The sequence below is a fragment of the Myodes glareolus genome, chromosome 9 (genome assembly GCF_982192425.1).
Source record: "Myodes glareolus chromosome 9, mMyoGla1.1, whole genome shotgun sequence".
In the NCBI taxonomy this organism is placed as follows: Eukaryota; Metazoa; Chordata; class Mammalia; order Rodentia; family Cricetidae; genus Myodes; species Myodes glareolus.
In genome coordinates this window covers 39,741,101-39,883,581 of record NC_142034.1, presented here as the reverse complement: position 1 = coordinate 39,883,581, position 142,481 = coordinate 39,741,101, and the positions used below count along the sequence as shown (strand labels likewise).

Here is a 142,481-nt window from a genome sequence, read left to right as displayed (position 1 = left end):
CTGCCTGTCACTCACTTCTGTGAGGAGCAGAAGAAGATACAGTACACATGCAAATTCATCCCAGTCCTCAGACAGGGAGCTGTGTGCTCATATGTGTGTGCACTCAGAGTGGAGAGATTCTGCTGTGCTGTGTTCGCTGCAGAGCCTGAGTCCTGGCACGTGGAAGACAAGGGTGTGAAGAGGTTTACCTCAGAGGAATGGGTCAAGAGTCTAATGGATGGCAAGTAAGGCTCTGGAGCCACTGGTGACTTCACGCATGCCCACTGGTCATGTTTTAGCTGAGGCTCTCAAGAAACACTTGGAGTCTTTACCAATGGCATTCTTTGGGCCTGTCACAGCTGAAGGACTTCATGGCTACAAGAGGGCCAAGCCTGCAAGTCCCTGAAGCTGTGTAACTGGAGATGACTCCCCAGCAGACGTCTACTACCAACCAACTATTCCCTGCTGGACTTCAATTGACAGAAGAAAATGCCTTCATAAGATCAGGCTTCAGCCAAGCCTACAGCCATTTGCTTCTCCCTTCCTTCCTTCCCTCCTTCCTTTCCTTTTTTCTTTCTTTCTTCTTTCCTTCCTTCCTTTCTTCCATTCTCTTTTCTTTTCTTTCTTTCCTTTTCTTTTGTTTGACTTTTATTTGATTTTTTGTGAATTGCACCCCAATTCTACTCACCTCCCCATCCCTTCATAAGCATCGTTTGCCTTTTCATCATCCCTTGCAAAAGAAAAAAGAAGCCTAAATAAAGATGAAAACAATAATCTCGCCATGGAAGCTGTGCTGTGTCACTGTGTGTCCACAGTATACCCTTTTTCACAAACATCTTTACTTGAAAATGTTTTTCACAATAAGTTGTTGGTCTGGTTCTAGGATTCTGGCCTCTGTCACACTATCAATATTGGACGCTCCCCTGGACCCTTTTCTGATATCCAATTGTTGTCCTGTGTCATGGAGATCCTGCAGCTATGCTTCTACAGTACCAGCCCCTTCCCATGTTCCAGCAGTTTATGAATAGGTTAGATGCTGGGATGAGCCAACTCAAAACTCTGGGTCTTGGCCTGGGTGGCAACTGAATAGGTTAACCAGCCCACTTCTACACCCGTGCAACCCAGATCAGCTCTCCACACTGCCCCTGTGAGTAGTAGGGCCAGCTCACCTGGGTGTCACAGCTAGTAAGGGGCAGAGCTAGCTTTTAGACTCTACTACCCAGGAGAGCAGTATAGGACATTTCCTAAACTAGTGATTGATGTAAGAGAGCCCAACTTCTGCATAGGCTCCTCCCTCCAGGTTCCTACACGGTTTGAGTTCTTGTCCAGGCTTCCTTCAAGGCCGATGACACCGTGGAAGTGTAAGGCAAATAAACCATTCCCTCCAACTCCTGCTTTATGGTCATGGAGTCAACGGAGCAATAGAAACTCTAAGATACATGCTTAGTGTAAAGTCTGTGAGAAATTCTTACTGTAGCCACTGGCAGTGCTCTCAGCGGTGCACGTGAGAAGGGTGGTTTCATGGGGGAGGGGGTTAGGCCATGGGAGGTGGAGGTGTGGGGAAGACTGACAGGAGCAGGTATTTGTTTGTTTGCTTGCTTGCTTGATGAGACAGGGTTTCTCTGTGTATCCCTATCTGTTCTGAAACTCAATCTGTAGACCAGACTTGTAGGTGATAATAATAAATTGGCACATACTAGCCCACAATGGAGCATAATAAAAGTCTTTTTATTTAAGGGTAGACTGACAGATCAGCAATCCTAAGCACAAGTCGGGAACAGGAACCAAATCCAGTAGCCAAGATGCTGTGCACATTTCTACATCTGTTTATATAATACCTGTGGCCATGGTCCAGAGTGTTCTAGGATCTTAATGGCTATTGGCTGAAGGAGTTCCCACAGCATCTTCTCCTTTTGTCTAAATAAGAGAGTTCTAAACACAATACAAAAGTATATACAATAAGAATAGATATCAAGTATAAAAATTAGAATTACATCCAGCATAAACAATATCAAGGAAGAAGCATATGCTAAATGTTTAAATAGTTATCCTATCCTAAGGAGACTAAGTCTTATATTATAAATAACTTAGCTAAATTATGAGAGGAAAGGAACTACGACTATCTAGATTTTAACCCCATCAAAGACCTGAGAAGGAAAACAATATTACTTGAATAAACAGGAACTGCAATCATGCAACTTCCAAATGTGCAATAAATGACAGAGACAACTGGCTACCTGGGCTATCACCCAAAGTCTCATTTGCAAGGTTGAAGCAACCAACTTTGACTAAGGCCTAGAGTAACTGACAGACCATTTTCAGAGGCTGGAAGATTCTCAAAGTCTTGTTACCCTGTCTTGGCAAGGTATGGCAGTGTTTTCTCTTGTAGCCTGCTTGTCCTGTCTGGACACCATGCATTATGTCAGTGATAGAGGCATGGGCAGTTCATTGTCCAAAGGCCAGTTTTGTCAAGAAGAAAACAAGATCCAAGTAGAGTGTCTCTGGTGCGCAACACTCTCTTGGGGATAGATTGGTGCTGCCAGGAGCAATTGCGTCTCACGTCAACAGAACCTTAAGTTATTTAAATACTATATCCTACAGTTCTTTAAAGTGGTTGAAGATTACCTATCTATGTGGAATACAATCTCTACATATATCTAAAGAACCTGATTAGTCTAACTATAAGTATGGCAAACACAAATGACTATTGACCTATAATTAGTAATACCTATATAGCTTAGAGACTAAGACTTCATATTAGAATATTATACAATATTTATGCAACTGTGCAGAAAATGAAGACAATGACCTCAAAATGTAAACAATGTATAAGTATCTTGGTCAGAGGTAAAAATGTATAGTGCAACATGATAAATATATCCTAAAATTGTATTAGTATACAAAATGTCTTAAGCAGAGGTATAAACATGCATGTATGCAATATGACAAAATAACTTTGCGTAGGTATGCAAATATTGTAAACAGAAATAGGAGCATATTCAATATAACAAATATAATTTGAATTTGTATCAATGGGTTCAACCCCACTATCACTCAGAATAGTTGAATCAACATTAAATGTAAAATCAGATAATAGAAATAAAAATCAAAGCCACCTATTATACTTTCTGTTCCTATAGAAATGATCATGTGCCCTTTGGTGTGATAATGGCATGAGGAGAAAGGGTTCAATCATTTTCCAATTGGATTTAAGGTCACGTCATCCCCCCTCCCATCTATGCAGGGATTTAATGTCTGATACTGGAAGCCAAGGCAAAGGCCATGCATGGCTACAGAAGTCCCAGGGACAGGGGCAAAGCACCTGACAGTTGTGAAACAGATGTGATTTGCCTATCACACAGCTTTGTAAATATTGGTCTTCAGGGCCGCTCCTGTCGGTTTCATAAGAACGTGGTCTGCCCTTACAGTGGGCGCTGGGCACTGCAGAGACTCACACCTGCTCAGGTCCTGAGGATAAGTGACTCCGTGACAGCACGGAGGCCAGTGCTCAGCAAACCCTGCAGACCCTGAGCAGGCTCAGAGCAACCTGCTCCAAGGCTTTGGGTCACAGACAAAAGGGGCAGGAAAAACAAAACTTATCCTCCAAGTTTGATTTAGAGTAAGATTGCATTATGATAAAAGAAGAAACATGGTTTTGTTTTGTTTTGTTTTGTTTTGTTGTCTTGCGTGGTCCAGTCTGGTCTTGAACTCACAAGTCTGGTCTTGAAGTCACAGAGGAGAAGATAGAACTTGTGATTCTTTTCTCTCAACTTCACAAGTGTTGAGCTTACAGTTGTGTGCCAAGAGGCTTAGTTTTGTGATAATACAATTTAATTGTCATTTTCAACAAAAGAAATAGCAGGGCAATCATAAAATTACTATCTCAGGCTTTCATAGAGAGCAAAAATCTGACTCTAACAGGGTATACGAGCCCTAAGAGGAACAGAAATGGGGAGGGACATCTTTACAAGTAAGTGAGTCTAGTGGGGCTAGAGAGATGGTTCAGTGACTAAAAGCACTTGTTTCTCTTATTAAAAATCCAAGTCAGGTCCCAGCCTCACATGGAGCTCTAAAACTATCTGTAATTTCAGTTCCTTGGGATATGATGTTCTCTCCTGAACTCTGCAGGCACCATGCACATAAGCAGGACAGATATGCCTGCAATAAGAACACTCGATACACATGAAATAAAACCAATGAATCTGAATACTCTTAAATCTAGTTCAGCCTGGCTTGTCAACACATGGGTATAGCACTAAGGAGACAAGACAGTAGAAGTAAAAGTTTGATAAGAGGCGATATAAGGTGTCTGAGCGAGGCTTAAGATAAATCCAACACCTTGTATTAAATAATTAAACATAGTATAGAAGTGTTTGCTGAGAGTGTAACATAGTTGACTTTGGTCTGATTCCTATGAATCACTCCAGTCCCACCAAAGCCAATCAGTGTCTATCACTTGTTTACAGCTTAGTTCTGCTGCTTCCCTCTGAAGTGCTGCACTGTTTACGTTGCTGGTTGCCATGATAGCATCCTGAGGGCAGAGTCCATCATGTCAGGGATGGAGGGGTGGCCAGAAGGCCTCTAGTTATGAGGGATGGAGTGTGAGGAGACAGGGCTACTGTGTGCAAACTGAGGCAGCAGAGAGGAGTGAATGCTTTCCTGTTGTCCTTCCCCAGTTTATCCAGCCCAGGACACCAGGCCATGGGATACAGACCCCATGTCAGGTGTATCTTCCCTCTGAGCTAAACCTCTATAGAGAGTTTCTCACCAACAGAGCAGAGTCGAGTTTCCTAGAAACATCTAAGTGTGATCAGGTTGACACTGGAGATTAGTCATCAGCATATTAATTTCAAGTTAAATTCTTCTTGAACTGGAAGAAGAATTTCCCTTCCTTTGGTTATAGTCTCATGGGTCAGTGTTATAAACTGGTGTGTCGTCTTCACCCACCTTAAAGTGGACGTGGTGCCACTAAAGAGGTGAGCAAGGCTAAACATCCTCAGGGTGAAACAGCACATGGACTATGTCCTTAGGAAGTGGCATGGCAGGGTACCTGCTCCCTTTTCCTTATGTCCCTGTGGCCTTGAGAACACAGAATGACTGACTGCTGATAATCCTAGATATAAACCCTCTCAGCTGCCTTGGAGTAGAAAATCTGAAAGTAAGTATGTTGCTAACCCCAATGGAAGCACACTAAGGCTTGCTGTGTCAGTACCATATCGACAACGGGAATCAGATTGTGGGGCTGAAGCGAACCATCCAGGGCTTCCAGAGAACGGCAGTGACAGCCACAGGAGCAGAGTTCTGAGCATCCTGTCATGGGTTTGCATGAGTGGTTCCGTGCAGTTGGCTACCAAGGCCACAGGGGCATGAGGACTGATGGGAAGCCAGAAGAATGTTGATGAATCAGCCTGGCACATTCTGGGCGGTGCCGTCCCTCAGCCCTTCCAGAACCACCTTCTGCTGCTGTTCCATCTGGAGGCACAGGACTGACTTCACTCCGTGTCTCCTGGATGCTTCAGCCCATGTTTAAGATCCATGTATGATCATCCCCTCCAGGCCGGCCAATTTCTACATAGCGTCCAAGACCGCATTCTGGTAAAATTCTGTGGGGTCACTTGGATTTTCTCCTAACCTTCAGACCTGTATTGCCCTCCAGTAAGGGGTGCATTATTAAGGAATAGTCCCTCTGGTAATGTCCCTCCGGGTCTCCCAGGATTCTCCTGTCTGGCCCTGTGTTCTCAGATCTTTTGGATCTCATGAGGTAGCACATCAGATCCTAATCAATGCACGACTGGATGCTGACTTTGGAGCTGGTTGCTCCTTCAGAGAAGCCCAATGACCACAGTGGTGCTGCAGGCTCCCAACAAGCCTAATGTGGCACTGGAGCCAACATCCTGACTGACGCATGTCGGGTGTGACAATCACCCCAATGCTTTCCAGTTGATATCAAAGGCTTTTAGGATGGGGCTTTTGTCTGCTCTGGCAGATGTTTTCCAAGGTAATGAGGTGATGCTTCTGAGCTCTGAGACATGCCTCCTGCTGTTGAACAGACAGATCTGGAGGAGCTAGGTAGCCACGCTTGTTTGTGTTCAAACTATTTTTAGTCAACATATATATCAATGCGCCTCATTATATTTTCACACATACCTGCACTTGTAGTTCACCCACAACCATATCCTGTTATCCTTCCCGCTTCCTCTTCTTCCCTCCTGATGGTCACCTTGCCAATCCCACAGTCCCCTGTGGTGTCCATATATATGTGGATACACAGAAATGGATTCTGCACTGCGAGAGAACATGTAACCTTTGTCATTCTTTGGCCTCTCCATCTTCTCTTGTTCCCTTCCTCCCACCTTTAGACACGGTTCTCACTCAACATAAAGTGAAGTTCCATATAGATGAGAAAAGAAACAATATTTGCAGTTCTGAGTCTGAAATATTTTATTCTCCAAAAAGAATTTTTTCTAATACTTTCTGTTTTCCTCCCTGCAAATGACATATTTTAATTTTTATTTAATCTGAATGACATTTCGTAATGTACATATGAGTATACATATCTTACAGATATATATAACATACAATAATAAATATTTGGCAACATGTGAGATGCAAACTGACATTTCAGTGATTCAGGAAAATGATTAATTCTGAAATGTCAAGTGTTGGAAACCTGTCCATCAGGTGCACATGGTCGCCTGGACACAAGTTTGCATTGGTAGATCAAGCTGAGAGTCAAGGCCTTGGGCACCATTTCCTTGAGGACCCAGCAGCGCAGGAACATTCCGGTGATGGAAAATCCAGATGATGACAGGATGCAGACAGCATTGCTGCGGTCACTACAGGTGTGTAGCAAGTGATCCAACCCCAGCCTATGAAATTATTAGTTATTCTACCTACAGGTGTTTGGGTAGGGGAGGAGCTCAGGGCAGGATGCAGAAGCCTCTGTTCTGTTTCCTTCACCTTCAACTGGTGTGTCCTGTGCAAGGGTACTCGAGTCACCCACAGGCTCTTTTACCTGTCTGAGGTTCATGGTGGAGAGGCACCCACAGCTGGGGTGTCTGAAGACCCTCTCTCCTGCCCGCTGGCCTCCCCTCTCCTCTCACCTTTGCCTAAGCTCTTGCCTCCTCCTCACTCCCTCTATTTTCTTCCTCACCTCTCCCCTCAACTCTAAAGTCTCTCCCTTCTCCCCACTCCTGGTTGGTGGTTCTTAAATGTTGTGAGTCAGAGTCTTGTATTACCAAAATTACCATAAGACAGGGCACAAAGAAAAAGTGGTAGATGATTCTTGTCTGCCTAGGGTAGTTCTTGGAGACTCCCACAGAACCCCATCTTCCCAAAAAGCTAGGAGATGCAGCTTCGCCCTATGAGCCAGCACCCCACTCTGCCTCCCCTGGACCAGCCCCCCCCCCATGCTCCTTCCCTGCAAGGCTGTGACAGGTGTTCTTTCCTGTCCCTAGTGTCACCTGCTCTGTCTGAGGGCAGAGACAGCACCTTTACCCTGAGGATTCTAGTGAAGTAGTGAAGGCTGAGTAACCAAGTCTAGGAGCCCAGTTCTTCAATTTTGACAGGTTCAGTGACAGTCACAGACAGAGATCAAAGAACTTAGAGAGAGTTCTCACACTTCCTGGTTTGACGCTAACCGATGAATCACAGGTTCTCCAAAACTGAACTCAGCACTGAGAGTGGAGGAATCCGCCCAGATCCGCAAAGATCCACAAAGAGGAAAGTTTAGTGCGACCACAAGCACTGAAGTTTGGCATTCTCACATCCAGTTGCTGAGGAAGTCTGGTGACAGCCACCAAGCCCCTGCTGTGGGAGCCTGTCCCAGGCTTGAGCTTTCCTGTTTCGTCCAGCAGGTGTCCACAGCACAGCCAACTCACAGAGGGCTTCAAGCCAGAGTGAGATTCATTGGAGCAGCTTTGTAGGTAAGTGAGCCACACTCTATGGCACCATTCACCATCTCAACACTTTTATTTCTCTCTTTCCCAATGCCCACCCAGAATTCACTCTGCTGGCTCTCGGGTGAGGTGGGGGGCGCTTCCAGTGCATCACCCAGCCCTGGAGAGGAGCCTGGTTGCTTTGACTCCTTTCTGGAAACTTTGGCTCCTTTGTATCTTCATAGACTCCTTCACAGCTGCTGAGGGCTAGGAGGTTTAGGGAGAATGGGGTGAAAGCAAAGTCCCTCGGGCTGCTTGGGTTGGGGTACTTACAGATCCCTGAGAGAGGAAGCCTGGGTTCTGTGAGGGTCAAGCAGGGGAGGAGAGGCAGGGAGAAGAGGTTATGCACAGGCCAGGCTTGTGCAGGACTCCAAGTCCCTCAGAGGGGGGACTCCATCTTCTCAGAGACCAGACTCGGTAGAATGTTAGGGGAAATTTGCCATTAGGTGGGGAGGAACTGCATTCCAGAACTAAAGAGATCTAAGAACCTGAGAGTCCTGGAGAATTTTTTATCTAGAATGAGAACATGATCTTCCAAGAGGCAAAGCATCATCCTAACAGGGAATGCGCCAGGGTTATTTGTTTTCCAAGAGGCAGCATCTCCCACTCTTGTGTCCCCACCCCATTTTATTCCCTCCTGCCGAAGGGCACTGCCTGCAGAACTAGGGACATCTGTGTGAATGCCATCATTTCCTGCTGAAGATAACAACAGCCAAAGTTGTGGGTGAACTCTGAGAGAATTTTCTCCAGTAAACACTCTAAAGAATTTTACAAGAAAAACTAGTGTTTACACCAGACTCAAAGGTTGTGGGAGATCAGTGAGTTTCATTCAGGGACTCCAGAGTCCAGCTTACTGGTTGAGGACTGCTTTCCAGGTAGATGCCCGTCGGAATTTAAGTCATAAAATTTTTCATAGTTACAGGCATGATATTAGAGAGCCTGGGTCCCAGGTTAGCCCCCAGATTCCCTTTGAGATGATTCCACTCCAGTTTCCTTGAGTTTCAAATGTGCCACCTACATGAGCATCCTCCTTCAGCACTTTGGGGTGAGATATGGTTCCTGCCCCTTTTGATGTTGGGAAGTGGACTAGGGATGCTGGCTTAAAACAAGGTGCTGAATGGGAGGTGCTGGGAGGTAATGATGAACAGATACTGCTCAGCAATGAATAGAACAGGGTGGGGCTGCAGCTTCTAACTGGGCAGAAATGAAACTGCATTTCCCGTGATCTTACAAGACTTTCGGTTTTGTTTTTCTTTGGTCTTCCTGTCTCCCTCTACTAAGAGCTCTCTACCCCAATGCCTACCCTGAAAGCAGACTGTGGCAGACAGAATCTTGCTAAAATATAGCCCAGGTTGACTTTAGACACAGTTTTGCAAGTGCTGAGATGACAGGCATGCAACCCCAATCCCCTGACTCCCCACTTCCCCTTGCTTTGGGGTGAAGATATCATCTGGAAAGTCCTCAGGGTAATTGGTCCCAAGTTTGGGGCAGCATCCCATGGAGGAAATAGGATCTAACCAACATTAACTTGTTGTGATAAGGAGAAGAATGTTCAGCACGGCAGAAGCAGACATCTCTCTCTGCTGTCTGGGCAGAGCACTGTCACACTGAGACTATTGTGGAGCGGTGAACTTAAGCACGGATGGTTGTGTCCCATTGGTGTTCCCTTGCCAGGAGTCAGGACTTCAGCTTGAGCATCACTTCCTCTAGAATGTCTTGAGGTCAAGTCAAAGCTTTCTCCCCTGAGGGTTTCTCTGAATGAAGATCTGTCAGGAAAACATCTTCACATTCCTAAGCAACCCTAGGGGCTGCTGTGCATGGTGCAGCCGGTTCTAGGTCTGCAATCACAGTGTGATCTCCAAGGGGCACTAGATGCAGCTCTATGGGCTTGGCCAAGATAAACCTGGTAGAGCAAAGACTGATGACATCCTCTAGGGCACCATTTTCTAGTTCATTTCCAAATGCTCAGGTGTCCATCAGGGGACCCAGTAGTTCTGATTTCCAAAGCTTCTCTCTCCATGCACATAGCTGTATGTACTCAGATGATTCTTTGCTAGTTTACAGACCTGAGACAGAAGCCCAGTATGGCCTCATGGTTTAGACTAAATCTTCATTTCCAGATTTCCAACTCCTTCATCACATGATTTTGCTCCTTCAGAGTTCCACTTCATACTTTCTGGATCTATCCCTATTTTGTCTTCTTGTTCTGGCCTCCCACCCCATTCCAGCAGATCTTTATAGATGCCTGAACTATGCTGCGTATAGGACTAGGGACTCCATGAGAGAACTCTTGGGCTTAAAGAAAATCAAATGTGATTTGCATACCCAAACCTCAGTCACATTGAGCCATGATGCTAGTATAGTTGGAATAACAGGGGACTCCTTACTCTCACATTAATGTGGCATGTGGGATTGGGCAGCGGGTTAGAGTCTTTTTTAAAGAACAGTTTGTGGTAATTATAAAACTTGATTGTGAATAATATGTGACCCCATGGAAAAGCAAGATTCCAAATTCTCTCCTTCACTTTCATATAGGATGGCAAAAGACGACGTGTTCATGTCTGTAAAATATTGAAACCATTTAATATAATTCAATTTTATGTAAAGGCTGGGCACAGTACATATCAGGCAAGTGTCCTTTCACCGAGGATCCCCCACTTCCTTGGGACTCATTTTATAATGCTGTTACACTTTACATGATCATCCACCCGTAGCAATAGCAGAAAGAACCTCATAGATGCAAACTTAAAACAATCGCCAGTAAATTAACTTTAGTGCTAAGGTAATAGTAATAGGATGTTTCTACGGTCACAGTTATTCAGGAGACTGAGGCAGGTGGATTGCTTAGGAGTTAAAGCCCACACTAGGCAGAAAAAAAAAAGGAAAACCATCCTGAGTACTCTTTCTCCCATAGAAAATTAAAAACCAGAGATCCACTGAATTACAAGTCAGAGGTTGACGGCAACAAAATGTATGCCCATTGAGAAGCCAGTTTCAACACTGGGAGATCTCAGGCTGGAAAGATGGCTCCATGGTTAAGGGCACTGGCTGCTCTTGCAGAGGACCAGGGATCTGTTCCCAGCACCCACCTACACACAAACATCCAGTCCCAGAGGATTCAGTGCTGTCTTCTGACCTCTATGAACACCACACACACAGTAATAGACACACATGTATGCAAAATACCCATAAGCACAAAATAAAAAAAAATAAGATCTTAAGGCAACAGCAATAACAAACGTAGTTAAAAGGTGCCATATCATTTTATTTTCCATTTGCAGAAAAATGGACCCTGCTGGCTCCTAAAAGGAAAACACTGGCGGGTGAGAGGCACAGAGCCCCAGCCTGACCACCTTATGCCATTCAGCCTGATCTGAGTGACACAAGCTTGGTGGACTAGGAATCCAGACGTCCCCCTTGCAGTGTAGGTGGCAGGAGGTCAGAATGAAGATGCCGTGGTGGTCAGGCTCTAGTGACGACCCTCTTTTCTTTGAAGACTGCCAGCGTCTCTCTGGGACAGGATGCACAGCGTGAGCTTAGCTATCTGGAGTTCCTTTGATCAGAGCATTGGAACCATTTAGATGGTTCTACCTGTTGACCTGGTAACCTCCCAGAGGCTTCATGACCACAGGAGTAGTAATTACAGCATCAACTTTGAAAGGAAAGAAGCCTAGTGATTCTGTTTTAACTGTAAGAATCACACCTCCCTGGAAATACGCGACAGTCTAATAGGAAGAGACGACCACAACCCGGCTTGTCCTCTCTAAGATCAATGGCCAAAGTTTGTGACTGAAATTTATTCCCAGAAAGAAAGAAAATAAATTCCCTTTTCTATTGTTCTGTGTCCCTAGGTCCCAAGGGATGAACATCTGAAATTATTCAAGAAAAAGTATCAGTGGCTTTATAGCAAACCTTTACTTCTTTAAGAAAAAAAACATAGGTAAATTGCCCTTGTAGTTTATTGAAAGACACAGAATTCAAGTTGTATCATGTTAAATATTAAGAAGGAGATAAATCGCTGATAAGATGAAGCTAAAATACAGATGGATCATAACGAAGGATAGTAACAGACCTGAGAAGTCACTACATGCATGCGCTATCATGGCCTAATATCTATCTCCAAATGGCCTCTTCCCCCACCTACACACTGAGCAGTGCCATGGAACTCACCCAGTGAACAATTTTGCTGTTAGTTTCTCAGTATAGAATTTGCTCTATCCTCTTCAGCCTTATTCTAAAGGTTCTGCCTGTCTTCCAGGAAAGAATTTCCGTCTGGGAACAGAATGGATCCTGTGGAGAAGAACATCACCATTGACCCTGAAAGCACCGCTGCTGAGTTGGTTCTAAATGTAGGAGATGTCACTCTTGGAATAAAAAGTAGGAAGGAAATTCAAAAAGGTATGGAGGAAACGCAGAATCGTTGCAGGAAACAACAGCAAAAAACCATTTTAGTAGCTGTGTGTGCTCTGCTGAATTCCCAAGGAGGTAAGGTCAAGGCTCATATTGAAAATGAAGACTATAATTACAACCAACACGGAATAGGAGAAGATTTGGAGACCTCTTTCAAGGGGATTCTGCCACTTGCACAGAACCCTCTAGACATCAAACAGGAAGGGCGCTGCATTTTTATCTCTGTGACATCATGCAGTCTGAGTAACTTTGATTTGAAGCCTATCACCATTGCAACAAATTTGTACATGAGAAATGGGACCTCCTGTATTCAAATGGACTTGTGTACTGCTCTGCAATTCTTCAAAGACTTGGAGGACCCTGGATTAAGATCTCCAATAAAAACAATGTTGTCTGACAAAAGGCTTGGGGAAGATGTGCGAGGAGACCTCTGCATCCGCGGACAAAAAGAACTCCAGGGGCAAGAAGAGCTCCACGTGCAAGAGCTGGCTGCGGCTTTATTTAACCGGGCAGAACTCACAGAAATGGCAAAATTCTCCTTTAGTGAATCCAAGAATGTTGAGTATAAATCATATAACACAGATAACCTCATAAAGCGAGTTAAAGACATTCTCCCTAAAACTGTGTCTGCTTTTGCCAACACAGACGGAGGATATTTGTTCATTGGTTTAGATGAAAAAGAGAAGCAAATAGTTGGTTTTAAAGCAGAGAAGAGAATGCTTCTTTTTCTAGAGAGTGAAATAGAGAAGTACATCAGAAAGCTTCCTGTCACTCACTTCTGTGAAGAGAAGCAGGAGAAGATACAGTACACATGCAAATTTATCCCAGTCCTCAGACAGGGAGCCGTGTGCTCATATGTGTGTGCACTCAGAGTGGAGAGATTCTGCTGTGCTGTGTTCGCTAAAGAGCCTGAGTCCTGGCACGTGGAAGACAAGAAACTGAAGAGAATTACCTCAGAGGAATGGGCCAAGATCTTAGTGTCTAGCAGGCCATAGAGCTTTGAAAGAGCTCTTTGGAATTTGAGACAAGATCATTAGTTCTGACTCCACTCAGTGATCAACAGTGGAGCTGAAGTCTCAACTGCTCCTGCCACCTACCTGGGGCACGGATCTCTCTCACCCTGGGTATTACATCAACCACCTCTGTTCATGTGTAAAGAAAGTGCCAACATCTCCCACTTGAGCTCCATTTCAGGCAGTAGACATTTCTTTCAGCAATCTGTGCCTCGGTTGTCTGCTGTTTCTCTCCCCATCTTTCTCATTGACTCTTCTCCCTGAACCGTCCTCCCTTCCAGTCACATTATTAGACAACACACAGCCCTAGAGTTTATGATGAGAAAAGTACCTTGCGGTGTGTCATGTCTGCAAAAGAGAACCCTCTGAAGAGGCCAGAGCAGCACCAGCAACCCTGAGCCTGCGCAGTTCTGGCAGCTGCTGTCATCTCCTCCCAAGCTCCCATTGCTTCGCCAGCCTCCCACCTTCTTTTCCACAGCTTTTCAATAAATACATAGATAAACAAATAAAAGCCTCAGCAATGTGCTCACAGGAAACAATCTTCTTCATGAGAAACTGTCCATTGATTTGGGCCTAATTAGATCTCGTTTAGAGATGAGAAAGTTTTGATTTAAATTTTAAAATTCCTACTGAAAATCATGGAACTAATAAATTTCACCTCCAGGATCTGAAACCAAGGCTGCCCGAAACCAAAGTCAGTGTCAGCCTCCGTGCCTCTCTGTCTCCCTGGACAGCACAAGCAGTGGCATGCAGTGATGTGGGATTTCCCTCTGTGTGCTACGATTACCATTGATTAATAAAGAATTGTTTTGAGCCTATAACAGAGCAGGGAAGAAGAGATCTAGGCAGGAAAACTAAACTGAATGCTGGGAGAAAGAAGGCAGAGTGAGAGAGAAGCCATGTAACCCTACTGGAGACAGAAGCTAGAACTTTACCCAGTAAGCCACAGCCATGTGGCGATACACAGATAATTAAGATGTAAGAGTTAGCCAGTAAGAAGCTAGAACTAATGGGCCAAGCAGTAATTTAATTTAATTTCTGTGCGGTTATTTCGGAGCTGAACAGCCAGGAACAAACAAGCAGCCTCTTACTACAGTGCAGCTCCGTGTTGACAGTAGTTGCCTGATTTATGCTGAGAAGAAGGAACGCACTTATAGTATTTTATGTCAGCCAAATTGATTCCTCTTAAGTGCCACAACCTTTTCTCTAAAACCTAACATTTACCCAAGTGACTTACATAGAAGGAGATGCTCAGAGAAATGCATTATCTACACTAAGAAATTTAAAAACAGTTGTCATCAAAAATTCTGTAGTACCGCACTACAGAAGATTAAAAACAGAGAACCATAAAAGAGAACCCATTCTTGTTCTTCCCTGATCCAACAGACAGATCGCAGCTGGTTTTCACTTTTTTTGTCTCCATGCCCAGAAGCAGCTTAGCAGAGTTTCATCATGGGCACACTCCACCTGCTGCCACCCAGGGCTGATGTTCCACGGCCCCTTCCCACTCTGTAGACAAAGCATCTTCCAGGTCACAGCCCAGGCACAGCAGGTTCTTGGTGCCGTTGAGCAGTGAGGGGTTGGCAATGCAGGTTTTTTGTAGCCTGAGATCAGGCCTGTGGGAGAGGAAGAGGCTGGTGGATTAGCACTTTACTTCATTAAGTCTTAAAATCCAGGACATGGGAGGATTCCAACACTCCGGGGCACTCGACCACAGGACAATACAAGAGAGACACATTGTCTTCCCCACAGGTCACTGTGAGAAGATGGCACCCGTGACAACTGTGTCCTCTGTGAAGAGTGGCAGTTGACAGGTACAGAATGCAAGAGGTCCGTAAGCAGATCCCTGCCTGCCCAAATGTTGCTAGACAGTGGTGGCAAATGCTACCCCAATACATACTGTTTGGCATTATTTGATTTAAAGCAACTGAAGAGCTGCAGATGCAAGAGAGACGATCTAATTCTTTCTCCTCCTAGAAACAGGAGATGAAAACTCCCCCAGGCAAGGTGCCCTCCCTGTAGGAAAGAAACATGCTTCCATGGAAATCTCAGAGAAGAGCATTCTATAGCAAACCTTTCTTACTTATAATCCCTTTCTCACTGCATTCTCCCCTTGCCCCTTCCATCATATTATCCTTTCCCACAACCTTTTGTCCCCTCCTCTTCTTAGTCTCTGTTCCTCCTTCCCTTTGGTCCTGTTTTTCCAAATAAATCTGAATTTTGCATACAAGAGAAGATGATCCTGCTGGGCGGTGATGGTGCACACCTTTAATCCCAGCACCCAGGAGATGTTGGGGGGATCTCTGTGAGTTCTAGGCCAGCCTGGTCTACAAGAGCTAATTCCAGGACAGGTTAAAAAGCTACAGAGAAGTCCTGCATTAAAAAACCAAAGAGAGAAAGAGACAGAGACAGAGAAGATGATCCATATTTCTTATTCCAGGTCTGGCCCATTTTACTAAACAAAATAATCTCAAGCTATAGCCTCTCTCCTGGGAAAGAGAGCATCGCTTCATTTTTGTTGTGGTTAAGTAAACCCTTGTTGTGAACAGATGTCAGAGCTTCTTTATCAAGTCCTCTGTTGATGCGCACTGTCCTAATTCCACATCTGGTCTACTGTGAGCGTTCTCCAGGACACGGATGTGCCAGTTTCCCTGTCATCTACAGACTTAGATTCTTTCAGGCTTTGACACAGGATTAGTGCAAATGCAATCTGTGGTGGGTTTTGTTTTCAATAATCCCCACAGTTTTGTTTCCTGATTGCACTAAGTTATATACGTAGTAAACTGTTATTACCCTCTAGGGAATGGACCAGAGCAAGTAGATGGAGAGAGAGGAAGATATCTGTTGTTGTTATTCTAGTATTTCCAAACACAAGTTTTCTATTTCTTGACAATTTCCTACATATGAGCAATGTATCTTGATCATATCAAGCTCCAGCCTCTCCTGAGATGCGCCCTTCCCATCTCCACCGCATCTCATTAAAATATAATCCACTGAAACCACTAAGTGCTGCCTGCTTAAGTATGGGCGAGCTACAAGGAGCCACATCTCTGAGCAAAAAATGATCACGCCTTGTGCAGGATAGTTTAAGTCAACCTGACACCAGCTAGTCATCTGAGAGGAGAGAACCTCAATTAAGAAAATGTCTCTATAAAATGGGGCTGTCAGTTATCCTGTAGGCATTTTCTTTTTCTGTGATTGATAGAGGAAGGCCAGTCCATTGGGGTGGGGCCATTCCAAGTCTGGTGGCCCTGAGTTTCATAAGAATGCAGACTGAGCAAGCCATAGGGAGCAAGTCAGTAAATAGTACTCATCCTTGCCCTGTGCATCAGCTCCTGCTCCAGGTTCCTGCCCTGTTTGAGTTTCTATCTTAGCTTCCTTCAATTAAGGATTACAATGTGGAAGCATAAGACAGATAAACCCTTTTCTCCCCAATTTGCTTTGGACTTGGTGTTTCATCACAGCAATAGTAACCTTAACTAAGACTCCGCCTCTCCAGCAGCCATCAATTGCCAACAGCTTCTCTAGGATGCATTCTCACGACTACCTCCCCATCCACACTGCAATTATTCACTGGCTGGATCTTGTGTGGGTCGTGTGCAGATGCTCACAGCTGCTGTGAATTTATGAGCACAGCAACCTTGTTATGTCCAGAAATGGTGCCCAGCAATGTGGTGTTGACTACTGAACCTCCGAGACAAAAGACAAAATGACCGCTAAAATCCGTGAGAAGCCGGAAAAAGGAACAGGACGAGAGAGAGACCATGAATGCTGACCGCTAAAGCCCGAGGGAGACCAGACAAAGGATGGAGAAGAAGGCGAGGCTGATCCACGCACCCCAAAAAGCAAGGAAAAAGGGACCAGGCACGACAAACTCAAAAAAAAAAAAATCGGTGGATATATGAGTATTGAGCCCTCAGAGATAGAGATCAGAATTTAAAGAAAAATGAAAAAGCAAAACAAAATTTAAATCGGGAGTAAAAACTTATAAATATAAAATATGGGATAAGAAAAAAATATTCAGCTGTATATGTTGATAACTAAAGGAAATGAAAATAGAGCAGAAACAATGACAGAGTTATTGAAAATCTGTAAATATGATAGATACAAAATTGCAACTTTTATTGCTTGTTAAATGAGTAGGAAAGATTAAAAAAAAATGACTTTTGGCCCCAAAATCACCAAATTACCGCTGAGACTGAATAGCCACATGCTCACAGTAGCCAGCTAATCCAACTCACCTGCGGGTAATAGACAAGCAGGAGCAAGAGTAAATATAGAGAACAAATTTAACCTCACACAGTCTATAGAACAGGGGAGAGGATTCAAAAATTCTCCTAATTTTATGATTTACCAGTTAAAATAAAAAGGATAGTTAAAAATCCGCCTGCCTGAGTTGGGAAAGGCAGTCTAACGGACAGTGAGCCTATGTCCTAACCTGCCGTGCAGCACAGCTTCCGCTGAAAGAAAAAAGACAGGTTTAAATTAAGGTAGCCTCTGAGATAAGCAGGATAAAAATTCTTCTTTTCCATTTCACAATTTTGCTTCTCTGTCAAAAGTCTGCTGTTTGTAGACAGGTGAATTCGTATCCAAGATGGATTGATTTCAATACTATGGCTCTGTAATGAAGTTTAAAGTCAAAGATTATAATATATTTAAAAGTTCCTTGATTGTACAGGATTTTAAGATTGTTTAGGCTATCCTGAGTTTTTGTCTTTTCTCATAAAATGGAGGATTTTTTTTCGAAGTCTAACAATTTTGTTATAAGTTTAATGGGCATTTACATTAAATTTGTAGATTGCTTTCAATAATATTGTCAATTTTGCTATATTGGTGCTGTCTTTACAAGAGATTAGGAGATCTTTCCATTATCGGATGGCTTAAATTTCTTCAAAGATTTAAAATCCTTATTATACAGGATTTTCAATTTACATAATTAGAGTTACTCAAAGATATTTAAGATATTTATGGTTATCTCATTTATCAGGATACATTTGGGTTGTTTTCAGATTCTATGTATGATAAAATGATTCTGCTATAAACATGATTGAGCACATGTCCTTATGATATGGTTGAACATCTTTTATATATAGGCCCAAAAGAGATATAGCTGAGTTTTGAGATAGTTTATTGCCTAATTTTCTGAGAATTTGACATACTAGGATCCAAAATGGCTGTACCAGTTTACACTTCCACAAACAATGGAAGAATTTTTCTTTAGCATAAGTTATGAGCAATATTTTTTATCTTGGTCATTTTTACAGGGATAAGATGGAGTCTCAGAGTTATTTGATTTACATTTCTCCAATGGCTAAGGATATTATATTTGAACATTTTTTTAAATGTCTTTCAGTCATTTTAAGTTCATCTATTGAGAGTTTTCAGTTTAGGTCTATAACATATTTTGATTGGATTAATTGTTCTTTTAATGACTAATTTCTGGAGTCCTTATGTTTTTAAAATGGATTAATGATTAATAAAGATATTTTCCTATTCTATAGGCTATTATGTCTTGTTGACTATGTTCTTTGCTATACAAAAGCTTCTCAGTTCAAGAGATCTTATTGTTTCTCTCAATATATATGCCACTAAGGCTATATTAGAATTGTACCAGCACATTCAAATGTTAATTCTAAAATTTTCTTCTATGAGGTTAAATATTATTGATTTTATGTTGAGGTCTTAAAAAAAAAAGAGAGGAGAAGACCAATTTGGTTCGTCTGATGATGGATTGTTGCAACAGAGCCTAAGCCATGCAGGGTTAATTGTTGCTCTTGAGAAAGTACAGAGGCACCCACCTTTTTAATATCTAGGTCATGTGTTAAACCCCAAAGAAATTAAGCCTCAGAAGATAAAAATTAGGAAGAATGACTTAAAAAACTCTTAATGACTTTCAGAGGTTGTTAGGAAATATACAAGGCCTTATTTAAGGTTTCCTACAGGAGACCTCGAGCCTTTAAATGAAATACTTAAAGGGGACAACGGACCTGAGGACAGCTTAGCTGACACCCGCCCAGCAGAAGAAACTAAATGAAAAGAGCTCCACGAGGAATCCGTAACCCAGCCTGATCCTGACCTGCAGCTGCCAACCTGCACCGCAGCAGGGAGACTTCAGACAAAGAGATCCTGCTGAGATGAGCTGACTGCGATGTCTGCAGCTGGCTGTGGTATAGAACCTGTTGCTTTAGAATGAAGATACAAACTGAACATTTGAGTGTTCTCGGTTTACGAGACACAGAACGCATTTTAAATAAAATATTAAACCTAAGAACTAGGACCTAAGCTTTCCCCTCAGGGAAAGAAAGACTCAATAAAGAATGACAAAAACCCCCCTTCAATTAACAAGGGGACAGACTAAGGGTTTAACAGCTGCACAGAGACTGAAAATGGGATTTAATAACAGCAAATGGTATTATACTCTTAACGATAATGACCTGATATTTACAGCTACATATAAGGTGATGGAAAAGATCTGGTAATGACCAATGGTGTTAAATACATCGGTAATGACCAAAAAGAATATAGAATTATGGTTAAAAAAAGAATATGAAAGGGTTGGTAATGACCAACTAAATATAAAATGATGAATAATTAGAGAGTTGGTACTGACCAACTAAATATGAAATTATGATGATTAAAGAGTTGGTATTGACCAACTAGATATAAAATTATGATGACTGAAAGCTGGTATTGACCGGCTAAATATGAAATTATAAATAATTGGAGCGCTGGTATTGACCGGCTAGATATAAAATTATGATATAAAAAATTAAAAGATCAGTATTAACCGATAATGTGAAAAAATCATGATTATAAATGGTTGCTATTGGAAATTGCTAAAAAAGAGGTTATGATGGTAAATGTTGAGAGTTGATGCATATGCTGAGAATGCTGAGAGCTAAGTGATGTTCTGTACCAGCGGAAGAAACATTTTCAACTCAGGCGATTCTACTCTCCTTTAAAATAGGAGACTATAGACTTTGGGAGCATAATTATTCATAAAGCATTATGATATATCCTGACAAAAGATATGGCTGATACACAGGGCCTAAAAAGTATATTTCTCTCCATTAATCTCTTTTCTTTACAAAGATCAGCATCAATGATGGTTTTGAAGCCTCTTCTCCCCACATGCCTAAGACAAGGGCTCGCATATATGAATGCCTGTTCCAAAAACGAGAAAATTTGGGTAAATGAAGAGGACTTTGCCCAAGCCAGGCATAATCCATCTGTCCTGTTGCAAAAGCACAGGAGTTAGTAAAATTAATAAGAGAATGGATTGTAGGCCCATATTTCTTATTGGTATAGCAGCCAGGCTCTGAAGCCATTGGGCTGATCCGAAAAGATCACATAGCCCTGCAGACAGGCCTTCTCTGCCTGACAAAGGTCAGGATGTTGGCTGCTCCCTTTCTTTGTAATTTAGAGGATGCCTTATAGAGATGCTAACTCAAGCCTACCTGACAGCTAGCATACTCAGCAGACAGGTAGATGAGGACTTGACAAAAGGCCATTCACCTGGTTGCCTACATGACTGATGCTGATGCTGATGTATTTTCCCGCTCAGTTTATGTGTTGATATAAAAGCTGGCTGGAAAATAAACAGGAGAGCTTCAGGAGGAGGAAGCCTGAGATGCCTTTTTCTGTAATAATGGTGTAAGTTATGTCTGGTTATTCCTTATGCCTCCATACCAGTCCAATTAGGGAAAATAGATACTTATGTTGGAGCCACACGGGCTCCAACACAGAACTGGCATTTCACAGAACTGGAAGCGGTATTTTAAAGCATTTTCAGACAATGGCTTACCGTGTAGGTCAGGCTAGCCTTAAACTCACTGTGTAGCCCTGAATGGCCTCCAACGTGCAGCAATCCTCTTACCTCAGCCTCCCAGACTGCTGGGACTAAAAGAGAGAAATAGTCAGCAACCCAGGAGGAATGGGGCAAGTAGAGAGCTTACCTGATATGTTCAATAGTTCTGAGTTGCTCAAGAAATGTTTTCCAGTAAGGAAATAAAGAAAGCAAACAAAACAAAGCAAAACTAACAAGAAGAAGCAAAATTGTTGGAGCCACCAGAGAATCAGTCAGTTCATCTCCTTGACTATCTACTTAAGTGTTCTAGTACCCTCCATGACCCTGAGAGTTTCAGTAGAAGCTCAGCTGAAGTTCCTGCTGGATCCCCAGTTACCCATGTGGCTCTTAATACTGCGGCGTCACTGGAAGAGCAGTCAGTGCTTCTGACTGCTGAACCATCTCTATAACCCACAAAACAACTTTTGAAAGTTTAACCACAGATGTGAGGAGCACCCACAAGGGTGTACAGTTGTGGAAATTGCCCTGACAAGACTCAGGAAATTCTCTCCCAGAATTAGTGAACAAAGCTGAAAGTGTGCACCGCAAGCTGGTTCATGCTTGAATCTCAACACTCAGAAACGTGAGGCAGGAGAACTGCTGTGACCCTGAAGCCTGTTAAGGCAAAGAATAAGAAAGAATTTTTTAAACAGAGGAGGTGAAGGCGGGTGTAGAGAGACAGAAAGTCTAGCAGAGACAGACAGACAGACATTGAGAATAAAGGCCATTATCACTAGCTATCAGGATAGTGTGCATATAGAAATCTTTTAATGCAGTGATTCTCAAGCTTTCTAACACTATGACCCTTTAATACAGTTCCTCATGTTGTGGTGACCCCCAACTATAAAATTATATTCCTTGCCTTGTTTTGTTTTGTTTTGTTTTGAGACAGTGTTTCTTTGTGTAATAGTCCTACCTGTTCTGGAAGTCACTCTATAGACCAGGCTGGCCTTGAATTCATAGAGATCCATCTGCCTCTGCCTCCCAAGTGCTAGGATTAAAGGTGTGTGCCCATAACCTTGGTAGTTCATAAGTGTAGTTTTGCTACTGCTATGGATCATAATATAAATATCTTTGTTCTACGATGGTCTTAAGTGAACTCTTTCAAAGCATTGCTCAACCTCCAAAGAGGTCGAGAACCAGAGCTTGAGATCCACTGTTCTAAGGGATGTGAAGTTCCTCCAAGAGTCACAGACTCACTGGCCTGTGATACGTGGGGGAAGAAAACATGGGGACAAGAGATTCACACTCATATCTGGACAGTGAAGGTGAAGGTGAAAAGCCAGTGTGGACGGGACGGCTCCGGAAGACACACCCTCTAACCCTGGCACTCAGACTAGGAGACATCTGCTTTCTCTTCATGTCTTGAAGCCATTTGGCCACTCCACGGGTCAGCACATGCTCTCACTGGCTGCTGGAGACCAGAGAGAATGTTCTCAGTGGTTACAAATCTAAGCTCTGGAGATATAAAACAAGATGAAAGACAAACAATTTTCCCCTGTGACAACGTAATAAAAGGGACAGAAGGCACACAGAGGCTATTCCAGGGGAGGCTGCAGTTCACACCCAAACCAAACTCATGAAATCACAGGAAAGAACCAGATCTCTCGGTCTTTGTCTGTCTATCTGTATTTCTGTCTCCGTCTCTCTATCTCTCTGTCTGTCTCTGTCTTTCTCCTTCTCTCTCTCTCCCTCTCCTTGTGTGTGTGCATATGCGTTTGGTTAATGACACCAGGCTTCACACATACTAGATAAATCTTCTACCTCTGAGCTCCATCCCTACCCTGAGCAGAAGGTTTTTGACGTGTTCTGTTGGGCCTCATGAGGCCCAGTGTAACTTCCTAAGCCTAACTTGAGTTTGATGAGGCCCAGTGTAACTTCCTAAGCCTAACTTGAGTTTGGAGAGGAGTGACTCAGTCAGCCTGATCTAGGCCCATCTCTGCCCAGCCACCTCTGACGTGCCAGGATATTATTGGCCCTTATTTCTCACTCCACCTCACCTCATCCCAAGACTTCTGTCCACTACCTCAGCCCTTTATAAGTTCCTGCCCTGATGCAATAAAGTGAGATCCTGCTTTGACAGACTCCCAGCTCAGTGTGTGTTTCTCCTAAGTGGCCGACAGGGAGGTGGGGTTTGGGTCCGGGTTATTTGACCCTCACCATCCTGCTCAGCCCCAGGGAGAGATCAGTGGGACTGGCTCTGTCTTAGCCCTGTCTGCTGGAGAACCCAGCAATGTTCCTTGCTGATTCATTTGGACAATGATGAAGCTGAAAACTTGGGGAACTGAAACACTTACAAAATAGTAAACCAAATCTGGCAAGTGTAGACATTAAATTGAAGTGTGTATGAAGGCAAAGATAAAATTACTCAAGAGATGGCGCTGCAAAGTACAGTGGTTGAATGCATGCTTAACGTGAAACATACAAACACAAAGAGAGACACATGCATGTGCACATACACACACGCATGTGCGCACACACACACATTCACATAACACTTCCACATTCCCATGCATGTACACACACAGGCAAAAAGACACACAGGAAAGGGGAAGATAGGGTGAGGGAGAAGAGACTAACAAGAAGGGGAAAGAAACACACGGGTCTCTCATCTATGAATGTAGATTGGCATGTATGATATGAAGGAAGAAGGAAGTTAATTAGGAGACTAGTAGGGGAGGAGACAGATACGAGGGAGGGTAATGAACAAGGTACAAATCTATCCATGTACGAAAGCTGCAGAAGATTTCCTTTATTTTGAGCATTAACTAACTAAAAGGCATTAATGATAAAATAAAAAAACTGAAATGAAAACCAGCCAGACCTGGACACACATGGTGGGAAAGGGTTGCAGAAGGAACAGGAGTTCCATGTCCTTGCTGGTAACACAGACAGTCCAAGGACAGCCAGGGCTACCTGAGACCCTGTCTGACCACAAGAGAAACCAATGGACACAGTTTATTGTTGTGTGATATTTTGTTTGTGTTCTAACAAATGAATCTTGCTTGGAGTCAGAGGGCAGAGCTAGCCACTAGTTAACCACAGGGGTCTAGAGGTCTATACAGAGAGGAGTGCTGTGTGATAGTGCTTTTGTACACTGTAAAGATTTGTCATTCAGGGGGCTGGAGAGATGGCTCAGTGGTTAAGAGCATTACCTGCTCTTCCAAAGGTCCTGAGTTCAATTCCTGGCAACCACATGGTGGCTCACAACCATCTGTAATGAGGTCTGGTGCCCTCTTCTGGCCTGCAGACATATACACAGACAGAATATTATATACATAATAAGTAAATAAATAAATATTAAAAAAAGATTTGTCATTCACATTGGTTTTAATAGAACACTGATTGGCCAGTAGTCAGGAAGAAAGTATAGGCAAGGAAACCAGACTAAGAGAACTCGGAAATGAGGAAAAGCAGAGACGCAGTCACCACCCAGATGCGGTGGAAGCAAGATGAGAATACCTCACTGAGAAAAGGTACCAAGACTAAACAAGACAAGACTTAAGGGTTAATTTCAATTTTAAGAGCTAGCTATTAATAATCCTGAGCTAATAGGCCAAACCAGTTAAAATTAATATAATCCTCTGTGTGTTTAATTTGGCAGCTGGACCCACCCAATTCCTTAGCTTTTTGAGAGTCTAGCTTCATGGTGGAGGTCCTGGTGGGATCTACACTTACTGCCACAACTCCATGGAGTTCCTAGGTCCATGCCAACACCAAGAAGCATGCTGCCACCTGCTCATAAACACCATTTAAGTGTTTGGTGGTAGGGCCTCTTAGAAGATATTTGATTGTAAATGCTGCTGTATTAATCCAACTTATATATTTTGGAAATGCCTTTCCCCTCTTTGTTCTGCAAGGGATTTGGTGTTTTCTAATACAGCTTCTTCAGTCTCAAGCCAACTTGTAAAGTGATGAATATTGCCCAACAGGAAGTAGACTTTGCTTACTCAGGTTAGTAGGGTGGATGCAGAGGAGAACAGAGAACTGTGCTTTCGTTTTCTAAGAAACAAAACCTAAGAAAGGTGGGGAAATTGAAAGGAAGCCAACCTCAGCCTTTGCCTGGAAATGCGTTCTCTCACAGAGGCAAAATGGAGCTGGGTCCTTCTTAAGCCTTAGGCCTGCATCTGCCAGTGTCTGACGCTTGAACTAATCAGGGCTTCTGGAGTCTTCTACTCTTTCAAAACTCCAACAATATGGGTTTTTTTTAACTCCCCCAGGCAAGTTGTTTGTTCAAATTTTCTTGGAGATGGGAAACAGATTCACATATAATTAGGAAGAATTCAGCAAGTGAGGAGTTGGTGACTCTCCCCGCTCTGCCACAGCAGTGGCCTGGAGCACACTCACTCAGTTTCTCACACAGGCAGCCCCTACCTGTCCTGACAGTGAGAGTCTAGGCTGCACTTGCACCAGCAGGGAATTGAGGCAGGATTGGGGCTTGGGTTGAACTTCAGAGACCAAGCAATGCACCCCCACAGAGTCCCTAGAGGTCTGGGCATTTTGTCCCCTGTGTATTCAAACCTGAGGTCTCTGGGCACTGGAAGTGACAGAGCTTAAAGGGAATGGGTATGCCCAATCTTTGTAAACTACGCATACACCACCCTCATAGCAAACAAACAAAATAAAACAAAACCCTAAAAATAAAAAAACTAAAATTGCTTGTGTTTTCCTGAGATTACTCATTGAGAGTAAAGAGCCAAAAAAAATAAATAAAATAAAAAAGTAAAAATAAATAAAAAAAGAAAGAAAAAAGAAAAGAAAAGAAAAGAAAAGAAAAGAAAAGAAAAGAAAAGAAAGCATTAGGAGGCTCTAAACTCCTTAGGGCCACTGGAGTCTTTTCTTGCAAGGCTAAGGGGGGGGGGATGCCCTCTGCCTGCACTGGTACAGCAGCTGTTTCAGTTTGAAAAGTGGCACATGAGAGAAAGGCGCCATGTGACAGAGCTCACATGGGGGTTTTTATTGGGACCAAGGTAAGGGGGAGGGAAGAAAGGGGGAGACTGGCCTCTGGAGACAGGAGTGGTGGAAGAGAAGAGAGAGGCAGAGAAAGATGGAGAGACAGAGACAGGCAGAGAGTGAGAGGCAAAGAGAGTTAGAGAGAGAGCAAGAGAGAAGGGCAAATGCCTGCCTGCATCTTCAGAGGAGCAGCAGGAAGGAGAGAGAAGGAATGAGTGGAGCTTGTCTCTTAAAGGGGGCACCTAGTACATGCGCAGAGGCTATGCGGGCACAGAACGCTCGACTATTCAGGGTACTGCCTGAGTGCATCCTGCCAGGTCCTCAGGGAAAGGACAATGAATGTATGTGCCTGGATGCTAACATTCCTACCTTTGCTTATTATAAAAAGTGAGTTAGGGATGGCAAGTGGGGACAGGAAATGAGGGCACCAAGTTCTCAAGACTGTTTCCTGCTGACATGTGGGTGTCAAAATCTTGGGAACTTAAGAAACTGGGGTGCTGGCAATGGTGTGGTGGAGTAGATGGTTGTTTCACTTCTGCCCAGGTTCTATGGAACTCTCTGGCACTGTTTGATCACGGCAAGACATTGGCAGGGCAGAAGATAAAAGTTAAGTTTAGAGAGAAAAAAATTCCTCAGGCCCTGGTAATTGAGGGAGGGGTCATCACAAGACCAGGGAAAGTGGGGATCGTACTTATCTGGATTGAATCTGAGATGTTCAGGTGGATCCCAGCCGACCCCCTGGAACCTACGAGAACTCTGTGAGTGTGGGAAAGATAACTTTTACACATGTTAGAAACGGCAGCACACTCACACTCACACTCACACTCACACCAGACATGATTTTCACTGAAAGCATTAACGCCCTTTCTTCTGCCCAGGAAACTGCGACAGATGTTTGTAGCACAATGCAAAGGACCTTTTAAGCCTATAGTTAGAACCAACTAAGGGAATTAAAGTCCTGAGCTTGTGGCTATGGTGACATGGTGGTAGTATGGTGTGTAGTTCTTCACCAGCGCTAGGTTACTAGCTTATCAGAATCCCATCAATTACTGTGAAGACGGTTAACTTTTGTAGTCTTAATATCACAGTAGCAAAATGAGAGAGAGAAACGTGTTTCATTCTTCAAAAGTCTCAAATCACTTTCTCTTCACTGGCACTTAAGCCTTTCATCCTCAGACCTTCATAACACGCATTCACACACCTTAAGTCACTTTCTTAGACCCTGAAACACTCTGAGATCCACACATCTTAAGCTGTCTTACCCTCACATAAACTTCACACCGCAAACACCATCTTTCTATCTAATTCACTAGGAGACACAGGGGGCTGAGCACTGCGGGCAGTCAGTGCAAAGTGAGCTCTTTTAAATAAAGGAATGGTAAAGGTTACATGGAAATATGTTTTGAGATTTCTCTTTTCTTGAGTCTCGGAGCAAGGAGAACTGTGCCCGGATTTAGTATTAACTCTAGGAAAGTGAGGCCTGTGACCTGAATTTCACACAGAGACCTGAGGAGGCAGCTGAAGCCTTGGTTGCTGCTGTTAAACTGACAAAGCTACTAGTGATCAAACGGCATCAGTGTTCTGAGAAGTGTAATGTTTACCTGAGTTTAGCGATTGAAAATGAGAGATGCTCACTTGCTGGCTACCTAGACAGCTACTCCCCAGGGTCCTCCATGCTAGTTGAGGACAGAGGTCTCAGGGCAACATCAGTCTTCTGCTGTTAGGTCTAGGCCTGCTAGGTCGCAGACGGTCCAACAGGGACTAGGAATTTGATGGAGGACCAGCCTGCCTTTGTCTAGGTGACAACTCAAGGCAGTAGATTCCCCAGTGTCCTGTTGCCTACACTCTGAAGAGGGTCTTGGCAACAGTTGAGATGAAAGGCAGTTTTTGCTTGGTGACTGGGGTTGCCACTTTTACAGCATGTTCTGGACATGCCTAGATTGCTAGTAGGTGATTGGAAATGCCAGGATAGTCTGTCAAGCTTCACACGATGCCAATGTTAGAATTTTAAAAGTGGCGTGAGAAAGACACCATGCGATGGAGCTCACGTGGAGGGGCTTTTATTAGGAGAAAAGGAATGGGGGAAAGTGGGGAAAAGAGGAGAGACCAACCTCTGGGGACAGGTGTGGCAGAAGAGACGAGGGAGGTGGTGAGGGGACGACATGAATGGGGGCAGAGAAACAGGGTGACAGTCAGAGAGACAGGCAGAAAGACAGAGAGACAGAGAGCAAGGGATGCAAAGGCCTGCCTGCCTCTTCAGAGGAGCAAGGGGAAGAAGAGAGAGGTAACTTCTGGAGCTTGTCTCTTAAAAGGGGGGAAGGAGTGGCACAGGGCACACAGACAATGTGGTGTCTTAGTGGCCATAGGATGCTGGGCTGGCCAAGTTTCTGTCTGAAGGCTCCTGCCAGGTGCCCAAGGGCTAACAGCAGCCCTCTGCAGGCCCCTTCCTTCTCCCCAGGACACTCACTGCTCTCCTCCTCCCAGCCCTCCAGCACCTGCCCTTTGTGGCTCTGGGGCTTAGGCTGCTCAGGGCTGGCTGCTAAAGATGGAAGGCTGGTGCTCCTGCTAAGACACCACAAACAGCCCATTTCTTTTCTAAATTAAATTAGAATGTTTTTCATGCCAGTATTTACTAGATAGGAACAAATTCCCCTGAACCTCTACCCTCCCTTTGCCCTTCTCCTTCCATCTGGTCCCTGTGTTCTCCGCACTTTCACGTGTGTTCGCATTTTGTTTGTTCTTGTTCTTGTCTTCGTCCATTTTGAGTGAGGATTACACAGAGCGGGGAAGTTCCCCATCATACTTCCTGGAGTGACGCAAGGCTCAAAGTTCCAGCGTACAGCACAGTTTAATTCATAAAAACCAGTCCACTTCAGGGCATCAAGCAACCACACCTTGGCTATATATAAGCCAGTTGCTCTCTAGGAGACTGTCAAGGGGGGTTTTTAGCCACCCAATGTATACCTCGTTCATCTCTGGACAAGAGAAACAACTGGAAGCCTACCAGAGCTCTGAGAGTCAGTGAACTCAGCTTCCAGGACGCTGAGTAAGTGAGCCAGGTCCATTGCAGCATCCTTGACCCCACTGTCTCTTCCTTTTCCCACCCAATGTCAGGGCCTGTCAGCGTACTGACACCTGGGGGATGTGGAGTGGGGGAGTTGCCAGCACAACCCATCCCTCTCAGGTAAACCCAACATGGTTTCCTTGTAGGAATCTTGACTCCTTGGCATCTTCATAGACTCTTCTGTCAAAGCACAGGCTGCTGAGGACTTGGGAGTCACCGGAGCTGAGGTGAGAGCAAATGTCTTCCTCTCTTAGAGAGGAAGGGGGGCTTTAAGTTGCTGAGAGAACCTACTATGCTTGTTCTGTGACTGACTAGTGAGGCAGGAATAGGGAGGTCATGAAGGGGCTGTGTATAACAGGCTTTTGTGACTCTCTAGAGTCTCTTGAGGGTTCCCTGTTCTTCTGGAGACCTGACCCTGTTGCAAGGTAAGAAAATATGGTTCCCGGAAGGGGAGGAGCAGCACTCTAGAGCCAGGAAGAAATCAGCCCCTATGGAACTTTGTAATTTAGAAGATGGGAACTTTGCTTTTCCAAGGGAAATGCACAGTGCCAACCCAGAAGAGAAAGAGACAGCATGGTCAAGGCTTAGGTATTTGCTGCTGTTCCACAGAAAGCAGGTCCTTCCTCTCCTGGCCACCCTTTCTCTGCTTTCCTACCAACCTGCATTTGTGGGAAAGGAAGGACATCTGAATGTCATCCTCTTTACTTCCAAAGACAGTTGACTGGACACCCTGAATCCCAGTTCCTTTCTGAGAGAATGTCCCCAAACTCAATGCTACAATGTCAGAAGGAAATCTGGTAAATTAGACCCAGGGGTCCAGGACTTGAGTGAGCTTTATGTCACTCTTGGGAATTGGTGAACTCTGGCATCTGCCTTGGTTTTGAAAGACAGAATCACAGTCGTGTGCCTGAAGGTAATGAATATGAACCATAGTCAGTTTTCATAGATGGGCCCTAGAACTGAGATGGTCATTGCCCCAGGCTAGCCCACAGCTCCTCTAAATGTGACTGCATGGTATCACCCTCGGGTTTTAATAATCTTAGGGTCACTGTCATTTTGCCCTTTGGTGTGAGATATGATTTCCGCCTCCTTCATTATGGATGGTGATCTAGGGGTGCTGGCTTAGGACTGGACCTGGTAAGGAGGGTGCAGGACAGGAGGGGCTGGTAAGGAATGAGGAACTGAGACTGCTCAGCAGAGCAGAGAACAGGGTGGGGCTGCAACTACTAACTGGGCAGAAAGGAAACTGTATCTTTCTCGGCAATACAATAGCTTTAGACCCAGTGTAGTTTGGTTATGGTTTTGTTTTAGTATTTTAGAGGGGAGGGAGGCAGACAGGGTCTTGGTGTATACCCTAGGCTGGCCAGAACTGGCCAGAACACAGTGTGTGTACTGCCTGCCTCAAGCTCAGGATGCCCACAGCAGGCTCCCAAGGCCAACAGCATGCTTGGCTCCTTGCAGCCTTTTAGATGGAGATGAGGATCTCTGGTAGGGCACTGGGCAAAGTGACTCACATCTGGGGCTGCTCTCCTGTGTAGAAATTGGTACTGACTGGCGCTAACACACACTAAGTAGCTCTCCCGTGAACCAGAATGCTCATCAGAGTGAGAACACACAACTTCCTGCGAGTTTCTAGCTCAGTTACATCACATGAACATCATGGTTAGGCATTCAGTCTACATTTGAGTGATCACACACATCTGGCTTCCTCGCTGTTCATTTCTTGGGAGACCAAACTTCTTTCTTTAGCCTGACTATGAACTTTCAGCAGTGTGTTCAATGTTTTCCTTAGCTGGGACCTATCTGAATGTATGGCCAGTCTGAACTCATCTTGGAACAGTGTTTTCCTCCTTGTTCTGGGTACTTGGAGAACATAGAGGAACATGATGGTTTATAATAGATACGGAATCCTAGGCCTGTGTCCTATCAGGTGCTGTGTGTGCATCCACACACCTGCCCAAGAGGAAATTGTTGTTGGGGAAACCCCAATGGTGAATATAAAATATATAAGCAGTTTTATCACTTGACCTAGTAATTCAGCTTCCAGAAACTTCTTTAGTGTTCCTATATAGTTTTTGCAGTCTTAGATGATATTACCTTCTTGTAAAACAAGTCACGATTCAGATGCATCCTCATGGTTTATTCTGAATTGGATTCCTGGAGTCAAAACAAACTTCTTTCCCACAAGGCTGTTTTACTTCAGGATTCTACTTTTGTTTTCTGTGATTTAATTATTTTGTGTATCTTCTCAGGATTCCCAGCTCCCAGTATAATCTTTATATCCCTGCACCACATCTACATGTAGATTTGAGGATATTTATGAGAGAACCCTTGGGCCTAATGAAATTCAATAGCTGTGGCCAGGAGGGTTGACTCATGCCTTTAATTCCAGCTCTCAGGATGCATGGGCAGGTGGATCTCTGTGAGTTAAAGGCCAGTCTGATGGGTCGAGGTCAGCCAAGTGGACATAGAAAGATCCCATCTCAAAATACATAAATAAAAATGAATTATAAATAAAAATCAGTAGATATGATTACTATCCTCATGCCTCATTTATGATGGTGTCTGATCCTCATATATATTGCTCTAACCGTCTGGAACCCATCTCCAATCTCAGCTGTCGTGATAGTAAGAAGGACTGATGCATTAACATGAATATGAATTTAGGAGCAATTTACAGGCACTGGGATGGTGTAGAGGTTCAGAGCACTTGCTGCTCTTGTAGAGGACCTGGGTTTAGTTCCCAGCATGGTGGCTCACCAACATCCCTAATTACAGTTCCAGGGATCTCTCTTCAGAACTCCCTGAGCACCAGTCACAAGTGTGGTACACATACATACGTGAATCAAATGACTCATTTTAAAAAGCTACAGTTTTCAGGGTTTTGACAGAAGCTGCTAATCATTATTTTACAAACTAATTGTAAATGAAACATGATTGCAGAGCAAAACAAAATTCCAAACTTTCTGCTTTAATTTTTGCCAGGATGGCAAACCATGATGAACTTGCCCATGAGGGAAAGAAAGCTCATCATGTCGGTGAAATGGTACTTCCTTCAGCTGTAGGATAATGGATGTGCTGCACGGTGTTCTATCCAGAACGGTCCACACATCAGGGCAGACCTCTGCCATTGAGCTTCGGCCCAGCACTCCCCCCTCCTTTCATGAAGTTATGAAAAATTAACACCAGCATGTTTCAACAGTTATGCTAAGAAGAATATCATAGGTGCAGACGCTTAAGTCAAATGCTGACAGATTGAACTCTGCCCTAGAAATGACAACAGAGTGATGGGTGTGCCCATGATCATGGGTACTTTGGAGGCTGAGGTGGGAACAAGGTTGGGGAACAGAATTTGGGTAACTCTGGGCCGAGAGAGAAAGAAGACAAAGGAACAAAACTGCTTTATTTCCTCTATGGAAGTATGAAACAAACAATAACAACAAGGAAACAAAACCAGAACTCATGAAGGTTAAGTATTTATCCAGGAGAAGCCACATTCGGCACTGAAGGAACTCTCGTCCTTGCAGGGCTCCTGCTCTGGAGGAGGCTGCACAACGTGAAATTCCCTCCCTTGAGCAAAAAGGACTTCAAGCAACTAGATTCCAGCACAAGGTAGGGTGAGGCAGGTTCACGCCAGCATCCTGCAGACTCATTATATTTCTCTTTCTGTCCTCACCCCAAGAGCAGGTCCTGTCTATTCCGCGATGAGTAAGAGTTGATGATTCAACAACACAACGTTTCCTGTAAACCCTGAATAGTTTCTGTTTCTTCTAGGATCTTTGGATCCTTGGCATCTCCACAACCTCTTCTCCCAACGCACAGACTTCTGGGGACCTGAATCCTGCAGGAGTTTGGTGAGAGCAAATGCTTTCCTCTATTTGGGGAAAGGGAAGAATTAAGGGTGCTGAATTATGCTTGGTCTAAGTCTGGCTGGTGAGGCAGAGGAAGAGGGGTTTATGTAGATCTCCAGAGTCCCATCCTCTTAGAGCACTAACCCTACAACCAGAAACTGACGAAAGATCTCTACACAGAGAAGAATGAAATTGGAACTCACACTAAAGATACACTTCAGCTAAAAATGAGCTAAAAAGATAATTTTCAGACCCCAAAGCTAGGGTGCTGAAAGAAGAGACGTCCCAGAACCCCATCAGTTCAGGAGTCCACAGCTGGATAGAGGCGAGGGGAAACATTCAACGCAGATTCACAAATGCCAAAGAGATACTTGACAAAAATTTAAAGTCATAATCTTTGAGGAGGTACAAGAAGAACAGTGAAATATGATTTATTCTTGTCACAATGACTGGGCAATTTATTATTTTAATTATTATATTTATACTAGAAAAATAACTATTTTATAATAATTATTATTTATTGTCTTCATGTATGTAGGTACACCATGTATGTGCCTGTTGCTCTGTAGAAGTAAAGAGGGTGACAGATTTCCTGGAACTGGAGGTATAGAAGGTTAAGTCATCATGTGGGTGCTAGGAACTGAACCAGGTCCCCTGGGGGAGCAGCCAGTGCTTTAACTGCTGAGCTATCCTTCAGCATCCTTACTTTTTATAAGACTAATTTATTTTATGTGCATGTATGGAACTTGAATCTTCTGCAAGAGCAGCAGGTGCTCTTAACGATGGAGCCTGTCTCTCCAGCTCCTGATTCTGCAGTGACTGTTACCAGAAAGATGAAACAGAAATGTTGTCACAGATGTGGAGTAAAGAGAACCCAGCACAGTGTGGGTGAGCGTATGAATTAGAGTGGGTAACTTGGAGAACACAGTGGCAGCTCAACTAGTGAGAGACACCACTAGGCTTGTCCAGGGAAATGAGATCATTATGGCAGAGAGACAGCTGCATGTCCCTGGCTGTTGCTGCATTTTTGAAAAAGTCAAAATATGAAATCATGGATGGATGAGAAGCAGAGAATATGTAGTACACATACAGCGGACTGAGATGGAGCCTTAAAAGCAGGGAAATATAGTCACTTGTAAACACATGGAAGAACCTAATGACAATATGTTCTGTATAATAAGCCAGGCACAGAAAGGGAAATCCTGTATGAATTCACTTACATAAGGAATCTAAAGAAACTCAGATGACAGGAGAAGTTAGGGTGGCAGTGAGCAGGGAGGGGGCTCGCATGCTGAAAGGCTATCAACTATCTGTCATGTAAGAGGAGAAGTGCAGTACAGGGTGCCTGCAGCAAACAGTAGTGTGTTCTACCTGGAAAGACACCAAAATTAGACTTCGTATTTGTGGTGCTGAGGGTTGAAGGCAGGGCCGAGGACATGCTGGGCAGCTGTTCTGTTCCAATCCTCTGATTACTTTCTATTTGGAGAGGGAGTTTCGCTTAAGTTACTCAGGCTGATGTTGAACTCTACATTCCAAGCTTGACTTTGAAGTTGTGCAGTTTCTGCCTTGTTCTCCTGGGTACCAGGATTATGGGATGCACCACCAGGCCTAACTCTAGAAGTAGGTGTTTAGTGTTCTTCACACAAAATGACAGTTTTATCATATTTGTATCAAACAATCCACAAGTTAATTAACTTAATTTAACCATCCCATAATATGTACATATTTCATATGGGTATTCTGTACTCTGAATCCATGACATTTACGTTAGTAGAAGAAGAAAGGAAGGCTGAAGAAAGACTGACAAGGATAGATGGCTCAGCAATTCAGAGCACTGGCTGCTCTTCTAGAAGACCTGGTCCTGGCACCCACAGGGCAGCTCACAACCATTTGTGCCTCCAAGTCAGATGTCCTAATGTCATCTTCTGACTGCCAAAGACACCAGGGATATTAGTGATTCACAGACATACACAGCGGGGAAAAAAAACATTCAAAAATTTCAGCTATAATACACACACACAGCACACTCAAACATGCTCAGAGAGCTAAAACTCTACAGGGCATAAAAGAATCCTGAGCATCCACACCGAGCTGGCAAGGACAGCACAAGTGACTCAGGCAAACTCGGTTCCCTGAAGTCAGATGAGCTCAGTGGGGTTAGCTCACAACAGGGACAGGCTAGGAGAGTTGCATTTATTTGCCATTGGCCAAGACACTGAAGTGCCCCACCTTATCCTCCCACATCTCTGCAGCTCCCCTTGTCCAAGGTGTCTTCGCTGTCGTTTTGTGTGAGAGTGCCCCCTAGCGTCAGTACAGCAAAGCAGCTGCAGTTCAAAACACCTCAGGCTGGAAGTCATGCTGAGAAAATTGATTTGTTGGTGGTGGTGATGTTTTCCCTCTACAGGAGCCTCTTTCTTATTGATTGGTATTCGTTTTTACTGAATAAGGGGCTTCACTCTGACGTTGTCACCCACGAGATGTCCTTTGGTCATGGGAACCCCTCTTTATTCTCTGTTCTCCCCCTCCCCTCCTGTTCCTCTTCCGGCCCTTGTACTTTAATACCTTTTAGGGGCTTCATTCTGCATGTGAGAGTAAACACGTGATGTCTGTCTTTCTGTATCACTTTCTGTATGACACTCCTCAGCTCCATCCACTTTCCTGCAACGATGCACTTCATTCGTCCCTATGGCTGAATAAACCCTCAGTACAGAGTGAGGATGTAGTCGGCTGGATTGTGCATCGCCAGCCATGTGTTCCTCATCCACTCGCCTGCTGACAGGCTATTTGAGTCAGCTACTCGGCGGCTGTGAAGAGGAAGGTGACACACAGAGTGTGTGTGTGTGTGTAACTACATGATGACTTAGAGACTTAGATTCTTTAGGTCATATTCCCAGGAGAGCAACTACTGTGGGTTTTTATTGTACTGTCTTTAATAGAATATCTTTATTATTGGATAATTTCATGTGTGTAACAATGTATCCTGATCCTATGCACCTCCCCTCCCTTTCTCCATTCCAAACACTTTCCTGCCTTATCTTCTCTCTCTTACTAATTAATTAATTAATTAACTGTGGCCCACCGTGTCCAGTCAAACCTGTTGGACATGGTGTGGCTTTGTTGGCTTGGTCTGGTGCCTGTGCTGACACTATGGGGAGTTCATGAGTACAGAGGCCTCGTCATGTCCAGAGACAGAACTTCTCCATATTCCACCTCACCCTCCTGCTTTTACAATATCTTAATGGATTTATTTATCGTTATGTGTGTGTGTGTGTGTGTGTGTGTGTGTGTGTGTGTACACAGAGGTCAGGAGAGGATCCTTATCCCTGGTCCTGGGCTGCAGATGCTAATGTGCTGCCACTCAGTGCAGTGCAGCAAACCTGAGTCCTCTAGAAGAACAGCAAGTTCTCTTCAACACGACCCGTTCCTCCGGCTCCAGCTCTCAGCCCCGACATTCTTCATGTGCCGTCTTCTGCACTGACAGGGCGGGCCATATTTTTTTTTCATTTAAGGAGGGGAACTCAGTAGCCAATTCTTCCCAACATTTGAGCAGTGATGAGTCTCTGCATTAACCACTGACCACTGCAGAGGGAAGCTCTTCAGACCGAGGTTGAGTGTAGTAGTAATTCAAGTATATGATCATCAAGGGAAAGTTGTGTTTAAAACAATTTTAAACTATTTTTGTGTGTATTGGTGCTTTGCCTGCATGCATGTGTTGGCACCACATGTATGAAGTACCACATGTGTAGGCTGAGACTGCTCAGTTCATTTCCCAGCAGCTCAGACCCAAAATAATCACACAGAAAATTATATTAAGTAATTATATTAATGAAAACACTGCTTGGCCTGTTAGCTTGGGCTTCTTATTAACTCTTACATCTTAAAGGAACCCATTCCTATTATTCTGCGTATTGCCACAAGGCTGTGGCATACCGGATAAATCTCCAGCATCTGTCTCTTTTGACAGCTGCCTGGCATTTCCTTGACTTTGCCTTCTTTTCTCCTCCATCTCTGCTTGGAATTCCAGCCTTGCTCCCTCCTGTGCTGCCATAGGCCCAAAGCAGATTTGGTTGTTTTTTTTTTAAATTAACCAATGGTAATAAAAACATCTTCACAGCATACAGAGGGGAATCCCACATCATCTGTGCATGGTGGGAACTGAGCAAGGGTTCTCTGGAAGAGCAGTCAGTGCTCTAAAGCACTAAGCCAGGTGTCCAGTCCTGTTGGAGTTGCTGACATCAGCAGGACTGTCCTGGTGTGGACGGATGCTGTGTGCTCCTGTCGTCTGTCACGTGGAGCAGGGAAGAGCAGCTCCATTGCACAGTGGAGTTGCCCTGGCTGGGGTTCTGAGAACTACTCTCAGGAAAGACGGGGACCAGGATGGTCACTTTGGAATATGAATTCACTAATTAAATAGCATATGAAAGAACCAAACAGGATTTTCAAAACTACACTAGTTGAATTTTTTAAAATAATTGGAAATGCCCAATATTAGACTGAGTAGACAGAAAAACAAACCTGTAAACTGAAGAAAAAAACCAATGAAACCACTAAGCCAGGTAATTTCAAAAGGAGCTGTTGTTTTTAACTAATCATTCAATTTTACCAATACAGACTTGAGAGTCAGATGCTGGGGTGAAAGCCTCCCAGCTTAGAGAGGCAACTGTTTCCTCTTCTATCAACATCTCAAAAAAGGAGTTTTCTCCTCTACTGTCAATTAAAACTCCCCCAAATGAATGTCCCTCCCTTCTACTTCCTGTGCGTCTCTCTCTTCCTTCATCCTCTGGACTCCCTCTCACTGTCTATGGATTTTTTCCTCATCAACTGGTTGCTTGCTTCACCTCTTGAACTATGGTTCATTTTATTTACTCCCATTAACAAGATTCAAGCAGAAAACTCTTGGGTTAAAGGTGTGTGCTAGAGCTGAGTCATGTCACAAGGAGAAATAGGTTTTTCTAGTAAATAATGCAATCTCAGTGTTCACAGTGTGATAAAATAACCTACATGAACACAGGCACTGTGTTCAGGAACTGAACACAGGCAAATAAACAAACAAAAAAGAACGAGTCCAATATTATGTGCATTGCTATCATGAAAACTAACATGGTTTTTGTCCCCAGAAAGCAGAGTGTCAGAAAGCAGTTGAGAAGTTATTGAAAGGAGCAATGCCTGCCAACAGCCCAATGTCGGTGAAAGGTGTGAATCCACAGACCCTCGCAGAGCCCTCTGATCAGCTCTCGGCAAATGTTCTCCAGAGAAGACAGCCTGCCAGGTCAGGACGCTTGAAAGACTCAAGGTATGTGAACTAACTGATTTGTCATGGTGGGAAGAAATTAGGAAGCAGCCCAGAAGGAAAGTCGGAAGCTCAGAGTCCTAGGACAGAACAGAGTGCTCCTAAGCAATGGTACAAAGAAGACTTCACAGGATTAGAAACAAAAGTCCCGAGAAAATGAAAAGAGAAAATCAAGACCCAAGAGCTTAAAAAACACACCAGGAGGGAGATGGAGAGTGAGGAAGGAAGGGCTGTGGTGTGCCACATGGAGAATGCTCACCTCACAAATACAAAGCCCTGAGTGTCATCCCAACCTCTGTGGGGAGTGGAGACCATGGGACATGCTCACACTCAGTGAATCAAGTCAGTGCTAGAGAGACAAATCTCAGACATTTCCTCTAGGTTGTATTTCCTAGAGTTTATAGATTATACATCCATAAAATCACGGGTGTGTATAAGACATGAAAGAAGAGGTGAAATTATTTAAGTGGGCATAGGGGACATCAAAGAAAGGTCAGACAGGAGAATATACTCAGTGTGCAGCATTCACCTAGGTTAAATGTCCTTCTCTAGGGGCTGGAGAGCTGGCTCAGTGCTTAAGAGCCCTTGTTCTTACAGAGGACACGGGGCAGATTCCCAGCACTCATATGGGGGCTCACAATCACCAACTCCAATCCTGAGGAATCCAACACACTTTTCTGACCTCCATGGGCACCTGGCATACCTGTGGTGCACCTACATACATGCAGGCAAAAAACACATATGCATAAAGTAGTAAAGTAAATAGACTAAAATTTCTAAATGTCCCTTATATAACACAGGGCCATAAATGATGAATATACACAAAGAAGTTTATTAGTTTAAAATGACGAGAAGAGGATTATATATAATCACAACAGCCAATGTGAAAATTTACCAAGTTCACAAGCTACTGTAGTCAGTTCAAAATTTGTCAAACAACCCATAAACAAAACATAGGTCCGACCTTCACACTGACTCATCCAGAGCAGCTCAGGTGCTTGTACTGTTTGTTCTGTAAAGCAGAGCTGGCTCTCACTGGTTGGCTCCTGCTCTAATGGCTCTGTCTGTTTTACAGGAAAGGATTTCATCTGGGAAAGAGAGCAAGTGCTCAGGAAATGAGCATCAGCATTGACCAGGAGACGGACTATGCCGAACTGGTTCTGTCTGTAGGAGAAATCACACTGGGAGAGGAGAATAGGAAGACAACCAAAAAGAAAGAATTGAAAGATCCACAGCTGAGAAGGAGCGAGGCCCACAGTATCTCACAGGCTGTGTGCACTCTGCTGAATTCTGGAGGGGGCGTGGTCAAGGCTCACATTAAGAATTCAAATTACAGCCTCAGCAGAGATGGAATAGGACTTGATTTGGAAGAATCATTTCATAAAATGCTTTCATTTTCGCATAAATATCTAGACTACATGCAGAACAAAGGGTACTTTTTAATTTTTGTGAAACCATGGATCCCAGATATCTCTGGTCAGTGTGTCCTCACCTTGAAAACCAACTTTTATGTGAGAAATTTGTCAACTTCAGATGAACTGAAAGGTCCTGACACAGTGCAGTTCCTCAAACCCAAGAAAGACTTTGAAGGGAGATCACGTTCAAGACAGAGCTTGCCTGGATCACATGACTCTGATGAACGCCTTGCCACATTTTTTAACAGAGCAAAGTTAACCTACGAGGAGACATTCTCTTTCACTAAATCCAAACATGCAGAAGTTAAAATGTCCCCTAAAGAAAAGATTTTAGAGATTCTTCCTAAAACTGTTTCTGCATTTGCAAACACTGATGGGGGATATTTGTTCATTGGTTTAGATTTGGAAAAAGGACAAATAATTGGTTTTGAAGCAGAGAAAGGAGATCTTGAGAATCTAGAGAGTGAAATAGAGGAGTGCATCAGAGAGCTGCCTGTCGGGCACTTCTGTGAGGAGCAGGAGAAGATACAGTACACATGCAAATTCATCCCAGTCCTCAGACAGGGAGCCGTGTGCTCATATGTGTGTGCACTCAGAGTGGAGAGATTCTGCTGTGCTGTGTTCGCTGCAGAGCCTGAGTCCTGGCGCGTGGAAGACACGGAAGTGAAGAGAATTACCTCAGAGGAATGGGTCAAGCTCCAGATGGAAGCCACATCAGGTTTGGGAAGGGGGAGTAACAATCACTTTTCTAATTTGCTCAGGGGGAGTTAGAAGATTGCTTTCTGGGGCCTAGGCAACATCTAACTCCTCATTTACTGATCTCTGCTAGATACTATCCAGAGCTCACAACCTCCTGTTTCTTCTGTCCACTTAGGACATTCCCTACAGAAAGTATGTTAGCTGCTTTCAGTAAGGCTATGAGCTATTTCCTTCACAATGAGTAAATGTGACACAGCCTGCTTCTCCAGTGGCCAGGACTAAAGCATACTTAGATTCCCTACAGAAAGTATGTTAGCTGCTTTCAGTAATGCTATTAGCTATTTCCTTCACAATGACCAAGTGTGACACAGCCTGCTTCTCCAGTGGCCAGGACTAAAGCAGGAAGACGAAAGGGGACCAGGCCCCATAATTCCCCTCAAGGGTCTTGTCACCTCCAACAGTAGGTTAAGCTAAGATCCCTGTCAAGACTCAGGCCATGAGCAAAACACAGCCCAACTTCTTGTAACAGAATCCTGAAAGTTTCTCTAGCCCTAACCTCACTGGAGTGCCCGTTTCCATCAGAAAGTCGATCAACAGAGCCTCTCATGGACGCTGTCCTATCTGTTCCCTGAATTTCTGCGCATCCACCCAGAGTTGCCTATCGAGTTCTCCCTGCCTCTTTCAGACTATAACTAGCTTGTCTGTCCAAATCCCTCCTTCTGCGCAGGCTCCTGGAGCCCACCCCAGGCTCCCACTGCACTGATCCCATTTCTCAGGGTCAACTTTCTGTGTCCCTCATCCTTCACTAACAGTGACAAATGCATTAAAAAACCGAGTAAAGCAAAGAGAATGTCCCTTTGTTTGGGCATTTTGATGCTCTCACCCACCATGGATTGTCTCCATAACCCCGGGTCCTGTGGTACCCTGTGTTCAGTTCAGAAACCTCACCATCTTATCTGCTCCTTTGTTTTTATTTACCTCTTTATTGTCATTTGTGCCTCTGCCTTAAAACTTCCTCCTCCTCACATTTGTATACAAAATAGAGCCCTGAATTTTTCTCAGAAGGAAAAAATGCTGGCCTTTTAACTCCCTTCGACTAAGAATGCCCAGCTGACATGAACACGAGAAACTTCTGCACTCTCCCAGTGCCAGCTTCCCCATCTCTGCACAAACCCACTTCTTTCCCAGCCTTCATTCCTTCTGGATTTACCAGCTTTAAAAAGAAACCAAACCTGGGGACATATCTGAGGTGACAGAGTGGTTGCCTAGCATCCGTGAAGCCCTGGTTTCAATCGTTCTGCTTTGTAAACTCATAAACTGGGCGTGGTGAGGCACTTGGGGCACAAGGTCCACATTGTGGGTTTGCACCAGCATGGTCTATGGGATGTCTGTCTAAATGTCACTTAGTACAAAGTAAAGCAGACCCACTTAGTTGTTAACACATTCAGGAACTCTTAGTGCGCTTTTTGCAGTTATGCTTTATGTAAGTGTACTGTTGAGAACTTCACTATCATCAAAACTGAATTTTGCAAATTGCATTTGACCTCAAAATCTAACCTCAATATCTAACCCTTTTTCTCTTAGGAAAACACAGTTCAACTTGGACTCTTAAAACACATTGCTCTAGTTAGAGAACAGTATGACCTGTGAGAAATTTAAAATTACCTTTTCTGTCTTCTCAGGTTTTTCCAAGCAAAAATATAAACAGACCCTTCAATCAAGCAGCCCACCACCATGTTTCTGTAGCTGCTTTGCTACTGACATTCCAGAAGCCCAGCAACAGAGTGCCCACCTTCCAGGTAGTGGTAATGTGACTTCCTAGGTTGGTTGCTGTGACTGTGTTCAGGCCTTCTCGCCTCAATAGGTCTCTGTGCTGAAATCTGTCTCCAGGCTTTCTGCATTGGGATTGATTTGCTGTCAGGTCCCTTTCAGGTCCCTAGAATAACTTTGTCTCAAACATTAACCACCCCATACCACCCTGCCAGCACCAGAACACACACACACACACACACACACTAGCACCTGGCTACATGTAACACTTTGACAAAGGAGGACAGACAAAACGGACTTCCTCTCCAATGTCAACCTGACAGGTAGAAGATGACAGTGTCCCTTCAAACTCCTGTACTGGAAACAGGTTTTCAAGAACTATGAATTGACCCTATGGCCGTGATTGCCAGTCTGTGCTCACAGAGAAGTCTAGCCTACCTTGTGTTCTCCTCTGAGGCGTCCTCTCCCCATCCCTTGAGCTCTGGGAATGTGCTCTGCTCCCTCCTTTGCTCTGTGGAGACGTCCTGTTTCTCCTCACTTTCCTTCTGTCTCATCACCTCTTTGTTGCTTCCTGATACCTGACTTTTCTGTCTTCAGGACTAGGTCTGTCCTTTGCTCCCCTGACTCTTCCGATTCATTGAGTACCAGAGCAGGCTCCTGCTGCACCATGTTATGGAAAAGGTGGGAATGTGAGTGTTCAGCTGCTTCCAAAGCTCTCTCTTTGCAGAGACTGTGTTTCTAAGTCCCCCTTGCGCTGCTGCCCTTCTGTTCTTGAATTATCGTTTGGTGTCTTGTGTGTTCACCTTCTGGGTTGTGATGCAAAATGTGGGACTTACCAGCTGTTTGGTGATAGCTCATACAGGACATTCATGACATTTTTGTTTTATAATTTGGTGTATTTATTTATTTTTCTAGTGCTGTCTAGAAAGGTGCCATGCCCTCCAGAAGGCCTCCGCATGGAGCTGTGCTCAGAACATGAAAGATATGGGCAGTTACTTCAGACAGAGCTGGGCTCACTTCGTCAGGGAAGGCTGATCATCTCTAAGAGCTTGGCTTTAAGTCTGGGCTTGCAGAGGAAGCAGGAAGTCATCTTGGATGTGCTTCATATTTCCCAGGACAGTCTCCTGACCCTGCACAGCTTTGTCCAGGGAGAGGAGGAGCTGGAAGGCGACAGTTCTGTTCTGAGGGACCTGGGCACTAAGTTAAAGAATGATTGTAAACAAACTGCACTAACTTTAAAGCAGAAGCTGGTGAATCTTGGCGGTTTCACTGGTATAATAGGTATTGCGATAAAGATAACGTACTTGGGTCATAGGGCAGTGTCTCTATATGATTCAAGCTCGATAATAAGTTACCCCAGAAAGTATCGTCTGACAACTGAGACAGTAAGGGACCTAGAGAAGTCACTTGATGAAGTCTTAGGACCAGTGTATCAAGGTTAAACTGTAGTGATCAGTCTGCCTCTGAACTTTTAAACACATAGAATTAGATACTTTACTTTTCGAGGATTGTCCTAACTCATGTTTGAGACTGCCTGTCATAGAAAATGGACTTTGGTGCCATGATAGTTCACGTTTTGTAGGTGATAATATTCTTTCATTCTGTTAAAATATGGAAAATATGTCTTTGGATAACTTAACAAATATAAAAATGAAATTCTGGGAAAGGGATTGGCCATTGAAGAAGGCAATGGTAAAATAGTGCTTTAAAAAATGTGTCCCTAAGCCAAGGGATGTGACTGATGCTTTTAATTCCAGTTCTTAGAATAAGGCTGGTCATCTTAGTCTACACGGAGAGTTCCAGGACTGCGAGGGGTGTGAGGAAAGACCAGGCCTCAAAATAAATACTTAAGAAAATAATCAAAAGGCCAAAAATTGTCCCAATCTGCATAGCCATCCTTCTTGCTGAGGAAATGCATGGGGACTCTAATCATGGAAGACACTCTCCCTAGAGAAGATTGTGAAGGAAATGATGAAGAAGGCATTGTAGGGCAACATTTGGTCACAGTGTTGCTGCTCAGCTGTGTGTGCTATTGCTGCTAAATCTGTGGTTTGTGTGTCACAACCCTAAGAAGGACTTTTCACATGTCCCAAATCACAGAGCCAAGGCGCAGGGTTTGCAGAAAGTAAATGGACACTGCTCACAGCAGCAAGTAGGAAATACGGGAGGTTCCTGAAAAGGTCAAAGATATGTATAAAAGAAATACAATTGTACATTGCGTCTTAAGAAAACAGTGTATCTGTTGATGTAAGGCTTCAAAAGGCCAACAAGTGTCAGGAATGAGGACATGCAAGTACTCTCTATGGGACTATAGCATGTGCCTCAGTTTCTCTTTATAACATTGTTCCCTTTTGAAGTCTTGATAATATGGTTTTAAAACCGATATTATTCTTTTACGGTTCGAAGTATATATGTTTTATATTCGAATTGTAGTTTTATCTGTGCTGTACATTAACACCTGTGAAGGTGTTTACAGCATTGAGTTTATATGCGAGTATTGTGCATTTGAAATGTTGGTGTTTCCTTCATAAAGGAAGTAATGTCCTTGTGGTACATCTTCATTTGTGAAGGATACAATTTCTCAACATTTGGCCCCTAGGGGTGATTATATATGCCGTGGTGCCTGTTGTGACTTCTGATGGTGCTCATCAAAGGGCAGGTTGACCATGATGAGAATTTGTATGACCGGGCTATGGGCTGGGTGCTCAGAGATGCCAGACATTCTAAGCCATGTTTTCTGTTTTCATCTATTTCTTAATAAATGCAATTTATTTTAAAAATCTAATTCATTTGTCATCTAATATTTTCTAAGATCTGTGTCTTTCTAAATACAATTATGCATGCATCTTTCTTTGATAAAGCTTCACTGTTATATCTGGGAAGTTATACTTACCAAAATTTGGATGTCATCAAAAAGTTCTGCCATTTTTTATGTTTCTAAAATAAATAATCATTTGAAAACATCACCAATGCCTTGTTAATAATTCTCATTATTTTTCCAGAATAATATTTCTAACCTGATGTTTTAGATGTGTTGATTACTTGGGGTTGTGGTTTTCAGAACTGTGGCTCAGAGCTTTGAAGACCAAGGAAGTCAGAGGAGATGTTAGCAGGGCAGCAAGAGCACTGCCCCTGAGACAGCCAGCCCCAGGAACTGGCCTAGAAGACACCTTACCACTCTGCCACCACCCACAAACAGCCCTGAGTCTGAGATCTATTGGAGACACTTGGAAAAGGAGGCAAGATCAAGGGTCAGTTCATGAGAATATGTCAAGGGACAACACGGTTGTCTTGGAGACTGATGTACTGTCAAGTTTGTGGGAACTTATGGGAGGTTCTTTAGCAGAGAATTTAGTGAAAGCAGCTATCTTTCACTAAACCTCTGAGAGACAGGATGGGAGCTGGCTAATCTAGGAAACCAGGAAGCAGGAAACCGTGTAGAGAGGTGCCCTGGGAAGGGGCAGTGGAGTAGTAGTGCTGACATGCTTGACTGAAGGGTCAGGGTGTCAGGCACATTAGAAAACCATCAACACATGAATGAAGCGTTGGGGACAGTGAGATGGCCCAGTGGGCGAAGGTCTCTGCTATGTCGCCCGAGGACCTGAGCTCCAATCCCAGGGATCAGTGCTGGAAAGAGAGGACTGACTCCTGTAAGCTGTTGTCTGACCCCACGTGGAGCTGTGGTCCATGACCACCCTCCACACATCTACACACATACATACATACATTTATGCATGCCTAATTTTTAATTTTTTAAAAATGTTTATTTATTTATTATGTATACAGTATTCTGTCTGTGTGTATGCCTGCAGGCCAGAAGAGGGCACCAGACCCCATTACAGAGGGTTGTGAGTCACCATGTGGTTGCTGGAAATTGAACTCAGGACCTTTGGAAAAGCAGGCAATGCTCTTAACCTCTGAGCCATCTCTCCAACCCCCACTCCTAATTTTTTAAAAGGTCCATTTTAGGGTCTGGAGTGATGTCTCAGCAGTTAAAAGCACAGCTGCTCTTTCAGAGAACCCGAGTTCTATTGCCAGCACCCACATGGTAGCCCAGAACCATCCCTACCTCCAGTTCTGGGGGATCTGTTATACTCTTCTGTCTTGAGAGAGACTAAGGCAGGGTGTGGTCATATACATTCAGCAAACACTCATACACCTAGTGTCAAAATAAGTAAACCTATTTTGGTCTTCTTAAGATATTTCTCTAAATTGATTTTGATCTTGAACTTATCTGAAGCCCTGAAATTCTATTTCTAAAATAGAAAAATAATCCATTTTAAGTTGAATATAAGGAAGATCTCCAACTAACTGGTACATAATGTATTAAATCTACTTAAATCTGACTGTTTTCCTAAAAGAAATCAGGGGTTGTTTATGGTTGCTAGAGTCCCAAGTTTGATGCAAATTGTAAATTTAACTTCTGAGTGGTCTACAATGCTATCTACTTGCAGTGAAAAATAACAATGCTGAAAACAGCCTGGTATTGGCATAAAAACAGACAGGAGGGCCAATGGAACCAAATAAAAGACACAGATATCAATTCACACACCTACAAACATCAATCTTTGACAAGGAAGGAAACAATATAAAATGGAAAAAGAAAGCATATTCAACAAATGGTGCTGTCATACATGGATATCAACATATAGAAGAATGAAAATAAATCCATATCTATCACCATGCACAAAACTCAAGTCCAGATGGATCAAAGACCTCAACATAAAACCAACCACACTAAACCTCAAAGAAGAGAAAGTGAGAAGTACACTTGAACACATTGGCATAGGAGACCACTCCCTAAATATATCTCCAGCAGCACAGACACTGAAAGAAACAGTGGGTTAATATAAACGGGACCTCCTGAAACGGAGAACCTACTGTAAAGCAAAGGACACAGTCAACAATACAAAACGACAGCCTACAGAGTGGGAAAAGATCTTCACCAACCCCACATCAGACAGAAGTCTGATCTCCAAAATATACAAAGAACTCAAGAAATTGGTCATCAAAAGAACAAATAATCCAATTTTAAAGAAAAGGGGAGCATACAAACCTAAACAGAGAACTCTCAACAGATGAATCTAAAATGGCTGAAAGACACTTGAGGAAATGCTCAACATCTTTAGCCATCAGAAAAGTGCAAATCAAAACAACTCTAAGATTCCATCTTATACCTGTCAGAATGGCCAAAATTGAAAACACTAACAGCTTATGTTGGAGAGGATGTGGGGCAAAGGGAACACTCCTCCATTTCTGGTGGGAGTGCAAACTGACACAGTCGCTTTGGAAATTAGTATGGCAACTTCTCAGAAAACTAGGAAACAACCTACCTGAAGACCAAGCAATACCACTTTTGGGTATAAACCCAAAGGATACTCAATCAAGTTTTGGTATAAGGAACTGTGCCGGGTATGGCGGGCCACACCTTCAGGGTGACAAGGCGAGGTCGATCTCTGAGTTTGAGACCTGCCTGGTCGACATTGCACATTCTGGAATAGCAACAGCTACACAGGGAGACCCTATCTCTCAAACTATAAAAGAAATGAATCTGGCTGTTGGGCCAAGCTGACATGGGAGGATCACCAAAAGTTCCAGATCAGTCTGGACTTCATCTGCTAGAGACTGCATGTGGAAAACAATACTTATAGGGGAGGAATTAACGGGGGGGGGGGGGGGAGGCGGCACGTAACAAGCCAGAGCAACAGTTACAGCAAAAGAGCCGAAATTACCCATCCAAGGCTCAGTCCACCCTTGAGCAGATCAGAAAGTCTCTTCCCTAGATCCACACGCAGTTAGGCACCGACCCCTCTGCTCAGCCAGGAATATCAGTCATCCCGGGGAGAGACGCGACGCATAAGGGACTAGATATAAGAGGAGGAGTGTGGGGGCGAGGGAGGGAACCTCTTTTTGGTAGTTGTTGTCAAGTCTGTGTCCGGAAATTGTGAAAATGCTGGGAGAACCGCTGGCATCAGTCCTGCAGCACCCAGACCGAAAGCGCGTTGGGCGGGGCATGCAAATGAAGACACGACCCAGTATCCTGGGAACTCTGGGAACGAAAACGGAAAGGAAAAAAAAAAACTTTCGCCCTTCCTTGCATTTTCACGAGCTTTCTACGGAGTAAAGTCGTGTTCACGACAGAGCAAGAGAGTTCGTGTCTGGTGAGTGTTTGTCGGAGCGACCGTCTTTGTCACCGTGAAGTAAAGGTGGGTTCTCCTGTTAGTGGGGCAAGACTACTGCACGATGTGGTTATCGCTTCTCGGCCTTTTGGCTAAGATCAAGTGTAGTATCTGTTCTTATCAGTTTAATATCTGATACGTCCTCTATCCGAGGACAATATATTAAATGGATTTTTGGAACTAGGAGTTGGAATAGGAGCTTGCTCCGTCTACTCCACGCATCGACCTGGTATTGCAGTACCTCCAGAAACGGTGCACCCCCTCGGGGAGTATCTGTGGTCTAAGAATAGCTTGTGTCTTTCCCCTCATACAACCTGAGAATATTAGGGTATTTCCTGTAACTCGTGAGAATTTTGTTTTACTGTTGTGAGGCTTCCAGTTTAGTTATTAATTTTTTGTCACTGTTGTTTTTTTGACGCAGAATGTCACTAATGTAGCTGTGCTCGTCCAGATGGTGTGTGAGTTCCAGGGCTGCACAGAGAAATCCTGCCATGAAAAAACTAAGATCAAAAGGTTTCAGTTAATCTTAATCCCCATGTATGTGAGAGAAAAAAGCAAATTGAAAAAAAAGGCATATACGAAATCCTATTTTATTGTACTATCGCACCACGAGTTTCATCTACATTTCTAGGATAATTAAATGCTAAATGCTGGGGTTTGTGCGTTTGTTTTTGGAAGACACTCTATCCATCTGTGTTCACTGTGGCGCTACTCACAGGAGCCGAAATGTGAATGGCTCTTTCTCCCATCTGATGAATGAATGGGCAAAGGAAATGTGTCCTTGGAAGTTTTCCTCTCCTCTTTGCAGAAGGGGAAAGAATTAGATTGTCTCTTGCATCTGCAGTTTTTCAGTTGCCTTTAATTCAAATAATTATGTCAAACAGCATAAATTGGGGGAGCATATGCAACCACTGTCTAGAAACCTTTGCTTACAGACCTCCTGGATTCCTTACCTGGGAACTGCCACTCTTCACGGAGGACACAATTGTCACCTGTACCATCTTCTCACAGTGACCCGTGAGGAGATGAAGGGAGAAGAATGCTTCTATCTTATGTTGCTCTGTGGCCCAGTCCCCTGGAGTTCCGGAGCCCCCATCCCCTGCCTTGCCCTAGTTTTAAGTCCTTCATGAAGTGAAGTGCTAACCCACAGGCCTGAGCTCAGGCTGCAGGAAACCTGCCTTGCCGTCCCTCGCTGCTCAAAGGCACCAAGGTCTGCTTGCTGCGCCTAGGCTGTGACCTGGAAGATGCTTTGTCTGCCGTGTGGGAGACTGCAGAGTGGGAAGGGGCTGTGGAACATCAGCCCCAACAGGCACCAAGAGGAGTGTGCCTATGATTACAACTCAGCAAAAGCATATCTGCCAGTGTGCTAGCACTGGAAATGAAAGAGCAAAATTGAGTAACAATTGGGGGCGTTGTGAAAAGAAGGATGAGGGTTTTGTATTTGTATTTTGATTTGTGTGTGTGTGTGTTTTCCTCTATAATACACTTTTTATAGAAAATATACTACACATTTCCTAAATCATTCAAACAAGATTTAGAATAAGCTAGGCTTGGTGGTGTAGGCCTGTTATCCTAGCTACTCTCGGGGCTGAGGCAGGAGGATGACGGGTTGAACATCAACCTGGGTAACTTAGTGAGACCTGGTCTCAAAATATAAAATAAAACCCAGTCTGGGGTTATAGCTTCATGCTAGAGTTCATAGCACATGAGAGGTTGGTATTAAAGGTGTATGCTACCATGCTTGACTAAAAATTATTTTTAAAAGTCCCATTCATGAACGGGGTCATCTTTTCTTTTCGCTGAAACTGTACATATGCAATATCAAGGTTAAGTGATCCATGCTTCTACTACAATTCTCCAAGTAATTTCTTTGAGGTTCTGGATTCAAGTGATTAGGCATGGCTCTACCGCGCATGCTCCTTTGCAGAGTCAACTATTTCTGAGACATGAGTACTCATTTTTGTAATCGATGCTGATATCAGTCCCCCCCCCCTTATTTAAGTAAAAGAATTCTATATGTCTGCTAGGTTAATGGTACAGGTATACAATCACAGACATAATAAGACATTGTTTGGGGGTGGGGGTTGAAGAGATGGCTCAGTGGTTAAAGGAGAGCATTGCTCTTCCAGAGGACCTGAGTTTAATTCCCAGTCCCCATGCTCAGTGACTCACAACCAACTATAACTCTAGCTCCAGGGGCCTCCATGGGCACCTACACCTATATGCATATACATACACATAATTTAAAAATGAACCTTTTAAAAAAGGAAGGCTAAGGACGTAGCTCAGTGTTACAGGCTTGTCTAGCACATACAAGGCTCTGGCTTTGACCCTCAGCACTGGGAACAAAAGCCAACACCACCGCCAACACCCTAAGTTAACAAGTGTGATGACAGAGTGTTCTGTGCCCTTCACAGCAATATAAATAAGATGTTTCTTTTCTGCACCTCACCCCCTAAATCCTACTTCTGGGAATTTGTAAATATACCAGTAAAAGAAGGGGCTGCACGCCTATGTGTCTGTCTTCATTTTTGTTTGTTTTTTGTTTTTCAAGACAGGGCTTCTCAGTGTAGCTTTGGAGCCTGTCCTGGAACTAGTTCTTGTAGACCAGGCTGGCCTCGAACTCACAGAGATCCTCCTGCCTCTGCCTCCCGAGTGCTGGGATTAAAAGTGTGCAACACCACCACTCGTCTGCCTGTCTTAATATTAATAGCGCGGAATTGCTAGTGACACATCCAACAGAGTGATCGCCGAAACTCTGTGAGCAGCGAGGGTGCGTGAAGCCACTGAGAAGGACACTTTGAAGACTGTGCTGTAATGGATGTCGGAATACGGTCAAAAGAATGACGCATGGCGAACAAGGCCTTGAGGAACCATGAGGGAGGCTCCAGGAGAAAAGGCAGAGGACCTTTTACCTCAGGTGCATTTTGTTCCCTGGATTGTTCACGGACCTGATTTTGTGCCTCGTGTATTAAACGTTTACACTCATAAGGCAAGTTTATTCTTGTTGGATGTCAGAACATAGCTATAGAACCCAATCTGGTCAGTGTACCCTGAATCTGGATATGGCCTTCTACACCTTGCCTTCATGGTTTCCCAGATATAATCTATAGTGCGAGCCAGCAATTGTTTTTGAATTGATCTTTTCTGAGGAAGTTCTGGGAAAGGGCTACTCTGTCAATATTTAGTATGCGCTTACTGGTGTTTATTTATATGTTTTTCTGATCATGTTTTTTGAACTCAACATTCCTTGAACCATTGTTTTGTTACATTTGCATATAAAAGTGCACTGAAACTGAGGTGAGGTTGTCTACAGCACTAGACTGTAGTCTGCCCTGTTCTTTCGGGTCCTCAGATCCCAGGTCCAGCAAACAAGGTCTGAATAGGTCAGCCCAAGAGTCGTCACACGGAGAACTGCCTGCATCTGTCAGTCGTTGCTACAAAACAACCTTGAAATCTCAGTTGTAAAGGATCAATATGTATTTCTCATCAATACATTTACTGTCCGTTGGGATCCCTTGACCTAGTTGTAATTCCTTGAACTTGGCCCTGAGCTGAGTTCAAGTTGGTTTCGCATGTTTCTCGTTCATCTGTGGCTGATGGGTCATCTAGGGCCGGCACTTTGTATGCCGTCAGCATAAAGGCAAAAGAGCAAAGATGCCGAAAGCACACAGTCAGCCTCTACACACAGCGCAGTTACTGAAATGTCATTGTGCAGCACAAGCGACATGACCAAGCCCACGTCACAGCACCAACAAAATATCTATAGCTCTCTTTCTAAAATAGGTTTTGTTTTAAAATTTTCATGCATGAACATGGTATCTACCTCCCTCAACTCCTTCCCAAATTCATGAGCAGGATTTTTTGTTTGTTTGTTTGTTTTTTGAGACAGGGTTTCTCTGTATCTTTGGAGCCTGTCCTAGCTCTTGTAGACTAGGCTGGCCTCAAACTCACAGAGATTCGCCTGCTCTGCTTCCTGTGTGCTGGGATTAAAGGCGTGTGCCCCATATAACAATAATATTTATTATTATTTTTATATATGTATTATTTATACATATATATTATATATGTATTATGTGCATGTGTATATACAACATGCTAAGTTCATTTAGCTTTCTTTGCTTGCATGTATATGTGTTCAGGGCTAACCTTGGGATTAAGATACTCCCAAAGTTATGGGATTTGGTGTCTGTGGGAGCTGATCTCTGCAAGCACCCAATTCTCCCTGTCTTAGTAGTCATTGACCTCCTGCAGCTTTTTGCCTAGGGCTGGGACTATGCAGACGTTCCCTGTCCCCACTAGCATGTCAACTGGTAGCGTCATTACGCAGGTCATGTTGAGAGCTCATGGGTGCAGCTCCCCTGTTGTGTCGAGGAGATTCAGTCTAGCAGCAGCCAGGGGTCATGGTCCCATGGTTCTCACAAACTTTCCTCCCCGCTTTTCCAAGATCTTCCCTGAGCCTTAGATGTAGGGAGTTGTGTTGCAGATGTATCAGATGGGACTGGCACCTCCACTCACAAATTACCTGCATTTTGATCGGTGTGGGTGCCGGTAACAGTCTCCATCTGTTGCAGAAAAACGCTTCTTTGGTGAGGGGTGAGAGCTGCACTTATCTGTAGAAGGATAGTTACTGGGAAAACAAGTCACACTGGCTTAGGGAAGGAGCAGCAGGAAGCTCTCGTCTCCGGTTTATGTCCCCTCTAGCCATGTGTAGTTGGCTAGGTTTACAGTACTAGGCATGAATTCCTCCTGCTCCTGTTGAGCAACCCTTAAATCCAATCAGACAGCCCTTGGTAACCAAAATAAAGGTGCCACTATAGCACAATTGTGGCCATCTTGCCAGGCCAGTCACTGTTGTGGTTCATGGGCTTTCCAGTGAAGCGGACTACCAAATGCATCTCTCCCTTGGCAGCGTCCATAGAATCTTCTAACACTGCAAGAGCCAGTCATCAAGGAGGAGGCTCCGAGGCCAGTTCCAGATCATTTCCTCCAAGTCCTGTGTCACAAGGGTGTGACGTCTTCAGCAATAGGGTCTTCCTTCCAAATTCTGGGAGGCAACCAAGTGCAGCAGCAATAGCCTATGTTGTTGTGTTTGGGGGTCCTCTTGGACTACAGGTCAAAGAGAACTCATGTGTCTCATACATGGTACTGGAGGCTTTGTTAGTTCATGGCTCTTTTGGGGAGCATTATCACCCCAAGTGTTGTAACTTCTTTAAACTATATATCTTTGTATACACGTACACACATATATTACATGCAATTTTAGGTAAGCATAAAATCATAGGGTCTATATGTCTTATGAAACATTCTTAGTGTTATTTCTTGCCCCCTCTGTATTGCTTACCTTCCCCCTCTCTGGCTAAAGCCCCACTCCAGTTTCCCTGTTTTCTGCTTCATAGCACTGTGCCAATCTAGAGCTCCCCGGAATTGCTCCCTTTTTACTTCCCTGGTTTCTGTGGTTACTCTTATCTAAAGATTCTGAGCTAAAGACCACAGACAAGAAAGAACATGTGGCATTTGTCTTTCTGGGTCTGGATTACTTCACTTGGCATATGATCTAGTTCCATCCATTTACCTACAGAATTCATGGCTTCATTTTTCTTTGCAGCTGAGTAGAATTCCTTTGTATACATGTCCCTTTTCATTATTCATTCAGTTTTGAAGGTCATTTAGGTTGTTTCCTAGCTGTTGTGAATAGAGAGGAAATGGGCATGGCTGAGCGTGTTCACAGTGGAGTGTGATATCAATGAGAAGTCCAACTCAAAAACACAAAAAATATATTAGACAAAATCATAGAAGAAAACTTTCCTAACCTAAAAAGAGATATACATATGAAGATACACGAAGCTTACAGAACACCAAATAGACTGGATCAAAAAAAATCCCCTCACCACATAATAATCAAAACACTAAACAAAGAATAAAGAAAGAATATCAATATCTGTAAAGAATAAAGGCCAAACAACAAATAAAGGCAGACCTTTCAGAATTACACCTGACTTCGCAGTAAATGGCAGAAGATGCAGTACAGAATTATGTATAACAAAGGGTTACTTATTTAGGGGAGACTCAGATCACTGTCCTAGATCACAATCCTCTGCACAAATGGGGAACAGGAACAGAATCAAGCAGCCAGAAGCAAGAGCCAAAAGTAAGAGAGTGAGTGCAAACTTTACAGCTGTATTTATAGTATAAGAGACCACACCCAAGTGGGCTGGTATCTTCAAAGGCTATTGGTTGAAGGAGCTGAAGGAGTTCTCACAGCACCTCCCCCTTTTGTTTAAATGAGAGTTCTAAACCCAATACAAAACTATGTACACTAGGAGCAGATATCAATTATAAAGTTAGATTTACAATTAGCATAAACAATATTAAGGAACATATCCTAATGTTTTAATAAACATTCTATCCTAAGGAGTACAAGTCTTGTATTGGAAAAGGCATGACTAGATCATAAGAGGATGGTAAATATGACTATCTAAGTAGTTCTCTTTATAAGGTTAAGCATCATTTTTGGGATAATGGTTATTAATTTCTCCTTAAAAATTAGCACAAGCTCTTTGCCATGGTTCATTTTCTTCCCATAATTTTGTAATTTCATCAGTAGTAAATGGAACTATAATCTCTGCTGGTTCTATACCTACTAGTTGATTAAGTCTCAATTTCCTTTTTATAATTAATTTGGAGACATTTTCCACATATGTTTTTAATTTTTTACTTCATTTATGTGGTAAAATATCCATTCTAAGATAATATCTTCTCTTTGCATTAAAATTCCCATAGGGGAAATTCTGGAAGGCAAGATGACTAGAATACAATTAAGAATTGGATTCACACTGTCTATATGTACCTCCTGTAATTTCTCTTTAACAACCATCAACTTTTTCTGCTTCAGCTGTTAATTCTCTGGGACTGTTTAAGTCTTTGCCACCATCTACATTTTTGTTTAAATGATCTATTAGATCAGGTGTTATTCTAACAGCCAGTCAGACAGAAAATGCCTAACAGTCTTTGAACATCATTAAGAGTCCACAATTGGTCTCTCCTAATTTGTGCCTTTTGTTTTTAATTTTTTGTAAACCTGTTTTGTAACCTAGATAACTGACAGAATCTCCTCTTTGTATTTTTTCAGGAGCAATTTATAATCGCCAGTTAGGCAAAAATTTACTTCAAACATTTTTTCTAAATTACCTGCATTTGAATCAGATAATAAAATATCATCCATGTAATGGTAAATTATAGTCTTAGGAAATTGTTTGCATATTATTTCCAGTGGCTGATTTACAAAGTATTGGCCCTGTTTAACCCTAATATATGACTCAATCATATTTCTTGGCTCCTGAATCCTGTCCCAAGCATTTAAAGCCGCTGTGCTACATAGGGACAAGGTGTGTTCGTTGTAGCGAGCCTGGTCCCGAGGATCAGAGTAATGGCCCTTGCCAAGAATTTGATCTTGGGAAGTCTCAAATCCTTTTGCTTTCCCTCACTGCTCTAAAATTTTTGCCTCTCTTCTCCAATAACACTTTAAAAGCAGGTGAGGTCTATTTTCTAGGACCGCTGAGATTAACTGAAGCCAATCGTGTGGCATTGCCTTAGTGCTTAAAGCCCACATTTTCACCATTTCCCTGATAAATGGTGAATGCAGCCCATAAGAAACTATTGCTTGTTTTATTTCTTTTTAATCACTCATACATATGGGTTCCCATGCATATTCTTTGACTGTTTGACAAACTACCTTAGGGTACTTTGTGCCAAATGGTCTTTTCGAGGAAATTACCGGATATGCAGTTGAAACTCTGTATAAGTCATCCAGGGGTCTGGCACATACTGATGAGACTAAATCCTGCCCTTTTACCTTCTGTCCCTGCTCATCAATTTCAATAAATTCCTCAATCTCTTCAAATCTTTTTAAAAGTTTGAACCTCCTGTCCAGTGTTCTGTTCTAATGTCTTCACTGAGGATTTCAAAGTATGAAACTTGTACAGTAAAGATAATGTCTCATCTTTGGACGTTTCATAACTTTTAAACAGATTTTAATAGTTAGATTCAACAGCACAAATTCTTTCAGATAATTTTGTCAAGTTGATGCTCTCCCTCTCTGTAGTAATGAACCACTTTTTAATGAGATAATATTGAAAACAAAGCTAATTCCTAGATTCAAATAAAGGGATGTTGAAGGAAAATCATGTCAGCCTTGTAAAATACCTTCCATAGTATAAGCAAAATAATTATTGAACTCCTGGTTGTTAGTCATTTTTGTAGTTTTTCAGATCTTACCTGTCATAAAGCTATTATAATGAATTGGAATAGGTGTAATAATCTTTATCGGCCAGCATACTTTATGGTATCGCAGTTGCAGCCATGTGGCCTAGAGATGCTAGCAGTAGTGAACAGCACACACTGCTTACTTAGGTACTGAAAAATATGCTTTGTTTAACAAATTAAGAGTAGTTATTAAGGTGATCAAACGAGAGTTGGGGCCCAGGAAAAAGAAAACCCAAAGTTTTTCATCAGTGCAAGATGCAGACTGTGTGCACTGTAGGGATCACAGGCAGCAGTGTGTGGGCTGGCGTGTAATGCACAGAGAGGCAGCATTGGGTCACTAGCCAGGGAGCTCTGAGCAGCAGCAGCCTGCTGTATCTGAGGGCCGGCTAGAGCTGCAGGTGGGAGAGTCAGTGCCCAATGTGTGCCACATGGCTGGTGGACCAATCCCAAATAGTGTGGACTGGTCCTATGTTCAGGCTCCAGATAACAGTGCAAGACACAAAATAATCCCACACTAATTCAGAATTATCTATAATAAAGAGTTATTTATTTAGGGGAGACTCACAGATCACTGTCATAGATCACAGTCCTCTGCATAAATGGGGAACAGGAACAGAGTCAAGCAGCTGGAAGAGAGAGTCTGAAGCAAGAGAGTGAGTGCAAGCTTTACCGCTGAATTTATAGTATAAGAGACCATCCCCAAGTGGGCCGGTATCCTGAAGGCTATTGGCTGAAGGAGCTAAAGGAGCTCCCACAGCAAGTACAAACAATAAAAACCAGAAGGTACTGGTCAAGTGTTATGCAGACATTAAGAGACCACGGATGTCAGCCCAGACTACTATACCCAGGAAAACTTTCAATCACCATAGATGGACAAAACAAGATATTCCATGACAGAACCAGATTTAATACCTAGCCACAAACCCAGCCCTATACAAAGTGCTAGAAGGAAAACTCCAACCCAAGGAAGTTAGCTACATCCTTAAAAATACAGACAGTAGATGATCTCTCAGCAGCAAATCCCAAAAAAGCACACAACATCAATAACGAAAACTAAAATAACAGGAACTAGAAATCACAGGTCATTAATATCACTTAATATAAATGAATTCCACTCACCTATAAAAAGAGACAGGTTAACAGATTGGATAGGAAAACAGAATCCATCCTTCTGCTGCATACAAGAAACACACCTCAACCTTAAAGACAGACTGTCTCAAAGTGTTGGGAAAAGATTTTCCAATCAAATAGACCTAAGAAAGAAGCTGGTGTAGCTATTCTATTATCTAACAAAATAGACTTCAAACTAAATCAAAAGAGACAAAAGAAAGACATTTCATATTAGTCACAGAAAAAATACATCAAAAGGAAATCTCAATGCTAAACATCTCTACCACAAATATAAGGGCCCTCATATGTAAAAGAAAAACTTCTAAAGCTTAAATCACCCATCAAACCCCACACATTAGTAGTGGGAGACTTCAACATCTCACTCCCACCACCGAACAGGTTTGTCAGATAGAAAATCAACAGAGAAATAAGGGAACTAACAGATGTGATGACTCAAATGAACTTAATAGATCTGGAGAACATTCCATCTAAACATAGACCCTTAATGTTTATGAACTTTTATATTCTTCGACCTTTATATATATAATGAGCTAACAAGCTGACTATAGCTTTGTGGAAGGATCTGGAAATCCTTCTTGCTCTTAAACTGATATTATAGCTGACCTAGCCATTAATACAATCAGAGATCTTAGAAGGATAAATAAATTATACTTAAGTACAGACAAAACCCAAAAATGACACAGACCAGCCCATATACAGTCATACCCAGGTCTCCAGAGTATGGAGACAGAAGTATCAGAACAGCAGGCTTTATCAGACACACAAGGTGATTGGTTTCTGTGGAAGAGGACATGGAAAAGACTGACCTTATTTTGTCTAGGCAGAAGTTGTGTAATCAATTCTCCAAGGGCCTACCATTTGTCCACAGTCTGGACCAGGTCCTGGCAGCCGGGGTTGCACCGCGGGTCAGCGTCGTTGTTATCCAGGTGGAGACACTGGTGTACCATAGTCTTCTTTGGAGACCTTGGGTCACTGTTAGGATCTCAGGGTCTCTGTCTGATATAAGCTTTTTAAACATTATTTTAAATGCCATATTTGAAGTATTTAGGGCTGTCCAGTATCTCTGAATAGACAGACTTTATTATTTTTAATTATTTGTTTTAAGGTTTACAACATATATAGGGGACTAAATAAGGCTTACCCCTATATTTATATTAGTACTTTGAGGATGACTGATTATTAACTTGTATTTTTAACAGACCAGAAGTATATACCATATTTTTGTCAGATTGAACCTTTAAATTAATCATTTTTAGCAAAGACAATGAGGCTAAAATCTAAATATTAACAATATGAAACATTTTATAAGCATTTATGCTTTACAACCTATTATATTATAATTGATGCTTTTGGTGATTTATCACCTGGCCTTGGTGTTTTCTTTATAACTGTTTTTTCTTTGGGAGTCTAGTCCCAGCTATTCCCGGTGGTAACTGACATTCTTGTATATCAATAAAGAACAGCATAAAACAGTTTTAACATTATTTATATCAAAAAGACATCCAAATTTTTGCGAACCCGAATCTAATGACCAGAGTTCAGACAAAAAATTACAAGTACAAAACTTACAATTACCAAAGATTAATTTTTTAACAAAACAAGCATACATATTTTTTAAAGAAATAAACATGACCCTTGAGCAAGACAAACAAAGCTTTTTAAAGCCAGAATTAACCATTAAACATTTAAGTACAAGAAATTACAGCAAACATCTTTTGGCCTTTTATAACCTTTTGTGACATTTTATATACCTTTTGTAATTTTTAGGTTAGGCTCTTTCTCAATCTTTGTTTTATTGGTTAAGCCAGACATTTTTAGACAAACCCCTTTTATTATTATTATTATTATTATTATTATTTTAGTTTTTTGTTTTTGTTTTTTAGACAATATAAAAACCTCTATTAAAAACTTTTTAAATTTTTTTCAGACAATTGCAAATTTTTATCGAAGTCTTTTTTTGTGATTTTTATCCAGCAGAACATTGCATAAAATAAAAGCAGAAATATGTATCTTAATCAAAGGTGATAAGTATTTGTAACCCATATATTTATTTATTTATTGGAAAGAAAAGCATTTTTTAAACAATGCATCTTTGACATTCAGTTTTAAATTAATGTTTTTTTTTAAAAAGTTACAGGTTGGTATAATTGAAAACTTCTTATAAACTGTATCAAGACAGGAAAGGGTTAAGAAGGGAACCTGCTAGCCAGCAGAAGAGACCTTGAGTGTTATCACAGTGAAGAATTTAGCTCAGTAAAGAAAAGAGGCACAGAGAGTGTCCTTAGCTGCTGATGCTTTTTTTAAAAAAAATTTTGTTAACTTTTCTCTGTCCATGATCTCAGACTTTTTGTTTTATATTTGCCTAGTTTTTTATTTTAATTTTAATTTTTATTCTTATCTAAGCGCATTCCATCCTTAAGGAACTTGGATTTACATTCATTTCTCCAAAGTCTCCCTTTTTGACATCTTGGACAATTACCTAGGGGAGGGCCTCTTTTGCCCTCCTTCCTTTCCCCAGGGCAATTCTTTTGTACATGACCTTATTCCCCACATTTATAACAAGTGGGAGCTGAAGGGTTCCTTTGACCTCCTCCATAGGTTTGCTTAACATAGACGCTGAACTTCTGTCCCTTCATTGCTTCAGCATAGGCCATCCCTAGGACTATGTCTGGTGAGGCGTCTGTACAGGCTTTAATGTAGTCCTGTATGGTTCATGTATTTCTGATGGGCCTTATAATGTCCTGGCATAGAGCATTGGCATTTTCCCATGCCAATTGTTTAAGGAACATATCTGTGAAGAAATCCCCCAAAGACTGCTCTGATACGTTCAGTCCTCTACTTGCCATTAGATGTTTAAATACTGAGTATAACTTTCTTTCCTGCTTTGACTTAGTGAGCCCCATGGTTTACCTCAAGATTACTTGCACTTAACCCATAATCCTTTAGCGGCGGAACTGCAGATTCCTGGGAAGAGCCTACTTGTTACCTTGAAAAGAAAAGAGGAATTACCTGTCCAAGGTCCCTGTTCGGGTGCCACCTGCCACGGACTGGCTCGGGGAGTCACTCAGACCATGGGAGAAGCAGGGTCTTGGTACACAGGAAGGCACAAGTTCGGCAAATGACAGACAGACACAACACACAAGAGAGTGTTTGGAATCTGCTGCGATTTTACCGAATTCATGTTTTCATTATATAGTATTCAAACAAAGAACAAATCAGAAGGTCATATATCATTGGTTGGCACAGTATGAAAGCTTCTTTTAGTCACATCTGCGATATTGAAGAAAAGCATATTATCAGGGACAGATATTAGACATAAGCATCCTTAGAAGAGAAAATCTTGTCCTTGGGAACATAAACCTCAGACAAGTAGTTTCATCTTATGAATAGAAAGTTTCTGTCTCATTATCGCTATCATGGTGCTTCCTCTTTCTAACCCCCCCTTTTCTTATCGCATCTAGTGACCAAATATGCCTAATCAGCTCTCTGCACCTGCTGAAATATACTTTTTAGTACCTTCTAATGCAGCAGACACCATGGGGGTTGGGATCTAGCAAGCCTATCCATAAAGTTCAAAGTATAATATAACAGTCTTTGTCCATCAACATTAATCCATCTATTCCCTTGCTCATCATACACCCTGTGTATGACAAAGGTTCTGTGTAGTCTTATACATTCCCCTACTGTGCTTCCCTATCCCAGAGCTGTTCCTGAAGAGACAATCCTTGTCTTGTATATATAAAGACTATCATTATTATGAAAGAGATTGTGCAAAGCCCATATCCCACATAGCCAGCTAATCCAGAAACCTGTCTATGCCTCAAGGGCCGCCAATACCGGGTCATCTGCCATTGACCTCCAGGAAGTCTAGTCCCATAGGACACAGAGCTCCCATTCGGCATATTGACATATATCATGTCACAGAGACGACACTGGAGTAGGTGTGGCAAAATCTCACTCATGAATATTGATGTAAATATACTCAATAAAATACTGACAAACACCATTTAAGTGTTTAGTAGTAGGACCTCTTCAAAAGCCACCCGTTTTTGCCTCTAAGTCAGAAATAACATCTCTTAAAGGAGTCATGCCTCCTCCCACCACAAACAGAGTGCACCAGAGAAAACATAGCTACCAAGAAGTCATGCTTGACTTCATTCTTGTGTTTAGAATCCTTTTTAAGCTTTTTCAGGCTTTATGTGGCAATTTAGACCCACATCAGAACGCCATATGAGGTGCAGTTCAAATTAGTCTTAACAATGAAAACCTGGAGTCAGATACTGAGGGTGAAAGCTGAAAGATCAGAGAAGCAGAGCAGCAGCCACTAGAGAGACTTCTTACCTCTATGAATCCTCAGAACAAATGGGCCAGGCTCCTGTCTCCTCCTGCCTTATATTCCTTTCTCCACCCAGCCATATCACTTCCTGTCTCCACCTCTCTAGTGCTGGGATTAAAGGCATGTGCCTCCCACTTCCAGGCCATTTTGGTAAATGAGTGGCCAGCTCTGCCCTCTGATCTCCAGGCAAGACTCATTTGTATGAAACAACATATCACACAACAAGCATCCTCCATCTCAACATCTTTAGCCCTCTCTTTCCCCATCTTTAGTCATGCTTTTTACCCAGAATTCACTCTGTTGGCTCTGGAGTGAGGTGTGGGGCTTCCAGTGCAACCCAGAGATCTAAAGAGCCAGGTTGCTTTGTCTTCTTTCCTGGAACCTGAGCTCCTTGGCACCTGCATAGCCTCCTTCACAGTTGCTGAGAGCTTGGAAGCTTTGGGAGCATGGGATGAGAAAAAAGTCCCTCGGGCTGCTTGGGTTGGGTTGAGAGGGTCAAGTAGGGACCAGTGAGGCAGGGAGAAAAGGTTATGCACAGCCTAGACTTGTACAGGACTCCAAGTCCCTCCAAGGGTGCTCCATCTTCTTGGAGACCCTACTCTATGGGAAGTTAGGGGAAATTTGCCATTAGGCAGGAAGGAACTGCATCCCTGAACTAAAGAGATCTAAGAACCTGAGATCTCTGAAAGGTTTTTTCTTTTTATAATCTAGAACTAGAGCATGCTTTTCCAAGTGAGAGGCAAAGCATCATCCTAGCACAGAATGCTCCAGAGTTATCTGTTTCCCAGGATGCAGCTCCTGCCACTGCTGTGCCCCGCCATTCTATGCCTTCCTACCAACCTGCACTGCCTGCAGAACTAGAGGCATCTGTCTGAATGCCATCCATTTCCTGCTAAAGAATAAAACAGAATACAAGAATCTGAAGACTTGTGTATGCTCTGCTGAATTCTAGAGGAGACGAAGCTCATATTGAAAATGAAGAATATAATCTCAACAAACGGAATAGGGGAAGATTTGGACACCTCTTTCAAGGCTATTTTGCCACTTGTGCTGAACCACCTAGGCTTCAAGCAGAAAGGACGCGACTTTTTCATCTCTGAAATCATGGAGTCTGAATTATCTCTGGTGTGCAGCCGGCCAACATTAAACCAATTTCATACATGAGAAATCGGGACCCGTCATTGAAATGGACTCGATTACTGCTCTGCAATTCTTTGAAAACATAGACAACCCTGGAGTAAGATCTCCAATAGAAACAAGATTGCTTGATAAAAGGCCTGGTGAAGATTTGCAAGAACTCCACGTACAAGAAGGTTTCCAAGGCGGCCCCCACAGGCAGGGCTGGCTCCTGAGTTGAATGTAGGAGGGAAATGAAGGATTCTCATATGATACAACAGAATAAAAGCATTTTAAGAGTTGTGTGTGCTCTGAATTCTTGAGGGGGTGTAGTCAAGGCTCATAAAGGAAAATCAAGAGTATAGTCTCCCCAAGCACAAAATAGGAGAAGACTTGGGGACCTCTTTCAAGGCCATTCTGCTGCTTGTTCAGAACCACCAGTACGACTAGTAGAAAGGACTTTTTTCATCTGTGTGAAATCATGTAGTCTGGATATCTCTGGTTTGCATCCTGCAACCATTAAGCCAATTTGTCCTTGAGAAAAGGGGCCTCCTGTGTTCAAATTGTGCACTGTGCTGCAATTCTTCAAAGATATAAAGAACTGTTGTGCATGAAAGTCTCCTGGAGCAGGAACGACAACTCCGTGGGCAGGAACTACAACTCCACGAGCACGAAGAACTCCATGAACATGAGCTGGCTCATGGATAGGAAGCAAGGGAGGAAATGCAGGCTTCTCATATGATACAACAGATTTCAAGTATTTTATGAGTTGTGTGTCCTCTGCTTAATTCTTGATTGTGTGTGGTCAGGCTCATATTGAAAATCAAGACTATACCATGGAATAGAAGATTTAGAGACCTCTTTTCATGGCATTTCTGCTGCTTGTTCAGAACCACCAGGATGTCAAGCAGAAAGGACCTTTTTCCTCTCTTTGAAATCGTGCAGTCCGGATGTCTCTGATTTGTAGCCTGCAACCATTAAACCAATCTATACTTGAGAAAAGGAGCCTCTTGTATTCAAATGGACTTGTGTACCACTCTGCAATTCCTCAAAGACATAGACAACCTCGGAATAAAATCTCGAATAAAAACAAGGTAGCTTGACAAAAGGCCCAGTGAAGATGTGCAAGAAGGACTCCACAGGCAGGAAGAACATCTCCTCCACGGGCAGGAAGAACATCTCCTCCACGGGCAGGAAGAACATCTCCTCCACGGGCAGGAAGAACAACTCCTCCACGGGCAAAAACAACTCCTCTATGGGCAAGAACAACTCCTCCACGGGCAAGAGCTGGTTGATGATTTTTCTTTTAAACCAAAGTAATGGTGCATTCTCCTTTACGGAATCCAAAAATGTTGTGTGTAAATTATTTGAAACAAGTTGTTGCAATGAGCTAAAGATATTCTCCCTTGTACAGTGTCTGCATTTGCCAACACTGATGGAAGATATCTGTTCACTGGTTTGGATGAAAATTAAGAGCAAAAATTCAAAAAGGTATGGAGGAAACGTAGAATCGTTGCAGGAAACAACAGCATAGAAACATTTTAATGACTGTGTGTGCTCTGCTGAATTCCCAAGGAGGTAAGGTCAGGGCTCATATTGAAAGTCAAGACTATAATTACAACCAACATGGAATAGGAGAAGATTTGGAGACCTCTTTCAAGGGTATTCTGCCACTTGCACAGAACCATCTACACTTCAAACAGGAAGGATGCTGCATTTTTATCTCTGTGAAATCATGCAGTCTGAGTAACTCTGGTTTGAAGCCTACCACCATTGCAACCAATTTGTACATGAGAAATGGGGCCTCCTGTGTTCAAATGGACTTGTGAAATGCCCTGCAATTCTTCAAAGACTTGGAGGATCCTGGATTAAGATCTCCAATAAAAACAATGTTGTCTGACAAAAGGCCTGGGGAAGATGTGCGAGGAGACCTCTGCATCCGCGGACAAAAAGAACTCCAGGGGCAAGAAGAGCTCCACGTGCAAGAAGAACTGCATATGCAAGAGCTGGCTGCGGCTTTTTTTTTACCAGACAGAACTCACAGAAATGGAAAAATTCTCCTTTAGTGAATCCAAGAATGTTGAATATAAATCATACAACACAGATAACTTCATAATGCGAGTTAAAGAAATTCTCGATAAAGCTGTGTCAGGATTTGCCAACACTGACGGAGGATATTTGTTCATTGGTTTAGATGAAAAAGAAAAGCAAATAGTTGGTTTTAAAGCAGAGAAGAGAACTTTTCTTTTTCTAGAGAGTGAAATAGAGAAGTACATCAGAAAGCTTCCTGTCACTCACTTCTGTGAAGAGAAGCAGGAGAAGATACAGTACACATGCAAATTCATCCCAGTCCTCAGACAGGGAGCCGTGTGCTCATATGTGTGTGCACTCAGAGTGGAGAGATTCTGCTGTGCTGTGTTCGCTGCAGAGCCTCAGTCCTGGCACGTGGAAGACAAGCAAGTGAAGAGAATTACCTCAGAGGAATGGGCCAAGATCTTAGTGTCTAGCAGGCCAGGGTCAGGAAGGGGGATTAGCAATTAGAACACATTTAGCTTGGGAAGTTGGAAGACTTTCTCTTTGGAATTTGAGACAAGATCATTAGTTCTGACTCTACTCAGTGATCAACAGTGGAGCTGAAGTCTCAACTGCTCCTGCCACCTACCTGGGGCACGGATCCCTCTCACCCTGGGTATTACATCAACCACCTCTGTTCATGTGTAAAGAAAGTGCCAGCATCTCCCACTTGAGCTCCATTTCAGGCAGTAGGCATTTCTTTCACCAATCTGTGCCTCGGTTGTCTGCTGTTTCTCTCCCCATCTTTCTCATTGACTCTTCTCCCTGAACCGTCCTCCCTTCCAGTCACATTATTAGACAACACACAGACCTAGAGTTTATGATGAGAAAAGTACCTTGCGGTGTGTCATGTCTGCAAAAGAAAACCCTCTGAAGAGGCCAGGCCAGGGAAAAGTTATCTGACTGGCCAATTTGGAAAGAGAAATCGGGCCATACTTGCTCAGCCTTTTCCTCTGAAAGCAGCTCACAGCACTGAACACATGCTCTTTCTGAGTTCTCAGTCATATAATAAGTTGAAGGATAAAAGCTGTCTCTGTGGAGGGAAGTCTGGTTATTTAGCACTGCCAGTTGAGAGAGTGAGGGAGGAGCCTAGCTAATTCCCCGTTCATCCCATAAATCTCACTGCTGCTATACTCATAAGCCATTTGCGCAAATACCTCTACAACAATAAAGCTGATGGGCTGACATCTACGTGCCTCACCTCTCTGTCTTGATCCACAAGGGGAAAGTGACAGTGCTTCTGGCATCCCTCACATACTAACAGCTGGCAGAGAGGAAAAACCAGTATCTCCTTAAAAAACTCAATTAACACCCAAGAAATCCTCTGCAGGTGACCAGTCCCCTTCAAAACTAAACTGTTTAAGGTCACTTCCCCACTCCACACTTGTCCTGGCCTTACAACCCTCATGCTAGCAAGGGTGTATGTCATGAATCAGACCCCAAGTCCCCATATTTGTATCTAGAATTGCCCACCCCTAGAGTCAGTACTTACCCCCAGTCCATCATCCACATCCTTCACATAGCCTTTCTCATACAGATCCTGTGGAACATTTAAGATGCGTTTCGAAAAATCATTTTCTTGCCAATCCACACGAAGACCTACAATAGACAATAATGACCTGAGATCACCTATGGGAGCTAATGTCAATTTTCTGCCCACTCTCAAAAAGGATGTGTAGTCTACACTGGTCTGATACTTGACTGTAGTGGAGACTGGTCTTGAACTTGCAATCCTCCAGCCTTTGCATCCTCAGTGCAGGGATTACAGAAATGTTCCACACACTTGGCTCTATGATACCTTCTTTTAAAGCTACTGTATTTACCAAAGATTGAAGGCAGATTGGCTGGGGTAGAAGAATAATATAAAAGCTTGATCAGTCCATGGAGATAACAGTATTCAGCTATAGCATGGGCTAACATTTCGGGTCCTTAGACTCAAAAAGTCAAGGAGAGTGGGTAGAGATCTAGCTACAAAAAGACAAGGATTAAGGTGGGGTGGGAGTAGAGGAAAAGGAAAAAGGAGAGGGAGAAGCATGACAGATTTCTCACCACAACACACAGGCAAAAGACCTCCAATGTTTTCAGGCCTGCTTTGGGGCCAGAGGTCTGAGAAATAATTCAAACTTTAAATAAATATATATATTGTATTTAGGGTTCTGTCTGCATGTATTCCCGCAGTCCAGAAGATGAGAGATCTCATTTCAGATGGTTGTGAGCCACTGTGTGTTGCTGGGAATTAAATTCTTCCAGAATTAAATAATTCTGGAAGAGCAGTCAGTGCTCTTAACCATAATTCATCCTGTATGAGCCTCTGGAAATGGAAGAGGAGGTTTTATTGGTCTCTGCAGAGTCATGATTCCATGGTCCCTAAATGTCTCTGTATTCAGCTCCAAGGGGAACACTACAGCCTCTCCATTCAAACAAGAACAAATTCAACCTTTTAAACTATTTGACCCAGCAGGTCTGGAAAAGATATGGCAATCCTCTGGACAGTTGGAGGAAAAAGGGTTCAAATCTACAGTATTCAGTCTCAAGACAATAGTCATTCCTATTTCAAAAGGTTTTATCATGTTTGCTCCCTGTGTGTGGGGCCCTCCCCTCCCCATGTGCGAGTGCATAAAAGGGGAGGGGTAGTTCTTTTAATTATTAGTTTAAAAAGTCACATGACAATCTAAAGAACTGGCAAGGATAAATCATTTCTCGATATTTCTTTATCCCTTAGCATGCTTGGGATAAAGGTGGCTACTGATCCTATCTCTGCACCCTTAGAAATGAACAGCAGGCAGACATCTGAGGACCTGAGATCAAGGCTTTTCCTAGATCAGAGTGATCCAGGTCACTCCCTAGGCACTGCTGAAGTCTAATTCATCTGCATGAAGTCTAATTTCATCTAACAAGCCTGCCTCTGAGGATGCTTCTAGCCTACTCTGAGATATGAAAACTACCCCTATCACTGCCAAAATGTGTCTTCCAGAGTTTCTCCAAATCAAATCCTAGTATCATTCCAGATCTCAGTTTAGTATCTGTACATAGAATGTAAATTATATTCCTAAAATATGAGAAAAATTAAAGAGTAAATAGAGAGTGGTGAAGGAAGGCCTTTGACACCTGGGCCTCCACTCTGCACTCATATATGCCCATATAGATATGAACACACACATATATACATATCACACATCACATACACAAAAATTTAACAAGCAAAAAAAAAAACAAAAAAAAAAAAACAAATGATTTCTTACCGCTGCCCCTCCAGGGAAGAGTTGAGAAGCCTGCAGTTTGAGCACAATAGAAGATCCAATCTTATCCCCCCAAGGCCCACTTGGAGGGCCTAAAAACAAGACAAGAAAGGAACCTTAACAGCAGTATCTCTGCCTCCTTTATGGTACATAGTGTTGTCCCACTCATGACCTACAGTGACCTCCACGCTTTGACTCATCTTTGCATTGTTTCTAGAATCCAATGTAGTAAACTATTCGCAAACAAGGTCAGCCCAACATACAGAAATTCTATTATTAAATTTCTGAAAACAATCTAATTTTATGAGTCAAAATCCACCTTAACCAAGTAACAAAGTCATTTCTCTTAATCTATATCCTAAGGTAAAGTTTACAAAATTTTAGGGTTTACATCTGAAATATATACTATCTGATCTTAGGAAACCTAACAAAGACATTCTCCCCCCACAATTATACTTTTAAAGTGTCATAAGCATTGGAGGGTCCATGTAACCTCCATTTTTCCTTCAGCCATGATAAGGGTAGAAAAGCTGGAAGAAATAGCTCTCACTGGTAGAATAAAATTATTTACTTAAAATATAAAGGGGCTAATTCATATTTAAGGACAATGCTAGGGTAGGGAGAGGGAGGGAGAGGGAGGAAGGAAAAAAATCGTGACTGTCTTTACTCTCTTGGCCACCCAACTCTGCCTTCGTGTCTAGTGGTTACATGGTCACTTAAGTCTGGCAATGGTTCTCACCTGTGGGTTGCAACCCCTTTTGGCTTCTGACCCTGGGCTGCCAATGGGAGGGACAAGAGCATGTGGGAGGCGGGTGCTGAGGGCCGAGTCTGGTGGCTTGGAAAGTTGACCTTAAATTTGTATCAATACAGACAGAGACCCACATTGGAGCACCGGACTGAGCCCCCCAAGGTCCAAATGAGGAGCAGAAGGAAAGAGAACATGAGCAAGAAAGGCAAGATCAGAGGGAACCTTCATCCGACGATGGATGGCGATACAGACGGAGACTCACATTGGAGCACTGGACTGAGCCCCCCAAGGTCCAAATGAGGAGCAGAAGGAGGAAGAACATGAAAAAGGATTTCAGGACTGCGAGGGATGCTATCACCCACTGATACAAGGGGACGGATCTAATGAGAGTTTACCAAGGCCAGTTGGACTGGGACTGAACGAGGACGTGATCTAACCAGATTCTCGGAATTTGGCCGGATTCTCTGAATGTGGCTGGCCCGAAGTCTTTCTGAAAAGCCATTGACTATGACACTGGGACTTGTTTCCTCTGCATATACTGGATTTTGGGGATCCAGTCTGTTTGGATACTCACCTTCCTGGACCTGGAGGGAGGGGGGAGGAACTTGAACTTCCCACAGGGCAGGAAACCCTGACTGCCCTAAGGGACGAAGAGGGAGGAGGAGAGGGAGTGGGGGGAGTGGGAGGGTGCTGGGAAGAGGGGCGGACATGGAAACTTTTATAATTTAATAAAATTACTTTCAAAAAAAATTTATCAATAGACCAACATCCATACCAATGCAAAATATTCATCTCTATTATCATATCCTCTTTTTTAAAAAATTGACTGTGATCATTAATCACTTAAAATCAACCCCCTTTAAATGAAAACGTGATGTGGGATTCCCCTCTATATGCTGAGAATGCCATTGGTTAATAAAGTAACTGCCTTGGCCTGTTGATAGGGCAGAACTTAGATAGGTGAGGAAAACTAAACTGAATGCTGGGAGAAAGAAAGACGGAGTAAGGAGAAGCCATGGAACCTCTGCCAGAGACAGATGTGCTGAAACTTTGCTGGTAGGTCACTACCTCGTGGTGATGCACAGATTAATGGAGATGGGTTAAACTATTATGTAAAAGTTAGTCAGTAAGAATCTAGAGCTAAAAGGTCAAATGGTGATTTAATTAATACAATTTCTATATGATTATTTCGGGGGTCTGTGCTGCTGAGTGGCCAGAATGACCAAGTGGCCTCCTTGAAACAAAAACAAACATTTATAAATAATCATTTTGAGAATTTGGGTATAGTTTTCTCCAAATTGCTTCCTGTTGTTTGTTGGGCAAAGTATTTTTAGAGTTTATGGAGACCTTTCAGGGGACCTTGTTCCATCAAACCACATTAGTCTGGAAGGAATCCACAGATTCTCATTTTCTGTGGAAATAAAATCAGAACCTCTTTTTCAAAGCAACATAGCCTTAGACTCAAATTTTGAAGTTAAGATACCTTTAAAATATATATGTTGATTTAGCTTAGCAACCCCCAAAATGTCTCTCTGCAGTCAAAAAATTCAAAGAAAAAATATATAGAATCCAGACTCTGTATATTCCATCTTTACAGTTAATCAGCTGGGCTGATTAACTCGTCCTTACACAGAGAAACCCTGTCTCGAGAAAACCAAACAAAAACCAAACCAAACCAAACAAAACCTACCAACACCACTGCAACAGCAAAATCTCAAAATCCAATTTAATCTTATCTCTGATGTATTTCTATACAACTTTACTAAAACATAAGCAAAGCCTCTACAACACTAATAAACACAGGCAGCTTCGGAAATTAGTATTTTACTATTGACATCTTTCACTGATCCACAGGTTTTGATAATTATTACTGGGGTCACACCAACACTCCTGTTAAAGCTCAAGTAGTATTTAGAAATAAAGCAGAAGCCAAAGAAGTGGGAAGAGACTTGCTCCTTTGCAGCAAGCAGGCACCTACTACCTGCACTGCTAAAACGGACCCTACTCTTAGACAGCGATGCTTTCCCAACAGGTGTTTGTCAAATGGGTACAGAAATCCAAGACAGATGTCAAGGGCATCCTCATTCATGAAACAACAAATTAGAGTATTCCCACCCCCTAAGAGAGTCAACTATGTAACGAAGGAAAGCATATTTCCAAGCATCAACTGTAGGATTAGAGGGGGAAAATGAAACAGAAAAGTCAAGAGAGATCAGCTTCTGAGAGCAAAGGCCAGGTCATGAGATTTATTCCGCACACTGGAAAGTTTCTGAAACACTTTATGCAGACATGGAATCAGGAAATTCTGAAGTCTCTTGATTTGTCATAAATCTCCCAACACATCCATCTAAAATTATTTCCCCTGAACACATATACGCCTGTATGCTTTTAGAAAAACCCACAAAGCCTACATAGAACCCCCGAGTTTTAAAGCTGATTCCAAGTGTTCACTTGCCGGATACTCAGTTCCAAAATAATACCGGCCCAGACGCGGGCAGAATCTCCACGCCCATTTTCCTCTGCAATCTTTAGCTTCCTATCACCTTCTGTCCTATCTCCAACAGCTGCCCCAAACCATCCAGAGGAACGCCAAGGGGAGAGTTGAGAGCTGGCGAGTAGCTTTTCCTACTTCCTTCCCTCATAGAAACCCTCAAATCCTGTAAGCAGGAACTGACAAGGGGACAGCAGCACCTGCCCGGCCTGGGCTCTCCCCATACAAAGGCACAGTGAGAGGCACAGCAGCCTGCGCCTCTGCGCCCCACACCTCTCTCCACAAGAGAGGAACAAGACTTTCCAAGCCACCAGACCCGGCCCTCAGCACCCGCCTCCCACGTGCTCTTGTCCCTCTCGGAGCCCGTGGTCGGAAGCCAAGACTCAGCCCGGCGAGTGGCAGCCAGCAGCGGGCGGACACCGCGGGTCCTCCCGAAGGGCTCCGGGCGGCACTCCTCCCGGGTTCCGGGGTCTCGGCCAGCCAGCCCCGAACCCCAGAGCCCTCCATGCGGAGCCCAGAGGGAGGGGACTTGGAGGCCGTGGAGCTGAGGGGAGGACCCGGCTGCCCAGCCCAGAGTCTGCGTGGGATGGAGCCCCACCGCGTGCGGGCGGGCGGGGCCCAGCCTGGATGGATTGTAGTATTGCTAATCCTGTTACTAATGAGGTCGGTCGGTCTGATCATATATCGATGGTTGTTTTTGGTCTTTTCGGGGGGTCCACCACCCTGCTCCTAAATAAATCACACACGGAGGCTTATTCTTAATTATAAATGTCCGGCCTTAACTTGGCTTGTTTCTTGCCAGCTTTTCTTAACTTTAAATTATCTCATCTAACTTTTGCCTCTGGGGTTTTACTTGTCTTACTTCTGTATTTGTTACCTTCACTATTACTCCGTGGGTGGCTGGGTGGCTAGGTGGCCGGGTGGCCGGGTGGCCGGATGGCCGGATGGCCGGATGGCCGGATGGCCGGATGGCTGGATGGCTGGATGACAGGCCCCACTGTGTTCTCTTGCTCTTTTTTGTCTCCCAGAGTTCTCCTTCTATTTATTCTCTCTGCCTGCCGGCCCCGCCTATCCTTGCTCCTGCCTTGCTATTGGCGGTTCAGCTCTTTACTAGGCCATCAGGTGTTTCAGACAGGCACAGAAACACAGCTTCACAGAGTTAAAGAAATGCAGCATAAAAGAATGCAATTCACCTTTGCGTTATTAAGCGAATGTTCCACAGCATAAACAAATGTAACACATCTTACAGTAATATTCTACAACAATCAAGCCCATCCACTGCCTTCAGGTTAGTTCAGGCTAACCAATGCAGCTAATCCATCCCCAGCCCTTTGCTTAGCTCCCCAGCCTACCTGAAAGGAGCTGTTGATGATGGGTCCTGGATATTGAAGAGAAATGTTAGTAAAGAAAGTTTGGTGGACAAGGCCGTGTACAAAGGACAGCAATCTCATGCTGTCTTCAAGAGTTAAGCGCCAGTGAGTCCTGACTTGTTAGATTGCCTTCCAACCTTTCCTGGGGTTGCCCCAAGTCTTTTGAGGTGAAGCAAACAGATTTATCTAGTTCTGCCACTTCACAGCAAGACTTTCATGGCAGTGCACATTGTCTATTCATGGCGACTGGAAGAATTCCCAACACAATACAACCATTGGGCGTAGGTGCAGTGGCGATGACAGGAGACCCATTTGACAAGAACAGGGTGAGTTCTAACCTAGTGCAAGAATTCAGAGGACCCGGAGTTCTTTTCCCAGTCCTTATACAAGCCCGTGATGAAGGCCGGGATAGGTGCAGAGAACATCATGGGCAGAAGAGAATTTTGATGCCAGAGGGCAAAAAGTGAAAAGGGTAGATGGCCACACCCCGGGAAACAAATTATTGGATGGAAGCTAAGTCAGGAAGATTCTAAGATAGGTCAACAGGAACAATGGGGCCCCTCATTACCATTAGGGGGCAGCTTCTTCAAGAATTTGCCCACTCACTTTTGAATTAGTAACTATTGGTAACAAATTATAGAAGTAGCAAATTTTACAAAACATTGATCTATATTTTAACAGAAAGTGTGTCATTGGGATAAATGTCAGCTGAACAAATGAAACTCCAAGCTAAGAGAGAGAGAGAGAGAGAGAGAGAGAGAGAGAGAGAGAGAGAGAGAATTGAGCAAGACTTCCTGGTTTAACAAACTGTTCGACTGACTAAGAATGATCTGGAAAGTTTTGCCTCTTCATGGTAGTGCTCTCTGAAGCTGGCATGAAGAAGTGACCAAGGAAAGAATTTTAAACCCTTGGAGTTGCCTCTTGTTCTTTTACCTTTTAAATGGTACAGTCTCTTTCCCTAGGACTCTTAATGGTGTTGCCGTTCGTCAGCTTTAGGGATGCCACAGTAATGGATTTGTCCTCTAAACTTCAGGACTGTGGGATGTGTGCAAGACCCTGGGGTCCATCCTCGAGCGAGGTATTCAAATAGTCCAGCGCTCAGGGCGGGCAAGTGAGATGGCTCAGCGGGGAAAGGTGTTTGCCACCAAGCCTGAGGACCTAGGTACTGTCCTTAGACCCCACAGGGTTGAAGGAGAAAACCGAAGAAGGTTCACAAGTACACTGGGGCAGGACATGTACACACACACACACACACACACACACACACACACACACACAAGTACACTGGGGGCAGGACATGTACACACACACTTGTGCTCACACACACACACACAAGTACACTGGGGCAAGCACATGTACACACATACACACAAGTACACTGGGGCAGGACATGTACACATACACACGTGCTCACACACACACACACACAAGTACACTGGGGCATGTACATGTACACACACATGCTTATCTTATTCTTAAACTTTTAATAAGTTCCCTAAGGGGGCTAGAGAGGTGGTTAAGAGTTAAGAGCAGTTCTTAACACCCACACAAGGTGGCTCACAACTACATTGTAACTCCAGTCCCATGGGTTACAATGCCCTCTGGCCCCCTTGGGTACACATATGGTGTACACACAGACAAGCAGCCACCTACACATAAAGATAAAATTTAAGAACAAGCTCTATAAGCAGAGGTGGATTTATTGTGTGTTACTAATACTTCAAGACCCATGGACCTTGGCCAAGGTTTGTATCTAATACTGTAAACTTTCCATTCCCCTTTTTTGTTTGTTTTGTATTTTTTTTGTTTTTTTTTTTTTGAAACAAGGTTTCTATGTGTAGCTCTGGTTGGCCTTAAGAGTACTCTATATACCAGACTGGCCTGTAACTCAGAGATCCTCCTGCCTCTGCCTCCTGAGTGCTGAGATTAAAGGTGTGGACTACCACTCGCCACCCGGCTAGTTAAGCATGTTTCTTTAGGAAGGTTCCTCCTAATTGTAAGATCCTTAGCATTATAACATGTGTCCACCCTGAGTAACTCTCAGATACAGCAGCGTTTAGGATCTGCTGTGCTTCAACCCAGTTTAAAGATTTGGCAGAGCAACTTTCTTTCCCCTTATGTTTGAGTTTCCTGACATGATTATAAATAGTGCCTTTTGGTGTCTGAGCTGTCACCACAGGGCTGATTCACCAGACTGATTAATCCAGATTGCCAAGCCAGGTTAGACTCAGCTTTGGGATAGTGGAAAGTGATAAATGGGCACTTTCCCTAAGACACCCAAACACTCACTAACATGAGCAGACAAGGCTCCCACTGGATCTAGTTCAAAGGCTCAGTCTGGCACCACAGTAAGACTGCTCAAAAACAAACAAAATAAGCCATACGACAGTCGTTCCCTGTGCACTAAACAAACGAGGTGTCCATTTTTATAGATTTATAGCACTGAGAATTGGTCTCAAAGATGGTGCATTAAAGGGGTTTGATCCTCAGCAATATCACCAACACACACACACACACACCTGCTATTCCTTTTGATCTGTATCAACTGCACAGGTTACAATAGTAATTAAGAACAGTACCTGCAACCTAGCAACAGACTGTTTCTTATCAGGGTACTCAGTCAAGTGAACTTATTTGTCCTCTTGGGGCTAGGTTGGTATTTTCTAATTTTATGAATATGGGTTTTACCTGCACATATGTATGTGCGCCAAGTTCATGCCTGTTGCCAATGGAGATCAGATGGTGTGTAAGATCCCTGAAACTGGATTTACAAATGACTGTGAGCCATCATATCATGTGGGTTCTGGGACTTGTACCTGTGTCCTCTGGAAGAGCAGCCAGTGCTTTTAATCATCGAGCCACCTCTCCAGTTCTTATATTAATACTTCTATAATCCTGATTATTCTAATAGTAGATGATGGATTAATATTTTTAGAGTTTTGCTCCTATCAGCAGCATCATTTCAACTGAACATTAAAAGAAATAGACTTGGTCAGGTGCCTTTAATCCCAGCACTTGGGAGGCAGAGGCAGGTGGATCTCTATAAGTACAAGGCTAGTCTGGACTACACAGTGAGTTCCAGGACACCCAAAGTTACATAGGAGATCTTGTCTCAAAACAAACAAACAAACAAACAAAGACTTGAAGAGAGCTAAATAGCTTAGAGCAAAATTAAAGATAACCTCATAGCAGCAAATGATTGAACTTCTTCCATGAATATGATTGGCTATAAATTGGTGACATAAGCTTGTAACCTCCATATTCAAGAGGTGGAAGCAGGAGGATGAGAGGTGTCAGGTGATCCTCAGCTACAAAGAGGGTCTGAGACCAGAGCCGTGAAAATGAGTCAGCGGATTAAACACTTGCCCGAAAGCCTGGTGATCCCAGATCCTTCGTGGTGGAAGGAGAGAACTGACTCCACAGTTGTCTTGTATCAAAAAAATAGGAGGTATCACCGAGTGGTGGAACATGCCTTTAATCCTAGTACCAGGGAGGCAGAGGCAGGTGGATATATGAATATGAGGCCAGCCTGATCTACAGTGAGTTCCAGGACACCCAGGGCTGCACAGAAGAACTCTGTCTCAAAGAAAAGCAAACAAAACTATATATCTATGTGTATGTATGTATGTGTATACACACACAGAGTATCAGTTTTATACACATTACCCAATCTGCTCTTCCCAGCGCTCCCGAAGGAAGACAGAACACAGAACGAGTCTCTTCCAGTTTCAGATGTTGAATCTGAAGCTTAGAGAGGACTGTGATTCTCCTAAGGTCATTCAGAGAAAGCAGAACTAGAATCTGTATCTCTTACTTACTACACTGACATTTATATTTATTGGTCATTTATCTATTCCATACAATTTTCCTGAGAACCTATGTGTCAAGCCTTAGCTTGAGAAAAAAGTCATCAAGCCTTCCCCACCAAATACCTTGTGCAACGAGGCATTGTGGAGCACACCTGCACTCCTGGACTTTGGATGTAGAAGCAGGAGGATCAAGAATTCAAGACCAGCCTGGGCTCCATGATGCATTATCTCAAAAATAACAAGGCAAAACAAAACAATAGACTCTAGTACATGCCTGAAATCCAGCACTTGGAGGCTAAGGCTGGAGGCTAAGGCAGGAGGACTGACACACATTCAAGGGCAGCCCGGTCTATAAAATAAGTTCTAAGCAGCCAACTTTACACAGGAAAATCCCATTTAAAAGTTGTGCAGGTGCCAAAAAGATGCTCAGTGGTTCAGAGTACTTGTTGCTCTTCCAAAGGACCTGGATTTGATTCTTAGCACCCACATGGTTGCCCACAACTGTAACTCCAGTTCCAAGGGTTCCAACACCCTCTTCTGATCTCTTTAGGCATCAGGCACACACATGGTGCACATACGTACATGTAGGCAGAATACCTCTAAACAAAACTGTGTAACGTTCATAATATGGGCATTCAGAAAATGCATACAAAATCTGATAGGCCATAAACTCAAACACAGTAAGGGTGGAACTGGATTGTTTAAAATATTTAAACCAGGTGTATGCCACACTCTTCATGGCTTCAAGGACTGGCCTAACTGGGTGATGCGGGAATGAGAGAGGGACAGACTCAGGGACACATATACAGAAAGACTGGGATCAGCTGGGCTACGCTCATTCTGATGGACAGCACCCGCTCCTGTCTTCTGCACCACCATCTCCTTCTTGCAAATCATTACAGGCTGCCTCCTGAAGCCCTCACACTCGTATCTTCACGGAGACTTTATAATCAAATATATGCCAGGACAGTGAAGGAAGCTCTGGGTCGACTGAGCTACCCTCATGCCCTGCACCTGACACAGACAGAAGCCTCTGCGATTCACTTTGTACTTCCATAAAATGGGTTATCTGTCCAACCCAGCAAATGAAGACAAAGTCCTTGCCTCCGAGTGTTGTGAATGACCTTACTGCCTTCTTCAGTGAAAGCCGAGACACAGTCTCCAAAGAGCTGGAGCCCACAGCATCCACGTTCCAGCTCCTCTGCTGCCCTCCCAGCTTTCTTCATGCTCACTGGCTGTCAGCGAGCTTACACAGGGCATCTGCTCTCCCAGGCTTATGATTAAATGACTTAGCCTATCGCTACACATCGTTATCAACAGCCTGGTAAAGGGAACCCAGCCTTAAGCATCCCCAAAATCCTTCTAATAAGCCATTCCTGAAGGGTTTCAGGACAGCAGAATATAGCATTGAAATGAGTTTGGAACATTCAGGATTCCTAAAGGAGATCTGATATTAAGCCTTTTCTTTCCTGATACTGTGATTTGGACCAAGGTCCTCACCAGCAAGTGCTATGCCACTGAGATATAACTAAGCCCTTTTGTAAAGGTAACTTTTATTTTGAAAGGTAGGTTCTCACCAGTTACCCAGAACCTGGAACTCTCTGAGTGGACCAAGATCTTTCAATTCTCTTGCCTCAGCCTCCCAGAGGAGTTGGCAATACAAGTGTGAATCACCAGGCCTGGCTATGTCTTATTTAATTTTTAATTTTTTGAGACTGGATTTTATGTGTGTAGCCCAGGCTGGCCTCCAACTTGCTGTGTAGCTGAGGATCACATGGAACTCCCAACCTTCCTGCCTCTATTTCCTGGCTAGGCACTATTTTACCAAGGAGCTGCATGTGGTTTTAATTAAGGACCTGAGGACGAAATGATCACACTCACAGGGACACCGCTCTGAGTAGAGTCTGACCTGCTTAGACAGATTTCAGTGAGAAAGCAGAACTGGGGACTGGAGCAGCTGATACAGCGAATGGTGGGGTCCTGTGTTGTCCTGCGTCTTTCCCAAGAGCGTGAAACCATTCCAACTGCCGGATGTTCCCCTCCTCCATGTACAGACTATTCCACATATACATATATATTACATGTACCCCAGGCTAGTGCTGAACTACGTACATATCCCAGGATGACCTTCAGCGTGTGTGTGCCTATGTGTCGAAATGAGAGGACAAACCTTAGAATCATCCTTAGAAATGCTGCCCCGCTCTTTTGAGAGATGAAATGCTCATCTGCCTGAAGCTTACTAGTTGGGCCAAGCTGTCTAGCTGGGGAGCCCCACGGATTCTTCTGTCTCGACCTCCCCAGCACCGTGACTACAAGCTTACACTATCATGCCCAGTTCTACGTGAGCGCTGGGGCTCAAGCTCAGATTCTCATGCTTGCAATGTGCTTTACGGACTGAGTCATCCCTCTCCAAGATCTTATTTGTGGTTATGAGACACAGTCCCACGTAGCTGAGGCTGGCCTTGAACGTCCCAACTTCTTGCCTCTTCTTCCCGAGGGCTGAGGTCACAGGTGTGACCCCAGTTTACACAGTGCTGAAGATGAAGCAGGGTTCTGCCATCACTCTGCCGAGTAAGCTTCAGTCCCAGCTCTGGTTGGCTTTGGTTTCTGTTGGTCTGTTTGTTTTTAGGACACTTTCTCTAGCACAGACAAGACTGAATTCACATATGTAGCCCAGCCTGGCCTAGAAGTCATAATTGGTATTCCTGCCTCAGCCTCCCAAGTGCTGGAATTATAGGCAAGAGTTATTACACTTAGTTAAGTTTATATCTTCCCCCTCAGATTTCTATATCTCTTGCTACTTCTCTTCTCCTTCCTCCCAATATATATTTTCCTTGTGTCCTTCAGACCATGCATCTTGATCCCATTCATTTCTCTGTCCCTTTGTATCTGCCCTCTGCCCTTGCCATCTCCACCCCAAAATAGAATAAAATAAATTTTAAGAGAATAAAGAAAGAAAGAAAAAGGAAAAATCTCATCATGGAGGCCAGAAGCTGTAGTGTGACACAGTGAATCACTTAGTGAACACTTTTGTCCATGTGTCTTTACCTGCAAGTGTTCGTTGCAAAGAACACCTAAATGGTGTCTGTGTGCGTGAGTCATGTGCATGCACACCTAGAAAAGCTAAGAATGGCGTCAGAACCTGAATTCTGGTTCTCTGGAAAAGCAGCAAGCGCTCTTAACTTCCAAACCATTTTCTAGGCTCTTCACATGGTGTGTGTGTGTGTGTGTGTTAAATAAAGTACATTTTTTTTAAACAGAGTCTCACTCTGTAGCTCAGGCTGGCATGGAGCTTGCTTACTATATAGTTCAGCAGGCTGGTCTTGAATTTGTGGGAATCCTGCTTCAATTTCCCAAGAGCTGGGATTTTCAACATTTTTTCATGTGTTTTTTTTTTCCTTATTCAATAATCTGACCTCAGTCATCAAATTCAGTTTATCAGGTCCAACTCTAAGAATCTTTATCCACTGAGCAATCTGTTTGGCCCTATTCATTCTTCATATTAAAATGAGAGGAAAGAACAAAAAACAAACCAAGTTGTCAAATTCTAGGAGCTGTTATCGTCTTACTGTGAAACTAGTTAAGTCACACCCAGTTCAGTTTCAGAATGAGTTAGACAGGTCCTGTTCTCCTGGATGGCTATGAAGACACCATTGTGTCGGAAAAGAAATACAAAGCCTGGGGGGGGGGGCGGGGTGGCACATGCCTCTAATTCCAGCACTCAGAAGGCAGAAGCAAGCTGATTTCTGTGAGTTCTAGGTCAGTCTGGTCTATGGAGTGAGTTCCAGGACACTGAAGGTTACACAGATGAATCTGATCTTGGGGAGGAAAAGTAAAAAAGAAAGAAAAGATACAAAATCCAGCAATATCTACACCTCGGGGATAAAGTTCATTTAAAAAACAAAGGGGCACAAGTCTTTAGAATTCAAGCTACTTGGTAGGCAAAGACATGATGATCACTTGGACCCAGAGTTCCAGGCCACCAGGGAACACACAATGAGAGCCTGTCTCAAAACAGTAAAAGCACCAACCACACCAGGGCACGCCATAAAGCACCTGTGCCCAAACGTTTTGTCTGAGTACACGGAGGATGAACCCGGGCAAATGGCACAGGAGAGGAGTCTGCTGGGAGCCGCTCCTTCTGGCTATGAGGGAAACAGGCAGGTTGATATGCACTGCAGCAGCCTCTCATTTGTTGCCCATGACCTTCTATCATCTTTCACCAAGTCCTCGACGTCACAAACACGGTGAGCTTTTCACAGTGCAAACTGTACAGCATGGCTTTGCAGCAGAAAACTACTCAGCGACGGACTCAACAGATGGCTAACAGAAATCAGTCAGGGCAGGCGGCAGACACCTGGCATCCAGCTCTTGAAAGTTCAAGGCCAGCCTGGACCATGTCCTAAATTATTATTTTTTTTTTTACCGCCTCTGCTTGTTGACAAAGCAGTGGTCAGCCTCTGGTCCAGAAGCTTGCCTCTCCACTATGCTACTGGTGTACGCTCTCCATGGATCAGGCCTTTATGAAGTGGAAGTCTGAGTGATGCTCAAGAGGCAAACCGTAGCCACCTACCTCAGGTCCCAAAAGTTCCTGTCACTTCGCAAAGGAAAACACATTTAATATGGCACCAGGAGCCTTGAAGTCTCAACTGCTTCTGTCTCCTACCTGAGGCACAGATCCCTCTCCCCATGGCCAGTTCACCCTGAGCGCCTCTACTTGTATTGCAGGTGAGGGGCCTTCTGGGATTTGCTTTCTCTGCCAGTTAAAGAACTAAAGGCAGGAAAACTATGGAGCACAGCAGGGAGGGTGGTGGAGTGAAATCTCAGACACAACAGACCACAGCAACAGAGTCTGCCTGTAGAAGGCTTTTAGTAGGGGTAGGGAAGCATACATACAGAGTAAGACAGACAGACAGAAAAGACGCTGAGCAGAGCAGAGGGGGCCTCAGGAAGCTGAGGTCCTTTCTCTCCTTGATGTCTGGGGGCTCTTAAGGGTCTTCCACCCCCATTTTATGACTATTCAGTTTGAACGAAGACAGTGCAGCTGATAGATCCGTAAGTCTGAGGAAAACACATTCTGGTCTGGCTTTGGTCTTGTTGGACTGGTCCATAGGTGGTGGTGGGGTCCTCCTGGCAGGAGGAAAAACCCAATAGGCCTTTCTTTGAAGCTGCCAGGCTTTTGTCTCAGGTCAGGAGGATGAGGAAGAAGTCACCATCTTGTAATTTCACCGTCTTTATGATCTATAGTCATAGCCTCTCTCCTTGTACCTTCCCCATGTGCAAGAAAAGTCCTTCCACCCTCTCTTCCCTCTTGAGCTCCATTTTGGTCTCTGACCATTTCTTCCAGGAATCCTTGCCTGTGCTGTTTGTTCTTTCATTTTTTTCCTCCTCTTTTCCCATTTACGTCTTTTTCTTAAGCTGCCTTCCCTTTAACCATACTGATTAGACAGTACACAGCCCTATAGTCTGAGGAGGATAGAGAGGTGGGTGCTGGTGTGTCAGGTTTTGCAATGGGAAAGCATCAGGTGAGGCCAGAGCAGCACCAGGCAACCAGAGACTGAAGACACCGGGGTCTGCTTCCATTGTCTCCCCAGCTCAGCTTCCTTCATCAGCCTCCTATCTCCTGATCGTAAGTGCTCTTCCAACAAACGCATGATCAATACATGAATATTCTATCAGTGTGCTCACTTCTGTTTCTTTGTTTTCGTTGCTGCTTTTCTTTTTTTCTTTATTATTTTTTATTGAGCTATAATCCTTTTCTTCACTCCCCTCCCTTTCTTCCCTCTCCCCTTCTACCGTCTCCCATAATCCATACACTCCCAATTTACTCAAGAGATCTTGTCCTTTTCTACTTTCTGTGTAGATTAGATCCATGCATGTTTCTCTTAGGGTCCGCTTGTTGTCTAGGTTTTCTGGGATTGTGAATGTATGTTAGTTTTTATTTGCTTTATGTCGAAAAGCCACTTATAAGTGAGTCCATATGATATTTGTCTTTCTGGGTATGGGTTATCTCACTCAGTATGATGTTTTCTAGATCCATCCATTTGCCCAAAAATTTCAAGATGTCATTGTTTTTTTTCTGCTGTATAGTATAGATTATGTAAATGGACCACATTTTCCTTTTTCATTCCTTGATTGAGGGGCATTTAGGTGTTTCCATGTTCTGGCTATGACAAATAATGCTTACCATGAACATAGTTGAGCATATGTCTTTGTGGTTTGATTGAGTATCCTTTGGGTATATACCCAAAAGTGGTATTGCTTGGTCTTCAGGTAGGTTGTTTCCTAGTTTTCTGAGAAGTTGCCCTACTAATTTCCAAAGCAGCTGCATCAATTTGCACTCCCACCAGCAATGGAGGAGTGTTCCCTTTGCCCCACATCCTCTCCAACATAAGCTGCCAGTGTTTTTAATCTTGGCCATTCTGACAGGTATAAGATGGAATCTCAGAGTTGTTTTGATTTGCATTTCTCTGTTGAATAACGATCAGAGCATTTCCTTAAGTGAATGTTGAGCATTTCCTCAAGTGTCTTTCAGCCATTTTAGATTCCTCTGTTGAGAGTTCTCTGTTTAGGTCTGTACTCCATTTTTTTTATTGGATTATTTATTCTTTTGATGACCAATTTCTTGAGTTCTTTGTATATTTTGGAGATCAACCTCTGTCCGATGTGGGATTGCTGAAGATCTTTTCCCATTCTGTAGGCTGCCTGTATGTCTTGTTGACCATGTCCTTTGTTTCACATAAGGTTCTCAGTTTCAGGAGGTCCATTTACTAATTGTTTCTCTCAGTGTCTGTGCTACTGGGGTTATACTTAGGAAGGGGTCTCCTGTGCCAATGTGTTCAAGTGTACTTCCCACTTTCTCTTCTATGAGGTTTAGTGTGGTTGGTTTTACTTTGAGGTCTTTGAAACATCTGGACTTGAGTTTTGTGCATGGTGATAAATATGGTTCTATTTTCATTCTTCTACATGTTGATATCCAGTTATGCCAGCACCATTTGTTGAATATGCTTTCTTTTTCCATTTTATATTGTTTCCTTTCTTGTCAAAGATTGATGTTTGTAGGTGTGTGAATTGATATCTGTGTCTTTTATTTGGTTCCTTTGGTCCTCCTGTCTGTTTCTATGCCAATACCAGGCTGTTTTCAGCATTGTTATTTTTCATTGCAAGTAGATGGCATTGCAGACAACCTCAAAAGTTAATTTTACAATTTGCATCAGACCTGGGACTCTAACTGAAATGCTCTGTCTCTTTAAGAGACAAGCCACGCCCACTCCCTTCCTGCTTGTAGCCTCAGCCTCTGGCCCCCCCTTCCCTCTCTTTGAGAAGCATTCTCTCTCTCTCTCTCTCTCTCTCTCTCTCTCTCTCTCTCTCCTTCTCCCTTTTTTCTTCCCCTCCATAATACCAAATAAAATTCCAGTTCCATTCTGTAGGGTGTGTCTATCTCTTTGTCTCCCACCCCCCTGCCTATCCCTTTATTGCTGCCAGGGACCATCCACCTTCCCTGCCATGTGGTCTCTGGGACTGACTGCTTTCTGGTCCCCAGCAGTCCTGGAGACTTGCTGCAATCCATTACACTAACAACCATAAATAACCCCTGATTTCTTTTAGGAAAACAGTCAGATTTAGGTCAATTTAATACATTATGTGCCAGTTAGTGTGAAGTCTTCCTTATATTCAACTTAAAATGGATTATTTTTCTTTTTAGAAATAGAATTTCAGAGCTTCAGATAAGTTCAAGGTCAAAATCAATCTAGAGAAATATCTTAAGAAGACCAAAATAGGTTTACTTATTTTGACACTAGGTGTATGAGTGTTTGCTGCGTGTATATGACCACACCCTGCCTTAGTCTCTCTCAAGACAGAAGAGTATAACAGATCCCCCAGAACTGGAGGTAGAGATGGTTCTGAGCTACCATGTGGGTGCTGGCAATAGAACTCGGGTTCTCTGCAAGAGCAGCCGTGCTTTTAACTGCTGAGACATCGCTCCAGACCCTAAAATGGACCTTTTGAAAAATTAGGAATGCATAAATGTATGTATGTATGTATGTATGTGTGTAGATGTGTGGAGGGTGGTCATGGACCACAGCTCCACGTGGGGTCAGACAACAGCTTACAGGAGTCAGTCCTCTCTTTCCAGCACTGATCCCTGGGATTGGAGCTCAGGTCCTCGGGCGACATAGCAGAGACCTTCGCCCACTGGGCCATCTCACTGTCCCCCACACTTCATTCATTTGTTGATGGTTTTCTAATGTGCCTGACACCCTGACCCTTCAGTCAAGCTTGTCAGCACTACTACTCCATTACCCTTTCCCAGGGCACCTCTCCTCCCCACACCAGTACAGCCTCCTCTACACGGTTTCCTGCTTCCTGGTTTCCTAGATTAGCCAGCTCCCATCCTGTCTCTCAGAGGTTTAGTGAAAGATAGCTGCTTTCACTAAATTCTCTGCTAAAGAACCTCCCATAAGTTCCCACAAACTTGACAGTACATCAGTCTCCAAGACAACCGTGTTGTCCCTTGACATACTCTCATGAACTGACCCTTGATCTTGCCTCCTTTTCCAAGTGTCTCCAATAGAGCTCAGACTCAGGGTTGTTTGTAGGTGGTGGCAGAGTGGTAAGGTGTCTTCTAGGCCAGTTCCTGGGGCTGGCTGTCTCAAGGGCAGTGCTCCTGCTGCACTGCTAACATCTCCTCTGACTTCCTTGGCCTTCAAAGCTCTGAGGCACAGTTCTGAAAACCACAACCCCAAGTAATCAAAACATCTAAAACATCAGGTTAGAAATATTATTCTGGAAAATAATGAGAATAACAAGGCATTGGTGATGTTTTCAAATGATTATTTATTTTAGAAACATAAAAAATGGCAGAACATTTTGATGGCATCCAGTTTTGGTAAGTATAACTTCCCAGATATAACAGTGAAGCTTTATCAAAGAAAGATGCGTGCAGAATTGCATTTAGAAAGACACAGATCTAAGAAAATATTAGATGACAAATGAATTAGATTTTTAAAATAAATTGCATTGATTAAGAAATAGATGAAAACAGAAAACATGGCTTAGAATAACTGGCTTCTCTGAGCGCCCAGCCCATAGCCCGGTCATACAAATTCTCATTATGGTCAACCTGCCCTTTGATGAGCACCATCAGAAGTCACAACAGGCACCACGGCATATATAATCACCCCTAGGGGCCAAATGTTGAGAAATTGTATCCTTCACAATTGAAGATGTACAACAAGGACATTACTTCCTTTATGAAGGAAACATCAACATTTCAAACGCACAATACTCGCATATAAACTCAATGCTGTAAACACCTTCACAGGTACAGCACAGACAATACTACAATTCGAATATAAAACAAATGTACTTCGAATCGTAAAAGAACAATATCGATTTCTTAAAACCATATTATCAAGACTTCAAAAGGGAACAATGTTATAAAGAGAAACTGAGGCACATGCTATAGTCCCATAGAGAGTACTTGCATGTCCTCATTCCTGACACTTGTTGGCCTTTTGAAGCCTTACATCAACAGATACACTGTTTTCTTAAGACGCAATGTACAATTGTATTTTTATACGCATATTTGATCTTTCCGGAAACCTCCATATTTACTATTTGCTGCTGTGAGCAGTGTTCATTTACTTTCTGCAAACCCTGCGCCTTGGCTCTGTGATTTGGGACCTGTGAAAAGTCCTTCTTAGGGTTGTGACACACAAACCACAGATTTAACAGCAATAGCACACACAGCTGAGCAGCAACACTGTGACCAAATGTTGCACTACAATGCCTTCTTCATCATTTCCTTCACAATCTTCTCTAGGGAGAGTGTCTTCCATGATTAGAGTCCCCATGCATTTCCTCAACAAGAAGAATGGCTATGCAGATTGGGACAATTTTTGGCCTTTTGATTATTTTCTTAAGTATTTATTTTGAGGCCTGGTCTTTCTTCACACCCCTTGCAGTCCTGGAACTCTCCGTGTAGACTAAGATGACCAGCCTTATTCTAAGAACTGGAATTCAAAGCATCAATCACATCCCTTGGCTTAGGGACACATTTTTAAAGCACTATTTTACCATTGCCTTCTTCAATGGCCAATCCCTTTCCCAGAATTTCATTTCTATTTTTGTTTAGTTATCCAAAGACGTATTTTCCATATTTTAACAGAATGAGAGAATATTATCACCTACAAAACGTGAACTATCATGGAACCAAAGTCCATTTTCTATGACAGGCAGTCTCAAACATGAGTTAGGACAATCCTCGAAAAGTAAAGTATCTAATTCTATGTGTTTAAAAGTTCAGAGGCAAACTGATCACTACAGTTTAACCTTGGTACACTGGTCCTAAGATTTCATCAAGTGACTTCTCTAGGTCCCTTACTGTCTTAGTTGTCAGACGATACTTTCTGGGGTAACTTATTATCGATCTTGAGTCATATAGAGACACTGCCCTATGACCCAAGTACGTTATCTTTATCGCAATACCTATTTTACCAGTGAAACCGCCAAGATTCACCAGCTTCTGCTTTAAAGTTAGTACAGTTTGTTTACAATCGTTCTTTATCTTAGTGCCCAGGTCCCTCAGAACAGAGCTGTCGCCTTCCAGCTCCTCCTCTCCCTGGACAAAGCTGTGCAGGGTCAGGAGACTGTCCTGGGAAATATGAAGCACATTCAAGATGACTTCCTGCTTCCTCTGCAAGCCCAGACTTAAAGCCCAGCTCTTAGAGATGATCAGCCTTCCCTGACGAAGTGAGCCCAGCTCCGTCTGAAGTAACTGCCCATATCTTTCATGTTCTGAGCACAGCTCCATGCGGAGGCCTTCTGGAGGGCATGGCACCTTTCTAGACAGCACTAGAAAAATAAATAAATACACCAAATTATAAAACAAAAATATCATGAATGTCCTGTATGAGCTATCACCAAACAGCTGGTTAAGTCCCACACTTTGCATCACAACCCAGAAGGTGAACACACAAGACACCAAACGATAATTCAAGAACAGAAGGGCAGCAGCGCAAGGGGGACTTAGAAACTCAGTCTCTGCAAAGAGAGAGCTTTGGAAGCAGCTGAACACTCACATTCTTGCTGTTTCTATAACATGGTGCAGCAGGAGCCTGCTCTGGTACTCAATGAATCGGAAGAGTCAGGGGAGCAAAGGACAGACCTAGTGCTGAAGACAGAAAAGTCAGGCATTAGGAAGCACCAAAGAGGTGATGAGACAGGAGGAAAGCGAGGAGAAACAGGATGGCTCCACAGAGCAAAGGAGGGAGCAGAGCACATTCCCAGAGCTCCAGTGGTGGGGAGAGGATGCTCAAAGGAGAACACAAGGTAGGCTAGACTTCTCTGTGAGCACAGACTGGCAATCACGGCCATAGGGTCAATCCATAGTTCTTGAAAATCTGTTTCCAGTACAGGAATTTGAAGAGACACTGTCACCTTCTACCTGTCAGGTTGACATTGGAGAGGAAGTCCGTTTTGTCTGTCCTCCTGTGTCAGAGTGTTACATGTAGCCAGGTGCTAGTGTGTGTGTGTGTGTGTGTGTGTGTGTGTGTGTGTGTGTGTGTATGTTCTGGTGCTGGCAGGGTGGTATGGGGTGGTTAATGTTTGAGACAAAGTTATTCTAGGGACCTGAAAGGGACCCGACAGCAAATCAATTCCAATGCAGAAAGCCTGGAGACAGATTTCAGCACAGAGACCCATTGAGGCGAGGAGGCCTGAACACAGTCACATCAACCAACCTAGGAAGTCACATTACCACTACCTGGAAGGTGGGCACTCTGTTGCTGGGCTTCTGGAATGTCAGTACCAAAGCAGCTACAGAAACATGGTGGTGGGCTGCTTGATTGAAGGGTCTGTTTATATTTTTGCTTGGAGAAACCTGAGAAGACAGAAAAGGTAATTTTAAATTTCTCACAGGTTATACTGTTCACTAACTAGAGCAATGTGTTTTAATAGTCCAAGTTGAACTGTGTTTTCCTAAGAGAAAAAGGGTTAGATATTGAGGTTAGATTTTGAGGTCAAATGAAATTTGCAAAATTCACTTTTGATGATAGTGAAGTTCTCAACAGTACACTTACATAAAGCATAACTGCAAAAAGCGCACTAAGAGTTCCTGAATGTGTTAACAACTAAGTGGGTCTGCTTTACTTTGTACTAAGTGACATTTAGACAGACATCCCATAGACCATGCTGGTGCAAACCCACAATGTGAACCTTGTGCCCCAAGTGCCTCACCACACCCAGTTTATGAGTTTACAAACCAGAACGATTGAAACCAGGGCTTCACGGATGCTAGGCAACCACTCTGTCACCTCAGATATGTCCCCAGGTTTGGTTTCTTTTTAAAGCTGGTAAATCCAGAAGGAATGAAAGCTGGGAAAGAAGTGGGTTTGTGCAGAGATGGGGAAGCTGGCACTGGGAGAGTGCAGAAGTTTCTCGTGTTCATGTCAGCTGGGCATTCTTAGTCGAAGGGAGTTAAAAGGCCAGCATTCTTACCTTCTGAGAAAAATTCAGGGTCCTATTTTGTTTACAAATGACAGGAGTAGGAAGTTTTAAGGCAGAGGCACAAATGGCATTAAAGAGGTGAATAAAAACAAAGGAACAGATTAGATGGTGGGGTCTCTGAACTGAACACAGGGTACCACAGGACCCGGGGTAATGGAGACAGTCTATGGTGGGCAAGCGCATCAAAATGCCTAAACAAAGGGACATTCCCTTTGCTTTACTCGGTTTTCTAATGCATTTGTCACTGTTAGTGAAGGATGAGGGACACAGAAAGTTGACTCTGAGAAATGGGATCAATGCAGTGGGAGCCTGGGGTGGGCTCCAGGAGCCTTCGTAGGAGGAGGGGTTTGGACAGACAAGCTAGATATAGTCTGAAAGAGGCAGGGAGAACTCGATAGGCAACTCTGGGTGGATGCGCAGAAATTCAGGAAGCAGATAGGACAGCGTCCATGTGAGGCTCTGCTGATCAGCTTTCTGATGGAAACGGACACTCCAGTGAGGTTAGGACTGGAGACCACTTTCAGGATTCTGTTATAAAAAGTTGAGCAGTGTTTTGCCCACGGCCTGAGTTTTGGTAGGGATTTCAGCTTAACCCATGGTGGGAGGTGACAAGACCCTTGAAGGACATTATGAGACCTGCCCCTCTTCTTCTTCTTCCTGATTCACTCCTGACCACTGGAGAAGCAGGCTGTGTCACATTTACTCCTTGTGAAGGAAATAGCTCATAGCCTTACTGAAAGCAGCTAACATACTTTCTGTAGGGAATGTCCTAAGTGGACAGAAGAAACAGGAGGTTGTGAGCTCTGGCTAGTATCTAGCAGAGATCAGTAAATGAGGAGTTAGATGTTGCCTAGGCCCCAGAAAGCAATCTTCTAACCCCCCCCCCCCCCCGAGCAAATTAGAAAGTGATTGTTACTCCCCCTTCCCAAACCTGATGTGGCTTCCATCTGGAGCTTGACCCATTCCTCTGAGGTAATACTCTTCACTTCCTTGTCTTCCACGTGGCAGGACTCAGGCTCTTCAGCGAACACAGCACAGCAGAATCTCTCCACTCTGAGTGCACACACATAGGAGCACACGGTTCCCTGTCTGAGGACTGGGATGAATTTGCATGTGTACTGTATCTTCTGCTTCTCCTCACAGAAGTGACCGACAGGTAGCTTTCGGATGCACTCCTCTATTTCACTCTCTAGATTCTCAAGATCTCCTTTCTCTGCTTCAAAACCAATTATTTGTCGTTTTTCCAAATCTAAACCAATGAACAAATATCCCCCATCAGTGTTTGCAAATGCAGAAACAGTTTTAGGAAGAATCTCCAGAATGTTTTCTTTAGGGGACATTTTAACTTCTGCATGTTTGGATTTAGTGAAACAGAATGGCTCCTCTAGGGTCAACTTTTCTCTGTTAAAAAACGTGGCAAGGCGTTTATCAGAGTCACATAATCCAGACAAGCTCTGTCTTGAACATGACCTCCCTTCAGAGTCTTTCTTTGCTTTGAGGGACAGCACTGCAATAGGACCTTTCAGTTCCTCTGAAGTTGAGAAATGTCTCACATAGAAATTGGTTTTCAAGGTAAGAACACGCTGACCAGAGACATCCAGGATCCATGGTTTCACAAAAATTAAAAAGTACCCTTTGTTCTGCATGTAGTCTAGATATTTATGCGAAAATGAAAGCATTTTATGAAATGATTCTTCCAGATCCAGTCCTACTCCATCTCTGATGAAGCTGTAATTTGAATTCTTAACGCGAGCCTTGACCACGCCCCCTCCAGAATTCAGCAGAGCGCACACAGCCTGTGAGATACTGTGGGCCTCTCTCTTTCTCAGTTGTGAATCTTTCATTGTCTTCCTAGTCTTCTCTCCCAGTGTGATTTCTTCTACAGACAGAACCAGTTCGGCATAGTCCGTCTCCTGGTCAACACTGATGTTCATTTCCTGAGCACTTGCTCCCTTTTCCAGATGAAGTTCTTTCCTGTAAAACAGACAGAGCCATTAGAGCAGGAGCCAACCAGTGAGAGCCAGCTCTGCTTTACAGAACACACAGCACAAGCACCTGAGCTGCTCTGCATGAGTCAGTGTGAAGGTCGGACCTGATGTTTTGTTTATGGGATGTTTGACAAATTTTGAACTGACTACAGTAACTTGTGAACTTGGTAAATTTTCACATTGGTTGTTGTGATTATATATAATCCTCTTCTCGACGTTTTAAACTAATAAACTTCTTTGTGTATATTCATCATTTATGGCCCTGTGTTATATAAGGGACATTTAGAAATTTTAGTCTATTTATTTTACTACTTTATGCGTATGTGTTTTTTGCCTGCATGTATGTATGTGCACCACAGGTGTGCCTGGTGCCCATGGAGGTCAGAAAAGTGTGTTGGATTCCTCAGGATTGGAGTTGGTGGTTGTGAGCCCCCATTTGAGTGCTGGGAATCTGCCCCGTGTCCTCTGTAAGAACAAGGGCTCTTAAGCACTGAGCCAGCTCTCCAGCCCCTAGAGAAGGACATTTAACCTAGGTGAGTGCTGCACACTGAGTATATTCTCCTGTCTGACCTTTCTTTGATGTCCCCTATGCCCACTTCAAAAATTCACATCTTCTTTCCTGTCTTATATATACATATGATTTTATGGATGTAAAACCTATAAATTCTAGGAAATACAACCAAGAGGAAATGTCTGAGATTTGTCTCTCTAGCACTGCCTTGATTCATTGAGTGTGAGCATGTCCCATGGTCTCCATTCCCCACAGTGGTTGGGATGACACTCAGGGCTTTGCATTTGTGAGGTGAGCATTCTCCATGGGGCACACCACAGTCCTTCCTTCCTCACTCTCCATCTCCCTCCTGGTGTGTTTTTTAGGCTCTTGGGTCTTGATTTTCTTTTTTCATTTTCTCGGGACTTTTGTTTCTAATCCTGTGAAGTCTTCTTTGTACCATTGCTTAGGAGCACTCTGTTCTGTCCTAGGACTCTGAGCTTCTGACTTTCCTTCTGGGCTGCTTCCTAATTTCTTCCCACCATGACAAATCAGTTAGTTCACATACCTTGAGTCTTTCAAATTTGCCGAGAGCTGATCAGAGGGCTCTGCGAGTGTCTGTGGATTCACACCTTTCACCGACATTGGGCTGTTTGGAGGCATTGTTTCTTTCAATAACTTCTCAACTGCTTTCTGACACTCTGCTTTCTGGGGACAAAAACCGTGTTAGTCTTCGTGATACCAATGCACATAATATTGGACTCTTTGTTTTTTGTTTGTTTATTTGTCTGTTTTCAGTTCCTCATGTAGGTTATTTTATCACACTGTGAACACTGAGATTGAATTATTTACTAGAAAAACCTATTTCTCCTTGTGACGAGACTCAGCTCTAGCACACACCTTTAATCCAAGAGTTTTCTGCTTGAATCTTGTTAATGGGAGTAAATAAAATGAACCATAGTTCAAGAGGTGGAGCAAGCAACCAGTTGATAAGGAAAAAAGTCCATAGACAGTGAGAGGGAGTCCAGAAGATGAAGGAAGAGAGAGACGCATAGGAAGTAGAAGGGAGGGACATTCATTTGGGGAAGTTTTAATTGACAGTATAGGAGAAAACTCCTTTTTTGAGATGTTGATAGAAGAGGAAGCAGTTGCCCCTCTAAGCTGGGTGACTTTCACCCCAGCATCTGACTCTCAAGTCTGTATTGGTAAAATTGAATGATTAGTTAAAAACAACAGCTCCTTTAGAAATTCCCTGGCTTAGTGGTTTCATTGGTTTTTTTCTTCAGTTTACAGGTTTGTGTTTCTGTCTACTCAGTCTAATATTGGGCATTTCCAAATATTTTAAAAAATTCAACTAGTGTAGTTTTGAAAATCCTGTTTGGTTCTTTCATATGCTATTTAATTAGTGAATTCATATTCCAACGTGACCATCCTGGTCCCCGTCTTTCCTGAGAGTAGTTCTCAGAACCCCAGCCAGGGCAACTCCACTGTGCAATGGAGCTGCTCTTCCCTGCTCCACGTGACAGACGACAGGAGCACACAGCATCCGTCCACACCAGGACAGTCCTGCTGATGTCAGCAACTCCAACAGCACTGGACACCTGGCTTAGTGCTTTAGAGCACTGACTGCTCTTCCAGAGCGCCCTTGCTCAGTTCCCACCATGCACAGATGATGTGGGATTCCCCTCTGTATGCTGTGAAGATATTGTTTTTATTACCATTGGTTAAATTTTTTTAAAAAAAAAAAAACCTGCTTTGGGCCTATGGCAGCGCAGGAGGGAGCAAGGCTGGAATTCCAAGCAGAGATGGAGGAGAAAAGAAGGCAAAGTCAAGGAAATGCCAGGCAGCTGTCAAAAGAGACAGATGCTGGAGATTTATCCGGTATGCCACAGCCTTGTGGCAATACGCAGAATAATAGGAATGGGTTCCTTTAAGATGTAAGAGTTAATAAGAAGCCCAAGCTAACAGGCCAAGCAGTGTTTTCATTAATATAGTTCCTGTGTGATTATTTTGGGTCTGAGCTGCTGGGAAATGAACTGAGCAGTCTCAGCCTACACACGTGGTACTTCATACATGTGGTGCCAACACATACACGCAGGCAAAGCACCAATACACACAAAAATAGTTTAAAATTGTTTTAAACACAACTTTCCCTTGATGATCATATACTTGAATTACTACTACACTCAACCTCGGCCTGAAGAGCTTCCCTCTGCAGCGGTCAGTGGTTAATGCAGAGACTCATCACTGCTCAAATGTTGGGAAGAATTGGCTACTGAGTTCCCCTCCTTAAATGAAAAAAAAAATATGGCCCGCCCTGTCAGTGCAGAAGACGGCACATGAAGAAGGTCGGGGCTGAGAGCTGGAGCCGGAGAAACGGGTCGTGTTGAGGAGAACTTGCTGATCTTCTAGAGGACTCAGGTTTGCTGCACTGCACTGAGTGGCAGCGCATTACCATCTGCAGCCCAGGACCAGGGATAAGGATCCTCTCCTGACCTCTGTGTACACACACACACACACACACACACACACACACACACACACTCATGTGTGTCACCTTCCTCTTCACAGCAGCCGAGTAGCTGACTCAAATAGCCTGTCAGCAGGCGAGTGGATGAGGAGCACACGGCTGGCGATGCACAATCCAGCCGACTACATCCTCACTCTGTACTGAGGGTTTATTCAGCCATAGGGACGAATGAAGTGCATCGTTGCAGGAAAGTGGATGGAGCTGAGGAGTGTCATAAGGGAAGTGATACAGAAAGACAGACATCACGTGTTTACTCTCACATGCAGAATGAAGCCCCTAAAAGGTATTAAAGTACAAGGGCCGGAAGAGGAACAGGAGGGGAGGGGGAGAACAGAGAATAAAGAGGGGTTCCCATGACCAAAGGACATCTCGTGGGTGACAACGTCAGAGTGAAGCCCCTTATTCAGTAAAAACGAATACCAATCAATAAGAAAGAGGCTCCTGTAGAGGGAAAACATCACCACCACCAACAAATCAATTTTCTCAGCATGACTTCCAGCCTGAGGTATTTTGAACTGCAGCTGCTTTGCTGTACTGACGCTAGGGGGCACTCTCACACAAAACGACAGCGAAGACACCTTGGACAAGGGGAGCTGCAGAGATGTGGGAGGATAAGGTGGGGCACTTCAGTGTCTTGGCCAATGGCAAATAAATGCAACTCTCCTAGCCTGTCCCTGTGGTGAGCTAACCCCACTGAGCTCATCTGACTTCAGGGAACCGAGTTTGCCTGAGTCACTTGTGCTGTCCTTGCCAGCTCGGTGTGGATGCTCAGGATTCTTTTATGCCCTGTAGAGTTTTAGCTCTCTGAGTATGTTTGAGTGTGCTGTGTGTGTGTATTATAGCTGAAATTTTTTGAATGTTTTTTTCCCGCTGTGTATGTCTGTGAATCACTAATATCCCTGGTGTCTTTGGCAGTCAGAAGATGACATTAGGACATCTGACTTGGAGGCACAAATGGTTGTGAGCTGCCCTGTGGGTGCCAGGACCAGGTCTTCTAGAAGAGCAGCCAGTGCTCTGAATTGCTGAGCCATCTATCCTTGTCAGTCTTTCTTCAGCCTTCCTTTCTTCTTTTACTAACGTAAATGTCATGGATTCAGAGTACAGAATACCCATATGAAATATGTACATATTATGGGATGGTTAAATTAAGTTAATTAACTTGTGGATTATTTGATACAAATATGATAAAACTGTCATTTTGTGTGAAGAACACTAAACACCTACTTCTAGAGTTAGGCCTGGTGGTGCATCCCATAATCCCGGTACCCAGGAGAACAAGGCAGAAACTGCACAACTTCAAAGTCAAGCTTGGAATGTAGAGTGAGTTCAACATCAGCCTGAGTAACTTAAGCGAAACTCCCTCTCCAAATAAAAAGTAATCAGAGGATTGGAACAGAACAGCTGCCCAGCATGTCCTCGGCCCTGCCTTCAACCCTCAGCACCACAAATACGAAGTCTAATTTTGGTGTCTTTCCAGGTAGAACACACTACTGTTTGCTGCAGGCGCCCTGTACTGCACTTCTCCTCTTACATGACAGATAGTTGATAGCCTTTCAGCATGCGAGCCCCCTCCCTGCTCACTGCCACCCTAACTTCTCCTGTCATCTGAGTTTCTGTAGATTATTTATGTAAGTGAATTCATACAGGATTTCCCTTTCTGTGCCTGGCTTATTATACAGATCATATTGTCATTAGGTTCTTCCATGTGTTCACAAGTGACTATATTTCCCTGCTTTTAAGGCTCCATCTCAGTCCGCTGTATGTGTACTACATATTCTCTGCTTCTCATCCATCCATGATTTCATATTTTGACTTTTTCAAAAATGCAGCAACAGCCAGGGACATGCAGCTGTCTCTCTGCCATAATGATCTCATTTCCCTGGACAAGCCTAGTGGTGTCTCTCACTAGTTGAGCTGCCACTGTGTTCTCCAAGTTACCCACTCTAATTCATACGCTCACCCACACTGTGCTGGGTTCTCTTTACTCCACATCTGTGACAACATTTCTGTTTCATCTTTCTGGTAACAGTCACTGCAGAATCAGGAGCTGGAGAGACAGGCTCCATCGTTAAGAGCACCTGCTGCACTTACAGAAGACTCAAGTTCCATACATGCACATAAAATAAATTAGTCTTATAAAAAGTAAGGATGCTGAAGGATAGCTCAGCAGTTAAAGCACTGGCTGCTCCCCCAGGGGACCTGGTTCAGTTCCTAGCATTCACATGATGACTCAACCTTCTATACCTCCAGTTCCAGGAAATCTGTCACCCTCTTTAACTCTACAGAGGAACAGGCACATACATGGTGTACATACATACATGAAGACAATAAATAATAATTATTATAAAATAATTATTTTTCTAGTATAAATATAATAATTAAAATAATAAATTGCCCAGTCATTGTGACAAGAATAAATCATATTTCACTGTTCTTCTTGTACCTCCTCAAAGATTATGACTTTAAATTTTTGTCAAGTATCTCTTTGGCACTTGTGAATCTGCATTGAATGTTTCCCCTCGCCTCTATCCAGCTGTGGACTCCTGAACTGTTGGGGGTCTGGGACATCTCTTCTGTCAGCACCCTAGCTTTGGGGTCTGAAAATTATCTTTTTAGCTCATTTTTAGCTGAAGTGTATCTTTAGTGTGAGTTCCAATTTCATTCTTCTCTGTGTAGAGATCTTTCGTCAGTTTCTGGTTTTAGGGTTAGTTCTCTAAGAGGATGGGACTCTGGAGATCTACATAAACCCCTCTTCCCTGCCTCACCAGCCAGACTTAGACCAAGCATAATTCAGCACCCTTAATCCTTCCCTTTCCCCAAATAGAGGAAAGCATTTGCTCTCACCAAACTCCTGCAGGATTCAGGTCCCCAAAAGTCTGTGCGTTGGGAGAAGAGGTTGTGGAGATGCCAAGGATCCAAAGATCCTAGAAGAAACAGAAACTATTCAGGGTTTACAGGAAACGTTGTGTTGTTGAATCATCAACTCTTACTCATCGCGGAATAGACAGGACCTGCTCTTGGGGTGAGGACAGAAAGAGAAATATAATGAGTCTGCAGGATGCTGGCGTGAACCTGCCTCACCCTACCTTGTGCTGGAATCTAGTTGCTTGAAGTCCTTTTTGCTCAAGGGAGGGAATTTCACGTTGTGCAGCCTCCTCCAGAGCAGGAGCCCTGCAAGGACGAGAGTTCCTTCAGTGCCGAATGTGGCTTCTCCTGGATAAATACTTAACCTTCATGAGTTCTGGTTTTGTTTCCTTGTTGTTATTGTTTGTTTCATACTTCCATAGAGGGAATAAAGCAGTTTTGTTCCTTTGTCTTCTTTCTCTCTCGGCCCAGAGTTACCCAAATTCTGTTCCCCAACCTTGTTCCCACCTCAGCCTCCAAAATACCCATGATCATGGGCACACCCATCACTCTGTTGTCATTTCTAGGGCAGAGTTCAATCTGTTAGCATTTGACTTAAGCCTCTGCACCTATGATGTTCTTCTTAGCATAACTGTTGAAACATGCTGGTGTTAATTTTTCACAACTTCATGAAAGGAGGGGGGAGTGCTGGGCCGAAGCTCAATGGCAGAGGTCTGCCCTGATGTGTGGACCGTTCTGGATAGAACACCATGCAGCACATCGATTAACCTACAGCTGAAGGAAGTACCATTTCACCGACATGATGAGCTTTCTTTCCCTCATGGGCAAGTTCATCATGGTTTGCCATCCTGGCAAAAATTAAAGCAGAAAGTTTGGAATTTTGTTTTGCTCTGCAGTCATGTTTCATTTACAATTAGTTTGTAAAATAATGATTAGCAGCTTCTGTCAAAACCCTGAAAACTGTAGCTTTTTAAAATGAGTCATTTGATTCACGTATGTATGTGTACCACACTTGTGACTGGTGCTCAGGGAGTTCTGAAGAGAGATCCCCGGAACTGTAATTAGGGATGTTGGTGAGCCACCATGCTAGGAACTAAACCCAGGTCCTCTACAAGAGCAGCAAGTGCTCTGAACCTCTACACCATCCCAGTGCCTGTAAATTGCTCCTCAATTCATATTCATGTTAATGCATCAGTCCTTCTTACTATCACGACAGCTGAGATTGGAGAAGGCTTCCAGGCCGTTAGAGCAATATATATGAGGATCAGACACCATCATAAATGAGGCATGAGGATAGTAATCATATCTACTGATTTTTATTTATAATTCATTTTTATTTATGTATTTTGAGATGGGATCTTTCTATGTCCACTTGGCTGACCTCGACCCATCAGACTGGCCTTTAACTCACAGAGATCCACCTGCCCATGCATCCTGAGAGCTGGAATTAAAGGCATGAGTCAACCCTCCTGGCCACAGCTATTGAATTTCATTAGGCCCAAGGGTTCTCTCATAAATATCCTCAAATCTACATGTAGATGTGGTGCAGGGATATAAAGATTATACTGGGAGGTGGGAATCTTGAAAAGATACACAAAATAATTAAATCACAGAAAACAAAAATAGAATCCTGAAGTAAAACAACCTTGTGGGAAAGAAGTTTGTTTTGACTCCAGGAATCCAATTCAGAATAAACCATGAGGATGCATCTGAATCGTGACTTGTTTTACAAGAAGGTAATATTATCTAAGACTGCAAAAACTATATAGGAACACTAAAGAAGTTTCTGGAAGCTGAACTACTAGGTCAAGTGATAAAACTGCTTATATATTTTATATTCACCATTGGGGTTTCCCCAACAACAATTTTCTCTTGGGCAGGTGTGTGGATGCACACACAGTACCTGATAGGACACAGGCCTGGGGTTCCGTATCTATTATAAACCAGCACGTTCCTCTATGTTCTCCAAGTACCCTGAGTAAGGAGGAAAACACTGTCCCAAGTTGAGTTCAGACTGGCCATACATTCAGATAGGTCCCAGCTAAGGAAAGCATTGAACACGCTGCTGAAAGTTCCCAGTAAGGCGAAAGACAGAAGTCTGGTCTCCCAGGAGATAAACAGCGAGGAAGCCAGAAGTGTGTGATCACTCAAATGTAGTCTGAATGCCTAACCATGATGTTCATGTGATGTAACTGAGCTAGAAACTCGCAGGAAGTTGTGTGTTCTCACTCTGATGAGCATTCTGGTTCACGGGAGAGCTACTTAGTGTGTGTTAGCGCCAGTCAGTACCAATTTCTACACAGGAGAGCAGGCCCAGACGTGAGTCACTTTGCCCAGTGCCCTGCCAGAGATCCTCATCTCCATCTAAAAGGCTGCAAGGAGCCAAGCATGGTGTTGGCCTTGGGAACCTGCTGTGGGCATCCTGAGCTTGAGGCAGGCAGAACACACACTGTGAATCACAGGCTGGCCAGGGGTACACACTAAGACCCTGTCTGCCTCCCTCCCCTCTAAAATACTAAAACAAAACCTCATCCAAACTACACTGGGTCTAAAGCAACTGTACTGCCGAGAAAGAAGCAGTTTCCTTCCTGCCCAGTTTGTAGTTGCAGCCCCACCCTGTTCTCTGCACTGCTGAGCAGTCTCAGTTCCTCATTCCTTACCAGCCCCTCCTGTCCTGCACCCTCCTTACCAGGTCCAGTCCTAAGCCAGCACCCCTAGATCACCATCCACAATGAAGGAGGCAGAAGTCATATCTCACACCGAAGTGCAAAATGACAGTGACCCTAAGATTATAAAACCTGAGGGTGATACCATGCAGTCACATTTAGAGGAGCTGTGGGCTAGCCTGGGACAATGACCATCTCAGTTCAAGGGCCCATCTATGAAAACTGACTATGGTTCATATTCATTACCTTCAGGCATACGGCTGCCACACGGTCCTTCAAAACCAAGGCAGACACCAGAGTTCACCAATTCCCAAGAGTGACATAAAGCTCACTCAAGTCCTGGAACCCTGGGTCTAATTTATCAGGTTTCCTTCTGACATTGTAGCATTGAGTTTGGGGACATTCTCTCAGAAGGGAACTGGGGTTCAGGGTGTCTAGTCAGCTCTCTTTGGAAGTAAAGAGGATGACGTTCAGTTGTCCTTCCTTTCCCACAAATGCAGGTTGGTAGGAAAGCAGGACCTGCTTTCTGTGGAACATAAGCAAACACCCCAAGCCTCTAAGAGAGGAAGACATTTGCTCTCACCTCAGCTCCAGTGACTCCCAGGTCCTCAGCAGCCCGTGCTTTGACAGAAGAGTCTATGAAGATGCCAAGGAGTCAAGATTCCTACAAGGAAACCATGTTGGGTTTACCTGAGAGGGATGGGTTGTGCTGGCAACTCCCCCACTCCACATCCCCCAGGTGTCAGTAAGCAGACAGGCCCTGACATTGGGTGGGAAAAGGAAGAGAAAGACAGTGGGGTCAAGGATGCTGCAATGGACCTGGCTCACTTACTCAGTGTCCTGGAAGCTGAGTTCATTGAATCTCAGAACACTGGTAGGCTTCCAGTTGTTTCTCTTGTCCAGAGATGAACAAGGTATACATTGGGTGGCTAAAAACCCCCCTTGACAGTCTCCTAGAGAGCAACAGGCTTATATATAGCCAAGGTGTGGTTGCTTGATGCCCTGAAGTGGACTGGTTTTATGAAAAAACTGTGCTGTACGCTGGGACATTGAGCATTGCATCACTCCAGGAAGTATGATGGGGAACTTCCCCGCTCTGTGTAATCCTCACTCAAATGGACGAAGACAAGAACAAGAACAAACAAAATGCGAACAAATGTGAAAGTGCGGAGAACACAGGGACCAGATGAAAGGAGAAGGGCAAAGGGAGGGTAGAGGTTCAGGGGAATTTGTTCCTATCTAGTAAATACTGTCATGAAAAACATTCTAACTTAATTTAGAAAAGAAATGGACTGTTTGTGGTCTCTTAGCAGGAGCACCAGCCCTCTGTCTTTAGCAGCCAGCCCTGAGCAGCCTAAGCCCCAGAGCCACAAAGGGCAGGTGCTGGAGGGCTGGGAGGAGGAGAGCAGTGAGTGTCCTGGGGAGAAGGAAGGGGCCTGCAGAGGGCTGCTGTTAGCCCTTGGGCACCTGGCAGAAGCCTTCAGACAGAAACCTGGCCAGCCCAGCCTCCTATGGCTACTAAGTCACCACAATGTCTGTGTGCCCTGTGCCACCCCTTCCCCCATTTAAGAGACAAGCGCCAGCAATTCCCTCTCCCTTCTTCTTGTTTCTCTGAAGAGGCAGGCAGGCCTTTGAGCCTCTGTCTATCTCTACTTCTCTCTCATCTGTCTCTCTGCCTCTCTCTCTGCCCCCCAACCCCAGTGCCTCTCTCTTTCCTTCCTTTGTACCTGTCCCCAGAGGTCAGTCTCTCCCCTCTGCTCCTGCCTTTCCCCATTCCTTTTCCCCAATAAAATGCCCTCCATTTCCTCCTGTCTGCTGGCAGTCTGAGTCATGCTGGAACTTGCTTCAAAAGTGGCAACCCCAGTCACCGAACAAAAACTGCCTTTCACCTCAACTACTGCCAAGATCCTCTTCAGACCGTGGACAACAGGACACTGGGGAGTCGACTGCCTTGAGTTGTCGCCTAGACAAAGGCAGGCTGGTCCTCCACCAAATTCCTCATCCCTGTTGGAACTTCTGCGACCTAGCAGGCCTAGACCTAACAGCAGAAGACTGATGTTGCCCTGAGACCTCTGCCCTCAACTAGCATGGAGGACTCTGGGGAGTAGCTGTCTAGGTAGCCAGCAAGTGAGCATCTCTCATTTTCAATCGCTAAACTCAGGTAAACATTACACTTCTCAGAACACTGATGCCCTTTGATCACTAGTAGCTTTGTCAGTTTAACAGCAGCAACCAAGGCTTCAGCTGCCTCCTCAGGTCTCTGTGTGAAATTCAGGTCACAGGCCTCACTTTCCTAGAGTTAATACTAAATCCGGGCACAGTTCCCCTTGCTCCGAGACTCAAGAAAAGAGAAATCTCAAAACATATTTCCATGTAACCTTTACCATTCCTTTATTTAAAAGAGCTCACTTTGCACTGACTGCCCGCAGTGCTCAGCCCCCTGTGTCTCCTAGTGAATTAGATAGAAAGACGGTGTTTGAGGTGTGAAGTTTATGTGAGGGTAAGACAGCTTAAGATGTGCGGATCTCAGAGTGTTTCAGGGTCTAAGAAAGTGACTTAAGGTGTGTGAATGCGTGTTATGAAGGTCTGAGGATGAAAGGCTTAAGTGCCAGTGAAGAGAAAGTGATTTAAGACGCTTGAAGAATGAAACACGTTTCTCTCTCTCATTTTGCTACTGTGATATTAAGACTGCAAAAGTTCACTGTCTTCACAGTACTCGATGGGATTCTGGTAAGCTAGTAACCTAGCGCTGGTGAAGAACTACACACCATACTACCACCATGTCACCATAGCCACAAGCTCAGGACTTTAATTCCCTTAGTTGGTTCTAACTCTAGGCTTAAAAGGTCCTTTGCATTGTGCTACAAACATCTGTCGCAGTTTCCTGGGCAGAAGAAAGGGCGTTAATGCTTTCAGTGAAAATCATGTCTGGTGTGAGTGTGAGTGTGAGTGTGAGTGTGCTGCCGTTTCTCACGTGTGTAAAAGTTATCTTTCCCACACTCACAGAGTTCTCGTAGGTTCCAGGGGGTCGGCTGGGATCCACCTGAACATCTCAGATTCACTCCAGATAAGTACGATCCCCACTTTCCCTGGTCTTGTGATGACCCCTCCCTCAATTATAAGGACCTAAGAAATTTTTTTTCTCTAAACTTAACTTTTATCTTCTGTCCTGCCAACATCTTCCTCAGTCCAAGCAGTGCCAGATGTTTCCACAGAGTGGGCAGAAATGAAACAACCACATACATCAGGATGTCGTGGCCAGCACCCCAGTTTTTTTAGGTCCCCAAGCGTTTGATACTCACAAGTCAGCAGGAAGCAGTCTTGAGAACTTGGTGCCCTCACTTCCTGTCCCCACTTGCCATCCCTAATTCACTTTTTATAATAAGCAAAGGTAGGAATGTTAGCATCCAGGCACCTGCATTGTCCTTCCCCTGAGGACCTGGCAGGATGCACTCAGGCAGTACCCTGGCCAGCCGAGGGTTCTATGGTTGCTATGTCACTACATAGTCTGTGTGCACGAGCCATGTGCACAAGCTATGCGCTCCCCTTTAGAGACAAGCTCCACTCGTTCCCCCTCTCTCTCTTTCCTGCTGCTCCTCTGAATGTGCAGGCAGGCATTGGCCCTTCTCTCTTGCTCTCTCTCTAACTCTCCCTGCCTCTGTCTCTCTTCCTCTCTGCCTGTCTCTCTGTCTCTCCCTCTTTCTCTCTCTCTGCCTTTCTCTTCTCTTCCACCACTCCTGTCTCCAGAGTCCAGTCTCCCCTCTCCTCTCTTCCACTCTTTTCCCATACCTTTGCTCCATTTAAAAGAGAAACAAACAAACAAACAAAAAACCCAAAAACCCATGTGAGCTCTGTCACATGCGCCTTTCTCTCATGTGCTGCTTTTAAAATGATGACAGGTGCTGTACCAGTGCAGGCAGAGGGCACCCCCCCCCCCTTAGCCCTGCAAGAAAAGACTCCAGTGGCCCTAAGGAGTTTACAGCCTCCTACTGCTTTGCTTTCTTTGGAGCTCTTTTCAAACTCAATATGACCACACATCCATTTTTGTTTTTTCTAGCTCTTTCCCTCAGTGAGTAATCTCAGGAAAACACAAGCTTTTCGGTTTCTTTGATTTAAGGGTTTTTTTTTTTAATTTAGGGTGGGGTATGATTTAGTAAATATATATATTAAACAAAGATTGGCATACCCATCCCCTTTAAACTCTGTCACTTCCAGTGCCCAGAGACCTCAGGTTTGAATACACAGGGGACAAAATGCCCAGATTACTAGGGACTCTGTGGGGTGCATTGTTTGGTCTCTGAAGTTCAACCCAAGCCCCAGTCCGGCCTCAACTCCCTGCTGGTGCAAGTGCAGCCTAGACTCTCACTGTCTGGACAGGTAGGGGCTGCCTGTGTGAGAAACTGAGTGAGTGTGCTCCAGGCCACTGCTGTGGCAGAGCGGGGAGAGTCACCAACTCCTCACTTGCTGAATTCTTCCTAATTATATATGAATCTGTTTCCCATCTCCAAGAGAATTTGAACAAACAACTTGCCTGGGGAGTTAAAAACCCAGATTGTTGGAGTTTTGAAAGAGTAGAAGACCCCAGAAGCCCTGATCAGTGCAAGCGTCAGACACTGGCGGATGCAGGCCTAAGGCTTGAGAAGGACCCAGCTCCATTTTGCCTCTGTGAGGTAATGCAGTTCCAGGCAAAGGCTGAGGTTGGCTTCCTTTCAATTTCCCCACCTTTCTTAGGTTTTGTTTCTTAGAAAATGAAAGCACAGTTCTCTGTTCTCCTCTGCCTCCACCCTACTAACCTGAGTAAGCAAAGTCTACTTCCTGTTGGGCAATATTCGTCACGTTACAGTAAGTATGATATCATGAGATCCGGCTTGAGACTGAAAAAACTGTATTAAAATACACTAAATCCCTTGCAGAACAAAGGGGGGAAAGGTTTAGATGAACTCTAAACTGAAGCATAAATCTAATCTCATCAGTAAAAACCAGCAGTCAGATATTGGGGTAAAAACATGAGAGATCAGAGAAGCAGGGGACTTCCTGCCTCTTCCACTCCTCCAACGAAGAAAGCCTAGATCCCCTCTCCACCCTGCCTTATCCCTTCCTTATCTGTCCTGCCCAGTCCCATAGCCATTCAGTCCCAATGAAACACATTAATTATAACTGGTTTGGCTTATTAGTTCAGGTTTATTAATAACTAGCTCTTACAACTTAAATTAACCCAAAATTCTTATCTATGTTTAGTCATATGGCTTGGTACCTGTTCTCAATGAGGCATTCTCATCTTGCTTCTTCTGCGTCTGGGTGGTGAATGCATCTCTGACTTTCCTCTTCTCAGAATTCTCCTAGTCTGGTTGCCCCGCCCATACTTCCAGCCTGGCTATTGGTCAATCAGTGTTTCACTAAACCAAAGGGCTGCAGGAAGGTTTACCCGCCTCCCGGGGCATGGCCTCATAGATTATTTACCAGGATGCCAAAGTGCATCCAGTCTCCTCCTCTTCTCTCTGCCCCCCCCTCCCCCGCCACCTCCTTGTTCCCGATGGCTCCCTTAGGTTTGTTCTGGATCTGATCTCCATCTACCCTTCAAGAAGATTATCCCAATTTGCAAGTTTTTCCCCTAAATAAATAACTATCTATCTCTCAGTTCTGAGCCAGTGTGAGATTTCCTTTAAGCCCCCAATATCTCTGCCCACACCAAAACGAATGACAAATCTTTACAGTGGACAGAAGCATTGTCCCACAGCATTTACCCCCCTATTTTCTTTTCGAAACAAGACCCTTCTCTTCTGCAAGGATGGTTAAAAAGCCAGACGGTGTTTATGGAGGGAAAGGGAGATGAGAGGAATTGGGGTGCAATTCACAAAGAATTGGTAAGGGTTAAAAAAGGTGAAAGAAAGAGAAGAGAAAGAGAGAAAGAGAGAGACAGAGACAGAGAGAAAGAACGTCTGCGGGAGGCTTGGCAGAATCCTGATCTTATGAAGGCATTTCCTTTTCTTTTTCTTTTTTTATTTATTTATTAAAAATTTCCACCGCCTCCCTTTTCCCTCCCCAGGCATTTCCTTTTCAATTGAAGTCCATGGCCAGCAGTAGACGTCTGCTGGGGAGTCCTCTCCAGTAACACAGCTTCAGGGACTTGCAGGCTTGGCCCTCTTGTAGCCATGAAGTCCTTCAGCTGTGAAAGGCCCAAAGGATGTCATTGTTCCAGGCTCTAAGTGTTCCTTGAGAGCCTCAGCTAACACATGACCAGTGGGCATGCGTGAAGTCACCAGTGGTGCCAGAGGCCTACTTGCCATCCATCAGACTCTTGACCCATTCCTCAGTGGTAAACCTCTTCACACAGCTGTCTTCCACGTGCCAGGACTCAGGCTCTGCAGCGAACACAGCACAGCAGAATCTCTCCACTCTGAGTGCACACACATATGAGCACACGGCTCCCTGTCTGAGGACTGGGATGAATTTACATGTGTACTGTATCTTCTCCTGATCCTCACAGAAGTGAGTGACAGGCAGCTGTCTGATGCACTTCTCTATTTCACTCTCTAGATTCTCAAGATCGCTCTTCTCTGCTTCAAAACCAATTATTTGCCGATTGTTTCCATCCAGACCAATGAACAAATATCCCCCGTCAGTGTTTGCAATCGCGGACACAGTTCGAGGGATGAGCTCTTTGACGCATTTTCGCAGCTGTTTCACAGAAAGCAATGTAACTTCAACATAGGTGGATCTGGTGAAGGGGAAGTCTTCCTGGTGCCGAAATTGTGTCTTGTTAAAAACCGCAGCAGCCAGGTCCTCCAGGTCGCTCTCTTCTTCTACTCCAGGGCAGGCTCTGCTTGCAGGCAGCTCTGGTCTGACACAGGATCTCCCTCCCACTTCCTCCAGGTCTTGGAGGAGCTCGAGAGCAGCAGCAGCATTCACTTCAATCGAAGACGACATGTTTCTAATGTACAAATTGGTTCTCAGGGTGCCAATCAGCAGCCCGAAGACATCCAGACTCCATGGTTTCACGAAGATATTAAAGTAGCCTCCATGCTCCATGAAGTCCAGATGCCTCCCCACAAATGGCAGACATTTACAAAGAGCGGCTTCCAAATCCCTTCCCACTCCATCCCTGGGGAGGCTAAAATTTTCATTTTCAATTTTAGCCCTGATCACCCCACCTCCAGAGTTCAGGAGGGCACACACAGCTCGAGAGATGATTTCATTCTCCTGTTTTCTGAGGGGTTGGTTCTTCATTTTCTTTCTATTCTTCTCCCCAAGTGTGATTGCTCCCACCTTTAGAACCAGCTTAGCGTAGTCTGTTTCCAGATCAACCGTGATGGCCATGTCCCCAGCAGAGTTTGCATTTTCAACCTGAATTTTCTTCCTGTAAAATAGACAGAGCCTTTAGAAGGAGGACTAACAGGAGACAGCAAATTCTGTACTGTGAGGCCAACAGCACCATCCTTGGGTACACATGTTCCACATGACTGGTCACTCCGTGGATGGAGAAATGGTTTTCTTTTTACAGAGTTTTGCATCATTAGGCAAGCTGATATGCCTACTGGGTTTTTACTTGTGATGTTACAAGTATAGTTAAGCCCTTTGAATTTTCAATTCTAGTTTAACTTTCACTTACCTCTTTTCCAGTCAACAATACTGTATTCAGTCTCCTCTAAGTAAACCCCCATTGGAATCTGTGTGGTTTTTGTCTCTTGTGTAACGAAGGCTTTAGTTACACATTTTTTTAGACTTATTTTATGGCTGCTGGCGTTTTGACTGCATGCTTGTCTTCTGTGCCATGTGCATGCACTAGTAGTTTTTCTATTTCTTACCTTTCTTTTCTGATCTTACATTGATATGTTTAATGCATTTTGTATTTGGCTTATGTAATGTGGTGTGAGAAAAGTTCTAATCTCATTCTCTACAAGTCGACATCACCTCAAGTCTCTGAACGACTTTGTCTACACTCTAGGGTCTTGCCTCTCTCAGAAGGCGATTCTGCCCATTTACACACTGCTTTTGCATTGTTGGACCCTGAAGTCCAATTACCAAGGAGGAGTTGCCCCAAGAGACCATGCTCATACCACAGTTGATGTAAAAGCAAGACGATTTAATTAATTCTGTCGCGACAGGGTCCTTCAGCATTTGAGAAGCCAAAAGACCCCAAATGATTATCACAAGCTATTTTTAAAGTAAAAAGCCATAGAAACAAGGGCGGCGGAAACTCAGCAGTTGTTCTTCAACTATTAGGATTGGCTTATTCAAAGGACTATTAACAATAATTGGTCTGGGCCAGGGCTGGAGGGTGGTTGCCGGATCAGGTGAGGTAAGAGGGAACATCTGAGGGTTATTTTGGCCCCTTTCCCAGGACTGAATCAAAACATCTGTGGAAATCTGTGGGTTTTCTTGTCCTAATTCTAGGAGCAGAGTTCTATTTGGAGAACACCCACAGGGACACTGTGAGATGGGAGAGTCTCCAATATTCCAGGACGTGCATGTGTAGTTAGGCTCCCAGGGGAAGGGGGAAAGCACTAAGGCTGAGAGGCCTCAGAAATGGCCTCAAAGTAGTCAGAAATGGCTTCAAAGTTATCCTAGAGTTTTATAGCATTAGCCATAATTTCCTGTTTTTCATAAGCCTTGTGATATTTGGCTGAAAATAGGTCAGTTAAGAAAGTAGCTAGCTCTGCCAGTCTTCCCAGGGCACCTGCCTGTCTACTGATTAGCTGGGCAGGCCCTCATGCTCAACCCCAGCATGTAGCCTCTGACTCGGCAGGTGACTCTGTAGATAAAGGGCTTGTTTTATAAGTTTGAGGACCTGAGTTTGGATTGCCAGCACCCACCTGAAAAGCTGAAATTGACTGCCTGTGCCTACCATCCCAGTGTTGGCAGACAAAGAGGGGGACCCCTGGGTCTAATTAACCAGGTAGTTCCTTCTCAAATTATAGCACTGTCTCTGAGGAAATTCTCTCAGAAGGGAACTTGGGGTTCAGGGTATCTAGTCAGCTACCTTTGGAAGCAAAGAGAATGGCATTCAGATACCTTACTCTGTCACAATTGCATGTTGGTAATAAAATCACAGAAAGAGGGAACCGGTGTGACTGAGGCGCCCAGAGGTGAGCACATTTTCCCTAACACCTTGTAAAAGTTCTTCATCTCCACCCAAAAGGCTGCAAGGAGCCTAGCATGGTGCTGACCCTGTGAGGCTGATGTGGGTACTGTGAGCTTGAGACATGGAGAAAATGAACAGGGAATCGCAGTCAGCCTGGGCCACACATCCAGACCCTGTCTGCCTCCTTCCCCTCTAAAATACTACAGCAAAACAACAACCATCATAAACAGGAAATAAAGCAGCCTGTACTGCTGAGAAGGGTGTAAGCTTCCGCACTTTTCTGTGGACACCCGAACCTCGAATCAGGCGTGCACTTTTCCTGACTCGAGCCCACGAGAACGGACGGCTGTCCTAAGGGTTTGAACACATGACACACACACAAAGAGACCGGGCTCATCTGCCAAGGAGCAAGTGGCAAATGGCAGCTTTATTAAGCATAAGTCGGGTATATATACTGTGGGCCAGAAAGACACCAGACCCCCATCAGGAACAAGGAAAGAGAAAAGTCAGGGGGCCGCACCCAAGGTCGGAGAGCAGCTGAACAGAGAAAAGAGGAAGCCAGGTGGGCGTGTTCAGGCTCAGAGAAAAGCTGACCCGGGAACCTTGCCTGTGGGAGGCCTGTGGGAGAACCTTGCTTGCAGGTGGAATTACCATGACAGTAGAGGGAGAGTTCTCTCTAAGCTACACCCTTGGGCCCTAGGTGAAATTAACATAACAAGAGAGGGCAGTTCTATGCTACACCCTCAAGCTGATGCAGTGGAACCCGGAAGCAGAACAGCCCTGCATAGTGCCTCGGAAAAATGGGGAACCTGTGTACCTACAGAAGGGAGCAGTTTCATTTCTGAGAAAAGAACAGTTTCATTTCTGCCCAGTCAATAGTCCTGACTCCACCCTGTTCTTTGCACTGCTGAGCAGTCAGTTCCTCATTCCTTCCCAGCCCCTCCTGTCCAGCGTCTCCTTGTCAGGCCCAGTCCTAAGCCAGCACCCATGGTTCGCTCTCCATATGGAAAGGAGACAGAGTCTCATCTCACACCCAAGTCCCAAAGCACAATTCTCACATCCCCAGGAAATTTGGACCTCAAGGGGGAGACAGTACAATCATATTTAAAGGTGTTCTGGGCTAGCCTGGGACACTGACCATCTCACTTCTAAATCTGTGACTATAGTAAATTTTCAATGGTTCAAAATTCACTTCTTTTCGGCATGTATCTGGGACTCAATCCTTCAGAAACAAACAGGACAGGTGAACCACAAATCCAGGCATGTAAATTCATTAACCTCCCGGGAGCTTTAGCTGTGGTTTACAAATCAGATTCTCCAACCCTAAATCCACTCCCAAATTGGGTTGTGCACTGGAGAAAATTCCCTGAGACTTTGACTTGGGATTTAAGGTGTCTTGGTAGCTGTCTTCAGCGGGGAAGAATGTGGCATTCTGATGCCAGCACTGCAGACTGGCAGGAAAATCCCCTAGGACAGGAGCAGGAGCTGCCTCTGGAGAACAGTGAGACCTGGAGCCCTCTTTGGGTTCCTCTAAGGTGCTCTGCCTTTGGTTTAGGAGAGCAGTGTAAGCTTCTCTGGCTCTAGTGTACTTCCTTCTTTCTTCACCTAGAATGCAGTTCCTGCCTGCCTGCTGGACAAAGTTACCCAACTCCCCACAGGGTCAGATCTCCAAGAGAACAAGGAAGGCTCCAGAGGCTCTGGAGACCACCCACACCCTCTGCTGTCTGCCTCACTAGTTCTGGCTCACACACAGCAGAGCCTGAGCTTAAGCCCTCCCTCCACCCTAAGCAGACAAAGGCATTTGCCTCACCCACAGCTCACCCAAGTCCTCCACAGCCTGTACTTTGTCAAAATGAGCTATGAAATCTCCAAAAGCCAATAGTCCAAGTAGGAACAGAAACAAACAAGGGTCCCCTGATAGACAATGACTGTACTGACGACCCCCATATGATCCCAGAGCCACTAGACTGCACCCGGGCTGAAAGGGACGGAAGGAAAGGGCATAACCCCTTTAGGGTTGGGGCTTGAGTGGGCTCTAATGAAGTGGTCACTTACCCATGAGTTCTGCAGTTGCCTTGCTGAGTTGTTTGAAGTCGGGGGCCCATATCTTCTTCCAGTCAGCCCCTTGTGTGTATGATGAGGCAGTCTAGAGTCACCTGAGAAAGACCCTCTCCACTGCGAGGTCTTCCAGGGTGGGCTATGTCACTTGGCCAGTCCTAGGTACAGCTCAGGTTGTGTCCCCTCCTCCAAGCCTAACCTAGTCCTTTGCTCCCCCTGATCTTTGCGGAGCTTGCTGCTGACTCATAAGCTGCCTGCCTGGTGTCCTAAGGGAAACTAGAGAACTGCGAGTAAGTACTTGTCCTTTAGTAGTTTCCACCCTCCGTCGCTGAGTCGCTGGCTAAAAGCCAGCTGGCAGACGCCCAAGACGTTTTCTATTGCTCAGAAGGAAACACAGGCTCACAGCTGAGCAAACCAACCTTTTCATACACAGCCAACCGCACCTCGATTTCCCAGAGCATCAGGCCTGTCCCTTTGTTCAAAAGAGCAAGTGTCCCTGTTAATACCCCCGAAGCCACTTCAGCCCAGAGTTTAAGACTTTCAATACACTGCTCCACCAGAAATGCAAATGGGTGAGACCCCTCTTCTTTCCCTGGGATCCTAGAGCCCTCTGGGAAGATGAGTTTTTTGGGATTCCCAGGACTACTCTAAAGTGATCACCCCTCCTGCCACTTTGGTATAATAAAACTTCCCAAAGTTAGTGCATGGAAAACTGGCCCCCGGAAACTGATTCTGGTTTTGAGCGCATATGAACTGTGCAAAATATTCGGGATCCTGTACATTTTCATAACGCACATTGCTCATGCTCTGCCCACTGTCACCCTCTCTCATTTACTTTTCCCTAAGAAACAGCAACCTTAGACAGGAGCCCTGGAAATGTTCAGCTCGCGCAAAGGTGGGGGGAGGGGTGGACGACGACCAGGCCTCTGCTGTGAATTGCTTTGTCTGGGGAGCACCACCCAAACCCCATTCCTGACTCTACTGCCGGTTAGAAGCTGTGCAGTCCAGATCCCACTGTCCCTCCACCCTAGTGGTCCAGAACCAGGGGTCATCCAGGTGGACTGAGCTTCATCTCCTGTCATCACCAGGCCAGATCTGAGGAAACCGTTTCAGACTTAAGAATCTTTTCTTTAATCTTTAATTTAAGAAGTAACAGGATGCTGGGGGTTTCTCAGGTTGGCAGGAAACAATGAAGAAGAAACCATATACAAAGTGTGAGGAAAGAGTGGGCAGAGACGGAAATCCCCTCTGTGCAGGGGGGTGGGGGTGGGGGTGGAGGTGGGGGGTGGGGGGGAGGTGTCAGGAGGTGGGGGAGGAAGTAGCTAAAGGGAACTAGTTAGTGAAATCAGTCCAGTGAGTCACCCTCCTCCTCCACAACAAGTCAGAGCCCTGTGACACAAATGCACCCTCCCCCTTCCTAGGGAAGTCCTACAGCACTAGGGTGGGACAAGTCAGTGATCACGTGCTTTAGGGGGGCACTGGGAGGAAGGGAAGAGGGAGTAAAAACTGGCAGCCCAGGCAGGAGCAGCATCTAGAGGAGGCAGCTGGTAAAAGGGATTTTAGTGCCTGTGGTCCCTGCACCTGCAGACTCTCCAGTGAAGCCTTCTCCTCTCCTTCCCTCTACTCTTCTCTCTCCTCCTTCCTCCTAGCTTCTCCTCCAGGAGCCCAGGTTCAGGTCCAAAGTCAGCAAAAAGAAATTCAACTCCAAAGTTCGGGGCGTGGAAGACTTCAGATTAGGACGGCGGCAAACTGTAGAACACAGAACGCCCTGATGGAGACCATGTCTGGGTTCGTGGTCCTACCACAGCCAGTGTCTGTGTTAATGTCATGGGCCCATGATGCCACCAAAGGCCACACAGCTGTCCAGAGTCTAGGCTACAACCTGTGACCTCGCTGGTGCCTGTGTGCTGTTTTTGCTACTCGGCCAAGCCTATTTGAGTGGTCGGTTCTTTTACCTGGGGCCATGGTATCATCCAGACCAGGGCCTCTGTCTGGGTCCATGGCCCTGCCATAGCCCGGGTCTGTGGTAATATCCGCAAATCCTGACACCATTGAAGGCCATACCAGTGGTCTAAGCTGACACCTGGGGCTATGTTGGTGTCCCAGGGCCTTGCTGCCATGGGAGTCATGCTTGAAAAATTTATAGTGCAGGTGACACTGGCAGGTCCCCCTGAGGATGGGAGACTGCAGACAGGACACAGATAATGTCATAGGGACAGAGATTGGGTGTAAAGGGGGATGTAGAGGGGAGGGAAGGAAGGAAGGACCGGGGAGAGAGAGAGAGAGAGAGAGAGAGAGAGAGAGAGAGAGAGAGAAGAAAAAAAGGAAAGGAGGAGAAGGGGCAGGGGAGAGACAGAGAGCTGCCTCTTCAGAAGAACAGAAGGGAGAGAGGAAAGAGGGCCCAGACCTCTTTTGGGTGGTGCTGGGGTAATATCAGTTGGTGGTTCTTCCTGCATCCGGGTATCGCTTCAGGGTAAACTACTGAGACTCAGGCCTCCATTTAAATTTATTAAAGGCCTAGTCCTACTCTGGCAGGTGATAATGGTTGGAAGTAAAGAACTTCCTTTGGGTGAAGGCAAAGAGGGAAGAGTTGGGAGTGGGTGGAGCTTGTCTCTTAAATGGACAGGGTACTGTCTGGGTTCATCCTGCCAGGTAACTGGAAAGGCAGGCATAATCCTAACAATGCTGATACACATGGTCTGCCCTGCCACTTGGGATCATGGTGAAATCTGTGCCAGGCTGCTGCCGAGGACTGTTTCTGAGTCTGTGGCCTATCAGAGCTGGGATCTGTATTGATGTCTGTGGCCTATTAGAGCTGGGGTCTGTATTGACGGCTGTGGCCCATGTTGCCACCAGAGACTACACAGATGCCTAGGGTCTGAACTACAACCTGTGACCATGAGAGTGTCTGAGGGCCATGCTGTTGCCAAGGCCATGCTGATCTGAGTGGCCTGTGCTGTCTCCCAGAGGCATGGTGACATGGTCTGATCAGCAACCTGAGACCACGTTGGTACCTGAAAGTCATGCTACCACCAGAGCCACACTGACCCTGGTAGGTAGCCTAGGCTGCCACTGAGGCCATGGTGAAATCTGTAACCTAGACTCTGCCAAGGGCTGTGGGAGCCAGCCATGATAAGATAAGTATGGGCAGGTCACCCAAAGGAAGTTCTTTACTTCCAACCATTATCACCTGCCAGAGTAGGACTAGGCCATTAATAAATTTAAATGGAGGCCTGAGTCTCAGTAGTTTACCCTGAGGTAGTATACCTGGCTGCAGAAAGAACCACAAACTGATATTACCCCAGGACCACCCAAAGGAAATGCCTAACATTTCAACCGCTGTAGATAGGCCCACCTGCCAACATACCCTAGACAAATGTCAGCCAATAAGGGATCCTGAACCTCAGAAACCCCACACCCCCACCTTTACTACTATAAAAACCCAATTCTAACTGAACTCGGGGCTCTCCGTTTATTCCAATACGTTGGACATGCTGAGAGACCGAGTTTGCAGACTTGCTTAAAATAAAGGTTCTTTGCTTTTACACATGAAAGTCAGTCTCCTTGTTGGTTTTTCTAGGGACGTTGCAAATTTGGGCTTAAGAGGACCATGTCTGGTTCTGGAGCCTCTACTGCAGCTGGAATCTGTGATGGTGTCCATGGCCCAAGTTAGCACAGGGGGTCATGGAACCAGGCTGTGCTGAGCCAGTCCCACACTGGGATAGAAGTCCCTGCCCTATCTGGATAGTGAAGCAGGAGAGCTGGTCCCCTCATGGTAGTCCCCCATTCAGGAAAGCTGGCCCCACCCCTCACTACAGCGGTACACCTCTGCTGGGCAGGACACTAGAGCTGACCTGTGGTCAGGGACACAGCTGAGCTGACCCTGGAGGCTTGAGAGCAGAACAGCCTACCCCACCATTCCTTGTCTGCCATGTGGTGGCGTGGGTGGGAGAAAGATGCCTCCCCTCCTTCCCACTTGCCTGTTACCACCTGTGGCAGGTGACAGAGCTGGAGCCAGGGTCACAAGAGTGAGAGCTAGCCCTGCCCCTCACCAGCTGCAGCACACAGGAGACTGGGCCCTGCAGCCTGCCTGGGCAGCACACTAGAGCCAACCCTGTTGTGGGGGGCTGGGTCCAGGCTAGTTGACCCTGAAGGCATGAGAGCAAAAGAGCTGACTCTGTCCCCACCTCATATGCCCCCACAGCAACCAGGATACTGGAGCCTGCTTCTGTCCTGGGAGAAACAGTATAGCTGTTCCTGGTGGTATGAGTGTGGGTGACCGGGGTCTGAGGACCTGGGAATAGGTGAGCTGGCTCCACCCCTGCTGCAGGCTGAGTGAGCTTGCCAAGGCACTAGAGACTATACTGGGAAGCTGGCAGGCTGGCCCATCCAGCTACAACCTACGCTCAGATCCAGGGATATGAGTTGACCCAGCTCAACATCTGTTGGGTCCGGGATCACACAATGGTGGTGGGACCAACCACTAAATTCTATTAAACCACAAGCAAGCTTCATCCCAGAAAAAGAAAAAAAATCACCATGGGGCACAGAAAGCTTGTCAGCTACAGCTGTGACCACAGCCAGAGATCAGGCTTCTGGAACTGGGGCAACGGGAGCTGGTTTGGGCCTCTCTCATGGTAAAATCAAGCACCAGGTGTGGGTCAAAGAGCTTTTACAGCCTTGAGGTCAGGCTTAAAGTCACATTACCTATTAAGTTTTACAACTTTTGGTTATAGGACATTAGAATGTTAGCTTGGGATGGTTGCGAAAGCCTATGGCTGTCACATCTGCTTTTCGCTGTCCCTGAAAGAATGCAAGGCAGAGAGTAGAGTCGCATAGGGGACTGTTAAAAATTAAGGGAACACAAGCAGAGGGTCCCATAGAGGCAACAGGTAGAAGCTAACCTTTGTCCGCAATACCTGCCTAGCAGGGAAGCTGGGAGGCAGGAGACAATTGGTAAAAGTTTCCCTCTGTCCACAGTGGCTGCCAGGATGTCTGCCCTTAAAAAGGAAGTGTTTGGTAAAGGTTAACAGTGGCTGCCGTCTTTATTATTTTTTTCCTTCCAAAATGTGTTTGGGCTTCCAGCTTTATATTTCTATATTCCTGGACCCTTTGTTTCTATATTCTATTACTGGATTCCTCACATCCCCCTCATCTAGGAAGTGTTGGAGCATGTGAAGGAATGAACCTACCGATCAAGACAGCAGGATCTCCATGACACAGGACAGTAACAGGATATCCAAGAGGAGCCCCAGCGAGAGTTCTTTACATTGGGGTAGCACAAGCCAGAGACCTTGAGCCAGACCAATGACTCATGGCAATGAACTCTTGAATGTAAAGATGAATGGAGTAACGGGTAAACTGTGGGACCCAACGGGCCACACTACAGCTTCCATTACAAGAGTCTCTCTCTCTCTCTCTCTCTCTCTCTCTCTCTCTCTCTCTCTCTCTCTTCCTCTAATTTTGTTCATTAGTTTGTGTTAAGTTGGGAGCATAACCCCAGTCCCTGGCATCCATCCCAGCCCCCTGGCCTGCGAGTTGATTTGGTCTGGACTCCAAATCCTAGCATGCCAGGTCCTGACCCCTCCTGGGGTGGAGGGTCAGGACCATTCCCACAGGGTATTTAAGTGGGCTCCCAGAGGAGGGCCACGTGGCCCAAGGTTTGCATGTGTTCCTCGCTTTTCTGTCTCCCCTGCCATGCTCTTGGTCACCCGAGAGCGCTGCACTAAATAAAACATGGATGTTTTAAATTGGTTTAATCTATTTTAATTGGATTTTTGTGTGCAGGTGGAACACAAAAATCTTAGAATTTTTTCCTAACAGGTCGGATTATACTTTACATTTGGTTTGGTTCGTGCGGAAGTTGCAACAGCAGAGGGAGGATGCAATGGAATGAAGAGATAAGTGGGATCAGATCGTGACGAGAAATCCACGAAGAATCAATAAAAGAAATAAAGATTGCTGTCTTTAAGGTATCAGCGCAGACACAGAAAGTGTAGCAGCTGCTTTGCTAAAAGGAATCTGTGCACAGAAGAAAACATTTCCTCCCTTCCTCTTCTCCCCTCTGCCTTCCTCCTTCTCCTTGCTCCCCATCTCTGCCTGCACCTGGGGACCTTGACCCAGTGTGTAAGAGTTGAGGGGCAGGGCAGAGGAGAGCAGAGACAGGTTACTGCAGAGGTGAGGTGCAGGGCAGAGGAGAGCAGAGACAACTACAGCAGAGGTGAGGGGCTGAGGAGAGCAGAGGAGGGCAGAGTCAGCTACTGCTGAGGTCCAGAGAGAAGAGACTGAGAGAGCAGTAAGAGGCTGGAGAGGGAGGGAGGAGTCCTCAGGACCCGGACGTAGGTCTCTCTCCACCACCAACTTCAGGCATACAATCATATTATACCACAGAGCTATGTGGTTTTGTCTCATCTGCCTCACTCCTGGACTCACTGAAGCGATGCCCCATGCATCCTGCTGTCTTCTAGTGTTTTCCATCACTGCCATGCTCCTGAGCTGCTCAGTCCTCAGTAGGAGATGGTGCCTGACGCCTTGAACCTTACTTGATTCAGAAAACCCAAACTTGTGTCCGGGTGCACAGGTCCACAGGTGCACCTGCTGGACTCATTTCCCAACACTGCACATTGTCAGCTTTTTAAGTTTTTAAAAAATATTTAAGGTTAGGTTTACAACTCCTGGATTGCTAATCATTTCTTGGAGTTTCCGCAATTATGTTGCAAATACATGTAGATTTACCCAAAGCAAACTGATCTCTTGATGAGGTTTTCCAGTGAATATAATGTAACACTGTACATTAACACTTTCTACTGTCTACAATAAAGTTCCATATGGAAAGAGGGTGGTGGGTTAGCACTTTACTTCATGAAGGCCTTAAAAGCCATAGGCAAGGGAGAGTTCAATGCTGTAGAGGACTCAGCCACAGAACAACACAATACAGGAAGGGAGGGAGGGAGGGGGGAATGAAAGAGGATGGAAGGAAGGAAAAAAAGGAAAGAGGAAAATAAGAATTAAAGCAGGTTTTCATTATGCTGAATATCTTGGCCAACCTCAATGGAGAGAGGTCAACAGTTAAACAAGTCTCTTTATATGAATTTTGCTTCTTTTAACCTTAAAGTTGGATTTTCAAGACAGCCTGATTTTGGAGGAATGGAGAGCCACTCAGGTGATACAGCAAGAACTCACATGAGCATTTTGTCAGACTAGACCACACGGTGGCCTTTTCTTTTCCCGACAGCCTGCAGGAAGGGTTACTAAGTACAGGAGGGGATGCAGGAAAGATGTGGTGAAGATCACACACATCCCAGGACCAGGACATTGCTCAGCCCTCGTGGTTATTTCCTGTTTTCCTTTCTCTTGCTTACAGAGAGGCCTGGTATGTTTTCCTTCTGCCACTGATCAGTTCCTTCCACCTAAATAGGTCCCCTTCTGATATCAGTTTGAAGAGTTTCTCTTTGCAGTTTACAGCAAGATCATTAGTACTGATTGAACTCAGTTAGTGATCACCAATGAACTCAAACGTTGAAGAATTTGTGACCTCTTATCTTCTCCCTACTCAGAAGATGCCACATAGCAAGGATGTCAGCTCCTCGCAGTACCCTGTGTGTGATCTTCAGTGCTCTGACACAGTGGCAAATCTCTGATTGCGAATGTTGGGTCCAGGCAGGTGTGTGAACATGGGGGCAGACCACCAAGTCTAAAAAAACAGAAGCAGATTTTATTCCAGGAAAAAAAATAAAGAATTAAAATAAAAATCTCCATAGGGCACAAAAAGTTTATCAGCCAGCTGAGACCACACCAGAGATGGATTTTGTAAGGCTATGCCAAAGGCTGTTCTGGATCTACCTTCTTATAGTAGGGGCGTCAAGCATTAGGTCTGAACAAAGGAATTCTTACAATCTCAAAGTAAAACTCAGATACAGATTGCCTTACTTTACAATCTTCACTTTTCAGTTAAACTAGTGTGTGTACTGACTCTATTGTCTTCCTTGGTACTTCCAGGTAGTGTTTACTGAAGCCCTGTGCTCTCCCCTTTGATGCTGCCAGTTTCACGTAGCAGGGATAAGGGGCAACCCAGAGGTCATATATCTATCTCCTAGAAGTTAACTCAGCTCATATCCCTCGTTAATTAAGGATGGATGGGGGGGTGGGGGGGTGGGGGGTGTTAGGCTCTTCGTTTGCAGAGATATGCTTCGGCCTTGTATATAGAGCTATGGGATGTAAAGCACAGTAATCCACTGTTAATAGTTAATCCTTAAGCTGCTTAGAGAGCTGACAGCCTGCTCTCATTCTCCTAGGCTTACAACTTTATATTTCTTATACATTTTTATTTGTGGAATCTACATTTTTATATTCTCATTGCTTTGTGCGTGCCTGTGTGCAGGAGCACGCACAGGCTGCTGGGAGTCTGCCTCTCAATTTCCGGGTGGGTGTGCTTTGGGCGCCAAATGGGAGAGGGAGGTGAAAGAAGGATGCAGCAGCAAACTCAGGCTCTGGCCTCCCGCTGTTCGATGGCCCGACTTGGCAGTCAAGCCCCCACCTGGCTTGCATCTGGATGTAGTGAAAGGAGACAGGCTAATGGAGAAACTGATTATCGATGAGAAGTATTACTTATTTGGGAAAAACCCTGATTTGTTTGACTTCACCATCGATCACCAGTCTCACTCTAGTGTCCACGCGGCACATGAAGAGAGTTTTCTTAGTAGATTTCAACAGCACTCGTGGCACTTTCTTGGGTCACATTCGAGTGGAACCTCACAAGCCTCAAGAGATTCCCATTGGTTCCGCGGTCTCATTTGGTGCATCCAGAAGGCATACACTCTGCGAGAGAAGCCTCAGACATGGCCATCAGCTGTTAAAGGAGACGAGAAGATGGGTGGATTGGATGATGAACTCAAGGGCTTGCAGGGACTTCCAGAAGAGGAGACCGAGATTGATAATCTGACAGAGTTCAACACTGCCCACAGCAAACGGATTTCAACTCTCACTATTGAGGAGGGAAATCCGGACATTCAGAGACCAAAGAGGAGGAGGAAGAACTCACAGGTGACTTTCAGTGAGGACGATGAAATTATCAACTCAGAGGATGTGGATCCCTCTCTCGGGGGGCTTCCAGAACATGGTGCAGACTGCAGTGGTTCTAGTCAAGAAGAAACGGATGGAGGGCTCTGGCTTTCTGGGCCTGGAGGAGACAGGAAGCAGGCGCATACAGAACTTTGCCTTCAGCGGAGGACTCTACGGGGCTCCCAACAGCTTGGCATCCATGGGACAGCACTCAGCGGGGACTTGCCCATGCCATACCCGAACCTTGCCCCTGATGTGGACTTGACTCCTGTTGTGCCGTCGGCAGTGACCATAACCTCCACACCAAACCTTGCAGTCTATAACCCTGCAGCTGTCAATGAACCCAAGAAGAAGAAACCCACAGCTTCCTTATTGATTTGATATTTTTGACTATGGAGCGTGTGGGATGGGTGGGATGGGTGGAAGCTGGCAAAGGGGCTAATGATCTAGGGCGGAAACTTTCTCTGTGTGCGGTATTGTCTTTCAGAAAGTTTCCTGGGCCCCTAACATGTAATATTGAGACTAGGGGTGGGGCTGAAATACCAGTTAGAGACATGAGTCAGAACCCCTAAGGGTGGAGAAAGGCTCCCCAGGCCCTAAGCAGACTGCCCTGATGCTTTCCCTCTGCCTCCATAGCCTCGGGCCTTTTTCATGTGAAGTCTCACACACACTCAGGGGGAATCCAGAGCTATAGTCCTGTGCTGCCCTCTTGTGGCATCAACTTTTGTGTGTGCCGTGAGGCCATTTAAGACTATGACCAGTCAGGGTGGCTCACGTTGAACAGGAAAAGACTCTACTTTGCAAGGGCCAGGTTCCTATCAGGAGGACATTGCCCAGCTGTTGGTTTGGAGGCTCCCCCCATTCCCACATACCCCTCCTCCACCCAGTAGAGCGGTCTGGTTATTCAGAGCTCCAGGCTAGACCTGGCTAACAGGAGACAAGGAAGGAACCATTGTATGAGCTTTGCATAGATTTGTACATCTGTGTAATAGGGCCTTTTCTGCTCCAAGTGTAGCTTTTTACCTGTAACCTTTATTACATTGTAAATTAATGGTAAGCTGGTTCCTTAGTTTTCGAATTTCTTCCTCTCGATCTTAATTCTGCTTTGCAGGGTGTTCTTCTATGCAGATCTTCCACGTAATGGAATTCCTGTTTCATCCAGTCCAGCTCTGTCTCCAGCTCTTGTTTAGAGACTTTCTGCCTAGCTATCTGGTCTTGCAGATCTTGTAACTGTTCTCTTGTTGACTGTGCTTCACTAATCTGCTGAGCCTCCATATCCTGCAACTCAGATCTCAGCTGATATATGGCCCACTCGCTTCTGGGTCTTCTTCTTTTGCATCTCCTCACATCGAAGTTCTTCTAGCTCCATGCTGCCAGCAGTACTGCTATCCAGGCCTTCAAAACTGGAGCCTTCCTTTAAACCGGTTATCAATTTTTCTTTAGACTGCAGTATTCGCATAGCTTTCTGCTTGCAGTTAATTAATTCCTGCTTAGAAGACGCCACGCTAGACCTGTGCAGCTTGACTTGCTGCTGGAGCCCATCAACCTTCTTCTTCTCCTCAGAGTCCTTTCTTTCCGCCAGAGTAACTGCTTCTGCCAAATTCTGACGTTCCGCTTCCATTTTACTAAGGCATTCAGTGAATTCACTCTGCGTCTGTTTGTAGCTCTCCGGCTTTCTTCAGAGTGGCATCGGCTTCATGCAGCCTCTCCTGAAGAGTTGGTAGAGCATGGTTCTGTAGGCTACCGCCTTCATTGTGATCCTGCATTATTGGTGACTTTTCACTCTGCAAGGCTTCCAGTGCTACCCTGCGGGATCTCAGCACCTGCCAGCCTTCCGCGGTTGCACTTTGAGCACAGCCAACTGGGAATCCTTTGCAGCCACTGCTACAATAAGGTCATCCACTTGGGCTCATAGTTCCCGAGTTATTCCATCACTCTTTGAATAGTCAACATTCCATTTTTCAACTCTTGCCCTTGCCTTATTTAATTCTTCTTGAGTTTCTTTGGATCAATGAAGTAGTGAGGCCATTTCCTGGTTTAAACGCTGGACTTCATTCCTGAGCAATTGATTCTCCAGGCAGAGATTAGACAATTCATGTCTAATTCATCCGTAGGTGCTGGGCTGTGCTCGGTGCTTTCCTTCATTGGTATATCTAGGAATCTATATTTACCAAAATTTGGATGCCAGGAAAATGTTCTGCCATTTTTATGATTCTAAAATAAGTGATCATTTCAAAACATCAAAAATGACTTTTTAATATTTTATTTTTTTTCCAGAATAATGTTTATATTTTAGATGTTTTGATTACTGGGGTTGTGGTTCTCAGAATTGTGACTTAGATATTGAAGACCAAGGAAGTAAGAGGACATGCTAGCACGACAGCCTGAGCACTGCCCTTTCCTATGGGTCCTATGGGTCTTGAACATTTTTGGAAATCTGCCGTATTCACTATATGCTGCTATGAGCTGTCTCCATTTATTTTATGCATATCCCGTGCCTTGCCTCTGTGATTTGAGACATGTGGGAAGTCCTTCCTGGGTGGTCACATACAACCACAGACTTAACAGCAATAGTACACACAGCTGAGCAGCAACACTGCACCCATCATTATTACTTCACTAACTTCTCTAGGGAGAGTGTCTTCCGTGATTAGAGTCCCCATGCATTTCCTCAGCAAGAAGGATAGTTATGCAGATTGGGACAGGCTTTTGGTTTTTTTATTATTTACCTATTTATGTTGATGCATGAACTCTCTTCAAAGCCCTGGCTGTCCTGAAATTCTCTATGTATATTAAGATGATGTGCCATCCTCCAAACTCTGAAATTAATGGCATGGTCCTCATCCCCGACTCAGGGGACGCATTTTGAAAGCACTGGTTCATAGTTGCATTCATTATCAGCCAATCTCTTTTCCAGCATTTGGTTACTACTCTGTGAGGTTATCAAAAGATGCATTTTCCATATTTTTTATAGAATCAGAGAACATTATCCCCTACATACTGTGAAATACCTTTGCACCATAGTTCATTTTCCATTTCAAGTCAGTCTCAAACATCATTTAAGACATTCCACAAAACGAGTGTCATTCCTTCCATCAGCACTATGTGTAGTTTTCTTTTATTTGGATTTTAATGAATTGTCATGCATGTGTTCCTGCTATTTGCTGTGGAAAATAAACGTCTGAAATACAGCCCAGGGTGTGTGTGTGTGTGTGTGAAAGACATTCCACAAAAGTAAAGTATCTAATTCTATGTGTTTAAAATTTTAGAGGCACTACTACAGAGCTACAATATGGAAAACAGCCTGGTATTTGGTATAAAAATAGACAGGAGGATAAATGGAACAGAATCGAAGACCCAGATATTAACCCATACACCTTTGAACGTCTGGTTTTTTACAAAGAAGCAAAAAATATCAAATGGAAATAAGAAAGCATATTTAATAAACGGTGCACGCATAACTGGATCAACATGTAGAAAAATGAAAATAGACTAATATCTCTCACTATACACAAAACTCAAGTCCAAATGGATCAAAGACCTCAACATAAAGCCAGCCACACTAAACCTGATAGAAGAGAAAGTGGAAAGTACACTTGAACACATTGGCACAGGAGACCACTTCCTAAATATAACCCCAGTAGCACAGACACTGAGAGAAACAATTAATAGATGGGACCTCCTGAAACTGAAAAGCTTCTCTAAAGCAAAGGACATGGTCAACAAGACAAAATGACAGCCTACAAAATGAGAAAAGATCTTCACTAACCCCACATCAGACAGAGGTCTGATCTCCAAAATATACAAAGAACTCAAGAAATTGATCATCAAAAGAACCAATAATCAAATCATTTCTGCAGGACCCATAGGCATATTCTGTGTGGGCAGTGCTGGCAGGAGAGACTGCGTATTTTGATTAGAGTCTGCTATTGTAGCAAGGTATACCAGGTTGTATGCAACATCTGCTGATACTGAGAGCACTCTGACGCCTTCCCTTTAATCTGATAGTCCATTATACACTGAATAAGATAGTTATTTTCATCCAGCATCTTCTGGATGGTGGCAGGCATGATCTCCTCCTTGTCTCGCTGCTTCAGGGCTGTGAACTCCACAGACATGTTGCCACCAAGCCTGCAATCGGCGAGTCCTGGTATAAATTCATATATATTGATACAAATTCCAATTATATTGAATATGCTCCTATTTTGGTTTGCAATATTTGTATACCTATGCAAAGTTATTTTGTCATCTTGTATGCATGAATGTTTCTATTGCTGTTTAAGAAATTTCATATACTAATACAATTTTAGGATATTTTTATCATATTGCACTATACATTTCTACCTCTGATCAAGATACTTATACATTGTTTACATTTTGAGGTCATTGTCCTCATTTTCTGCACAATTTTTTAAAGATTGTATAATAATCTAATATGAAGTCTCATTCTTTAAGTTATATAGGTATTAAGAATTACAGGTCAATAGTCATTCGTGTTTGTCATACTTATAGTTAGACTAATCAGGTTCTTTAGATACATAGAGATTGTATTCCACACAGGTAGGTAGTCTTCAACCACTTTAAAGAACTGTAGAATGTAGTATTTAAATAACTTAGGGTTCTGTTGATGTGAGACGCAGTTGCTCCAGCAGCATCAATCTATCTCCAAGAGAGTGTTGAACACCAAAGACACTCCACTTGGAGCTTGTTCTCTTCCTCCACTTGGCAAAACTGGCCTTTGGGCAAGGAACTGCCCATGCCTCTACCACTGACAAAACGCATGGTGACCGGACAGGACAAGCAGGATACAAGAACAAAGACTGTCAAACATGGTAAGACATATCAAACATTGCCAAGACATGGCAAGATAGTCATGAAAATTTTCTTGCCTCTAAAAATGGTCTGTCAATTACTCTAGACCTTAGCCAAAGTTGGTTGCTCCACCATTGCAAATGAGACTTTGGGTGATTGCCCACGTAGCCAGTTGTCTCTGTCATTTATTGCACATTTCAGAAGCTGCTTGATTGTACTTCCTGCCTGCTCAAGTAATATTTTCTCCCTTCTCAGGTCTTCGATGGGGTTGAAGACTAGTCATAATTATGTTTCTCTTATGACTTAGCCAAGCCATTTCTAATACAAGACTTAGACTCCTTAGGATAGAATAATTATTGAAACATTTAGCATATGTTTCTTGCTTGATATTGTTTATGCTGGTTGTAATTCTAATTATTGTACCTGATGTTTGTTCTTATTGTATGTAGTTTTGTATTAGGCTTAAAACTGTTTTATTTAAACAAAAGGGGAAAGTACTGTAGGAACTCTTTCAGTCAGTAGCCTTTAACATACCAGCCTACTTGGGCGTGGCCTCTCATACCATAAATGCCCATGTAAAGAGCTCACTTGCTCACTCTCTCCCGGCTGCTGGATTCGGTTCCTGTTCTCATTTGTGCAGAGGATTGTGATCTGTGAGTCTACCCCTAAATAAAGAACCCTTTATTATACTCGATTCTGAGCTAGTATAGCATTATTTTATAGCATCCATCTTCAGAGTGAGAGCAAATGCTTTCTTCTCTTTGAGATGGAGGGAGGGCTTTAAGTTGCTGGGAGAGAACCCATTATGCTTGTTCTGAGGCTGGCTAGTGAGGCAAGAAGACGGAGGTCATGAGGGCTATTTATGGCAGACTTGTGTGACTCTCCAGAGTCTCTTGAGGGTTCCCTATTCTCTTAGAGACCTGACTGTGTTGCATAAGAAAACATGGCTCCCAGAGGAGAGTTGCTGCACTCTAGAGGCAGAAAGAAATCAGCCCCTATGGAATTTGTAATTTAGAAGATGTGAACTTTGCTTTTCGAAGGGAAATGCACAGTGCCAACCCAGAAGCGAAAGAGAAAGTGTGGTCTAGGCTTGGGGAGTTTGCGTCTGTTCCACAGAAAGCCGGTCCTTCCTCTCCTGGCCACCTTTTCTCTCCTTTCCTACCAACCTGCAATCATGGCAGAAGAAGGATATCTGAATATCATCCTTTTCCCACCAAAAATTGGACACTCTGAGAAAATAACTCCAAACTCAATGCTATAATTTAAGAAGGAAAACTGGTAAATTAGACCCAGGGCTCCAGGACTTTAGTGAACTTTGATTCTGTCATGGAATTTGGTGAGCTCTGCCTTGGTTTTTAAGGACTGTGTCCCAGACGTGTGCCTGAAAGTAGTGGGTATGGACCATAGTCAGTTTTCAAAGCTGTGGTCTCGAACTGAATGGCCAGGGTTCCATGCTAGCACTTAGCTCCTCTAAAAGTTTCCACAGGCTTTTTCTTTTGGTTCATCAACTGTTACCATTCATGTAGGCACCACCCCTACAGGTTCCATGGCGGACGGGAGACTGTGGTGGGTGTGAGACAGATGCATGTGGAGAGTGCTTGGATATACAGTTTATTTACTGGGGGTGGAGGGAGAAGAGAGAAAGAGAAAAAAGAAGGAGAGAAAGCAGAAAGGGAGAGAGGCAGAAGCTCCCTCTCCAGAAGAAGAGGGAAAGGCAGGGAGATACCCTTGTCTCAGCAGGAAGGGGGAGATTGGGAGTGGGTGGGGCTTGTTTCTTAAAAGGGTAGGCATGACAGGTTGAGGGGATTGGGACTTCAGAGTCTCAAGACTGCTTCCTGTTTATTTGTGGATGTCGGAGTCTTGGGGAACCTGAGGAAGCTGAGTGAGTAACATCCTGGGGCAGTTGATTACTTTACTCCTGTTCAGCAATTGTGGTGTGGAACTGTCCAGTGTCTCTTGGACCTGGCAAGGTGTTGGCAGGGTGGAGGACAAGGTTAAGTTTAGGAAGAAAAAAACTTTTTCAGGACCAGGGAATTGAGAGGAGTGTATCTGACCTGTTTAAGCTGGATCCTTCAATTCGGCTCCCTGGAGCTCACAAGAATTCCTTGAGTTTGTGAAAACATAAGTTTTAGACACATACATTGTATAAACAGCAGCATATTTATGTCAGAACGACTGTGAAAGATGTTTTTGCACAATGGAAAATATCTTTAGAAAATGACCAAAGAGAATTTAAAATGTTGATCTTGCAGTAGCCATACCATGAAAGGCAGCACAAGAGAGAAAACTGATAACCTGCATTTGTCCTCAGACCTTCATAATCTTCAGGTTCACACCTTAATAATTTCCATTACTATAGCTTAAAACACCTTTTATTTAGGACATGTTAAGAAATTGTACTCAAATTTGTTTGGTGAGGTTGTCCTTTAAAACTGACTAAACCTCTTAGCTGTCAAACTTCATCAGAGATCTTTGAGAAGGATAAAATTTTACTTCAGTTACTGATTTAACAAATGACAAAGAACTTACTCGATTGGCACCTAAAGCCACTCCTCAGGGTTCTCCATGGTCGTTGAGAGCAGGTACATCAGGCCTGTATTTTTCTTCTGGTGTTTAGCGCAATGCCAGGTTTTAGAAGATCCTGTGGGTTAGGAGTCTGTAGGAAGGTAAGCCTACCTTGGCCTGAACAGTTAGGCAGTTGATTCCACTTCTTTATCCACTGTCTGGAGAGCTTCAGGAGTTTAGATGAAAGGCAGTTTAACCCAGTGGTTAGCACTTTCACTTGATGAAGAAAATTGTGGTTGGGCATTGTTGTGTGCCCATTTGTTTTCTGTCCTCTTTGGAAGAGATGGGTTGCTGCTGCTAGGAACGAATCGGTCTCTTCTTTATGAAAAGTCTTCTAATACTTGAACATTTAAATGCCATATCCCCCAGATCTCTGAGCACTGGAAGGCTATTTACTAGGCATAGATAAGTGATAATTACTGTATAGAATCTGTCTGGAGAGCTTAGCCCAAGCTTGACAGTACTGGTTTTTAACTTAACAGGTGAGATTTTTAATTGTGAAAGACAAAGAAGAAAAAACTGTTTGCAATAGAAGCTTACAATAGGGGGAAACAGAGCTGGATTACATATGTATCTTAAAACAGAGTTGGATTACATACATGGTATGTTGTAACAGATGTAAAAGTACATACTAATTTAAAGTATTTGAGATTTATTGCTTTCTTAGTCTGTAATGAGATACAATGAACAGAGTTCAATAGGACTGGGACTACTTAAAACGTTTTTTTTAACATTAAGTCCATGCACATTTGCACACAGTTGAATTAAAGTTTTATAGACATATACACACAGCGTTAAAGCTAACTTACTTTAACACAGAAAGTTAACTCAAAAGTCACATGCACACACACACACACACACACACACACATATTTAACAGAAGTTGGGTGATGTGGATGCTCTGGTTGGTCCTACGGAAAGCATGACAATGTGTAAAACACACATGTAACAGTAAGAGGAATTTAGAGATGAAAACATAAGTAAACAGTGAGACCAGGCAAGGAATACCTCAATAAAGATGGCAACTTGGTTATTTGACCTGCCCTTAGTCAAAATGGTGGGGCTTAAATCTGACCTTCCATTAGTCAAGATGGTGGTAAGGTCTCTGATCTAGTCTTAGTCAAAATGGCAGTGGTCACGTGTTGCATGGAGAAACCACCTTTTCAGTGCTGTGGTGGAAATTTTAAACAGATACAAATAACAAGAGAGACATAGAGGCCATGTAGAACATACATTTAAAACAGAATCACATCCGTGTGGCCACAATACATTCCTTCATACATGAAGGAGACAGGAAAATTACTCAGCACCGCCAGCCACTGCAGGCAGCGAGGGCTGGAACTGGAATAGCCACCCCACAGATCTGACTACTCTTGCTGGTTCCTGCAGAACCAGTGGTAGCAGTGGCAAAGACTGAATAGGAGTGAGAAAAGGAGCCTTTACAGGCAGGTTGGGGGGTTGTCCAGCGAAAGGAAAAGTGGACAGGCATGGGATGCCAGCAGGACATCAAGCAGTGCGGAGCACGGCTGGATAGAAACTTTTTCATCTGCCTGCCTGCTGATAGAAATTAGAAAGTTCCTACTTTAGGTTGTTATTTAAGGGATTCATAGGCCATTTTGTTAATGCAAAGGCAGGTAAGGTTAGGAATCTGTAAGTAAGGCATTAAGCTTAGAGGCTTTAGGGTGTGTAAAAAACATCCCAGGTGGGGAGGTTGGGCAGATAGTTTTATTAGGTTTATTCCCATGGCCAAGAACATGAGAAAGATATGAGACCCAACAGCTGGCTGGTTGCGAACATACTCAAGACAGAGCGAGGGTCCAGCGATGGGTCAGGTCAATTTGAGGTCTGTAGGCACAGGAATTGAGGACCAGGCAGGACCACTCCAAGTGGCTCAAGAAGAGGACAACAGTCTGAGAAGGACAACAATCCAGGACTAGAAACAAAATCTCAGTCCTCAGCCATAGAGAATCTCCAGATATGAATATCAGCGAAGGGTTCAACTGTAGCCTTGAAGGCCGTAGTTGGGGGAATTTCTCCTGTTTCTAGGAACACCAGAGGGTTGTTGGGAGCTCACCAGTTAAGTCCTTGGGTTTGGAGAAACAGTTAAGCTGACCAGAGGGGACAAAACTCACAGATCAAAGCCGCTGGTGTGCATAGAAGTCAGCAGCCTGGCAGATGGAATGCAGGTTGTTGTGGAGAAACATGGTCCAGGGTTCCAACCCTGGAGGGGGGGGGGGTGCAGCAGGAGATCCTGCAGAGTCTCGGCACCAGTAAGATTACCAGGTGCGATAACGGATCATGAGACACACAATGGAACCCAGTTTAAGAGAAAGAGAAAGACACACGCTCAGGCCTGAGGAAGCTGGTGCAGGAAGAGTGTGGAGCAGGCGTGTCCAGTTTTTAAAGGCTGCCTAGAGCATGCGCACAGGGGCTTACATAACTACATCACGCATAGATCACGTAGGGCTTAAGGACCCTGGGTGTCTATATAAGTTGCCTGAACACTTGATGGCACATGCGTGGCCCTGGAACCTGAAAGTGCCGGTGGTTGGTGTGGCTAAACATTTTGCCAAAATACTGGGTAACAGAAATATTAGCACCAATCAGCTCCCAAATCAAGACACGGAGATTTGTTATTTATAAATGCATGACTTTAGCTTATGCTTGTCTGACTAGTTATTATAACTTAACCTGTTTATCTTCATCTACATTTTGCTTCAGGGCTTTTTATCTTTCTTTCTGAAAAGTTTCAAGGGGTTTACTCTTGGGTTACAAAATCTGGCTTCCAGCAAAATTCATTCCTGTACATGAATGTAGAGGTGCAGATTTAATATCTCAGTAAATCAGCGTTGTTATAAATCTTGTTTCTTTAGAACAGGACAGGAATATATTGTAAGTCAAAGTATATTGGAGAGGAATGTCTCCTTGGTGGGGCCAGCGCATGTGGTTGCCCTTAGTAAAAATGGTGCTGAGGTTTTTGTTTTGACCTCAACTAAAATGGCAGCTATCCATGTTTTTATACTTATCCAGAGTAGTTGTAATATTTCATTCCAAGTTTTACAGATTTTAAAACAAGCACACATACACACACAGGCATAAAACTGTTAAGTATTTTTCTGACCGACAAGCCTCTCCGCCAACACGATAGTCCCAATCAGACCAAATCAGACCAAATTATAAGATGCCCAGGTTTAATGAACTCCAGCACTCCTGGGTGGTCCCAGGGAAAATGTGGGGGGGGGGGGGGAAAACTGAAACAACCACAGAGAGGAAAAAGGGGGGACCACATGTTTGTTTTCTGGGGGGCAGTTTAAATAGCCTGTGGGAATGGTCTTGACCTTTCCTGGGAAGGGGTCACTGTTTGGTGGGCTTTCTCAGAGGTGGTGTTTGGACTGAGGTAGCTCCGAAGTAAGGAGGTTTTGACATAGAACTTTCTAATAAACATTTCAAAATGGATGCCAGGGCCTCGGGTGAAGCCCCCAGTCAAACATTCCAGACTCTGTGGATAAAGGGGTGCCAGGGAGCTGAGATGACATTTTCATCCAAACATTTCACTCTTTTTGGATAAAGGAGCACCTGCTCAAGTCTTGCTACTTCCTGCGGGCATGGGGTGATGTGGGAGAGGGGAGAGCTGGGAGTTGGTCGGCTCATGCTCAGTGAGAGGTGTGGCTGTAGTGGCATCTGGTTTACTGTCAGCCTGGAGACCTCAGGCAGGGCTCCTTGAGGGAGATGAGAAGGCAGGTGGCTAGGAGAAAAAATATGTTGCTATTGCTGGCCCAATGAATGGGACTAGCCATGGGAAGACTCATTAACTATCATTCAGAATGGGACAGAGAAGTGCCCTGGTTGTACAGGTGAGGCTTGGGTGAATAAGTGAGATACCAGAGCAGATATGCCATTTTCAAAACCAAATTTTAGTTGGCAGATGTCCTTTTGAGCCAGGAGAGTTGGTATCACTGGTGAAGTCCCTGGAGCTGGTAGAGGTGTTGGTGTTAACTGGAGGGCACTTTGTATGTTGGTCTTGGTCCAGACAGCAGGAGTGGCCTGAAAAATGTGCTTGAAAATGGGTGGGGTTAAAATAGGCTCTGAAGAATATTAGTTTTTGTTGTTGTTGTTTGTTTGTTTGTTTGTTTATTACCAGACCTGATTTTTGATACAGCAGCAGAACTTTTTTCAGGAACCTGCAGGTATCTGTAAAACAAATGGAACAGGAACATTTTAGAAGACAATTAGAGGGAATTGACAACTTTGGACTTTTGAAGAAACACCTGAAACCTGTTAATCCTGGACTATGAAGCCTGTGAAAGAGGCACACCTGTCTGTACTTTTAGCAGAAAACTTAACAAATGAAGTAATGAGCTACCAGTACCTTAAGTCATCAAATGCCACTAGACAGATCTGGGAGGGATAAATGAGCAGAAATGAGACAGGTTTTTTGCTATGCAGGTGAGCCCAAGTCCCTCCTTAGTCTTTGGAACACCAGTCTTAGAAGCAGTACAAGAGGCCCAAGGATTTTCCTGTGGTGGAGAGATTTAGTCTACCTGTCTTGGCAGGATGAGATGGTCAATTCCCGGTGTAGCATCCAGGTGGAAGGCTGCTTTTTGTTGTGTGGGTGGCTTTGCCATACCCAAAGGCAAGCCTTGAGGCAGAAGGTCTTCTGTAACCATGCATCTTCTTGGAGGAGCTACAGGATGCTGCAGGAGCTGGCTTGTCTCTGTGTTAGAAGCTCTTTTGTTAAACACCATACTCTCAGATCTGTAAAGGTACTTGAGACCTGGGTACCATTACCTGTTAGTTATATTTAAATTAGACATATAAGTTAAATTTAGACAAGTATTTTACCCAATTAGTTACTGCTTACTAATGGTAGTAAATGTAAGAAGATTAAAAGGAATATTTTAGTAAGTCAAAGAATACGAGCACACATGGGTGCTCTTACCCAAGATGGCAGTGAGGTCAAAATGGCAGCTACTCATGTGTTTGTATTTTTTTTAGAGCTTTTGTAACCTGGAGTTATAAGTTTTACAGATCTTAAAACACGTACACATACACACAGAGAAATAAGTCAAGCATACTATGGAAGAAAATACACATACATAGACAGACATAAAAGCATAGTGTGACCACATTATTTTAACAGACAAATAAAACTTTTTTTAGGAACTTGTGTCAGCTGGCCAACTTAAAAATCAAACAAAAACAAGCATACTGTGGCCACATTATTTATACACATATTTTAACAGATGAACAAAACTTTTTCCAGGAAAGTGTCAGCTGACCAATTTAAAAATCCTGGAGTAGGTTGCAGAAGCCAGGTGAGCACAGAAGTGTCTCATTGAGGGCCAGATCAGCAGTTGCTGTCGGGGAGAACAGAAACACAACACTAGAAGGAATACCTATGCAGCTCAGAGTGGGAGGGCAAGGAAAAGGATCCCTTGCAGGGAGATCCCCAGCACGACCAGATCACCTTCCAGGAATGAGAGAGAGACAGGAATACAGAGATGCAGACAAACAGCAAACAGTGAGAGAAGGGCAGCAGAGGTACAATGTGCAGAGGGTGACCAGGAGGTGGATTGCAGCATGGCAGGGTAGGGAGGGGCAGTAGGAAGGTGGGGAGAAGCAGGAGGGTGGACAGGGGGAGAAATGAGAGGAATGTTGACCACTGAATAGAACATGTGGCCCCATAGAAGGGGATTGAATAGACAGGGTTGGGGGAGGAGCCAGTGTCTCCAGCAGCATGGTCAGGGCAGAATTGCTTTTTTTTTTTCTAGTTTCGCCCTCTCCTCGCAGAATTGCTTTTGAGTCCCAATTACCAGATAGGCGGGAATCAGGAAGCACTGTGACCCTAGTCAACAAGACCAGTGCTGTGAGACACTGGCTACTGAGGGAAGGGTAGGAACCCAGTACTCAGATAGGCATATGGGAGTTCTGTTCACTTGTTCCCAAGCCAGCAAAAAAGTTTTCAGGGTCACAGAGGATGGAAAATTCAAAAATTTCCTCTGGTGGCCATCGTGTCCCATTGTCAAGGGCATATCGAGGTCATGCATTACTATACAGAGAAATCAGACATTCAGGACATATGGTGTCAGACAGTCCCAATTTAAAAAGAATTTGTTAAAGGCAGCCCAAAGGTGACTGAGGATCTGGTTTTGAATTGCAAATATTCATTTCACAAGTCTATGCTAGGACCTGAAGCCTAGCACAAAACAACAACAACAACAACAACAACAGCAACAACAAAACCAGGGATGTGGGATATTCCCTTGAACAGAATGTCTTCTGAAAAAGAGGTTACTTTGGACAAGGAAGGTCCTTGTTCCAGTAACAGGTTGGGGGCCTGGTACAGCCACGTGTTTGGCAGGACCCCCTGAAAATCTCAGGAGGCCCTGAGCCTCTAAGGCAATGACTTGGAAAGACAACTTACCCAGCCGAAAGCTGATCTTAGCCTGGAGGGGAGCAGGTTGGGGAGAAGGGTGATTTCCCACTATGTGTCCCCAGGCTGCTGGGGGAAGTCCCTCAGTGGGACCGCCAGATAAAAAGTTTCTGCACCCCAATAAGCCGATGCAATAGTCTAAATCATACCAAATCAAAACAGATTAGAAAAAGCCCAGGTTTAGTGGATACAATACTCCCAGGTGGTTTTCCAGGCCCCCAGAGAGGAGACGGGAAAGGAAGACCAGAAAATCACATGTCTGTTTTCTGGGGGACAGTTTAAATATCCTGTGGGAATGGTCTTGAGCATCTCTGGGGGAGGGGTCATCATTTTACCAGCTTTCTGAGATGCAGCAGGGTTTGGAGAGGATGAAGGAGCTTCCATCCAAATAATTTCCTTCTGTGTATCTTACTCTCAATATTTTTTGTATATGGCTTCTGGCTCCAGGTATGTCCCTCTCTTTCTAGAGGGAAAGTGTTAGTTTGTAATGGATATGGAACCCTGGGCTTGTTTCCCAAATGGTACCCATGTTAGACATGCCTGTGGAAAAGGTGCTAGGGAAACCCCCATTGCATCCTTGAGAAAAACATCAAATAGTATATAGTATTTATATAAGGAGTTTCATCACTTGACAAATTGTCTGGGCCTCTAGAAACTTCTCTTGAGTGCATATGATTTGTGGGCTTAGATAATATTAACTTCTTGTATTAGGAGTCACAAATTCAGGCACATCCTCATGTTTCATGAGTATCATCAGTATTGGATTCCTAGAGTCAAATGTTTGGGGGAAAGGTTTGCTTCAGGATTCTATTTCTTTCCTTCTGAAATTTAATTATTTTTGTTTATCTTCTCAGCATTGCAGCCTCCCATTCTAATAGTTCCTTTTGTTCCTGACCCACACCCATGGGTAGCATTGAGGGAATTTATGAGAGCACCTGTGCCCCAGAGGGAAATCAGTTGCTATAGCCAGGAGTAGTGGCACATGTCTTCAAGCCCAACAGCTGGAATGCATGGCCAGCTGGATGTCTGTGAGTTAGAGGCCAGTCTGCTCTACATAGTGAGTTCCAGGCCAGACAAGGCAACACAGCAAGGTCCTTTCTCAAAATACATAAAGAAAAATAATAAAAATAGAATATAAATAAATAAAAAATGTCTGTAGATGTGCTTAGTATTCTCGTGCCTCAGTCAGGATGATGCCAGATACTCATAATTACCCTGATCATCTGGAAACCATCTTTAATCTCAGCTGTGATGATATTATAAAGCACTGATGCATTCATATGAATATGAAATTAAGCAGCAGTTTGCAGGCAGGGGTGGCACAGAGGTTCGGAGGGCTTGCTGTGCTTGCAGAGGATGTGGGTTTCGTTCCCAGCAGGGTGGCTCAACACCATCCCTACTGCAGTTCCAGAAGATCCCTCTTCAGAACTTCAAGGTCACTGGGCACATGTGTGTTACACATACACAGGTGAACATTCACAAGGCCCTTTGATCAACTGGAGTGTCCAGGGGACATACTCCAGAGTAGACAGCTTGTCAAGCCAGGACGTTTGAAAGACTCAAAGTATGTGAACTAACTGATTTGTCATGGTGGGAAGAAACTAGGAAGCAGCCCAGAAGGAAAGTCAGAAGCTCAGAGTCCTAGGACAGAACAGAGCATTCCTAAGCAATGGTACAAAGAAGACTTCACACAAATAGAATGAAAAAAATGTTCTGAGAAAAACAAAAAGAGAAAAATCAAAACCCCAGAGCATAGAAGCAACACCAGGAGGGAGATGGGAACTGGGGAACCCCTGCATTAAAGGAAGGAACGTCTGTGGTGTGTCCCATGGAGAATGCTCACCTCACGAATGCAAAGCCCTGAATGTCATCCCAACCACTGTGGGGAGTGGAGACCATGGGACACGCTCACACTCCAGTGAATCAAGCCATTCCTAGAGAGACAAATCTCAGACATTTCCTCTCGGTTGTGTTTCCTAGAGTTTATAGATTATACATCCATAAAATCATGAGTGTGTATAAGACAGGAAAGAAGAGGTGAGATTATGTAAGTGGGCATAGGGGACAGATGGGATAGGGACAGCAAAGAAATGCCAGATAGGAGAACAGACTCAGTGTGTAGCCTTCACCTAAACTAAATGCCCTTTGTAGGGCTTGATAAGTTGACTCGGTGCCTAAAATCCCTTGTATCTCTTACAGATTCTCAGTACACATGAGGGGGCTCAAAACCAGAAATAAATCCAGCCTCAGGGATTCAACACCCTCTTCTGACCTCCATTCACAATGCGGAGAATGATGAACATGCAGAATGCTCTCTCTCTCTCTCTCTCTCTCTCTCTCTCTCTCTCTCTCTCTCTCTCTGGTTTATTGAAACAGGGTCTCTCTGCATAATATCCCTGGTGTCCTGAAACTGACTTTGTAAACCAAGCTGGCCTCGAACTCGGAGATCCTCCTGCCTCTGCCTTCCAAATGCTGGGGATAAAGGAATGCGACACCACTTCCCAGCACAATGGAGTTTCTTAATTTTAAACAATTTTTAAAAATTATATATAATCGTGACAACAAATTGAAATTTTACTAAGCATACAAGTTATTGTAGTCTTTTCAACATGGTCCAACAGTCCCTAAACAAAACATCAGGTCCGACTTTCACACTGACTCATGCAGAGCAGCTCAGGTGCTTGTGCTGTGTGTTCTGTAAAGCAGAGCTGGCTCTCACTGGTTGGCTCCTGCTCTAATGGCTCTGTATGTTTTACAGGAAAGAACTTCATCTGGGAAAGGGAGCAAGTACGCAGAAAATGAGCATCAATGTTGACCAGGAGACGGACTATGCCGAACTGGTTCTGTCTGTAGGAGAAATCACACTGGGAGAGAAGAATAGAAGGACAATGAAAAATAAAGAACTGAAAGCAAGAGAGGCCCACAGTATCTCACAGGCTGTGTGCGCTCTGCTGAATTCTGGAGGGGGTGTGGTCAAGGCTCGCGTTAAGAATTCAAATTACAGCTTCATCAGAGATGGAATAGGACTGGACTTGGAAAATTCTTTTCATGAAATTCTTCCATTTCCTCAGAAATACCTAGACTACATGCAGAACAAGGGGTACTTTTTAATTTTTGTGAAACCATGGATCCCGGATATCTCTGGTCAGTGTGTACTCACCTTGAAAACCAATCTCTATGTGAGAAATTTGTCAACTTCATATGAACTGAAAGGTCCTGATGCAGTGCAGTTCCTCAAAGCTAAGAAAGACTCTGAAGGGGGGTCATGTTCAAGACAGAGCTTGCCTAGATTATGTGACTCTGATGCATTACGACATGGAAGTCTACACACATTTTTTAACATAGAAAAGTTGACCCCGGAGGAGACATCCTGTTTTACTAAATCCAAACATGCAGAAGTTAAAATGTCCCCTAAAGAAAAGATTTTAGAGATTCTCCCTAAAACTGTTTCTGCATTTGCAAACACTGATGGGGGATATTTGTTCATTGGTTTAGATTTGGAAATAGGACAAATAATTGGTTTTGAAGCAGAGAAAGGAGATCTTGAGAATCTAGAGAGTGAAATAGAGAAGTGCATCAGACAGCTGCCTGTCGGTCACTTCTGTGACGAGAAGCAGGAGAAGATACAGTACACATGCAAATTCATCCCAGTCCTCAGACAGGGAGCCGTGTGCTCCTATGTGTGTGCACTCAGAGTGGAGAGATTCTGCTGTGCTGTGTTTGCTGCAGAGCCTGAGTCCTGGCGCGTGGAAGACAAGGAAGTGAAGAGAATTACCTCAGAGGAATGGGTCAAGCTCCAGATGGAAGCCACACCAGGTTGGGGAAGGGAGATTAACAATCATTTTACATTTGGCTAAGGAGGGTTAAAAGATTGCTTTCTGGATCCTGGGCAAATCAATCTCCTCAGGTATCAATAGCTCATTTACTGATCTCTGCTAGATATTATCCCGAGCTCACAACCTTCTGTTTCTTCTGCCACTTAGATTCCCTATGGAAAGTATGTTAGCTGCTTTCAGTAACGCTATTAGCTGTTTCCTTCACAATGACCAAGTGTGACACAGCCTGCTTCTCCAGTGGCCAGGACTGAAGCAGGAAGAGGAAGGGGTCAAGCCTCATAATGACCTTGAAGGGTCTTGTCCCCTCCCTCAGGGAGTTAAGATGAGATTCCTGCCAAGAAACAGGCCATGGCCAATTTGTAGCCCTACAATTTACAATGGAATCCTGAAAGTGGTCTCCAGGCCTAGCCTCACTGGAGTGTCCGTTTCCATCAGAAAGCCGATCAGCAGAGCCTCTCATGGACGCTGTCCTATCTGCTTCCTGAAGTTCTGCGCATCCACCCAGAGTTGCCTATCGAGTTCTCCCTGCCTCTTTCAGACTATTACTAGCTTGTCTGTCCAAACAAGACAAGCTCCTCCTCCTGCGAAGGCTCCTGGAGCCCACCCCAGGCTCGAATTGCACTGATCCCATTTCTCAGGGTCAACTTTCTGTGTCCCTCATCCTTCACTAACAGTGACAAATGCATTAGAAAAGCAAGCAACGAAAAGGGAATGTCCCTTTGTTTGGGAATTTCAGTGTGCTAGCCCAGCATGTAGTGCCTCATTTCTTTCGACCTGTGGCAACCTGTGCTCCTTTTCAGAACATCAGAACCCCGCCATCTAATCTTCTCCTTAGTCTTTGCTTAACACTCTTATTCCATTCACCCTTTTCTTAAAAGTTCCTCCTTTGTCTCACATTTGCATGTGAAATAAAACTCAAAACGTTTCCTGAAGGAGAGAAACATTCTGGCATTGATCTCACTGGAAGGCCTCACTTGATACTGGCACCAGAAATTTCGAAGTCTCTGAAAATGCAAGCATCCCAGCTTCTTCAGAAGCTCTCTCCCTTACCACCCTTCATTCCTTCTTAAAAGAAGCCACATTTGGGGACATTTCCTAGGTGACATAGTGGTTGCCGAGCATCCAGGAAATCCTGTTTCCATCTCCAGTGTTACATAGACTCATGAACTGCTCACGGGGGTGCACGTGTGGCCCAAGGCCCACATAGTGAGTTGTGACCAGCGTGGTCTAAATGAATCCTCCTCTCAATTTTAAAAAGCACAAAGTGAAACAGACCCATTTTATTATTAATACATTCAATTACTATTAGTGCGCTTTTTGCTGTTATGTTTTCTGTAAGTGTAGTGTAGAACACTTCACTATCATCAAAGCTTAGTTTTGCAAATTGGATTTGACCTCAAAATCTAACCTCACTATCTGACCCCATTTTCTCTGCGGAAAACACAGTTCAACTGAGACTTTTAATACATGTTGCACTAGTTGGTGAACTGTAACATGAGGGGGCCGGCTTGTTGGGGTTCCCATCCCGCCCAGTACCCCATAGCTGGCAAGCCCCAAAGGAAAATCACACATAGGACTCCATAAGGTTATAAACTGATTGACTCATTAGGTCAGGCTTCTTGTTAACTCTTATAACTTATATTAAACCATTATTCTCATCTATGTTAGCCATAATGGCTCCGTACCTTTCTCAGCTGGACTAGTTACATGTTGCCTCTTCAGTGGTGTGCGCAGGAGAGGCTGAGGAAGTTTCCTCCTCCCTAGCCTTCTCCTATTTTCATTGCCCTGCCTCCACTTCCTGTCTGGTTGACCCACCTATTCTTCCTGCCTGGCCAATCAGCGTTTTATTAAAATACATGATTGACAGAATACAGACAATTCTCCCACACCAGTGAACAGTATGGCTTGTGGGAAATTTAAAATCACCTTTAATGTCTTCTCAGAATTTTCCAAGTTCACCAGGGAAGCCTGGCTACCTTGTGTTCTCTGCTAAGGCATTCTCCCTATCCATGGAACTCTGGGAATGTGCTCTGCTCCCTCCTTTGCTCTGTGGAGCCGTCCTGTTTCTCCACACTTTCCTTCTGTCTCATCACCTCTTTGGTGCTTCCTGATGCCTGACTTTTCTGTCTTCAGAGTTAGGTCTGTCCTTTGCTTCCCTGACTCTTCACAATAATGAAGTTGCCCAGAGCAGGCTCCTGATGCACCATGTAATGGAAAAGGCATGAATGTGAGTGTTCACCTATTTTCACGATTCTCTCTTGTCAAAACCTGAGTCTCTAAGTCTGCCTTGCACCTGCCCCCTGCTGCTCTTGAATTATTCCTTTGTGTCTTGTGTGTTGACCTACTGGTGATATGAAGAGGGGGACTCACAGGCTGATTGGCAATGGCTCACATAGGACATTCTGGGCATTTTTATTTTTAATTTGGTATATATATTTATTTTTCTAGTGCTGTCTAGAAAGGGGCCACACCCTCCAGAAGGCCTCCGCCTGGAGCTGTGCTCAGAACATGAAAGATATGGGCAGTTACTTCAGACGGAGCTGGACTCACTTCGTCAGGGAAGGCTGATCATCTCTAAGAGCTTGGCTTTAAGTCTGGGCTTGCAGAGGAAGCAGGAAGTCATCTTGGATGTGCTTCATATTTCCCAGGACAGTCTCCTGACCCTGCACAGCTTTGTCCATGGAGAGGAGGAGCTGGAAGGCGACAGCTCTGTTCTGAGGGACCTGGGCGCTAAGTTAAAGAACAATTGTAAACAAACTGCACTAACTTTAAAGCAGAAGCTGGTGAATCTTGGCGGTTTCACTGAGAAAATAGGTGTTGCGATAAAGATAACGTACTTGGGTCATAGGGCAGTGTCTCTGTATGATTCAAGCTCGATAATAAGTTACCCCAGAAAGTATCGTCTGACAACTAAGACAGTAAGGGACCTAGAGAAGGCCCTTATTGAATTTTTAGGGACAGTGTACCAAGGTTAAACTGTAGTGATCAGTTTACCTCTGAATTTTTAAACACATAGAATTAGATATTTTACTTTTCAAGAAATATGCTAAATCGTGTTTGATACTGCTTGACACGGAAAGTGGACTATGATGCAATGATATCTCATATTATGTGGTGAATGTGTTCTCTGATTCTATAAAAAATATGGAAATTTATCCTTTAATAACTTTACAAAGTAGAAACCAAATTCTAGGAAAGGGATTGACTGATAAAGAACACAACAATAAAACAGTGCTTTGAGAACGCGTCCCTCACCTGGGGATGAGGTCTGCGACTTTAACTTTAGATCTTGGAGAATGGCCCATCTTTTTAATATTCATAGAGAGATCCAGGATAGCCAGGGCTATGAAAAGAGACCATGACTCAAAATAAATAAATAAAGACATACATAAATAATCAAAACACAAAAACGTATCCAATCTGCATAGCCATCCTTCTTACTGAGGAAATGCATGGGGCCTCTAATCCTGAAAGACTCTCTTCCTAGAGAAGATTGTGAAGGAAATGATGAAGAAGACAGTAGAAGGCAATTGTTGGTCACAGTGTTGCTGCTCAGCTGTGTGTGCTCCTGCTGTTAAATCTGTGATTTGTATGTGACAACCCCAGGAAGGACTTTCCACATGTCCCAAATCAGAGGCAAGGCTCAGGATATGCACAAAATAAATGGAGACAGTTTACAGCAGCAGATAGTAAATATGGAGGTTTCCAAAAAGGTCAAAGTCATGAGAAAAGGAATACAATTGTTCACTGTGTATTAAAGAAAAGCAATGTATCTGTTGATGTAAGACTTCACAAGGTCAACAGGTGTCAGGAATTAGGCCATGCAAGTACTCTCTATGGGGCTATAGCATGAGCTCCAGTAACATCTTTGTAACATTGTTCCCTTCTGAAGTCTTCATAGTATGGTTTATAAGTCAATATTGTTCTTTACTGGTTGATGTGTTGTATGTTTTACATTCCTGTTGTCATATTGTTTGTGCTATAAATTAACACCTGCAAAACTATTACAGCATGGAGATTACATGGGAGTATTATGCATTAATTTGGAAGGTTGGTGTTTCCTTCATAAAGGAAGCAATGTCCTCGTTGTACGTATTTATTTGTGAAGTGATACCTGCTGAAACTTTTGATGGAGGTCATCAAAAGACGGATTGACCATGATGAGAATTCCTGACAGGGCAGATGGACTGGGTGCACACATATGCAGTTGTTTGTTTGTTTGTGTTTTACTCTTTGATTCTTTGGACTCCACGGGACTCTTTTTGGGGGCTGACACTCAGCTCCCAAATAAATCACAGGGACCCAGCTGACAGCACTGACCACTCAAAAAGACTTGGCCCGGCTGACAGCCCAACACAGACACCAACGTGGTGTGGCCTGACCCTGAACAGCTGTGTGGCCTTTAGTGGCACACTGGGCCAGTGACATCAACACAGACGCTAGGTGTAGTAGGACAAAGTACCCAGTTATGGACCTCTGCAGCAGCCGGGGCCAGGATGTCTCTATAGCCCCAGGTGGCAGTGTTGGCCATTCAGATTGGCCTGGCCTCCCTCCATGGCACCATGGTCCTCAGATAACAATATGGCCCAAGGTGGCAGCTCA

The 142,481-nt window shown here is 44.1% G+C and overlaps 6 protein-coding genes, 1 non-coding gene and 3 pseudogenes across 10 annotated transcripts in view; 7 read left to right on the top strand and 3 right to left on the bottom strand.

Annotated features, from left to right (window-relative positions):
• Positions 1 to 549, top strand: part of LOC148120857 (schlafen family member 2-like) — a 7,781-nt gene extending 7,232 nt beyond the window's left edge. The window contains exon 2 of the mRNA XM_087910201.1: positions 1 to 549. This exon is cut by the window's left edge and continues 853 nt beyond it. Within this exon, the coding sequence (XP_087766327.1) occupies positions 1 to 228 (228 nt within the window). The 3' untranslated portion in view covers positions 229 to 549.
• Positions 550 to 7,532: 6,983 nt separating this feature from the next.
• LOC148120856 (schlafen family member 1-like) lies at positions 7,533 to 15,889 on the top strand. Its single transcript, XM_087910196.1, has 2 exons — positions 7,533 to 7,904; positions 12,175 to 15,889. Exon 2 carries the CDS (start codon positions 12,200 to 12,202, stop codon positions 13,319 to 13,321), a length of 1,122 nt encoding a protein of 373 aa, XP_087766322.1. The 5' UTR covers positions 7,533 to 7,904; positions 12,175 to 12,199; the 3' UTR covers positions 13,322 to 15,889.
• A 13,164-nt stretch (positions 15,890 to 29,053) lies between these two features.
• On the top strand, positions 29,054 to 45,103 carry LOC148120855 (schlafen family member 2-like). Of its 3 annotated transcripts, XM_087910198.1 has the most exons (8): positions 29,054 to 29,184; positions 29,349 to 29,429; positions 32,730 to 32,814; positions 32,977 to 33,056; positions 38,171 to 38,346; positions 39,419 to 40,476; positions 42,140 to 42,259; positions 43,143 to 45,103. In XM_087910198.1, the coding sequence occupies exons 5-8, from the start codon at positions 38,216 to 38,218 to the stop codon at positions 43,667 to 43,669; spliced, it is 1,836 nt and encodes a 611-aa protein (XP_087766324.1). In that variant the 5' UTR covers positions 29,054 to 29,184; positions 29,349 to 29,429; positions 32,730 to 32,814; positions 32,977 to 33,056; positions 38,171 to 38,215; the 3' UTR covers positions 43,670 to 45,103. The 3 variants fall into 3 exon arrangements, with proteins under 3 accessions (XP_087766324.1, XP_087766323.1, XP_087766325.1); XM_087910197.1 differs by lacking the exons at positions 29,054 to 29,184; positions 29,349 to 29,429 and having other exon boundaries at positions 32,450 to 32,814; XM_087910199.1 differs by lacking the exons at positions 29,054 to 29,184; positions 29,349 to 29,429 and having other exon boundaries at positions 32,450 to 32,814; positions 42,140 to 42,256; positions 43,143 to 45,101.
• Positions 45,104 to 48,478: 3,375 nt separating this feature from the next.
• Positions 48,479 to 48,669, top strand: LOC146893226 (U2 spliceosomal RNA). The gene has a single exon (XR_015738952.1). It is a non-coding gene; the product is annotated as a U2 spliceosomal RNA (small nuclear RNA).
• A 16,187-nt stretch (positions 48,670 to 64,856) lies between these two features.
• LOC148120854 (schlafen family member 1-like) lies at positions 64,857 to 65,921 on the top strand (annotated as a pseudogene).
• Positions 65,922 to 86,345: 20,424 nt separating this feature from the next.
• On the bottom strand, positions 86,346 to 99,925 carry LOC125397697 (schlafen family member 2-like). Of its 2 annotated transcripts, XM_087910185.1 has the most exons (7): positions 97,589 to 99,925; positions 97,347 to 97,426; positions 92,541 to 92,680; positions 90,426 to 91,468; positions 88,752 to 88,868; positions 88,069 to 88,160; positions 87,709 to 87,841 (listed from the first exon to the last, which is right to left on the bottom strand). In XM_087910185.1, exons 3-6 carry the CDS (start codon positions 92,633 to 92,635, stop codon positions 88,117 to 88,119), a joined length of 1,299 nt encoding a protein of 432 aa, XP_087766311.1. In that variant the 5' UTR covers positions 92,636 to 92,680; positions 97,347 to 97,426; positions 97,589 to 99,925; the 3' UTR covers positions 87,709 to 87,841; positions 88,069 to 88,116. The 2 variants fall into 2 exon arrangements, with proteins under 2 accessions (XP_087766310.1, XP_087766311.1); XM_087910184.1 differs by lacking the exon at positions 88,069 to 88,160 and having other exon boundaries at positions 86,346 to 87,841.
• Positions 99,926 to 105,194: 5,269 nt separating this feature from the next.
• On the bottom strand, positions 105,195 to 111,509 carry LOC148120853 (schlafen family member 2-like). Its single transcript, XM_087910193.1, has 2 exons — positions 111,171 to 111,509; positions 105,195 to 107,390 (listed from the first exon to the last, which is right to left on the bottom strand). Exons 1-2 carry the CDS (start codon positions 111,218 to 111,220, stop codon positions 106,310 to 106,312), a joined length of 1,131 nt encoding a protein of 376 aa, XP_087766319.1. The 5' UTR covers positions 111,221 to 111,509; the 3' UTR covers positions 105,195 to 106,309.
• Positions 111,510 to 118,973: 7,464 nt separating this feature from the next.
• Positions 118,974 to 120,614, top strand: LOC148120852 (nuclear inhibitor of protein phosphatase 1 pseudogene; annotated as a pseudogene).
• A 638-nt stretch (positions 120,615 to 121,252) lies between these two features.
• On the bottom strand, positions 121,253 to 122,378 carry LOC148120851 (golgin subfamily A member 5 pseudogene; annotated as a pseudogene).
• Positions 122,379 to 136,818: 14,440 nt separating this feature from the next.
• On the top strand, positions 136,819 to 141,883 carry LOC148120850 (schlafen family member 2-like). The gene is made up of 2 exons (XM_087910186.1): positions 136,819 to 137,859; positions 140,328 to 141,883. Exons 1-2 carry the CDS (start codon positions 136,842 to 136,844, stop codon positions 140,852 to 140,854), a joined length of 1,545 nt encoding a protein of 514 aa, XP_087766312.1. The 5' UTR covers positions 136,819 to 136,841; the 3' UTR covers positions 140,855 to 141,883.
• Positions 141,884 to 142,481: the final 598 nt, after the last annotated feature.

Excerpts from the sequence above, each read along its gene's own strand:
- LOC125397697 (XM_087910184.1), bottom strand. The coding sequence starts at position 92,635 with ATGCCTCCAAACAGCCCAATGTCGGTGAAAGGTGTGAATCCACAGACA. Across the intron at positions 91,469-92,540 it reads GCAAATTTGAAAGACTCAAG|GAAAGAACTTCATCTGGAAA; the intron begins GTATGTGAACTA and ends TCTGTTTTACAG. Across the intron at positions 87,842-88,751 it reads ACAGAGTGCCCACCTTCCAG|TGCTGTCTAGAAAGGTGCCA; the intron begins GTAGTGGTAATG and ends TTATTTTTCTAG.
- LOC148120850 (XM_087910186.1), top strand. The coding sequence starts at position 136,842 with ATGAGCATCAATGTTGACCAGGAGACGGACTATGCCGAACTGGTTCTG. Across the intron at positions 137,860-140,327 it reads CCAGATGGAAGCCACACCAG|TGCTGTCTAGAAAGGGGCCA; the intron begins GTTGGGGAAGGG and ends TTATTTTTCTAG.
- LOC148120853 (XM_087910193.1), bottom strand. The coding sequence starts at position 111,220 with ATGGGCCCCCGACTTCAAACAACTCAGCAAGGCAACTGCAGAACTCAT. Across the intron at positions 107,391-111,170 it reads GGCAACTGCAGAACTCATGG|GAAGAAAATTCAGGTTGAAA; the intron begins GTAAGTGACCAC and ends TCTATTTTACAG.
- LOC148120855 (XM_087910198.1), top strand. The coding sequence starts at position 38,216 with ATGCCTGCCAACAGCCCAATGTCGGTGAAAGGTGTGAATCCACAGACC. Across the intron at positions 38,347-39,418 it reads GGACGCTTGAAAGACTCAAG|GAAAGGATTTCATCTGGGAA; the intron begins GTATGTGAACTA and ends TCTGTTTTACAG. Across the intron at positions 40,477-42,139 it reads CCAGATGGAAGCCACATCAG|GTTTTTCCAAGCAAAAATAT; the intron begins GTTTGGGAAGGG and ends CTGTCTTCTCAG.
- LOC148120856 (XM_087910196.1), top strand. The coding sequence starts at position 12,200 with ATGGATCCTGTGGAGAAGAACATCACCATTGACCCTGAAAGCACCGCT.